This window comes from Fringilla coelebs (assembly GCF_963513975.1).
Source record: "Fringilla coelebs genome assembly, chromosome: Z".
In the NCBI taxonomy this organism is placed as follows: domain Eukaryota; kingdom Metazoa; phylum Chordata; class Aves; order Passeriformes; family Fringillidae; genus Fringilla; species Fringilla coelebs.
The window spans coordinates 28,355,133-28,499,311 of NC_140031.1; the positions used below are offsets into that span (position 1 = coordinate 28,355,133).

Below are 144,179 nucleotides of genomic sequence, written 5' to 3' on the forward strand. Positions count from 1 at the left end.
CTTTAGATCAGAAAGACTTGGTATGTTTGAAAGCAACAGCCCTTTTATCTTCTGTTCTAAGCACAGCATTTGGAAGGGCACTGCAGGGTATGAATTAGGCTGGAATTATAGTACTTACATGTTTTGACATGACCGTAATATCAGGGTCAAATACATCAACAAACACAGTGCCCTTTATTGCTCTATTAGTCTGGAATGACCAATTTAGGATAATCGGATCTGATTTGCAATGAAATTATTCAGCATAAATTCAGTTTGACTTTATGTCAAGAAAGCTGGTGTTTAACCTAGTATCTTGCAATCCAAGCTGGCTCCTTTTGTCAGCTCACAAAAGAGGAAAAAAACCATGTTCACTGAGCATTAATTATATTTGTAAACCTTGTTTTAAGCAGAAAGAGTAAAAAGACAATTCCTTATTGATAAGGACTTGGGTTGGATTTATTTTCTAGTTTAGTAGCAAAAGTAAGTTAAGTCATAGCAAGTTAGCATTCTTACTTTGCAGAAAAGTACAGATATGAATGTTTTATATGCTAAGGCCACCATCAGCTACTTAAGGTGAGAGAACTAGAACACTATCTTCAGAAGAACATTCGGTTTTGACTAAAAATAAACAGTGATGAAATAACAGGTAAGTTGTTCCCATTGTCACTTTTCTTATTCAAATGTGACTTACTGTGATATTAATTTCTTAGCTTCCATTTTCTATCCATCGAATCTTCTTACATCATTGACCAATAAATTGCAAATCCCTTTGTTACAAGTTGTCTAGCCTAGTGTAGGCGTTAATACATCATGATCAAGACCCCTCTTACATTCATCTTCAAGCTTAAGTTTTATAAACTGTTGATTTTCCAGCCCTTTCATGCTCCTGTTAACCATTCTGATGCTTTCAAGTTTTCTAGTAACTTACCTGCATTGCTAAACTAAAAGAAGTAGCATTGCAGCACCTGTACCAGTGACACATACAAAGGTAAGATCCTTGCTTCTCTGCAGGGAGTCAGAGATGGTTTTTTGCTTTAACATAAGCATGTTGCCACAGCTTTGAAGCAGCAGTTCTGTCCAGCTGTCTTGGGAATCTGGTTCTGTCATTGCAGCATGTTCCAGCCATCCACTTACTGTCCCACAGTTTCTCTGACAGACCAGCTTTCAATGAAATTTGGACTCAGCAAGAAACTGTGAGGAAGAAGAATCAGATTTTACACTCTGAGTTTCCAGGCCTATTATGTCAGCCTTTACTTAATAACAGATGCGGGCTTGGAAAAATCTTGCTTCCCTGCACAGAAGGTGGTGTTGGATCACTGAGCCTTGCTGCTGTAATAGAGCTAGATCTTTACTCCTCCCTCAGGCAGAGATCTTTCATCTCTTTAACCATATATCCAGCAGTTACCTCACTCCTGTAACTACAGTGTTATAACTAGAAGCTCATATTAAATAAATTTTCTGCCCTGTCTTCAAGGTGGATTTTTTGGACACTACTATCAACAGTCCAGTTGCCATCCCATAATTGTAACATTCTTTGTACTGCAAATGTTTGCAAATTTTGTAAGTGTTCAGTATTGCTCTGAGTCAACACACATTCTTCATTGTCTGTTGCCATCCTCATCTTAAAAATTAAACTAAGAGGAATGTTTTCAAGAATATAGAAATTGCAAGAATCCATCCTTATGGATGTACAGGGCAGCCTTGTGTAGCCTTGTATTCAGTTCAATACAAGCTGTTGTCGATTCTGTACTCTTCTGTACAGGCACACTTCATGCTGTCAAGGAAACTGGTACTTCTTCTTCTTGGACTTTATTTCCTCACTTTATCATAACTCCACAATACAGCACCTAGCCATGGAGAGCACAGTATGTCACAGGCTAGTTTAAGAAAATAGGACAGGAAGTCTAATGAGCTTATATCCCTTAATGTCCATGCTCTCAGCTGAATCCTTGCAAAAATCTCTCCCAAACATCAATGGGGGAACATTTAGGGCTAATTTAAACAAACACATCCATCTCTCTCCTAATGTATGAAGACAGAAAATGCCTTATTGACCCTCCAGACATACTGAAGAATTGGGCATTTCCACCTTCATGCTATAATTAAAGCAGAATGATTAAAACCTGGTCACTCTTTTCAGAACAGGAAGTGGGAGAAGCCACCCACAGATGCTGCTAGATTGATAAGGTACAGAGAGACTCTTGATTGTATCAGCACTGTACTTGACCGTTTTGATTTGGTAAGCTTAAGCAGGGCATTTCCCTCTTCCCTGTTTAGCAGTAGTCATTTCCTGTGTCCCATCTTCCTCTTACCCTATAATTTTGTAATGGAAGCTATAGTGGCAACCAAGAATTACACAGAGAAAATTAACTGATTATTGCTTGTTGAAAAACAAAACAAACAACCTTTGTTCAGATAAATATACCATCCACTTGCAGCCAAGTCAGGCTCTATGTCACCCTCTTCCCTGTAGATACTCTGCCCCCCATTCCATGCAGGCTAAGTATTTCCTTCATCATAAAGGGAGGCCAGGGATTAAGGTTTCCCTGGGGAAGGGAGCAATCAGCACACCTGACAGTAATTTCAGGACAGAAGGCTTTTTCTTCATTTGTTCCCAGCCTGTAAACCTTCAGTCAATCTTAAACTAATAAGAATTTGTCAAACTGGTAATTGGATAACCAGAACCCAGTCCAAAACCAAGCCACTTATTCTTCTTTTATTTGTTAAACAGCTCACTTTTTACAGTCTGACAGCTTCTGACTGAGCCCTAATCACTCACTTGCTTATTTGCTACCTCTTTCTGCTCTTTAACCCCTCTGATATCTGCCAGCCATCACTGCCAGCTATCCTGTCTCCACAAAACACACCTCCTGTGTCATCCTAACTTTATGCAACCAAATCACCACCCTGGTTCTGCTTCTCTAATCACATCAAGATTAAATTTTTTCCTTCAAGACTTTAAGTACCTCTGTACTCACCCACATATGTTACCCAGGTTCATTTATCATCCCATGTCAGGTATTTTGGCAGTGATGTCAGCCTGTTTATTTCTTACATAACAGTTTTCTAATATTTTCATATGCTATCTCTCCTGCACCCAGTCCTCAGAATATTTATGTTCAGGCTACCTGTGTTATATTAGTAATCACTTGTCACCACAAATCAAATAAAGTAATTTTGATTCAGTCATTTCAATCAATATTCTCTTAGCTGATAGATCATATGACCTGGGAGTGTTTTATCTTGGCTTACTATCTGTTTAGCAATGCTGTCAGAAGGCTTTGGTCAAAAAAAAAAACAAAACCAGGATGTATGTGATAAGAGCAGGTAGTTCCAAGCTGAACCATGAAAGACTAATAAGTGCAGGAGGCATGGTTTCAATAAGCTCTCTGCTTTCCATCTGGGCACAGCTGATTATGAGGAGACTTTGCCAGGATCTGTGTGTATGTATGCCAGGCTGGCTTTCTACATTTGTGCAGTTTATTTAAATAAGAACTTCATTGCAGAGACTTGTTTCCCATATTTTATATATACTGCAATAATAACAATAAAGAGGCAATAGGTAGGTATGTTGTGTCTTCTTCAAAGACAGCCCTGTTCCCATTGAGAAATCAATGAAGAAATTCTCTGGTGGTGAAAGGAGTGAAGTAATTTTGAAATCAGTGGAGCTGAAATTATTTACAGCAGCAGAGAACAAAATCATTACTTTCAGTTTCAAGAACACTGAGAGAAAGGCTTTTGAGAAATATATATGTATCGAGCCTCTGTTTCAACCATTGCAGATTACATTCTATGAGCCTAGTAATAAACGCGAAGACACACTAACTCCTGAATGGTTAAATATATTCTTTATGACTTGACAGGACAGCATTTAAGCATAATCTCTTCATAATCATGAATCACTGTTATTGAAGTACAGATGTTCCAGGGAGATTCTCATTTCACTCTACACCAAATATTTCATGGAGCAGTCTACCTGTGAATGTATTTTGTGCTTACTCAAGCATTTAAAGGGGAAGCTAACCCTTGGAACTAGTGAAAGCTGAGCTGACAAACTAGATCTGGGGAGAAGTGACTCTTCTTGCCACCTGGAATAAACTTGTTTTCCTCCAGTGTATGAATGGAAACATGAAAGTTCTCATAAGAGTTTTCTAAGATGCTTAAATGTTGAACAAGAAATAATGTAAGCAGTTTAATAGAAGTAGAATTAAGGGATACTTAAATTTTATTTGTAAATTTAACACGTGGAGAATACCAATAGATGATTAAGGAGAAGTACTGTACACAGGTATAGCATTAAATTTCTTCTGTATGTTGACAGAAAATTGTGAAAATATTTTAGCTTGATCAGATGAGCCAAATATACTATGGTATTAATGCATAATAGTAGTTCTGGATAATCCAAACTAAATAGTATGAGTAAAGACTAAATGTATTTAGTGGGAAGGACTGTAGAAAATGAACATTCAGTGCAGTCCCACTAAGACTGGTTTTAAGAGAGAGTCATGACAGGCCACGACAATATTCGTTTGCACATAATCCCCAGTAATATCAGTGAATATAATGTTAAAAATAATCTGATGGACTGACCAGTGAAATATTCCAGACTTCAATATTTTGTCTATAGACTTGAATTCCCATGACTGTAATATAATATTCAAGCGCCACCTATTCCAAGCATCCTGACAATGAGGAAATCAGGCAGAAACACCAGGAGGCTCACTGGGTGAGCCCTGGGTTCTGAGGGAATGGACAGAGGAAGTGGCTGAGCCACAATGTCACATTTGAGAAGTAAGTCGTGGCAGTGAAGCTGGTGGAGCTGTCAATGACTGGCAAAGAGGAAGCAAAACTGCTGTTTTTAGTGAAGCAATAAGGAACACCAGTGGAACTGCAGGCCAATCAGTCACACCCCTGTGCCTGGCAACATCACAGGTCAGAATGTGGTGGGCACACAGGGCATGTGAATACACTGACTGTATAAAACCGCCATGTGAATTTCTCCTCTGGATTAAGCAGTCTCATCTGTCAAGTTTCATTCTTTTGGCTACTTTTTTCTGCCTTCTGCATTGTAAAAGCACACAATTAATTTTGCCAAATTGGAAAACTGCCCCAGTGTAGTGACCAGTCTAGCTCACTGCATGAAAACTCACGTGGTAGTGAGAAGGTGAAGTAGGAGTGGCAGCAACTTTTCTACCAAGACTGCACACTAATTCCACTTCAAAAACTACCTCATAATTTTCCTTTGCCATGATAGTAATTTTCCTTTGTCTTCTCCAGCCCTAAAACATACTCCAGAGAATTTTCCCAGCAAAAGAAAATTAGAATGTCATGTTGCAAACTTGCTGGCTTTGCATTTAAATATACCAAAAATACGAAATATATCTGTTTCTTAGTTATGCAGGTCAACTGCATATTTATACTTCCCTTAGCGCACACAAACTACGCAGATTACTAATCGAGTCGTGAAGTAAATATACAAACATGTAAATAAAAATACTACAAAATGCAACAAGCTACTGCAACAGCCCATCCTGCCCCTCCCCAACAATTACATTTGCAGTGTAGCCATCACAACCTTAGTGCAAGGTAAATTGGTAGGAAAGGGAATAAGTTCCAATAAACCAGCAGTGAGAGCTGAGAGAGAAAAGTTTTACAAGGACCAGCAGAATTTAACTGTGGGCTCTTAAATCACACAAGGACTGTTCTGGTGTGGTGAAAGGTTCAAATGTGCACATATCATGCTCAGGAGAGCACATTCAAACTTCCTGTAACTTCTGTAGTTGCTGTAGGCTATGTGATTCTCGCTGTAGCCAACATCTGCCCAACAGCACAAGCATAGGGAAGCCACAAATGAATTTCAAATTTGAATAGACACTTGCAGTAAATGCCCCAGAACACACGGGAGTCTGAAGTCAGCTGACACATCTGAACTTTCTGGTTGGTCCAATAGTTGAGTTCAGTAGAAAACATGGACAGCAGTCCAAGGCTAGTGGAAGTATAGTGCAGATAAGTAACAAAATCTGCATTCCTCTTGTAAGTTTCCTCCACCCATTCCTGATTTTGTTTCTCTGATCTCTAGTCAGGACAGAACTTTGTTTTTCTGAGTATAGGTGGAGTCAAATGACTTTTGAGGAGGGGAGGAGGGGATTCTTATAAAATCCAATGCTTACACATCCTGAAGGAGACAAATTGGTTTGTTCAGCTAGCCAGATGGTAGTTCAGATGAGAAAGATGACCTGGTGGTTTGCGGCACCAACTCAAGAACTTACACACAACTGGAAGGTGAAGGAAGAGCTTCATATCCGATACAAGCCTTGGCTATCTGAATAAGGTAATTTCTTGATGCTACACTTGATTTTTGTTACTTCTAACTGGTTGCTCATAGTATTCAGCCCCTCTTTTCCATTCTAATATGCTTGGTCAATAAACTGCTATAGATCATTCTCATTAGACTGACTCCTAAAATGATGCCATGAAGTTAGAAAGGAAAATTTAATGAAGCGTTCCTCCTGAATTTGTGTCTGAGGAGCAGTTACTAGTACGAGTAGTACTAGTACTACTCTATTGTAGTTGAAGCTGTAGTGACAGGTGAGTATTAGCAGAGCCAGTCTGAGTGTTAGATCAGGTATCTGAAGGTATCTGAATGTGACAAACATAGCCTGTTCCTTGACTGTGTACCAAGTCACACAGGTGGAGGAAGTTTCAGCATAAATTACAATTGATTTCTTTTTTTATTTCCATCTTTCTTCTAATACAACCAATAAAACAAGACTATATTATTTAACCTGTTGTTAATTTATTAAAGCTATATTTTGTACCTAGTTTTACATAGTTCCTGTTTTGAGGTATCAGCCTTTGGTAAAATTAAGTATGTTTTTCTTCCTTTTCTCTTCTTTTTTTGGTAAGTCCAAATATAAGGTAATAATACAATATTTGTACTGGCAATCCAAACCAAAAACCCATTACCAAGTCACATTTCTTTATCTAAGTGTGGAAAAACTTAATACTTGCCCTTTTTTGCCTTCTTGGGGAACCTTTATCTGTAAAGTACCACCAGCCCTCAAGGATCCCACTCAGCCTCCATTCAGCGAGAGTGAATGCACCTTTTTTGGGAGTGTTTAGTATGAGTTGCAGGAAAACAAGAAGTTTAGGATTCATACTAATAACAGTTTTTTCTCGATTCCACCACCATGTTGTTTTGCAATGTGCAGCAAATGTATTCAACTCATTTGCACTTTTGTAAAAGGTAAATTAGAACATGGAGCACAAGATAACCAAGTAGAACAAGTATCCGTCTTCACAAGTTTATGTGGCACCCTAAAATGCAAGCAATGAGATAAGCATTTTATAATTTACTTTTATTATTGTCTGATAAGCTTTTTGAATCATTGGCATGAATCAAAGCAGAAATAGCTTGGAGAACTAGTAGAGCATGAATAGAGGAACAGCCCCTGTGCCTCAGAAAGTGTCTTTGTAACTATCCAGGTGCAAGGATAAAGGTTGCACTCTTGTCTGGATGTTCTTGCTGGCAAAATTTGCCATGAGCATAATAATACTACTAACAGAGCTGTTTGCTCTCACTGATGCACACACTAAGCACAGGCTTTCCTGATTTAACTCCATGTCTCACAGGACATCTGTTCCAGCTGCCATGAGAAATTTTGGAGGTAGGAGTCAGTGGGATGCTAGACAGAATGTTTATGCTTCCAGGCACAGCTTTATATTTTTGAGGGACCTCAAAATGACCAGGCACAACAAAAGGAGCAGTACCCTACAGGTACTCCTTTTTATTTGGAAGGTTAGCTCAAGGGACAAAATGGGTAAGTGAGGATATTAATACATTACTGTTTACCATTACTCAATAGTTAAGAGCAAAAGGAGATCCTATGTAGGTTTTTTCAGCTTAGGGTGTTTGCAATTGCATAATCTTATAATAAACTTTCTCTTGCAAGTGAAGGAGGAAGAAAGCAAAGTGTGGTGTCAGAAACATGTTCTCTTATTGTAATATCTGTGCTTTCTTCTGCCCTGTTGAGGCATTCCAACAATTCCCTCTAGTATGTAGCTGCACTGCTTTCAAATCCGTTGGGCTGCTGGAAAATAACTACCACATTAATTAATAATGCAACTGAAATAGTAATTTCATTTTGGAGTTACATGTAACACTATGATCATTAAAAGGAACTGAAGGATGAATTCTGAGCTGTGACATAAAAGATGTATTTGTCCTAAGGAAACATGCTGTTCATTTAAATTTTGTGAGCAGTAAGGCCCAATTTATTCTCTTCCTGGAACAGAGTTTGCCTAATGAAAGTGAAGGGTGCTGGGTGGTGTCATGCAGATTTTATCATGCCTGTTTTAGTCTGGGTGTTGCCTGGTAAGCAGCAGGATTTCTTCTATCTGTCTTGTGGCCCAAATTATAATCCCTTGCCCAGGCATGTCTATGCAGAATGCAGAAATATCAGTATCACTCTCCCTAGGCAGGCTCATTTAGCTTGAGAGTTGCATCCTTTTTATGTTCTTCCAAGCCTCAAACAAAATTATGACCATGCTACTTGAACTCAGCATTGTCAGAATGCTACAGCTACAGCTTGATATAATTTCTGTATTTTTCTTATAGTAAACTGAGCACTAATACAAGTATTAATGCTTCCAACTTTACAAAATTTATGATCTTTGAAAGTATTAGCTACATTTGACAACTGAGAAAACAGGCACAGCAAGATCTGACAACTTGCTTAAGATCACCCCAGAAACTGTGGTAATGAAACCTGATTCTTTCATACAGACCTCAACACAAGGCAGTCCCTCCCTCTCTTGTGGCTGTTCTAACATTTTTTAAGATGTGCAAATGAGTCCAGTGCCATGTCAGTCCAGATATGGGGCAGTAGAATGATTTTGTTTCTGATCCCTACAAGGCTCTCATGGCTTCTTTTCCCCACCCTGCTGCAGTGATTCAGATCCTCCTGAGATCATGCACCTCAAGGGAGCAAATCACAGGACTAGTGACTGCTTCTTTGTACTGGATAATTTCAAGTGGTATGGATTCCCTCATGCAGCTCATTTTTTCCCAGGTGCACACAGGATAGGTAATTTTAAGTACAGACCATCTTCAGCTATCTCAAGTTTCCCATTCTCCTCCTGAGATAGGTCTTTTTTGGTCTTCTGTATCTTGTACAATATCCCTGCTCAGAATTTAGTGTCTATGAAGAAACCGGAAGAAAGTATGAATGTTTCTCTCCCTCCAGACAGATCCCATGTCCTCCATGCACTGCATGATTGCTACATGTTTATCATAAAACTTTTAAGGGGAAATATGCTTTTTCAGGTTTGTGCTTAATAAGATGTTCTTGCCCATAAACATATCTTTGCCAGGATGGATGTGCACCATTTTGGCAAAAAATGCTTGGCGTTGCAGGAATGATTAATAATTATATATGCTAAAATGTTGAGGACCCTAAAATTCTTCTGTCTTTTAAAATATTCATGTCTGAATATTTTCCCATTGTCTTCTCTCCTTTGTTCACATCTGCATGCTTCTTTTACTTTCTTAACTCTGTACTTGAATTTTTTTAAAATTTCTTTATTCAATCTTCTGTCTCTTGAGGCCTCTGTTACCCAGGTAATATTTTCAGTCAAACTACTGTAATGAATGTTGTATTTTAACTTGATAATTACTTGTGTAAGCCGTTCCTAGAATATTTTAATTAATTTCTTTAACAATGGGCCTTCTACAATTTGCAGATCTGTTAAAAAACCTCATCACCATCACTACCACTCCAAAAAAAAAAAAAAAAAAGAAAAAACAATCCAAAAACCAGAGAAGATCTAAGAATTAGAAAATATGCAGACTAAAGACAGCAATCCACCAGATGGTGGCTATGGATGGGTTGTGGTAGTGTCAGCCTTCATGGTGATGGGCCTCACTGTTGCTGTCCTCAAGACTTTTGGTCTGTTCTTTGTTGAAATCCAGCAGCACTTTGATGAACTTGCAAGCACCACTTCTTGGATCACATCAGTAACCATTGCCGTCTTTCATTTAGGAGGTAAGTAGTAGTACTCCTCTAGCATTTTATTTTAATATTAACTATCTGAGAAAGTTTGGAAGTCTTCCTTAAAAAAACCCAATCCCAGCAACATGTAAGGTCTAGACTTTCTTCTTCTGTCTCTACATAAAATACAGAAAAATTTCAGAAAATTGGCATTTACTGCCTCATATATGGAATGGGTTAATAACAAAACTCTACAGACACAGGAATCTGATTGCTTGAAAAAAACATCATGTACCTAACCTCATGATTAAGTTTTGTTACAGGCTTTGAGTTCAACTCATTAGGGATAATAGCCACAGAGCTTGTTGAACCAAGCTCTTAAAACAGTTTGTGCAAGTTCACTGATCTCAGTGTGACTGTCACTTTTTCAAAGTACTTAAAAATACAAGGATTGTGACCCTATCCATCAGGTAAGCCATCTGCTGCCAAAATTATTCTCAGTCCCGCTTTTTCCCACTTCTTTTTATCTTCACCAAGATCCCATTTCTTTGCATGTATTACCAATTCTATGTCTTCTTTACCCCTCTTACTATGATTCCAAGCTGTTGATCTCCCAGAAGACTCACAGGGTTAAAAAGAAAAAAAAAATTATTCATGCAGAGAGAACTCAATAAAGTCATGGCCATGCAAGCAGAGAGTAGGGGAAGATAGAGTGAAATATCCCAGTCAAAGGCAGTGAGGTCAAATACCACATCACACCAAATGAAGGAGGGAAAAATAAGAAACATTTGACTCAGCTTGGTTGTTTCGAGAGTTCTTAGTGCCCTCTATACTGCATGATCCTTCACATGATGTGAGGATTCAAAACATGTGCAGGCTTGAACTGTACAGAATTTGTGAAGTCTGCTCTGCATATTCTCATGGAGATATATGGTTGCTATAGGTAAATATCCTTACATAATAAATGCTATCATAATTTTATTTCTGAAGACTCTTCTTTGCATAGACACTGTATAATTATATGCATCCTACTCAGTCCACACCTATCAGTATTATTGCTTGGAACTGCAGTACTTCCAAACATCAAGAGCAATTGATCTTTCTTTGAAAAATGTATTCAGAAGGAAAAAAAAGAGTAACCCAAAGTCAAAGTAAAAAGATAAAATAAGTCATGAGTTGAAAAGATTTTATCAGTTCCATAAAGTGCTATCCTTGATGCCTGCTTTGCAGTGACAGACATAATTAACTGAAAAAAAAATTGAAAAACCTGCTTCACAGGCCACAGAAATTAATAAATGGTAATCCATCAATTTGGTTAACAAAATAGATGTATCACTGACATATTGTGATGCTATTGTGTCATTCAGGCATTTGAACTTCATGAGAAGAAAAAGCCAGCATAGGAAGGAAAAACTTAGCAGTCCTGTTTTAGTTATATTTTGTTTTGTTTTAGCATATATTTACATTCTATAGGAATGTATGAAGGACTAGAGAACATGACACAATAATATCAAGTATAAACCAGAAAAAAAATATTTTTGCCTAGCCACGTGAGAGGCCAGCCTACTTCACGGAAGGCAGCTATAATTTTCAGCAGAAGTTGTTTTTCATCCTTTGAAATCCATTGAAAATAATCCTCTTTCATTGAAAAAAGGTTGGTGGTCAAACATTCCAAACCCCCTCTGTGTAGTAGTTTATAAATGTCTCAGGTCAATACATAATTGTTCTCATCTTTTTCTGCCTTTGCTTCATTTATAGACACCACAAGACTTCCTGGTGAAAATCACCTGAGCCTCCAGTTCTTTGAGCACTTATCCTGGCCTAGCTTAGTCTTTCTGAATGTCTATCTCTGGGAAACCTTAAGTGTCACTTGGCTCAGTAGAAGGATGATTACTGAATTGTTATTTTTTCCTATTTGGATCCTTTCAACAGCAGGTCTTGTTTCTTGTGTCAAGGAGAGGATGTGCTTCCACTCCCGAGGTCTGCACTTGCAACAGGCTGTTCAGTTTGCCACGGCAAGGATTCTCCCCAGCAACTTCACCAGCCTTCTCTTGGTACTGGTGTACATCTCCCAACACCTTTCTCTCTGTACCCTTGTTGTCATCCCTTTCCATTGTGCATTTTCTGTGTGTTGCCCTTGTCCTTTCAGACTCTGGAGTCAAGCTGTTTTACCCATTTCCAGTTCTGTGGCTAGTTTCTTTCTTTCTCTTGCTACTCCATGTTTAATTTCTTCCTGTTTATTCCTCTTATTTGCTGTTTAAGAATTGAGATTTGGTAATAGTTCTGCTCCAGTTGCAGATCTTTTTCTTGTCTTCAAGAACTTTCATGGATGTTATCCTGTGTCTACTTTTATCTTCTTTTTTTCATCATATTTTATGATTCACCAATTGTATGTACTTTATCATGTCTCATCAACTACATCTTAAGATAATGATGGAATTTCAGTATAATTTTAACATGCTTATAAAATTATCAGATTTTTGCTGTAAAAGCTCATGAGACATTTGAGGGTTGTATAACTCCTGCCAGGTCTTTCCGCTGTCAGACAATGTACATGCTGCAGGTTTTGCAACAACTAGTACTCTTTAAGGTTTATTTCACTCATCCTAGCTACCAAATTCTCTTAATTCTGACTAGCACAGGTTAATGTACAACAACCTGCCCTGACAAACTACTACGAAGCCTTCCTTGCTGGCTGCTCTCCCTAAATAATTGTCTTCCTACTTATTTCAATTTAGCGTGGTCCCCCTCAACTGAATTCGGTTTCATGCATGAACTCCAGTTCCCAGGATATTTAACAGATTGTAGGGAGCTGGTTCATGCCAGGTGGTAGTAGGGAACCCTCTAGTGGCCATGGCCATTTAAAGAAATCCTACGGCCTTGACCTCGACTCCTGCGATGCTGATGGGAAAAGCAGCCCGGCAGTAAAACTGTCCTTAATTAAGCAAAAATATCCCTGACATTTCAGGTGTTTCCAGAGAGTGACCAGAGACCAAAGCAGCTGCTGCACCATCATATCTGTACCACCTGCACCTTTATCCTTGTGTTGAAGAGCCCCTGCACTCTGTTGTGAGAAACTGTACCACTAAATATTTAAGAAATTAACTGCCAATTTTCTGTAAAAAGTATTGCCGCAAAATAAACCCTAACTTTTGTTCCTTTATAAACTTTAAATATTCTATTAAGGGTTGATTTTTGAAAAATTCTAGAACACAAAATTAGTTTTCTCCGGAAAGTTTTCATGTCAGACATATCAGTAACACATTCCCAATAGTACAATTTTTATAGGTGAACCTATAGAGTCCATGGCTGAAGTTTCACTTTCTGCTAAAGCAGTCCATGCTTTAGAGGTTCTGTCTTGTTTCATCCTTACATGAAAATCAGTAGAACTGTCCTACTACAAGGAAGGCACTAAAATGCTCTTTCCCTTTAAAAGAGTCCACATATGTTGAATATATTTTCAAATCTCTGCCTCAAGAACAGTGATTTCTCTATCAGCAAGGATACAATTCTGAAATTTTGATTAACCTCCTACCCCATCAAGCAGAATTAAGGCTGTTTGTGTCAAGCATTATAAGGGTAGTCCTCATTAAAATGTTTTATTTATTTTATTTATTTGCCCATATTGATGAGATGAATATTCTTAATGTATTTTTCCTTCTCCAATTTTTCTGCTGATCTAGCTCCTGTTGCCAGTTCACTGTGTGTACAATATACCCATCGGACAGTTGTGATCACTGGAGGACTTCTGGCCTTTTCAGGAATGGCGTTGGGATTTTTTGGACTCAACATGGTCTGGATGTATGCAACAACTGGCTTCCTACAAGGTATGAATTTATGGCTTTATGGCTTTCTTCCACCAGCAACTTATTTGAGGATGCTAGTGGTAGGAGTTTTAAAATCTGATATCTATTTTGACTTTATGAGCAGCCAGAACAAGCAATGCTCTTTCCTCCTGTTCCATTCTGGAAATAAGAATTTATACAGGAAACCTGCAACAACAAAGAAGACAAATATTTAGATACCAGTAATTTACACTTGCAAATTATATGCAAGCAGAAAATTAAGTGTATTGTTTTTCATTCAGAGATAAGAGCTTTGTGAAGGTTTAAAAACACTTCATAAAGGGTACTGAAGTAAAAGGACAGGGAGATCCCAAATTCTATACTTTCAATCAGCTTATCTTATGTTTTGAACAGAGTCCCAGGCTTTCATTTTATTCCAATCCTTCCCTTTACTTCAGGCAAAACCAGGCCAGAAAATTGTCTCCAACAGCTAGCAGATTTTCCTGGAACAGGAAGCAAAGCTAGCAGGGAATAAAATAAACCATTCTGAATTCTGCACTGGATGCCTGAGAAAATGTCTGGAATTTGAACCCTTTGGCAGTCCTGGGCTGCCAAAGAGTCTAGGGAGCCATCAAAATAACTCTTAAGTTAGAGCAGGTTCTATGTTTGCTCATGGCAAAGCTGTGAAACCAACTTTTTTTTTTTTTAAGTAAGAGAATGTAATTATGTATATTTTTCATGCTCTGCTTTTTCACTTGAATATATACAACATACAGAATATAATGTATAACAAATACACCCTTACACATAATCCAGTTAAGCTCATGCTTCTTCTAGGCAAAAATGTTTTCTTTCTTACACTTTTTAACTTTGCAAACATAGAAGCACTGACTGCTTCGATTTCCACCTTCACCAAATACCTCAATAGTGTCTAACCAGTGCTACTTCTATTGGTGTTTTTCAGGTCTTGGCATTTCTTTTTCGTGGACACCAGCCATTAGCATTGTTAGCCACTATTTCTCCAAGAAAAGGCCTTTGGCCAATGCCATTGCCAGTGCTGGAGAATGTGCCTTTGCATTCATGTTTGGGCCATTTTTCCAGTGGCTGATTAGTCAATATGGATGGAAAGGTGCCCTCTTGATCATAGGTGGCATCCAACTCAATATTTGTGTCTGTGGAGTACTGATGCGTCCCCTGGCAAGCAGCTGCTACCTTGAGGCCAGCCATTGTGAAACTGAAACACCACCTGGCAACGGTGCATCCAAAGAAGATGAGTCTCCCATCACACACAAAACCTTCAACTGGATGCTTGTGAGGCGACCAGAATTTGTACTTTATGCCATTTTTGGTATATTAGCTGCTATGAGTTTTTTTGTTCCTCCATTATTTTTAGTTCCACTTAGCTACAGCCTGGGAATAGATGAATCATGGACTGCATCCCTCCTATCCATTTTGGCTATGGTGGACTTTGGAGGCAGATTGCTGTGTGGCTGGTATGCCAACCTCCATGTTACCAAAACCATTCATTTGCTGGCAATGGCAATTACATTGATCAGTACTTCCCTGATGCTCTTGCCACTGGCTAACAATTACCTTTCCTTGGCAATATTCACTGGCTTCTATGGATTCTTCTTTGGTACAACAGTCGCCATTCACATTACAGTGCTAGCAGATGTTGTTGGCATGCCAGAATTTGACAGTGCCCTAGGACTTTTCATGCTTATTCGAAGCACTGGAGGTTTTGTGGGGCCTCCTCTTGCGGGTAAGTTAAGACAACTCACTGCCAAATACAGTTTAAAAGAGGAAAGGGGAATAGTAATCTGAACTGAAAAGATCTGGGTCTGCACTCAACTTTCCCCCTTTTATAATTCACGAGTATCTGAGCCAAGAAGTACATAAAAACAAATAGACAGTTTAAATCCTCTCCAAAATACATTGCTCCCTCTCTTCTGTGTGATTTTGGAAATACCTTTACCACAAGAAAGGAGGGATGAAAGGCAGAGTTCACATGGTGGTCCTGCTTCTTGAATCCCACATAATGCCACTTGATGGCCTCCAACTATCTAGCTAAGAAAGTGTGCCTTTGGGACAAGCAGCAGACACACACTTTCAGAGAAGAAACTGAAATTTGAGGCTAGTGATGTTGCACAAATGTTGGTATTGTTGGGAGGGTTTCAAATTGAACAGCCTGAAACATTAGGCTATGCAAACCTCAAGGAAATATTCAGAGAAATGCCTGCTGGTTTTAGACAGCATTTGAGCCAACTAGTATAATAAATAGGGAATGCAGCACATAAGAGAAGTGGGAAGAGAGGGCAGACAATGAGACAGCACATGGACTTATGGGCTGGCAATAAGTTATAGTCATCTCGGAAAAATGCAAGACAAATGACCTACAAGCTGTAGAGGCTTTGAAAAGTGATATGGCAAAAAAAAAAATTGACCTGTGTGACTTGTACAATGCAGATCTGAGTTCTCATCCAAAGACCATTGTTCTGACACTACAAGTGAAGTGACTTTTGTGGTAATGACATTGCTAATAGGTTGCAAATGAGTCAGACTGAATACTGGAACATTTTAATTCACTTTTGAAATACAGGACCCAGGAAGATTTGTAGAGGGTTTGAAACAGAACAGTAACAAAAATGTGTTGGAAAGATCTGAATAAAATACAGTTTATAGTAGCTAGTGGTAACTAGTACGGATTATCTGGGAATCACTGTGGCCCCTTTTTGTATATTTAGTGAACTACAAAGAAGATATAGAAGAGTAGGGAATCCTAAGCCTCTCAAGCTCTCCTCTCCTCTTTTGAGTGTAAAATAAAAAAGATTTGAGTTCACGGTTCTTGTGCCTATATAGGACTGATCTTAGATTAGAATGTGGGCTAGGGAGTACCCTAAACATGGACAAACTTCCCACAAGCAAGCAGCCCACAAAGGAATGTGCCATCATACCCACAGGGCAGCTGACACACTGCTGCAGTGTTACTGCTGTGCTGTAGAGATTTTTCATTATAATACACAATGGAATCACATATTTTGGTTGGCCTTAACGTCCCTGAAAACCAAGGTCTTTTTGTTAACATCTGTGACTCTTTGTAAAATGATGAACTGGAAACCCGTAACATGTCAGACAAATTCTCAAATTTTGTCTCCAGCAGATGAATCTCTTTTCCTTCTTTAAACTCCCTCATGCTGTAGTTATGGTCCAAATTACAGCAACTGGTGACAGCTACACCACAGAACATGGAGCTGCTCACATACACATCTGCACAGTCTGTCTTTTTTTTCTGCCAGTTCCTGCACTGTCTGCCACACTTGAGGTTGGAAAGTGCTTCAAAATGTGTATTATATTGTTTCACTAGCAATTTACATATGAAAAACAATGAGACATGAATTGTGTTTCAAAACACAAAAATGAAAAATGAAAAATGCTATACTGGTGTGATGTTCCATGTGCTCATGGTGTAGAACTCTGTCAGACAAGTATGCAGCCAGCACAGTGCCTTTGTAAAAGGATATATTAACACTGCTGAGCTAATTTACATTAGCCTGTTCTCTATCAATCATATTCCTGTCATTTGTTTCTCTCCAGGTCTGATTGTGGACACAGCTGGAGATTACAGAGCAGGCTTCTACATGGCAGGAGCCATTCTTGTCCTATCAGCTGGATTTTTAATTATTTTAGATCGATTCCAACAGAGAAGAATAAGAGGAATCAAGATTAGAACTAAACCAGAAAAGTCAATGTTACCCTACCCTTCCTTCCATATCCTGAGACATCAAACCAGAAGGTATGGAGAGCACAATGTAGTGGTGTGACTACATGAGACCTCTGACAGCACCTCAAGGACACATGGAAGTGTTTTATTTTTGCCAAACTCACTACTATTAGGATTTACAAAAGAACAGAAGTTTGGGGTACAACTATTTGAAACAAAGGAAAAAAGTAATTAATACATGCAAGCTAGGGTAGTAACCATTGCCATATTGTTTTGGTACTGAAATTGCATTTTGACTATACAAGTCTTCAGTAGAGTCCCAGATGGCTGTGCTAAATGAAATAGGCAAACCATAGTCTAAATTAAATTGCCATGAAGCATGTGTACAGCAGATAGAAACTCTACCCTGAATAGCAGACTGCAGCTATCACTAAAAAAAAGGAAGAGGCATCAGCTCACAAATGCTTACTTGGGGAAGTGGTGCCCAGTATTTTCAGTAAACAAGTTGGATGTGAAAGCACAAGTAAATGAATACAGTTTTGAGCTGAAGGGTTTGCAGAGCAGTGCTGGAATAAGATAAATAAATAAACAAAGTTATTTGTTAATTTAAACAAAGATAAAAGTTATACGAGTTAAACAAAGATAAAAGTTACATGAGTAACAGAATACAATAGAGAGAAATGCAGTCCTAGATATCAGACGTAAAAAGCAAAATACATCCACACAAAATGGAGAAGGAATGAAGAGTAGCAGAGGAAGACCTAAGGCTACAGTGGACTTCAAACTGAGTAAGAATCCCAAATGCACCCCTGTATTAAAAATAGCAAATGTCTTTCTGTGTTATGGTACTATAGAGGAGATAACAATGGCAATACAGAGGAGATAAAAATGCTTGCAAGGCTTTAACTGGAAGAAGTACATGAGTTACAAAGAATTAAGTGGAACATAAATGAGAGAATTAGGAAATTAAGGGGAAAGTATCAGAAATAAAGCTTGCCTGGTTTAGAATACAAAAATTTTTACAGGGCATGAGAACAGCCTTCAAATCCATAATAGTCTGAGATGAAGAAAACATGATTAATTCCTTTGCTTGTTAAGACAAGTGGTAATTTTTATCATTCCCAGAAAGGCAGTTATGTAACAGGGGGAAAGCTTCAGTGCCTGTTAAGATCCAATGCAGGCTATATATGCAGAATATAAAAATACAGAGATACCAGAGAATAGGTAACACACAATCAAGGATTGAAATATATGTGTTTCAGAGTAGTAGGATGGCTAGATGACTTCCTGAGGTCACCTTCAGTCCCACATTCCAATTTTCCTAAGGCAAATACTTTGACTAAATAGTCTATTTTTAAGAATAAAATAGAGTCTGTATCCAAACAACTGGTTTTTTTTTAATTTTACTCTATCAAAGGAAGACAGAATTTAAGGGTGAAAAGGCTGACATTTAGAAATACTGAAAGGAAAAATATGTAGCACTTTAAAGCCTTCAAACTGTTATGAATATAATATCTGCCCTACTTTAAAACTTCATAAATTTTCACTATTGAAACATTTCCTCTGTGAAGCTGAGTTTACTTAAATCTCTCATCTGAAATAATTACTTCTTGTCTCATAAGAACAAGCATTTCAAAAATTTAATTTACCTTACAGGGAATCAGCTGAACCATTAATAAATCAACTACCTGTGGGGGCTTGATTGAAGAACACATATTGGAAGGAGAGCACCTGAGTGTGCAAAGTCTTGTAGTAAGGCTCTGACACACCTGACAAAATCCTTTTTAAACTTATCAATTGAAAAATTTAAATTTTTATAGGAGTATTATTCTTCAGTCTTCTGCAGCATTCCACTATCTAAAATAACTCTTCATTTTAATGGAAGTGGTATTGCTGGAGGTGGGAAGAATGGGGTTTCCACCTCTGGCATTCTGTTAAAATTCTGTGCTGGAAGAATAGGGGCACAAGGAGTAGGTCAAGGGAGGTGATTGTTCCCCTCTGCTCCATGGTTGTGCATACATTTTGCAGCAGCAAAGCAAAGGCAAGAAGTTGACAAAGATGACTGAGTTCAGCAGAGGGTCACTGAGAGGCTGTGGAACCAGGGCTGGTTCAGTCAGGGGGAGCAGCAGCTTTGGGGGCACCAAACAGCATCCCCGGCACCAGTGGGAGGAACAGAGGAGGTGCAGGTGGGCTGTTCACAGCAGTGCATGGTATGATGGTGAGGCAGCAGCAAAGCTGAAAGAGATCTCAGGCTGAAGCTATGAGGACAGCCCAGGAGCGTGGACATGTTCAGCATGGCTGGGCTGATGACATCCTTGGGGCTTTCATGGCTGAAGTCCTGAGCAGCCCAGTCTGAGCTCAGAACTGGCTCTGTCAGGGCTCAAGCCAGAGATTTCCCCTGGTTCCCACCAGGCTGAACAGGGTCTTGTGAGAAATACTTTTATCTTCTTTGCTAAATGCACTAAATAGTATTAGTCCCTTGGACACACTGTCATCTTGTTGCTATGTATCTGTCTAATGGCACAAAAGAAGTCAAATCATAGAATCATGGGATACACTGAATTGGAAAGGGTCAATCAGGATCATCAAAGTTTAGCTCCTGACCATCCCAAGAGTCACACCATGTGCCTAAGAGCATTGTCCAAATGCTTCTTGAATGCTGTCAGGCTTGGTGCTCTGACCACTTCCTTGGGAAGCCTCTTCCAGTGCCCAGCTACCCTCTGGGTGATGAACCTTTTCCTGATATCCAGCCTAAACCTTCCCTGGCACAGATTCAGGCCATTCCCTCAGGTTCCACCACAGAGAAGAGGTGAGTATCTGCCCCTCCTCTTCCCCTGAAGACCACAATGAGATCTCCCCTCAGTCAGGCTGAACAGACCAAGTGACCTCAGCCAATGCTTGCATGGCTTCCCCTCCAGACCCCTCATCCTTCTTATCACCCTCTTTGGGGCAGGAGGCATCCTTATTACCCTCTTTTACTGTGGCGCCCAGAACTGCCCCCAGCACTCGAGGTGAGGCCACCCCAGCTCAGAGCAGAGCAGAACAATCCCCTGCCTTGCCTGGCTGGCCATGCTGTGCCTGATGTCCCCAGGACACGGGTGGCCCTCCTGGCTGCCAGGGCACTGCTGACCATATTCAACTTTCCACAGACCAGGACCCTGACATCCCTTCCTGTGTATAGACTCATTCCCTAGTCTATACACACATCCAGGGTTGTCTCATCTCAGGGCCAGAATATGACACTTTCCCTTGTTAAACTTCATCTGTTTGGTGACCTGCAATCTGTTGAGGTAGCCCTGCAGGGCCTCTCTGCCTTCAGAGAAATCAACAGCTCCTCCCAATTTAATGTCTTCAGCAAACTTACTTAGTGTTCAAGTCCTGCATCCAAATCATTAAGATGTTGAAGAGCACCTAAGCCCTAAGGAGGAGCCCTGTGGAACTCCACTAGTGACAGGTCACCAGCCTGATGCCACCCATTCACTGCAAACCCTTGTGCAGCCCATCAGCAGTTGATCACCCATCACATGATGTGTTTACCCAGCTGTGTGCTGGACATTTTGTATAATTTCAGGATCATGGGAGCTGATCATTCTCATAGCCATGGTCCTCCAGCTACAGGCAGTGGAATCCACTTTGTCCCTTACTGGTGTTGAAAGTAGAGGCAAAGAAAGTGTTGAACATCTCTGCCTTGTCCATGTCCCTGTTTTTGAGGTGACCATCCTCATCCTGTAACAGGCTGATGTTATTTCTACACTGCCTTTTGCCATTAATATATTTGGAAAAGCTTTTTACAGTTCCCCTCAGTTGAGGCCAGCTTCAACTCCAGTTTAGCTTCAGTATGACAAATTTTCTCCCTGCAGTGGGGAGCAGCATCTCTGTAATTCTCCCACGTCATCTGACCTCGCCTCTGCTGAGCCAACATCTTCCTTTTTTTGCCTCTGCCTCCCAAAGAAGATTTCTGCTCAGACAAGCCATCTTCTGCCTCACCTGCTTGACTTCTGGCATTTGGGAATTGCCTATGCCCTTAGAAGATGTTGTTTAAAACATGACCAGCACTGACAGACCCCAGCACCTGCAAAAGCAGGCATCTTCCCAGGGTACCTTATTCACTAATTCCCTGAGCAGCCTGAAGTCTGCTCTCCTCATGCCCGGAGCTGAAGTACTGAGTCTTTGTATTCATTTTGGAACTGCTTTTACTTCAGCTGCAGCTGAAGTAAAATATTCAAAGTTAAATTTCACTGGACTATTACTACAGGGGTTACTTAGAATCACAGAATCATCAAAGTTGGAAGAGACGTTTAAGATCATCAAGTCTAACCACCCACCCAGCACTGCCACTGTCACTTCTAAATCCAAACCCCATTACCCAGTGCACACGCCTCTGAAAGATCTTCAGGGATGGTTACTCTACCACCTCCCTGAGCAACCTATAGAAAGGACTCTTTTGATCCAAGCTCTAAAACTGCAGTCAGTGGTGACTATACTAATTTTCTTCAAGAGATGGACTCAGAGGCCTAAATCAGCAGCCCAGCTGTAAGGAGCTTCTCACCCCAAAACAGTTTGCAAAGTTAGTTTCAGTAGAAACAGGATCATGAGGCTTTGGAAAGCACCACCATTCTCTTGAATCCAGATATGGCTTCCTGAAATTACATGCAAGGGAAGCAATTCAACCTCACCTTAACAGCACTCAACTGCACCCAAAAGTTTTTCACCCATGGCTGATCATTCTGCATCTCATTGAGAAAGCCCCACAAATCTGAACAATCCCCTGGGCTCAGAACCCCCAGTTTACCACCGACAAAGTAGGAGCAAAGGAAAACTGCCAGAAAGCTACTAATTTTTCTTTAGAAAAACATGGTAGAGTAACAAAGGCACCACTGTAATCATGGCATCCTCTTGGCACAACTTCTACAGGATCAAGACTACCATTCCTTCTTTACTATAAGATTCAGAGGTAGAGCAGAGGGAGATGGGTCTGACAGTAAGGACCACAGCTTCACTTGGAAATTACTTGAGGAGGAAGTTTCTGTCATGAAGTTTCTGGCTTTCAGGATGAACATATTTATGGTGCTTGTACAAGGCAGTATACAGGACATGTTGCTCCCTGGAGAGACCTGCAGTCAAGGTGGAAGTAAGTTGAGGAATAGCTTCTTTTCAAAAAGTTTCAAATCCAGCCTATAGTGGAATTCTTTAGCATGGAAGCCAGACAATACCTCCTTCAAAGTAAGCCCCCAAACCATGGAGAAACAAGGATCCTCAGGAAAAACTGAAAGGGATATAATTCCTTATTTTCTCTTACTGTACTGTGTTACTGGTAATGTAGGTTTAGCAGTGAAAAACCTGTGAGTTTCCACTGAAATTCCCATAAAATTCAAAACTGAATCAGGTTGTATTTGTTTTCCTTTGCTCTGTGTGGTGTAGGAAGCCTCAAATATCAGAGAAAAATAATTATCAATTAAAAGAAGTAAATTAATAAAAATCCCAGAATCTTGTCCTAGAAAGACGGGATCATAATGTCAACAGCACAAAACCAACTAAAAGCTATTCTTTTTCAAAGGTTAGACCTGTTTCACCAAGATTCATCAGTGTCCTGGATTTGCCACAGGTTTGGCTATCAGAAAAAAGCTGTGTTACTTTGGGGTTTCTCCAAAGTAGTCCTCTTCCATCCTCTACTCCTGAAAACTTATCTTTGAAAACATAACAGCTTTGGAATCCACGTGTCAATCCCAGTGACTTTACACTGATGGAGTTAGCAGCACTATAACAGAGAAATAACATTTTGTAGAAAGATTGAGATCAAAAGCAGGATGTGGTGTTTTGTCTCTTCATCTATTCAAATCCTCAATAGCAGCATTCTGCCTTTACATTCCAGATGGCACAACAGATCCATAACAAAGCTGGTTTTTTTTTTTCCCTTTCCTGTTATACTATTAACAAGAGATTCATTCAGAACACACAATATTCAGGCAGTTGACATTTTACCCCACATATCTCTTGAGGCAAGTAAGGGTCAGAGACTGGCTTTGCTACATGAAGAAATCATGTGGATTTTCTTTATTAGTGTTTTGATTCTCACAAGATCAAGCAGCTTGATCAAGCAAGCTTCAGTTATCATCCTCTTACAGAAGTGAAGCTTTTCTTCAGGAAAGCACATGATTTGATAAGGAACTTTATAACATTTCAGAGTGCACAAGGGCTGGCATGTTTCTTAGGAACTTGACAGACTGTGATAGCATCCACTTACAGTTTTACACAATGGATATTTACAGAAACTTCCCTGCATCTCTTTCACCTTTGAAATTCCTATTGACTTCATCTGGATTAATTTGCCTGAATTAGCAAGTTTATGCTCCTCACTGTTCATTCTTCCTTACCCTTTGTTTTCCCCTCCGCAAAAACCGTGATGCTTCAAACTTTTAACGGGTCTAGCAAAATCAACTAGATCCTTCTGACATTAATCACAGAATGAGTTTGGAAGGCACCTCTGGAGGTCCTGTGGTCTAACCTGTGCTGCAGCAGAGCCGTTTGGAGCTGGTTGCCCATGACTGTGTCCAAATGGCTTTTGCAGATCCCCAATGCGGGAGACTCGACAAAGTCTCTGGGCAACCTGTGCCAGTGCCCAGTCACCCTCACAGAAAAAAAGGTTTCCTGATGTTCAGAGAGTACAGCCTATGTTTTAATCTGTGGTCACTGCCTCTGGTCTGGTCACTAGGCACTAGCATGGAAAAATATATAGACAGGTCAGATTTTTACCATAATTAGAAAAAAATAGAAGAAGCAGCCCCATCCTAGCTAAAAAAATATCGATGTTAATGCTTTTTATCTGACTTCCTAATGAAATGAATGTTGGTCACACACACTATCCTTTCCTGTGGAAGCCCAGGTCACTGGGAATATTTCTCTGTCTGCTCTGGGGTGCCCTGACCCCCAGGGGAGCACTGACTTTGACCCTCATTCATGGAGAAAGGTTCCAAGACTTCAAGATAGACTAGAATCCACAAAAGTGTGAAATAGATTATAGAGAGTAGTGTAGGTGTATCACTTGGTGAGGAATTTAGGTTTTGGGATTTGTAGTATGTTATGGATGGAAGCAAGATGGAGGGCACAGGGCGTCATCCTGGGTTTCTTCTTCATGCTTCTTCTTCCTTCTTCTTCATGGGTTTGGGTGGCACTCTGTAACTGGGCAGAGAAGTCTGCACTGTGGGCTCCTTGGGATCAGTTATCGGGTTAAAAGGGAAAATAATCCAGGTGTCAGTTCTTAATTGAATAGTTTAGTCTTAAAAGACCTTGTAACAAGAGATTGTCAGCCATTTTGTGCCTTCTAATGAAAAGCTGCTGAACTCACAGTAGTGAGACTGTCTTACTGATAAGAAATAATAAACACTTGTGTCTGAACATGAATTACTGCCTCAAGTGCCTTCAATCCAGACCCAGAGAAACCAACGACTGGTACCCCCACAACTGGTACCCTGTGTGAGGAATTTTCTTTTGAGTCTGTCAGCCATTTCACTATATTTAGAGCCCTGTGCACAGCTTCAGAGACAAGTCAAAACTTAAAAGTGTTTAATCCTTCAAACTTGAAAAAATTTGTAGAGGGACAGAGAGGATCAGATTAATGATTCATTAGGACAAATGACAAGCAGAACATGGTTCTTTTATCTCCTTGCTCTTTTGGCAGTAACTGACTGCTGGTATATCACAGTACCCAGACCTCTGAATCAATCACAGACTGCCATTTCTCGCCTGGCCTTGTAAATGGAATTACTACAGTGTTAACACTGGCAAAGGCCAGCCTTCTTTAGTTCTGCAGCCCATGGGATGTACCCTCTTTTTGTTGCAGTATTTGCTTCTCAGCATAGAATTAAACTGTACTTACCTTAATCTAAGACACTTCTGTCACAGGGTAATGAGTTATGTTCCACATATAATATTTTGCACAGTGTTAAAATGGTGCAAAAAGTGTGCATAAACAAGCTATAGTAAATATATGTGAAAGTACCAGTCCTCTGTAACAAAGTAAGCAGCCTTAGATCAAAACACGTTTGAATCCAGAAACAGTCTGCCCACTCTATGAGCTTGTACTTATTGGGCAGGTAAAAAGGTGTTGGGCTGTCTCTCAGAGCACATGTAATTAATCAAGAAATAACAGATTTTTCTGCTGCTTTTTAAGAGGGAAGGATGCAGAAGAAAATGAGAAGTTGTCTCCTTGCCCCTTTCATGCTAATTAATGCATTCAGAAGCTGTACTGAAAGGAATTTAAACTCGTGATAGTCATAAGAGGACAGATCAAAGGAGAAAAAAACAGACTAAGTAAAAGAAAGCTGCATATGCCTTCAGTTAACAGACAGAATACAGGTCTGAAGGAGGTAAGATTTACATTTTTTTTTTGTTTTACACAAAATTTTCAGCTTTGTTTAAAAATTATGCTTAGAAGAGGCCTGACTGTCTCTAAGTGAACTCAATATACTTTATTTCCTTGGCTAGAATTATCTTCACTGTATTTTCTAATTTACCTGTATAGGGTTCATAGATTAGTGGGATACAATCAAGTAGGATCTGTTGTCATGCTCTTCACTTTACAGAAACATGATTACATGTGGATTTCTTCTTCACTATATTTGATTGAATAGATTTTTAACTGTTCAGACAGCTGTGATTACCACCTTAAGACTGGGAATAAAGATTTTAATATAAATTCCCTACATAGCTGAGTTTAGATTGTCAACAGACATAAATCAGTATTCCCATCTGAAATTCAACAGATCTCTGAGAGTCTCCAGTGACTGGAAACCTATTCCCTGAGCGTTTACAGGGAATTACAGAATAGAAAAACAACTATTTTTAAGATCGATATCAGTTTTTCTTCTAAATAGTTTTTCTTGTCTAGGAAAATTGCCTTTTTTTCTATATTCCAGATTTTGCTTTAGAAATCTGCCATCACTTGGTACCTAAACAGATCACATCAAATTCTGCAAACTCTGTTACACTCAGTTGCAAACACCTTGATGTCAGTGATGATACTAATATGTAGACTATAGTTATGGTTTTGAGCTTTATCCCAAATTGAGACAGTTGCGTGTGTATAGGAATCTACTTGATTCTGAAGATATCAGATCTCCTGCCTGAGAGATATCCTGCCTCTCTAAAATGCTCCCATTAAAAGAAAGAAGCTGAAAATATTAACCTTCAATGGTAACAAATTTATAACCCTGACACACTGTGTTTCTACCCTATAGGTTTGAGCAGGAGCAACCTCACAAAATGCCCAGAAGATATAACCACCTGGATAGCAACCACTTCAGAGGGAAAGGACACGTCTATTTTGCAACGGAAGAGTAAGCGTAAATCGAAACCTATGTTAGCACGTAAGCCGGTGGAAGAATTTGTACTGAAAGAAAACGAGAAAATTGTATCCAAAAAATTCACTGTTGTATATAGATGGAGTGCCTTTTAACTACCTTATAGGTCTCTCTAATGTTTGTCATAGTGCAACCTTTGAGAGCTGTCAATAATAAGAAAAATCAAAATTGCAGAATTCAAGAATCTGGAGTTAATATGATCACAAATTGCCAGCCTTTACCAGGTTTATTGAGGCTTATTTAGAATTTACTTTTAAAGCTGTTGCAAGTTGATCTGTATACTATATCTCTAGATTAACAGACCTCTCTTAGGAACCTCAAAGGGACACTGTCTCACCCTAAAGAATGGTGGAAAACCCCCAGAGAAATGGTTAAAAAAAAGAGCAAAAGATCAGTGCCATACAAATGTGACTCCCAAATTGTTTCTGCCAAATATTTTTTATCTTTGAATTACAATAAAATATGTTTGGTCTGGGATTATTAGAGACACCACCCAACTGATGATGTTTTATTATATAAGGCAAGTAATTCCAGTGTGCTTGGGATATCTGTATGTGAATTGTGCTGCTAGGACTGGCTTACTGGGCCCCAAACTTAATGACTTGTTGCACTCATACTGCAAGATAGCTGCTCCTCCATCAGCCTTGGCAAAAACAATAAACAAAGGGGAAAGCTCTCTAATAGTCCATCCATTCAGTTCTTAAAAAAAAAAAAAAAAAAAAAAAGCTGGCTAGTCATGTTTCAGCACTTGAAACTAGGCATGCTCACCTCTAACTGTTGTGAATTCTAGTGGCTTCATCTGTAAGTAGTTTTTCTAGATATGCAAAAGTGACCCTCTCCTTCCAGTACCAGAAGTATTCTAGATATGAGCCCAAATTCCTAGCAGCACAACTTCAGCTTTAACTGGAATGGCAGGAAATTGCATACCCACTTTCCATACTAGCCTCTGAGTAGTTAGAGAAGGAGTTAGAAGGCATATGTGCAGTCAGAAGTACCAACTCCAGAAATACATTCTGGGTTTTCTCCTAAATTTGCCCTAAACCAGGACAGGGGCATACAGGCTAATGGACAGCTAAAACAACACATGTGACAAGTAAGAAGTCTAAAAATGTAGAGAGGGCACCAGCTGCCTGAAGAAGTAGTCTCTCCAAGTTTCAACTGTGCTGGCGAGAGTAGGAAAACCAGTGGAGCCATCTCACAACCTTGGCTGCATCAGAAAGTGGCTGCTGTGAGCTCTGTTCTTGGGTTAAACAGGCCTGCAGGCCACACAGTCTTCAAGGGGCAGGAGAAATTTACAAGATCCACATAATTGGGAAAAAGAAAATCCCTTTGTCTCCAAGGGACTTCAGGTTTCATATAGCATAAAGGAAGTTCAGACAAAAAGGCAGCCTGTTCTGCCACACAAATCTGCTTGCATCTCCTTTCAGTCTTTTTAGTCCATAAGGAAATACTCCTTTATGAAACTTGGAGTCAGTAAAAATGACCACAAAAAGATATAAAAACTCTCTGTAAGCCACCTACGCCTCTACTCAGTCCCAATGGAAAAGACTGGGGAAATTACTGCAAGGCAACTAGGCATAAGTATGTTAGAAAGGGTTTATCCTGATTGATACAGCAATTTTTCCCCATACTCTTTTCCCTTTAATCGTTTTATATATTCTTCTGTTCCTAAACAGGAAAGGAACAAAAAAAAAATGGGGAATGAATTCCATATTTCTCAACAGGGAGGATATTAACACTAAAGGAAGGCTTTTTGTGACTAGGAAATTTGAAATTACTTTGTCAGTTTGCTTTTTGACGTAAAGTGGAAATGTGCTGCTTCTGCCAAGTCCCCAGTGAGCAGTGAGGGAAGGATATTTTACAGCACAGTTTGCAAAGCATATTTTCCCTAAAATGACCCAGTGACACCAACAGTGTGCCTAGTATGTCACGAAAGAACTAAATCTTTATGGAGGGGTTAATGAAAAATTCAAAGTTTCTTACTCATGTTTTAAGGTTGCAGTGTGTTTTATGTATCAAAAAACCCCCTCATTCATTAGAAGTTGTTGCAATAGGATACATTTTAAATACTTGCTGCCTAAAGAAATTTAGCAAATAAACATGAGCTGCATCATTGCAGATGTGGCATTTAATTTATTTCACATTCACTTGCAATATCACAATGCTATGATTTGCAAGACTTACAGACAGGTATGGTTTTGGAATCAGTAGCCACTGGTAGATAATTATTTTCCAATAAATATATTTTTAAAATGTTTAAGAGCTTGGTAGAGAAATTAGCTAACAGCTGTATCTACAGAAACTAGCTGAAGTTATTGATACTTTACCTATTTTCTGAGGTAAATTCTGCTCCATGTCTTCCTCTGATAAAAAGACACTGACACAAATTTTTGGTCTAACCATACTTGCTCCTGGGAGGACGCATCCAGGTGCAAATTATCTTGTTTTGCTTTCCCAACAGAGCTCTGGGTATTGGACTTTTCATTTTGGTGCTGGCAATTTTACTTGCCTTTGGCTGCTGGTATTACAAAAGACGTAGTGGCTACAAAAGTCTGCGGGTAAGTGTGGCAGCTCATTTTCTCTCACGCTATTATTTTGACAACATATTACCTTGATTTGCATGAAAATAATGCAGAGAACATCAAATATGTGAAAGGACATCCTTATCTCAGGCAGTATTTATACTGACATATGTCACAGACAAAACCACACAATATCAAACACAACCTGCTGTGAAGAACATGCAAGTCAGACAAAGGGGTAAGAGGAATCAGAAGCTAAGGGACAGGAAACTAGTTGCCCAACTTTCACAACACATCAGTAAAAAAATTTATCTGTAGATTTTCTAAAATCACTAAAAACAATTATTTGTAGGAAGCATTCTATTTATATTTACACAAAACGAAGAGACGTTCAGTGTCCTTTCCTCCCAGTCAAATCCCTTATGTTTATACTGAGCGTGATGTTCTCCAGTGTGGAATGTCCCTTCGGCTAGTCCAGGTCAAGTGTCCCAGCCATGAGCCCTCCCAGCTTCTCGTGCACCTTCCCTGTGGCAGAGCACGAACCACTGAAATCTCCTTGACTACTGCACAAAAACTAAATAATCACTGTGTTATCAGCATTAGCCTCATAATGAATCTAAAACAAAGCACTGTACCAGCTGTTTAAAAGAAAATGAACTCTACTCCAGCTGAAACCAGGAAAAAACTTTATGCAAATACGTGTTTTACAGTATCATTTAGTTAAGCTAATATTTTCAAGAAAATACAAGTAACTATTTGGGACTAAAAAACCCAGCAAAGGTCTCATCTAAGTCAGCAAATCCATTTCCTTACTGTTTCTGGTAACTTATTCCCATTCTCTTTCTATCCAATTATCCAGTTATCTATCCAATACATATATCAACTGGCAGAATACCTAAAAGCTGAACTTTCATAGTGAAATGTTGCAAAAAATGAAGGTAATACTCAAAAAACCCCCTCAAAAATCAAACCAAATGCCTGCTTTGTATATCCTGGCAAAAAGCATAATCTGATTTTTAATTCCTTCTCATGACAGATTTCTACTTTCTGGTTTTGAAAATCAATTTCCTCTTAGGCTATTTCTGGCTAGGGGAGAACTGGTACAGAATGTGTACAAAAGTAATGCTGAAAAAATGGAAAACAAAAAGGTTCGGGATTAAGGAAAGAAATAGCTGGCATAAAAAATAGGAGGCATTTGGCTACATAAAATGTCAGTTTCTGCATCAGTCTGAAAAACGTGATACTTATTTTTCTGGCAATGTAATTGGATTACACAGGAGAGAGAGCAAATGTCTCAGCAGAGACAGCAAAAAGTGGTAGGTGAGGTATCTTTCTTACTTGCATTGTGTCTAATTCCAGATTCTAATACATATTGTATATGCGCTGTCAAATTTTGCTCCAACTTCATAATCTCTTCTTCCTTTCACCTTCCCCATATTTCTTTATGATCTGTTACAGAGCAAAAGCTCTAGTGTGAGCACAATACGGAATGTGGTAGGTGAGCGAGAAATACTGGACTGCAAAATGGCTCTGCAGGACTATAGAGACTTTAATTCTGTGGTAAGTTGCAACTCAAGATCTCACTTAAAACTGAGTAAGACATGGTGAGATAATACTGTTAAACACTTGATTTCTCCCATGGTGTATTCTCTCATACTTTGAGTCTTCAATGCTTCAATATCAGCTTAGAAAGTAGTATTTGGAAAAATTTGTACTGTGAAAAAATTTTTTTAAATGTTATATCTACTATTTAGAATGCTTACTTTATACTTATTGTCTTCAATTTATATTCATTCTTAAATTGTATGATCATTTTGCAATCTATTAGAATGATGAACACCTCAATGCTGAAATATACTGAAAAACCCCAAACATCTCCCTAACTGATTTTCTGCCATTCAGACAAACAACAAATGGATTGTGTCTGATATACTATGACAAGCATTATCAGAGATTATAAAACTTCTATGTGTTAGCTCTTCTAATCATTACAGAAAGATGATGACATTTAAACTTTCAATTTTCAAAAAGGCAAATTAAGTATATACAAATAGGTGTGTTTAAATTGCTTTAGAATTGAGAAGAGGCTAATCTCAAACAATTTAAAATAAGCTGCTCAAATTTTTACCAATAGAAATACGACAATATGCCTGCATCAAGACTCTTAAAGAAAAGCTTAAATATTTGTCTGAATTATCAATCTAAACCCACCCCATATATATAAGAAAATTATTCCTGCCTTTTTAACATCGAAAATTCTCTCTTTGGATGAACAGTAGCAATAAAGTGAATGTGATGCAAAACCAGAAAACATACTAGCAAAAAATAACCTTAAAAAACAGACACAATGAATGAGCTCAGCTTCTTTAAGTCATAGAACTGTATCTAATATGGTGGTAAATAGCTTGCTGTGTGTTTAATGTCATTTTCTTGTCATTTATCTTGTAATTCAACTGGGATTTTTTTTTTTTGATCTTTCACACCCATTTTCCTTACCATAGGTACCTGATGCTCCACCAGCTTATGACAAAATTGCTGCAGATCAGTCACCACCGCCTTATTCACCATGACAACATGAAATTTGAAACCATAAACATACTGATTCCACTTACTTATGCTCACTCTATTTCCTGCATATGCTTAACTTCCTTAAAGCTAAAATCATACAAAAGAAAACAACGTGTCTTCACGTGTCTTAGCAGTTACTGAAAACTATTCCTGCTTAATTTACAGAACTGGTCCTTGAAATGCCTTAATAAATCTGAATGTGCTTTTGTTTTAAGCTTTTCACTTCTTGCAGTCAGATTAATACATTATGGTCTGGTCATCTTGAATCCTTCATAGGTCTACACAGATCAGTAGTCACACACTATTCAGTACCAATCAGAGTAAAAAGTGACAGCACCTTTGTTTTCAACTTCCTCATTTAGTTTCCCTTTCTTTAAAGAAATAATAAAAAGCCGCAAAAAACCAAAACATCATCAGACACATACACAAAAAAACCCACCAAAAAACGAAACCAAAAAACCCCAAACAACTATTCCTTAGAATGTGATGTAAAAGAATCTGTCACAAAATGAACCAAACCATTTGACTAGATGTCCTCTTACAAACTGTTTTCCTTACCAGCAGTTTTAAAATCAACTTCCAAAAACTGACTATGTTTTACAACACACTTTAACCACACATCACTAGTTTATGTACCTGTAATGAAATAATGCCTTATAAAACATGATCAATCTAGGCAACTTGGAGTCCATATTATTTCATACTGAAATGATATGATGACATCATCTTTAATTTCCTTGTGGCAGTCATGTAAGAGAGCAAAAGAACATTGTAAATTTAAAGACTTACATGTAATTTCTTTCTAATATGATGAAACTATATAAAAAAATGCACAAAAAACAAGTTTCTTGAAAAATACAGAAGACAGCAGACTCCTAGATGTTAATTTTCCAAGCTTGCCAGAACACTAGCCGTAATAAAAAATTAAGGATTTTGATATGCATAAACCTGCTACATACATTTGATGATTACTGTTTACTCAGCCTTTTTGTTATTGCTTGCTTGCCAGATTATTACTTAAGATTATATGCAAATCAATAAATTTATACACAAGGCCTGATACCTCACAGAAGCAGACAGCTAGAACAGTACAATATTCATTAAAATCAAAAATAGTTACAGAAGAAAACTGATTTCATAAAGCAATTATTAACTGCTATTGGTAAAGAATCTAGTTCTTTGTAATTAAATACGCAAATACCAAAATATTAAAACAAAAATAGTTTTCAACACAAGGCACAGATACTTGCTTAACATAAACTCCATTTATTCTGAAAAATAATAAAGATGGGTTTTTTGAAATGTTTCTTTTGTAATAAAAATGTTTAAATAGATTAGTAAAATTGTTGCAAGGTAATAAATATCAGTAACTGCTGTGAAAGGTTATAATCCATCCATATGTCTTTACAAATTAAGTTGATAAATTTATTTAGAAACTTAGAGACATATTTTCTATGTCTCTAGAAAATATGACAGCTAAAAAGCTGTCTTACCTGTGTCATTTCCAATAGCTGCCTGTCAGGAAAAAAATGGAATTATTTAGCAACAGGAAGAAGAATACAGAGGAAAATATAAAAAATGCCATCTTATAGCTAGGAAGCACTAGAGATGTAGAACACAATGGCTGACTAACTTTCTTGCAGAACTAGTAAGCTAAAGCTTGGCGCTGATTTCTTTAGCAACTCAGCACTCGGCATTTCTCTACTCTAGGGCAGCATCCTTTCAAAAAACTGTAGTATTACAGTGGAATAGAACTGACATATGCAGTCATTTTCTCATGTCTGAGAAAAATTCAATTAAAAAATTAACAGGATTATTCACTATAAAGAAGTGCTTAAGAGTTCAAAAAGCTTTATTTGATTGCACACATTTTCAGAAGTGTCAGAATTAAATATATTACCAGATGTTGCAAAAGATCATGAAGAAGTTAACACTGATGAAGAAATATTAATTTCTTCGTGGGACTACATAAGGCTAAATTGTTGAAACTCCTCAGCAGTCAGAACTGGAACAATTAAACTTTGAGCCGAATTTATAGATAGTTAAAGGACAGATGAGCCCTCTTGGAAACATATCCTTAGTTTTCAGAAAGTTGTCTCCTTTTTTCTCCTGGTGAAAATAGTATTTTTGCTTTATAGACACAGTTAGACAGTGGTCTCAGATTTACGTGCATTAAAAGAAGTGCATGAAATAGAGCTTCACAGTGCACTCAGTTGCAAACTTCATTACTCATGCTGAATGCCATTCTAAATTCCATTTTTCAAATCTGGCTCTATACCCAGTGATGGTACATGGCAGAGTTTGGCTGCTGATTCATTAAAACAAAGAAACACAGGTCAGACCTTGAAAACAAGAGACCTGTACTTGCCAAAGCTGCATGATGCAAGGATTGGTACTTTCTGTATTGCACTCAATAACACTGCACTTTACCAAGACTAGTTAAGACATTCCAGGACATCTGTTTCTTTAAAGAGAAATGCACAGAAGTGTTTTAACCACTGTACATGGAGAACATGGTATAGGGTGTTCAATCCTCCTGGAAAGTCTTTCAGATTAGACAGTTATATGATCCCAGCAACTGGTCACCAAAATTTAGATTCATAATTTCTTTTGGTCATGTATGTAATAGAGAGGATGTAAAAGTCAAAGACCTTCTGTTCCTCTGGTTTTTACCCTCTTTGCAATCAGGCTGCTATCAGATGCCTTGTATTACAACTATAATTTTGAACAAACATGATATTTGTTTCCTTTTTTTCCATCAAAAAAGCTAATGAAGAAATTCATGGGCAATTTGAGTTTTTCCCCAGGATGCTGATGAAGAGGTGGCTGGTCATAGCTGGAGAATGATGCTCTGCTGCTGCTCATCTGAACTATCAGAGCAGCAGACACACTTTTATTACAGCTTATCTGTACAAGAGGATCTTAGGAACTTCTCCATAGCTATGGCATGGAACCCTTACGTAGATGCAGAAATACTTCAAAAATAGACCCCTTACTAATATAGTGTGTTTTGGTCAGATTTGTAAATTAGAATGGCAATAGCAGTTACACTGTCTGTGTTTGGATTCCTGGTGTGATCCTGCTGGAGCATCTACTTTCTAATACAGCGTTCCTAATGTAGCCCTCAAAGCTATTGAACAAAGATAAAATGCAGCAAGTCCCGAGGAGCTCGATCTTCCTGGCATACTGCACTATGCAGCAAAAGAGCCCCTTGAGCAGAGTCAAAGCTATTGAACAAAGATAAAATGCAGCAAGTCCCGAGGAGCTCGATCTTCCTGGCATACTGCACTATGCAGCAAAAGAGCCCCTTGAGCAGAGTCAAAGCTATTGAACAAAGATAAAATGCAGCAAGTCCCGAGGAGCTCGATCTTCCTGGCATACTGCACTATGCAGCAAAAGAGCCCCTTGAGCAGAGTCAAAGGGTATAGTCTATACATGTCAGAAAGTTATCATAAAAGAAAGTACCACGAACCTTCCTTAGGAAAAAATGCTTCTTTAGAGTCCCACTAGTCTAGTGCAAATGACTGGCATTTGGAGCCGGTTGCTAGGAGAATCCAGTGACATTCACCTCTGCAATGTCCTTTGACTTCTGCTACAGCTGGGGATGTAGGTATATTATCTTGACCCTAAGAACTGTATTAGTATTAGCCATATTGCTTGTAATTTTTCAGTGATATACTTTGATTCATTTTTATGTTTAATATTGGTAGCATATCCATTACTTTGTTGGTGTTATGTCCATGTACTCACATGACATAAGAGTACATTTTTTGCGTTTAAAAGCAAACTTCTTTTCACTTCTTATGTAGAAGAAAAGGTTAATGAATTTGTCTTTGGAGAAGTAGCATTTATGTACTTGTACTTTTCTGTTAACTATGTATTAAACTGTGCAACAAGGCTGAAATGGTTGTGTGTTCATGCTACTTCATTAAACATATTTTGCTGCCCATTAGAGCTGAAAAGTGCTTGAAAATTCCCAGTGTTGTCTTTTCTACACGGATCTGCGCTGAACTTTACATGCAGTAATAGAGGTAAACTAGCAGCAATACAAAGTATAAAAAGCTATCTACCGGTATTATCTAAACATCCCATATATGCTGCCAGCTAAAAATCCAGCACTTGTGTACTTTTTGGAATTAACTCTCCATATTTTGCATCCTTAGAGAACCTCAAATTTCTACATTACTTCTTTTATGCAAAAAGTATTTGACTCAAAGGCAGCAGCCTTAGATTTCTAATGGACAGAATGCTTTTGTTGCTGCCAAAATCTAGCTCTTCTAGATTTTTTGGCCACATAGATTTTACTTTTGCGCCAGCACAAAAGACTATATTTTTGGGGGTAGTGGTGTTCCTAATTGCCTTGTGCTCACAGCACTATGAAGAAGAAAGGCTCATCCATCTTATCCTATCCACCATGAACCATCTCTGAAATCCCACTGGATTGCATTTCTCACACTGGAACAGATTGCCCAGAGAGGTTGTGGAGTCTCACTGGAAATAGTCAAGAACCGTCTGGAGCAATCCTGGGCAATGTGCTCTGGGATGATCCTGCTTGAGCAGGGAGATTGGATAAGGTGACCTGCTGCGGTGCCTTCTAACCTAACCCACTCTCTGCTTCTGTGATTCTATGACATTTATTCATCAAAAAAAGAACCAGAGACTACTGAGCCCTATTGAATTAGAGAAAAAAGAGGAGAATTTATAATCCATTGTGACAACACTATTGACATTAAATGTCACAGTTACTACCTGCTCCCCAGAAAGCTCTTCGCATAGGATAGCTGCAAACTCCAGTCTTGGTGGATTACCTGGGTTAAAATCTGAACAATGCTTAAGCAGCACATGTGCCTTCACATTTCCAAACCATTTTAGTACAGCCTTAATTAGGTGTTTGGACCACAAGCTTTATTTGCTCCTTTCCTGAGAGATATATCACATGAGTTAAAATCAGTACAAAAAAAGAGTGATGGCCTAATATAAATACTTCAGTCTTTCAATACTAATTTTGGAAAGTTTTTTCAACTCCACTAGCTTGCATCTCCGGATGGGAGAAACAGAATTCTCTGCTGCACGTTTGCTATGTTCTCTGCATACACAAAAAAGCAGCCTTCCTTCTTCAGTTTTTTTTTTTTTCCATTTACCTTACCATCATCTTGAGGCTATAAGGGTAAAGATCTGACTCATTTTTGTTGAAAATAAGTTTCCTAAGAAAAAGGTGTTATCTTCCAAGTTCTATCAATTTGTTCTTTCCCACTCACCTTAGCAAAAGTAATTGATTTCTATTTCTCCATAGCACCATGTACACCTCAAGTAACTTATTGCTCCTGACACTCTGGGCCAAAAGAGTGGCCGTTTTTAGACATAGTTCAGTGCTAGATTTGATTCTGCAGTTGTTTGCAGGAGGAATTTTAGGATGGTTATCTATAAAAAAAGAGAAACCTTAGAACTGCTTCAGAATTTGCATTAAAACAAAAAAATCATATGGTGTGACTATTCCCTGACATTAATATCCTGTAGAGAAATTTTTGCAAGGATTAAAAGGTGTCAGGTGTCTACCTTGTTATAAATTACTCCTATTTCTTTATCTCCAGGAAATTCAACCTGAACATTTTTGGTATCAACACAGATTTAAGAAGCTTGTCTTTCTTACATTTGTAATTCCCAGGATATGCAGCCCACATGATCTTCACTTCTTGGATTTTGGCCCCAATAACAACTTCAGTCAACTCCTCATTCAAACCTTCTGCCATTGAACACAATTCATGCACTGCTTCTTATAATGGATAAGCAGTTTAATGCTTTTCTATCACTGTTATTGCTGCTCTGCCTCTCTGAATTACTGCTCACATTTTTCCAGTACCTGATTCTTTAGCTGGAAAATCTGCCCTTTCATGTCACAGACAAGCTCAGGCTGATTCACAGTTTTCCTGGAATTATTGTTGGCACTGTGTATACTGGGAAAATTAACTCATACTTAATTTCTTAATTCTTTCCACTAAGCATTGTCTACTAGCCACTATAGTGAGTGAAACACCCAGTCCAAGGTGCAACTAATACAAGGATAGGTCTCCTGCACCAGCTACATCACTTGCATTTCATGTACTTAAGTAAGAAATTCACATTCAGACATGGGTTCTCTTTTAAAAAACGTATTGGTTTTCCATCGATTTCTTAGGCCATGGAGAGGGCGAATACTTCAGATAGGCTTCTCCCACTTTCTGTTCTTCTATGATCACATTGCAGAAAGCACTCTACTGGCAAGAACAGTATTTTGAAAGCATAACGTAGTTCAACTGTAGAATACTGTCCAGACAAGCCTCAAACAAACTACTGCAATTTTAGTATTGGTGTGTTTCTAATGTGAATTGTAAATGTTCTTTAAAAATAGATGCACGCAATTCCTCCTTCCCAGTGGTAAAAAATTTATTATAATACTAAAAATACCATCTTTTTATATTGCGTAAATGAAATCAATCATGATACTACTCTTCCTTTATTATAAGGAAGACACCCTGTGGCTACATAGTAATATCCAGTACTAATTCCTCTCTGTTATTCAATTTCACTGCTGCATGTGATTAAAAAATAGAATAAGCAATGATTCCATAAATAACAGCATTCAATGAAGGCAGTTCTCAAGGTATATGGTCATACCAGATGGCAATGACCTATTGACAGCCAAAATAGTCTGTTTTTATACTTATTTATTCGTTCTTGTGTATTTATACTTGAGATGGAATCAATATGAACAACTGGTTAAATAAATATATTGTCTTCTTTTTATGACATTGGCATTGAAAAGCAAAGTTCTAAAGCCTGAAGACAATCACAAAAATCACAATTGTTTCTTTACTATCTTACTTCCCTTTGCTATTTAATTTTTATAACTGCTATTCGTCAATGTTCCTCACATTCTTGAAAATGATTGCATTTTCCAAATATTTTCTTCATTGTAAAAAGTGAGACTAGGGGAAGATAAAGCAGTAATCTAGGTGTCTAACCTTTAGTTATGGATGGGATGCTGGAAGGAGTCAGGGGACCAAGGATGCTATTCCCAGTTCCTCCATGTTGCTATGAGACTCAGAACTTCAATGTCTTCATCTGCAAAAGGTCGGAAATCATATTTATGCACGTTTTAATGGACCTTCTGAGTAACAAACAATTTCAAGAAATATTATAAGCAATAAATTACATTTTCTTTGCATTACCTTTACATACCATTTTCATTTAATGTGCTTAGTTCAGCTGAGATTGTAATAAAAGATACTGTATGGACACCAAATTTCTGAAGAACTCCTGGACCAGTCACATATGAAACAATGAACCATCCTGGTTTCCAAGTTTACTCAAGACATTCAGGTGTGATTACTGACTAGACAACTCTGTATTTTGAGAAAATAGGAAAACAGACCAAGATTTATCAAGATTTTTAAGTATGCTTTTATGCCACTGTAGTTTCAAAGAATTTTTTTTTAAATAACAATGCTCTGTGTCACATTTACAAAGTGGCTTCTTCAAGAACTAAAAAATCCTTATCTGGATGCCCATCTGTATAAAATGACCACATACAGATTTTATCTTGTATCCTAAGCACAAAACCAATGAGATTTAAAAAGCATCATGTTGAAAATCATTACAGCAGTTTGTCCTTTTACATCTTCAAGAGACATAAAACCAAGCAAAAATAGTAACAGAGAGTGCCAGACTTGCAGTGGTTTCAATAACCTGGTTTAAAGATCACATCTTTACAGCTAAAATATTCTGCTAGTGGTACAGATTTATTGGATTAATTAAGTTGACACTGATGTGAAGTTGGTTTACAATTAATATTTCTATGTAAAAGTTAGTACAAGGCTAAATAATAGTCAGAAACCAACCTACAAGCACTGAAATAATTATTATAAAAGAAAACTCATCAACACACTGCTGAATAGGACCTTTAGAACACGCACTCTTCTGATACCACATCTCAAGGATACAGTAAAATTGAAAAGGTATACACAGCAATGACAGCAACTAATTACTTCCATGAAAGAAATAATTGAATTCACGATTTCTCTTTATTCTAGAAAAGAGACGACCAACATGGCAAAGGTCTACAGAGGCCATACAGAAAAATAGCAAAGAGCAAAGGCTTATTGTATCTAACAATATAAATATTATCGGCATCAAATGAAACTAGCAGGTGCCAGGTTTGAAAACCAGAAAGGAGATTTATTTACTAACTCTACCACTGGATGCTGTGAATGGTAATAGTCTTTTTACATACTTCCATTAATTCTTGAAAGGATTGGTGTATTTCATGAAGAGAAATACACTGAAAGCTATTAAATGGAAAAAAAAAAGCACAGCTGCGTGAGGAATACTCTGGCTCACAGATAAATGGATACCAAAAGAGCATTCAGACCTGGTTTTGTGCTCTTTTGGAATGCTACTGTTGAGTGCTTCAAGAGACTAGGTGATGCTGGGATTGATGGCCATCATAATAGGATAGATGGATCTTAAGTCTGATGCCACATTATTAATCTTATTTTTCTTACTATTCTGAGTCAGTGAACTCATTTGACGTGCAGCTTACAGAGAGCAAGCAGTCTACAGAAGTTTTTGTGAGCACTTCTGGCCATTCTATTCAAAGGACACAGTCCTTAAACAAAACAAACATTCATGCTTCAATAAAAATTAATTTACTTTAAAATTAATTTTGGGCTACTAAAGTATCAGAACCAGCTATGAACCACACACACTGTGGCAGCTATGGATGCCCTGCAAAAGCTAGCTTTTAGTAGTTTTCTGACGTACTCCCATGAGACATATTAGTTTCTCTTCACTCACCAGGGGAACTTTTGTTTCCCTTTCCACATTATACCCCCTTTGCCATGTTACACAGTGAGATCAGCACAGGTTTCAATGACTTAGCAGAAACACTTGGTTTGAATAGGTATTTCTATGACCCCTAAGACTTGTCAAATAATTGCTTCCAGGGTGGCAGAATCCCTATGAGAAAACGGCAGTACACACATGGGGGTTTGAACAATGAAGGAAAATTAATGTAATTTTCTACTCATAGCAAAGCAAAACTACTGTGCAGAACATGTCCACTCAGGTAAATAAAAGGATGTCTTTCAGAATATTCAAAGCCATTAGTAAACCTAGAATTTTGCATGTAATATACTGTTTGAACACTGTATACAATATCAGAGGGTGTCCAAAAGCAAGGCATTTTACAAGCTCTGAAATGTTGAACATGTTTTCTTAAAAGGCTGATTTATATATCTATGTTTATATGTTTCACTAAATGTCTTTTTAATTTCAAGTTGAAATGCAGGCAGTTCTGCTTTTTCATTGTGCCTGTGACTATAATCTACTTTTTTACAGTTCTTTTTGTGCTACTGGTAGCACTATTCATTTGGTGGAGTGCAAAAGGTACATAGCAAATTGCCAACAGGTATTTAGGTTCATTTGAAAAAAAGCCTTATCTCTGACTGACATTCATACTATCGGAAAAGAGTATTGAGAATAGGAATTTTATTCACAAAAATTACTAAAATTTGGTTTTACATAATGAATGTTGCAAGCCCATTACATAGCAGTCTCAAGTCTTTCTCCAGTAGGATTTGGAATGTGAACATATGTCTGAGAATAAAAATCCATGAAAACTGTAATCAAACTAATCAAACTTTCCATGTTAAAGTTTATGTCTGCCAAATTATAAAATATTTATGAAAATCATAAAATATTGCCATATTAATTCAGAAGATCTCTTGTAAATCATTCAAGCAAGTTACTTGAGTCCTGAGTTCCTAAATTCAGCTTTTCTAACTTTTCTCTTTATTAGAATTACAGCATAAATCTTTCTACTACATTAGCACACAGAAAAATGTCATGCAAGAATTTTTTTCTCCATCAAGAACAACTTGAATACTAGAACTTAGTCTTGAGTTTTCCAAACAACGTAGGCAACTCACTCTACAGTAAACATAAATAGAAAAAAAGAAAAAACAATCATTGCAAGAAAAGAGAAAAATCTAAAAAAGCAAGTCCCAAGGTTCAACTAGTGAAATAGAAATAAAATTAGTTGCTGGTACATATGGGTAAAATGTCCATGAAGAAACTGCCATTCTCTGCCATCTCCCTCTGTTGGAAAAGTCACCTGCAGCATTCAACTGTAAAATGCAGTCAGACTTAAAAATCCTTAGTACTGTAAATTCTACAAGGATATGCAGACACCCTTAGTACCAGGTGTCTGTAAAATCAATTACAAAACACCTTCCACGAGACGTAGGAAAACTGTAGCAGGTAGCTTTTTCTGAATTTAAACAAACCTTCTTCCATTCCAAAACTGACAGCTTCCATCTTTCCCAGCCCTGAGATAAGATGGAGACTTCTGATCCAGAAAGATGCAATTCCCCAATGAAATTCTTTTAATTAGTGCAAAAGGAAAGGTCCCTGTGGAAGGCACAAGCCTTTCTTCCCCCCAGTTTCCCAGAACTTCAGCTAAATAGCTATCAGGTTACTTTTCAGAACAATTTAAAGAGCAGCTGACAGAGGCAGTAAGATGTGGTCCTGTTCTTCAACTCAACATCTGAACTGCAAAACTGTGTACAGCAAAAGGGGAAGGGAAGCAGAAAATTCAACAGGATGAAAGCAAAGGTTGAAGCTTAATTTTTATGAAACTCATTCTACAAACACTGCTAAATACAGATATGTAAGCTTTTATCCCCTTTGTCATAGCTATTTAAAAGGCAACTATCATTCATAAGTTCTTCTGAAATCCTCCCTTCTAGTTTCTAAAAAAACCCAAATGAACAAACTCCACAAAAAATCCAACACGTACGAAGACAACAATTCTAAAATCACCATCTTCCATAAAATAAGATGGGCACCCTTTCTCTATATGCAAAATCACAAAAGATATAAAAAACTTATCTCCATGAGCACTGCAGCAGGCAGCTATGAACTCAGCAGATCTGCAGAATATAACCCAACGGTTTTATCAGATCAAATGCTGAAACTAAGCCAATAAATATTGAATACACTGTATAAAAAGGGAAGGTTTATGCAATATGTAAATTATCCCCATTCAAAGTACTAATAAAGCTTCTTTTAATCTTGTATGATGTTTTAGCACTGTCCTTCCAGACAGACCACTTATAAGCTAAAGAAAACATACAGAGCTAGAAAGCATGACCAGTGAAATAAATGGGTAGTTTTTATGGCTAGATGGAAGATTAGGGTGATCTTGTTACAGATACTAGATAATGTGGAAATACATACAAGGCTGTAAAACAGAGAACAATGAATTGTTCAACAGATCTTTGAGCTTTAAGACAAAGCATGGCAGTCCTTAAGAGCAATCAGTGTGACTTAGACTGGTGTATAGGAAGCCATTTGTAGCCTTACCCTTTCACTGCAGTTTTTTAGGCAACGCAACCAAACCATAAAGAATGGATGAAGTACAGGTTATCCTGCCCTATATCATGAGGAACAATAAGGAGGCCTTCCTTCCAATTCCTGTCAAATCATGTGAAATGTAAAATCAGAGAAGAACAGAAGAGATTAAATAATTTCATTCTACCATACACCAAAAGAAAGATATGTATGTATGTATGTATGTATGTATGTATGTATGTATTCTCCCACGGTGTAACAGATACACATAGTTTTAACTACTGCCAACACAAAGCAGTACAGCAACTTGATTTATTACATGCAGATTCTTCTGCATTGTTGCTAAACAGTACACTGGTCCAAAATTACTAAAATACTTAAAAAACTATACATTATGTAAACAAAACATAAATAAGACAGCATAGTTCTTTGTACATATTATTTAGTACAGGTTTTTGGGAGTTCAGAAATGTGTACAATTCTATACTGTAGATTGCATTTTTACAATGCATAATCTTTTTTTAAAGGATCAAGTCAAAAATAAATTTGACAAATAAAAAGGAGATATATACTGTCATAAACACACTGGCAAACAGTCCATAGTGTAAGATGGAACATGTGCAAATGGTGAGATTTCTCCAAACTGTTAAATTAATTAATTGGTCATCTCTGAGACTTTTACTAGAGAACTTTCTGAAAACTTCTGACAAACTAAAATTTTTCTTTCTCCACATCCCCACAGGTAAACAGATAAGAACTGTAACCTTGTTAATATTGAGTAAATCAATTGTTTAAAACATTGTAAGAAATTTTTCAATAGTTAACAACTTCCAAAGTTTGAAGAATGCCCCAGAATTTCAAAGTGGCTCATTTCCAGTAAATTCAGGGTGCAGCTTTGTCAGGTTTATCAAGGCAAGATGACTGAGATGCAGGGAAGACCGCAGTAGCATTTCTGCTTGTGGAACTAACAACAGGAAGTAGTGATGAAGACAGGGAAGGAACTTTTGGTGCTGAAGTATTTAGAGCATTCAGTATGGCTCCCTCTGGACTGACCAACAGTTTTTTGATAGGACCATCTAGCTGAAACACTGATGTGTTGCTTGGTAAATGAGAGTTCGGAGGATGAACAGCAGAAACAGAAGATGTAGCTACATTAATGGGAGACTTTGTCACTGAAGATACAGACAGAGTCACTGCAGACAATGAAGTGCATAAGCTAGCTGGAGTACTAAGGATCTGGGGTGTTGCATGTACGATGGGTAAAGCATCTGCAGCTCCAAAAGAGTTCACAATTTTTGTAGAGCTTTTCAAAGGATGTTTTGGTATTTGCCAACTTAATGAATGACTTGGTGCTAGGATAATTTTTGAGGTTATTGGATTAACAGTTGGTACACCTGGAGGCTCTTGACCATGGTTAACTGTTAAAGGAGTCTGTTTTGTATTACAGGAGAGAAGAAGAACATGGCTGCCAGCTCCAAGCCCTTGTAGTGGAACAACAAAACGAGTACCATTAATCATTATCTGAGTTCCAGGTGCCAAAGGCATACAAGTGTTAATGACTATTTTCTGTTGAGTGGAGGGTTCATTTAATGGAATTCCTCCTGTTTTGCTTGTTACAGGGGGCAAAGCTTCAGACATCTGAATGGCAGAAGCACAAGCATAATCATGACTTTGTTTCTCTGTACTGGGAGGCACCTGCTGGCACTGTAGGGTGGACAGACTGGGAAAACGAATTACTTCACCTGTATTTGGTGAAGGAGGGGGCAGCAGACTCTGAGGTTTGTGAATACTTGCATGACTTGACACAGCAGCTGAAATTCCTGATGACTGAAACTGAACCAGTGTGGGCAACTGTCTTTTTGGTACTGGAAGAGGAGCTGGAACTGCTGCCAACTGAGGAACTGTATGTAACACCTTGTGGGGGGTGGCGGCAGGTCCAGGCAAGCTAATGACTGGAAATTGCAGAGCAGATGCTAAGTTTTGCGGAGATACTGTTGGCTGTGTTGAAATCAGCACAGACGAAGCAAGATGTCCTGTCTTCACAGTTGATATACCCACAGTATTTCCAATATTTGATGTACAAAGTCGATTACCCAGAACTGGTCTTATTCTTGAGGGATCATTGTCACCAATCAAGACAGTAGGCTGTGCCCCAGAGGAAGTTCCACTTGATGTAACTGAAACAGATTCTACTTGTGCATTTGCTGTTGTCATTGTAAAGGCATTTTCAGCTTTTGTTGCAGCACATACAGATTCATTAGCTGACACAGCAAAACTTGGAACAGGAACCACAGTACTACTTGTCAAGGATGGGGCCGAGACTGTCCTCTTCTTGTCTTCTCCTTTGGAAATGCCAGAGTGCATTATATTAACTGGTACAGCCTCCTGTGCACTGCCTTTAGTATTTACAATCGTCTGACCTATATTTAGTCCAATTTTCACATCTTTTACTTGAGCAATAGTTGGTGATGAGTTTATTCGTATTGGTGCTCCTACTGTAGATGGGATCAAAACCAGCTGCGGGTGCTCTGTGGCATTAACAAAGGTTTTGGTCAGGGAAGAAGGAAGTTTCTGTTTCAATGACTCTGTAACTAGATTGGTTGTTGATGGGCCATTAGCAATTTGTGTGTTAATGAAAACCAGCTTCTGAGCATTAACAGCAGTGGATGCTGGACAGGGTATAATATTGACCCCTGATGCCCCAGCAGGAGATAAAATTGGTGGATTTGTGATTAATGTAAATTTCTGGACTGGAGTACCACTGATTAACTCTCCATTTGTTGCAGAATTTGACTCAGATTGTGTAACAGGTTTTGTTTTCACTTTAGTATCCCCTTGATGCTGCACAGAAGAATTTGGAGTTTTAACAATATTACTTTGTCCAATACTAGTCACACTAACAAGGCTGCTTGGAGCTGCTGACACCAAACTGCTAGCCAATGGAATGGAGGATAAAGAGGAAGACACATGGCAGGAGTCCTCTCTTACTTGACACAGAGAGTCCCAAACAGCCGGCTGCTGTAGTGTGAATTTGGTATTTTTCTCCATTGCCTGGGTAAAATCAGCAGGGGAAGCTGGAATGTTAACAAAAGAAGTTGTTGAGGGGGCAAATCCAGAAGGAGATGATTGTCCAATATGTGGGAGACCAGATGTGGCTGTTGCTACAAATGGAAGACTAGAGCATGATACTGCTGTGGTTTTTGGCACAAGAAAGGCCTGAAGTTGAGACGTGTAAGTGAAAACTGAACTAGGACATAAACTACTAGGTGAAATCTGGTCTGGGTTTGTTTGCACTTTAACAATTCCAGTGTTTCCACCTCGTGTTGTGACCAGGATAGATTGTGATTCTCTTACACACACAGTCTTTAGCTCTTGCTTAGTTTCAAGGGAGTCAGTTTGCTGCTGTGATGCTAGAGTGTGAGAGGCAGAATCAGTGTTTGTAGATGCACGTAACAGTGTTGCTGGTGTCAAGGACTGGCTAGCTGTGGAAAGAGTAGGTGAAGCCAAAGACACAGGCAATGTAGCAGTTGAAACTGTAGTCTTGAATTTGTCACTGTCACTTTGGCTTACCTTAATTATTGGTAAGTTATCTGCTGAAGTTACACTAGACAATGGTTGTGTAGTGCTCATGGGCTCAGTCACTTGTGATGAGTGAGTAGTATTCTTGCTAAAAACTGTAGTGGGTGACTGAATGGCATTTGCAGGGCTTGTCACCAGAACAGGTGTTAAAGAAACACTGATGTTTGGCATTTTTGGTAAAGATGTACAGTTCATCTCAAATGACTTTTGTTGTAGTGACTGAATATCCTTGGACACAATTTTTTCTTCCTTCTGCTGAAGAAGAAAATTCTTAGGTAAAATAAGAACTTGTTGCATGACTTTTTCTCCATTTTTAGGGTCAATCATAGCTTGCATTTGAATTTTCACTGAGCTGTTGGGAACGTCTATTGGTACACAGTGGCCATTTGGCATTTTGTATACTATTTGTAAAGGAGTCTTTGAACCGGCCTGGCAGGGCAATGCTGGTTTGATCAGTGATGATTCCAAAACTGGTAAAGCTGACTTTTCAGAAGTAGATACGTTCATGCCTGCAGGAGGCAGCAGTTGATTTGTTAAGGTCACTTTGTTCCCAGTATTCTTGGCAAGCAAAGCCTGGATGGGTTTGGTCCCTTTCAGAAAGTTTGATACTGATGTTGCAGGTTCTGTTAAGGAAAGCAACTCTAGAGTTGACCCTTCAAATTGTTTCAGCTCAGTCAAGCAACTATCCAACTGCAGGCTACTTTCTGAACTCTGGACCACAGCTTCATTAGTGCTCAGTTTAGCTTTCTTCCTTGGTGAAAGCTCATTAGTGCTTTGATCCAGACCACTATTTTGCTTGAACTGTCGTTTAATGCATTTAGGCAGCGTCTTCTGTATCTCTTTAGAAGCTGATTCTTTTTTCAGAATTCTGTTTTTTCCTGCAGGTAAATTCATCTCTAATAGTTTCATTTCATCTGCAAGGATATTAAAACAGAAACTGTGTTTTACATGTTTGCAACTGATACCCCTATAAAACAGTTTTACAGTGTCTCACTAAAGGCAATACACTAGTTTGCAAGAGTAAAGTTACGCTGAAGGAAACGTCTTATTTTTTAAAGGCATCTGTTCAAGGATCTTTGCTATACAAAAAGGGGGTAATAAGGAAAGGAGAAAGTAATAAACAAGAACATACATGGACTGAAACCTGACCAGCAATGGGAGACTGTTAGGAAAACCAAGCCTGGCCAGTTAGGTTAATTGGTAACAGTATGTGAAAGCATGAAAATGTATATTCCAGCCTCAAGGCTATCTAGAGGAGAAAAAACAGAAAAGCCAGGAAAAAAATTATACAGAGACATAGATCCAACCAAACAAAAATGGAGACAATGTCAAGAAACAGCTTCACCAATCACACCAATTAATGGGCTATCAGAAAACTGCACAGGCCTCTTGCAGGAATATAACTTTCTGAACCTAATATGATTATAAACCAGGGGAGATCCTGGAGATGGAGCCAGGAGGGGTAAGGGAATTGGTATAGCTACACAATCCCTGAAGCAATGTGTAGAGACAAGGGGAGCTGCAAGGACAGCTGCAAGAGGTTACAGCCTGTGGGCCTAGACTGCTGGGGGGTGAGTGTCTGTATCCTCCACAAATCCAGTGAGTGTGTATTCACTGATAAACTTCAAGCTAGACTAGCTGGTGAGCAGGAGGCCCTGGGGGTCTGGGCTGGCCTAACAGGTGGACTTGTGAGTAGGGGATGCCTGCGCCACAAAGATGTGAATGCCATATTTCATACTGAGCATCAAGCTGGACTAGCCAGTGAGCAAGGGATGCATGAAGTGGTAAGAGGGCTGAAGATGCATGCAGGAGGGCCAGGTGGACAGAAGGGCCATGCATTGAGGTTTTGATTGCATGGGTCTGCAGGGGGTCCTCTCTGAGGAGAGAGGTCAGGAACTGCCTTCTGCCAGACACAGCTGGCTCCAAAACAAATCCACTGCGGGACATGGCTGAGCCTGTCAGCCAAGCTGGTGATGTCTCATGGATAATGCTTTGCAGAAGCATGTGATAGAATGGACTGAGGAAAAAAACGTAGAAACACAATTCTGTAGACACCAAGGTCAGCAAAGAAGGAGGGGTAAGAGGTGCTCCAGGAACTGGAATTGAATGGATATCCTTGCAACCCTGATCAAGCAGGTTTACCTGCTCCCATGGAGGACCATGCTGGAACAAGTATGTACATTGAAGATGCATGAGGACCCCCACTCTTCTGCAGGTGAGTAGAACGCCTTGAAGGAAGTTGCAGCCCATGAAGAGCCCATCCTGAAGCAGGTTCCTGACAGGAACTGCAGCATATGAGAGATCCACACTAATACAGTCTTATGCTGAAAAACTCTAGCCTATGGAGAGGACCCACTATGGTGCAGTTTGTGAAGCACTAAATTCCATAGCGGGGACCTCAAACTGGAGCAGGGATGACGAAGGAGCAGAAGGGACTAACTGTTACAAACTGACCTCAATCCCCAGATTCAATCTTTCCTATGATATCTGACAAGGGAGGAGGTGGAAGAACTAGGAAGGAAGATAAGCCTTGGAAGAAGGTGGATATGTGAAAGGGAGGGGTTTAGGTTTTGTATTTGTTTCTCACCATTCTACTCTATTCTTAATTGACAACAAACTAAATTAATTCTCCTGAAATGAGTCTATTTTGACTGCGACAGTAACTGGTGAATGATGTCCCTTGTCTGTATCTTGACCATTAAGCTTTTCCATATTGTTTTCTCTCCCTAACCTCTTAAGGAAGGGGGGGTAACAGTGGTAGGGCAGGCATCTGGCAGCTGGCCAAGGTCAACTCACCATAAGAGTAAATTCCACACAGATCTACTATGTTGTCACAGGATAGTTAAGCACCAAAAATGACAAATACTTCAATCAAGCAGAATTTTCATCTTGGTCACGTTTGCCCTCTTCAAGTCTACATCTGACAGCTATGCACCGCAAGCCATTTTCATATTATCAGTGGTAGAGCTAAAGTAAAAAGTAGGACTCAAACTCACATGGAAAAATTAGGTTCCCAAACGAATTCAATTCAGCTCCTGAACCAAGTTCAAGCTACTGAATTACAATAAATGCTTACCATTGTCTGAGTGATCTTTTTTGGGAAGTTCTATATGTTCTGCAGACTCTGATGATTTACCGCATACTACTGCAAAAGATTCTTTGCCAGAATCAACTTCACTTTCATCATTACTCCACAATTCTCTGGTAAATTTATCATGGTCTGGATGTCTTTTAAAGTCATCATAGTCCTTCTTCAATCTAGACCTTAAAAATAACAAAACTAACTTTACTAAAAAACCACACTTTTAAACATTAATTTTATTTGTATTTGATGCCAAACAAAAAGAAACAAAAGTCGGTGTAGTTTTAATTGCCTGTGCTCTTCAAATAATTACAGTGTAGCCCTGTCTTCAAGTCTCTAAAACCAGAAAATGTGAAATGAGAGCAATGTCCCTTACTTCACTAAAACTGAATTTCATTAAGTCCTCTAACAATAGCATAAAGACTGAGTCAAATGACCATCACGGTTTACTGTATCCATATTCCTTTTCCTCCTTCATCTTTCGTGTGACAAATATATCTGTACGGACTTGAGTATTAACTGTAAAACGTCCACTCCTTACTTTGAAGGCAACTCCAAGAAGACAATTCAGTAAATATTGTTTTTCTTAAACACATCAGTCATCTGGCTCAGATATGAGACTGTATTGTAACTTTCTCCTTAAGAACACTTTCTTATCTCTGGCCCAATAGAACAGCTGTTGCTATCAGTTCCATAGGTTCACGCTCCACTAAAGAATGTGCATATGACAGAAATACATAGGTACTTCACTTATGTGAACACCATTCATAAACACATCCACTTACCTTGATACTGCTAACCTGTACATTGTCCCTTCTTCTAAACCATTGTTTACATGGGATGTAGTGACTATTTTAGTGTACCAATATACTGAACTTCAGGATTCAGCTGGTGCTGAATCCAACCAACACAATGCCCAGAAAGATTATTAAGGAAATCAATAAATAGATTATAGCAATTAACACCTTGTGTGGAATAGAATCTAGACTATTCTGGACCTAACCCTTATGACAGTAACAGTAAGATCTTAAATTTACTCATTGTTCTGCATTAGTATAACAGTTGTTTGCACTGAATGCAGTAAGGGCCAGCTGCTCTCTAGGAGATGTAGAGGGAGGAGCCATGAATGATGTCACAGCTGGTAGGGCATGTGCCTCACCAGTCAGCAAGCTATTCAACTCCCCCTGAGTGCAGCAACAGGGCAGACTCAGGGGTGGTAATAGGCTTCAACCAAGAGCCCAAATTAACAGGCAAATTCCTGGTGCTGAGGCAGGTCTGAGATCAAACTGGGAAGTCAATTCAAAGTTTAAGATCAGGACCAGGATCCTGCAGTGATGGCTGCCAGGGTCAGGACCCAGCTGAGTGATTTCTGGGCAGCTCCACAGTGATGATGCAGCTAGAAGCTCAGTTTGCAGGTCAGTCCAGATGAGTAGGATCCATGGCCAGGCACAGTAACTGCTGTAGTTGAGCTGGAAATTGGCACACCCCCAGCAGAGACTGAAGACTGCAGAATGACCTGAAATGGGATCCTGGGCCCATGGACAGGCAGCATATGGAGAGCCTGGTGGGGCTTCTAAGGGTCAGTGAGATTTAGTCATTTACTCCCAGCTTTGACACTCACTGAGAGCAGACATTGAAGCCTGCATAAAGATGTAGTGTGGACAATACTTTAACTCTGTCATCAGGATTTTGAGCTTGAAGTCCAGGTGTGGAACAACTACAGGAGCACACTGGGAACTAATACTGTACTAAAGTTTGTGGATGTAATTTCTTTTTTTCTTACGAGGAACTTCTGCTGTGAGGCCAATGAACAATTGTAATCAGTGGGCACAAGTAACTTTCCCATTTAAACCTTGCTGCTATTCAAATACAATTCAGCATTATACTCTGTCATAATCTTGAAAAAACCAAAGACCAGAGGACCTTTCAGAAGGGAAAGAAAAAGATTTTGATCATAAAGTCTGCTCCTACTAGTTAAAGACAATAACAGAGGAAGGAAGGAAGGAAGGAAAAGTCCAGACTCTTATTACATGCTGTGGCATCTGGAGGAAGAACTGTTGCTCAGCCCTTCACAGCTTGGAAGTTAAACACTGTTATTCAACTAGTAGATGTTAGTACCTTGCTGAGACACCCTGTAGACAGAGCAGCTGCAGAGAGATTTATGGGGGAACTGATGTTTACATCATTATAGCAAATTTTGCTCAATTGCTTTTTTCCTTTTACATGACACCTTTCTTCACCACTGTCATTGGTGCTACACAACTGCTTAGCAGCTGCATAATGAATCAGACCAAGACAGTGACCTAGAATCCCCCATACCTCTATCTTTTCCCCCATGATTTGTAAACATCGCTCTTCAGATGGACCTGGTCCCTGGTATGCTATGTGTATGTCCAAACAGATATGTCATGGAAATACTCTGGCTTTCCTCGTTGAATAAACTAGGGTTACAGCATAAAACATACATACTAAAACCAGGAGTTGAATTCAGTTAATTTCAGAAGTTATTTTGCACTCCAAGTGCACACTTCTCTAGCTACCAGCACACACATATGTAAGATCTCAACTACACTGTTCCAGACTAAAATTTACTGCTATCAATCACAGCTAACATTTTACACACTTTGCATGACAGTTCTGTGTTCTATAACCACATTGATGCAACACTGGCAACAAACAGAAGCTAGAAGCCACTGTGCTCCGAGAAAGTTATGATCCTATTGCCATTACTGAAAGCTGGTGGGATGTGACTGGAGTGTGACTATTGATGGCTACAGGCTCTCCAGAAGAGACAAGAAAGAGAAGGTGAGGAAAGAGAGAGGCAGAGGGGTCTCCCTCTACATCAGGAGGCAGACTGAGTGTGAAGAGCTGTCTCTGAGGAGCAGCCACGAGCAGCTCAGAAGCCTGTGGGTAAGGATCACGGACTGAAGCAACAAAGAGAACCTTGTGGATGGTTTTATGTACACACCCCTGATCAAAGGCACCCTATTCTTGTTCCAGCTACAGGAGGCATCATGCTCACAGCCTCTTGTCCTGCTTAGGCACTTCAACCATCCCAGAATCTGCTGGGAAAGCAGCATAGCAAGCTGCAGGCAAGCCAGGAGACTCTTGGAAAGCATGAGGGACACCTTCTGGAGCAAAGGAATATTCAGCAGCCCTACCAGAGGGGATACAATCCTGGATCTGATGGGCACCAGTGGAAGTGGGCTGATCTTGAACAGCAGGGCTGGAGGGAGTCTGGGCTGCAGGGATCACACATTGCTGGAGTTTGCAGTCCTGAGGGGAGTGGGCCACGTGAGGAACAAAGTCAGGGCCCTGAACTTTAGGAAAGCAGACTTCCAGCTCTTCAAGGAGATAGCCAGTGAGATCCACTGGGAGACTTCCCCAGGGACAAGGGAGTGGACCAGAGCTGGCAGATCTTGAAGGAAGTCTTCCACCGAGCACAAGAGCCGGCAATGCCCAGGAGCAAGAAATTGAGCAAGGAAGGCAAGGGAACAGCAGGGCTGAGTAGGGAACTGCTGGTCAGACTGAAGGGAGGGAAGCAAAGGGAAAGGCACTTGAAGCTAGAATGGGTGGCCCAGGAAGAGCTTGCAGAGACCTTGAAGAGATCAAGTTTGGTTGTGCAGGGTCAGGGTGAGGAAGTCCAAAGCAAAACTGGAATTGATCTTGGCAAAGGACACAAAGAATAACAGGAAGGGCTTCTACAGGCACGTTAACCACAAAAGGAAGGCCAAAGAAGGTAAGCCCCTCTGATAAGTAAGGGTGGAAACTGGTAACAATGAATAAGGAGAAGGCTGAGGTACTCAACAACGTTTTGCCTCAGTCTCCAGTGGCAACATTTCTTCCCAAACCTCTTGAGAGGATGGACAGCAGGACAGGGATTGGGAGAATAAAGTCCCCCTCACTCTAAGTAAAGATCAGGTTCATGATCACCTGAAGAATGTGAATGTACCGAAGGGAGGGAATTGGCTGATGTATTCTCCAAGCCACTCTCCATGATATTTGAAAAAATCTTGGCAGTCAGGTGAAGGCCCAGGTGGCAAGAAAAAGTAAAACATTGTACACATCTTCAAAAAAGGTTGAAAGGAGGACCCTGGGACCTGTCAGCCTTAACTCTGGTGAGGAAGATCACAGAACAGACCCTCCTAGAACCTGTGCTAAGGCACAGGGAGGTGATTTGAGACAGTCGGCACAGCTGCACCAAGGGCAAGTCCTGCATGACAAATTCAGTGCTCTTCTAGGATGGATTGACTACATCAGTAGACAAGGGAATGGCTCCAGTTGTCATTTATCTGGATTTCTGTACAGCCTTTGACATGGTCCTCCCCCAAGATACTTGTCTCTTAAATTGGAGAGACTGGGATTTGATAAGCAGACTGTTAGGTAGATAAGAAATTAGTTGGATGGTGGCATCCAGAGGGTAGTGGTCAATGGCACAGTGATGGACATCAGTGACAAGTGGCGTCCCTCAGGGGTCCATACTCAGACCAAAGTTATTTAATATCATCATGAGTGACATAGATGGGAGGATTGAGGGCCCTCTCAGCAAGTTTGCAGATGCCACCAAACTGAGCAGTGTAGCTGACACACCTAGAGAATGGGATACCATTGACAGGGACCTGGGTAGGCTTGAAAAATGGGTCCATGGGAAAATCTTACGTGTTTTAACAAGGCAAAGCGCAAGATGCTGCACCAAGGTTGGGAAAAATCCCAACACAGGATGGGGATGAATAGACCAGAGCAGCCCTGCTGAAAAGGGCTTGAGGTGCTGGTGAGAGGCTGGACCTGACCCAGCCATGGGCACTCACAGCCCAGAGAGCCACACGTGTCCTGGGCTGCATCCAGAGCAGTGTGGGCAGCAGGGCCAGGGAGGGGATTCTGCCCCTCTGCTCTGCTGAGACCCCACTGCAGTGCTGCATCAGCTCTGGGGTCACAGCACAGGAAGGACATGGACCTGTTGGAGAGACTCCAGAGGAGGCCACCAAGATGATCAGAGGGATGGAGCACCTCTCCTGTGCAGAAATACTGAGAGAGATTAGTCAGCCAGGAAAAGAGGCAGCTTTGGAGAGACCTAATTGCAGCCTTCTAGTACGTGAAGGGAGCCTTCAAAAAAGGAAGGGAGAGAGATTTGTTCAAGAACTTGTAGTGAGAAGACAAGGGGCAATGGCTTCAAATTGAAAGAGGGGGGTTTGGATTAGAAATTGGGAAGAAATTCTGAAGTGCAACCATGGTGAGGCACTGGAACAGGCTGTCCAGAAAAGTTGTTGAAGCCCCATCCCTTGGAAGGCCAGATTAGTTGGGGTTTTGTGGAACCTCATTTAGAAAAGGTGCCCCCACCCAGGGGGATTGGAACTGGATGATCTTTAAGGTACCTTCTAATTCAAACCATTCTGTGATTCTGTGATTTGACAGACAAGAATACTGAGCACCAAACCATTCCACAACAGAATTTACAAAAAGGGTATAATGGTAAATTTCACATACTAGAAAACGAAATTCTTCCTGACAATAATACTATCTGCCATGTGTCCAGAAGGATTCTAAATTGCAAAAGGCAGGAAGAAGTTAACAGCTGAGGAAAATGAACAGGAATGAGAAGAGAAAGGAATAGGAAAAACCCAAAACTTGTGTTTGGGTCCATTATTGAAAGCAAAATATTCAACAATATCCCAAATTTCCAAATAAGAATTTTAATTCATGAATGGTATTCACAAAATGAGCTACTGAGGAACCAATGTAGTATCTTTGGTGTTATGTTTTTGTTTTTTAAAAATAACACCTTTTACACTTTCCAGCATTAGCTCTGCACCACAAAACAGTGTAACTTGCTTCCTTTACACCCAACATTTAAGAAGCCTCTTTTCCTGTCCTTTGTCACAGAGTTCAAGCCTCTAATCATTCCTTGCTTTTTAACTGTCTACGTGGCAAAACTAAGGTACAATTATAGTAACAGTTGTACAGTTAACAGGCAAGAATGGCACTGAGCTTCAAGACAGTATCTAATACCTCCATGATTTAAAATCAGAGTAGTACCTTCACTGTTACTAATACTTGCACTTTACTAGATTTAAACCTGTCACTACTTCACTCATATATCTCTGACATACTTATTTCCAGATGCATTTCTAATTTACTGCATTACAAAGACCTCAAAACAATGCTTCAATAATTGCTCTCTGGAGAATTCATTAATAGTTAATATAGGTAGCTTTACATACTAAGTAGCCAGAGTATTCTAAGAAGCCCTGATATAGTTTTCTAGAGAAAGGGTTTCAGCGTTTCTTAACCAAATAAGTAGAAATACAAATCCTAGCTGTCTTGCAATATACTATTGATCAGTATGCTTAAGGATTCAAGAGTGTTTTAGAGAAAAAAACACTACTGGGTTAAGCTCAGATTTTTTTGGATACTGTAACTCTGGAATATAAGACACTTCTTTCTGTTAAAAGTATTGCCAGTGCCTCTCTCCTCTCCTCAAACTATTTTAATTTTATTTATTTAAGAAGCCAACATTGATCAGTATTTAAAAGGTGAATTTGGTTCTCTTCATCCCATACACCACTGTTGGAAAAAAAAAAAAGAGCAGGTAATTACCTGTTTCTTTGAAATGCTTTAATTAGCTTTGGTTCCCATGGTAACAGTTCATTAAGCAGTCGTAACAACGTACTATGCAATTCCTTTACTGCTTGCTTCCGGTGGAACCATCTTCCCTGAAAATATAAATTCCATTTATTTATCATTGCATTAGACCTAAATCTTGTTAGATTGTACTAGTACTACAATAATCCTGGTACATGGATATATCATATGAGGAAAACAACTGGAAGAAAAGATTAGAAACTTCCAGAGTTACATCTACCCTTCCAGAGTTACATCTATCTAGGACACTATTACTTTCATTTTAATACTACAGAGGATAATGTCCTAATTGGAAAAGTAATACTGCAAGGACACTCACTTTTTACAGGTCAAAATCAAAATTGAAACATGATTCTACAAATACACCATGTGTTTAAAATTACTTAAATGAGTAATTAACACAGGTAGTAATCCATTCAGTTCAGGGAAATCAACCACGTATGTACACTTTTCAGAGTTAAAATTTCTACAGAAAATTGCACCATGATCTCATTTAAGAGAAGTGGTATAAATTATAGCATTATTATTTGCAAAAGAAACCTTACTACAATTTTCAAGGATAAAAATCCCAATGTTTTTCTCTTACATTTTATTTAAAGTTCTAGAAAAAAGCTTTTTTTGAAAGAGAAATTTAGCAAAGTCATCTTTTATGAAGCAACAGACTATGCAGCAAAGCCCAATTTTCCAACATATATCATTTAAGCTTTTAATTCAAATATATAATTAAAAGTTTTATTTTCAAAACTGATATATGTAATCTTATACTCATGTTTTCATAAATCTAGAAAGTCTGAATAAGGAGAGAAGACATTGGGAAATGACAACCATGCTGGCCACAGTGCTGCAGAACACACCCCTTAACACTCACATATTAACCCCTTTGTACATATTTCTTCCCAAAACTTCATTCTGTAGTTCATTGCATAAAAGACTGAATAATGCATATATATGTAACTGTGATAAAAGAGATGTGGTATAGTACTTCTGCCACTCTACCAACTCTGTGCATTTTATGTAAATGAAGATTTTAGCTCTTGACTTTTCAAAGAAGATATAAAACACTAAAGAGATTATGGTTCTGCAAGAAAAAGAAGCAAGACTTGAGAACTTACTTATTTCATATACGCATTTAGCTTTTGATAGTGCACATATCCTTCACAGCTTCCTGTGGTCTACCACACCAAGAAACGTAAGACAGGAAAATCTGGATAAAGCTTGTCACAGCTGCCTTTCAGCAGTCTACAAGAATAATCTTCCTAAGGATTTGGACAATTTATCTCTACACATTTCAGCAGATCTCTCCAATGTACAGCAAGATCACTCATCTTGAATGCTTGTTTGAAGACCAGGTATCTATTTTTTATGGATAATCATTTACATGTTACATAACAAAACAGTTACCTTCATTCTTCAATTAAAATTACAAAAGCAAAGATTTTAAGTAGGATCATTATGCCACATTACTACAAAGTGACCACTGTTCAACACACAGACAAGCCACTAAGCTGTATTATAATTTCCTTCACTTGTGGCCAGTCTCATGCATAAAACCTGTCACTAATCACTACAACAAAAACCAGATCTTGTGTGTACTGTAGTCGACCAGGGCATTATGTATCATCTCTTAAAGTCAGCAATCAACAGAATTAATTGTTAACATACAAAAGAATATTACATGCACAGATTTCTTTTTCTTATAAGGTAAAGAAAACATTTTGCAGATTGTTTTAAAATAATGTATTTATATACTGCAGAGCATTAGTGCATTGTCTCAAAACCAAAATCAAATAGCAAAAATAAACAATGCTATTACTATTGTGAAATAGAAATGCTGTACATGCAGTTGATATAGCAAAGAAAATGTGTGAAAATGTAATATTAAAAATATATGAAAAATTACTGCAAAGTAAAAACCTTGAGAAATTATTAATTTCTCAGCCTAATTTTTCTTTAAATAAGGCTTAGATCTTGGCTTAAGTAGGAAAAAAAGTGTTTATGAGAAAGATAAGTATTAGCTGACCACTGAATAAATTTTAAGCAGCAACTGCTAGGCAGCCAGCACATGTACAATGTTTAGTCAAGAACAGACTTCAAGACTTTACTGACTTCATTAATACTTCACAGAAAAAGAAATATATTACTTTTCTCTCTGCTTACAAAAACAAACATAAAAGCTAGCCAATTCCAGTCCCTAATTCTACAGGATTAGCAGTTCTAATTGGAGGCCTGCCTTTAGTGGTGTCCCCAAGGGTTCAGTACTGGTCCAGTGTTGTTTAACTTGTTCGTCAGTGATTTGGATCAATAGCGAGATGCCTCCTCAGTGAGTTCACCAATGACACAAAGCTGGGAGCAGTGGCCAATACCCCAGAGAGCTGTGCAGCCCTTCAGAATGGCCTCAACAGGGTGGAGAAACAGGCAAAGAGGAACCGTACCTCCAAGTAATTTCAACGAAAATTTTATAGCAACACAATTTTTAAAAACATAGATTAATTATTTCCCTTTGTTTCAATTACTTATTTTTCTTAGTGAGGTTTTAGAATTGACAATAAACCTGCTAATGGAAGAAGGAACAAATTTTAGCCATGAGAAGAATCTTTTTTCCTCAGAAGTAGCCAGGACTGAAGAGTATAGGCTAAAAAAGGCTGGAATTAAAAAAAAAAAATCCTTCTCTTTTGAATTATTGTGGTTTAGTTATTTTCTGTGCAAACACAAACGCTAGACGTTATTATTCCTTAAATATTACACAAAAAAGAGACATGAAAAACATTTACATAATCTTAAAATCCATCACAACAAAATTTAGCATTTCTTTTCATATGCAATTTGATTCTCTAACACAGTCCTGTATTTGTCTTTTATTCAGAGGGGGAAAAGGCAAATCTATAATTGATAAAGCTATGACAACTCCCTATTACATAGCTGCCCACTAATTTCTATCAATAATACACTTGTTTTCACAAATATCTGTGTTGTAAATTCTCAAAAATACCAAGTGATACATTTTAAGAGATCAGCTACAAACTGAGGCTTAGGAGGTTCAGGCTAGACCTCCAAAGGTATGTTCATCAGAAACATACAGCACTTGTTTCTTGGGAAAGATGCCAATCCCCACCTGGCTACACCTTTCAGGCAGCTGTGGTCTCTTCTGAGCCTCCTTCAGGCTCAACACCACCAGCCCCCTCAGCTGCTTCTTACAAGATTTATGTTTCAGACACTTCATCAACTCCATTGCCCTTCTCTGGTCTCACTTCAGCACCAAAATGTCATTCTTGTAGTGAGGGGCCCAGAACAGAACACAGGATTTGAGGTGTGCCATTGGCCTTCTTGGCCACCTGGGCACTGCTGGCTCATGTTCAGCTGCTGTCACCAGCACCCCCAGCTCCTTTCCCTGTGGGCAGCTTTGCAGCCACTCTGCCCCAGCCTGTGGCACTGCCTGGGGTTGTTGTGACCCAAGGGCAGGACCTGTACTGGGCTTTGCTGAACCTCACACCACTGGCCTTAGCCCATGATCCAGCCTGTCCAGATCCCTCCATGGAGCCTTCCTGCCCTCCAACAGATCAGCACTCCCACCCAGCTTGGTGCTGTCTGTGAGCTGACTGAGGGTGTCCTTGATCCCCTTATCCAGATAATGATATTAAACCGAATTTAGTTACCATCTTGTTCCGATTAGTGACAAACAAGATACTATTTTTTTTCTGGAAACACATTATAAGCTATTAACACAGGAAAATAACAGAGGAAAAAGAGGACTAGACAGAGAAGTATAAAATGTGACTTTAGGCTATGTCAAGTTACAAGAAAATTTAAAAAATGCGAACACAATAAAAATACATTTTACAAATGGGCTGAATGTTTCCATTTAAATGAAGAGAGACATTCAACACATTCTACTGAAAACTTACCTTTTAAAATAAGGTTTCTGACATCCAGAGCAGCCAGGAAATGCTGACTCCACTCTCTGTGATCGATGCACCAATATACACTATTCTGGTATACTTATCATGGAACCCCAAAGCAGACTGGAGCCAGGATATTGATACATGGGGTAAGGACTGAAATTTTTATATGAGTTTTTGTTTTGCTTTTAAATAAACACACACACACAACACCACAATATTAGGCAGTTTTATAAGATTGTCTGTAATCTTTACGTTATATCCCAGGGACATAAAGTAAAGAAAATTAGTAATCTTATAAAACTATGCAATATTGTTGAAAAGGGGTGGTGGTGGAGGGAGAAAACTTACCCTTAAAAGGCCTGCTCCATTCTGCTGCGGGGTTCTGTGGTATGTGTGACATCACCAGTCTACCGTTTTCTAGTGATGTCACACAGAGAGGGAGTTGGTGATCTCCAGCTGCTTTGGACAACAGATACCTAAAGAAAAGAGATGAGTAACTTTTTCAAATCATATATGGATTAATGTTGAATGTTCTTGATAACTAACTTATGGGCCAATACTACAATTTCAGGCACTTCCAATTTTGACTGAATATGAATGCATTATAAGACCATGTATTCATACTATGCAAACTCATCTATTATTGAAAGTGTTTTAATTTTGAAAATGCTTAGAGTTATCTTGTACAACAGAAGTTCCTGAGAGTCAGTATCTTGCGTTTTACTTTCAGCAACTTCATTCTAAACATTATAAATATATATCAACAGCTAATGAACCTCTGACATTCTCTGAAGACTGGGATTAAGCAGAGTCAGGAAGAATTACTTGTAGTAAATTATAAAACAAATTCACTTATGACTTCTCTTAATCAATTTTATCTTTGAGCATTTACCAGCAACTAATGAGAAGTCCTGACTCCAGCATGCACTTCCATGACCTATATTTCCAATCACAGCAAGTTATATCCTAAAATTATCTCATACTCTCTTTCTACCATAGGCAAATAAAATAAAACAAACAAAAAACAACAACACGAAAACAAAGTGCAATAGATTTCTTGCTACCAAGACTGTCTTTGTCTCCTGATTTAGTTCATTACTATGAAATGGTTTTCATTCAAATGTTTAGCCATGTTCTAATTTTTTTTAGGCACAATTACTACACAATCATCATAGTGTTGATCAATATGCCTTTTTTTTAGAAAAAATATAAATATATAAATATATATATAAAAGATATAAACCACAAAAACACAAGAGAAAGTTTATCATCAGAATAAGCTTACTGTTGAACCCAGAACAGTGAAATCATCCAGCACCAAATTGTCATGTTTTACTTCTCCATTAGAAGAACTTCAAAGTTATCAACTAACTTACACCTCTGGAACTTACAAAGAAAATGGATGTATGTAGTATCTTGTATGTTTACAAAACATTTGTTTTTAAAGTTATACTTAACTCCCTCTTATATATCTGAGTATTTTTCTCTTCTTAACTCTGGATATACAAGTGTTTCTGTATTCTTCAGATGAGTGTCTTAAAAGCAGCTGTTTTGCTAGTACTGTGTGCTGACAGAAATGTCTTGAATTATTTCTTCAAAACAATATACTGATTGACCATTATTCAAAGCATTGTGAAATGTTCTGAATACATAGTAGTATTTCTGTGACAAAAATGTACGAGTAAACATTCATCTCTGATGCAGAACCCACACTTTCGTATTTGGAACTGTAGAAAGGTATGTGGCAAAAGCGGTTTAAAGAAAGCTTCTCCAATAAAATACATTTATTGAAGGTTTAGTCATTCACACATGGAAAGGCATGAAAGATCAAGAGAAAATAGTTGTGAAAAAAAGTAGACAAGAAAGACAGAAAACTGGAGAAGCTAAGAAAAACTGAAGACGGTGAAAAAAAAAATACAATGCTAGTGAGATAAGCCCAAGTTAAAAATATCAGAGAAGACAATCAAGTATTGTGGAGAAGATTTCAAAAATGGAAGCCTAAAATTGGCCTAATTCATTTATATTATACAACTAAATGTTACAAATGCTCCACATCTTCAATCTCAGAAGTACAAGAAGCTGCATGGATGTAAATGTGTAAGTCTGTCTCAAAATTCAGTATTTTGGGCTCATATTAGTGTTTTCAAGAGATATAGGCAAGACATAGAGAAGCAATAACAGTATTTGGAAGTGATTAAAATACAAGTCAAGTGTTCAGGATAAGGATGTAAAAAGACAGCATGTAAGATACGTAACAGATGAAGATATACACTAACAGAGAAACTAAGCTTATATTAAAAGAAAATGTTTCAGCTGCAAGACTTGAAGTCTGTCTATTAATACCCTTGAACCCAAGTATTTATTGGTTTCCCTTTTATTGTAGCTCACTTTACCTGCAGTTTAAACCTGCAAATAGGTGTGCACACAGAGATTTCTCAGATTATAGTATTTACTGTCTGTGTGTACATCTACGTAAATACAGTAATGCTGATGAAAACAAATATAACTGAAAACCCTTTACATGCTAAAGTCCCAAGCATGGCAGATATTTCACTGGAGAGGGAGAAAGTGGCCAGGACAAGAGGAGGCAGTAATGGGGAGAGGATGTCAACCTCTGAATAAAAACTGAATAAGATTAACCCAATAATAAAAATGTTTCCCTAGGCCGCAAATGAGAAGACACAGTAGGTTTTTCCACTTCATTGCTTGCAAAGTTGAGGTCTGAATGACTAAAATATTAGTAAGATCCCTAAACTATTTTGATGGTTACATGAGTTTCTGCTGAAGGGAAGTTCTTCCAAAGTCCCTTTAGATTCTTGTCTAAACACAGTTTCCCTGCCAAACATTTTCAAACATGTAACAATATTTCCTATTTCTTCACTGAACGGAGAGAGAATATTTTATAACCATTTTGCATTATTTTTTTCCATGTATTAACATATTTTTAAAAGTAAAATGTAGCAAATCAATGAAAAACCTCAGAAAGCAGTCTCTGAGTTTAGATACTTACACCTCATGAACAAATTTCACGGCAGTTTATTTGGTATCTCATAAAAAAAAGTAGTAGGGAAGTATGTTCCACCCTGGATCAATATATTCCTTTTAATAGCCCCACAAATTAATTTGTCTGAAGTTCTATTTCTGACCTAAACCAGTAGCTTTTTCATTTTAAATTTTCAGGTGTACTCTGAAATATATATTTTTGCAGGTAACTTAATGCTGCAGAAAACCACAGTTTCCTTTCAGGCCTTTTGACTCATCTGCTAAAACAAATACCCATTTCCAAAGACAGAGAAAGGCATTCAACCCCCTGGGACCATCTCATGCTAAGCTCCAGGAACAATAGCAGAACACAAAACCTTTAAAAAGGAGGATTTCACTTTTTAAGGTATTAAGTCAAGAACATCAGGGTTTTACAGACCTCTGCAAACAATAAAGCCTTTTCTTCAAACCACATTAGTTGTTACCTTGACTGATGTCCTTTAGCTAAGTAATTCTCCTTCCCTTAATTTTTGCTAACTTTTCTCCCTCTCTAGGGACAATGCAGTCTCCTTCTCAGGAAGGTACTGCCCATTATTTGTTTTAACCTTCTCAGCTTAACTGTGGGAATCCTGGGTTCCAGCCTCCCTTCTCACCCCCTACACAGCTATGCATTTATCCATCAGACTTAGAGGGAATGAATCAAATCCAATAGTGCTACCAAAATAAAGTCTTGTACTTCAGTAAACAAGAAATCTTTCCACATTCATGTTAAAAACTCCATTCATTTTGCTGCAAATTCAGCTAGCATTTGCAAAAAAGCCCTAGGTTCACTATTATGTGCAAGCACCTGCAGTTCTGTCACCTTCATACTACACAATGTAAAGTAGGGTTTGAAAAAACAACAATAATAAAAAAAACGCTGCTATGATATGCAATAGTTATGTACATAAAACTGATCAACAAAGCAGCTTAATTAACAATTTTGCACACACAAAAAACCCCCTTCATATCACATGAGAGGCAGATTATCTGAAAGGCAGTAAGAAGATGTGCATTCACATTGCAAGTCCCATTGATTTGACCAGACAGAGAAGACCTAGGGAAGAGTGGGATCCAAAATTCCAGAGACTGATAGTTGCATTACTTTACTGTATGCAGAATGCATTACTTTACTGCCTCTTCTCTTAAAAGAAATTTTCTATATTAGACTGAAGTCTTTATGTGATCCTACATATACTAGTAAAATGCTTCCCTATCATGTGTGTTTGTCAAAATTTTTTTTCAGCAATACCACTTCAAGTGTGGAATTAAGCTACTTTGCATATCTTGGTCAATTTGCTAGTTACAGAAAATTTCTAGGAGCTCACATTCAACAAATGACAATGAATATTACACGATACATGAATATGATACATAATACAGACTAAATTTTCAAAAAACAAACAAGAGCTAAAAATACAATAAAATATCAATAGAATTTTTAGCCAGTATGTTCTTCTACTCCTACTTTACTGACTACTTGTAATTTTACACACACCTTATCAACGCAAGTATTAGCAACAAAAGAGACCTAATTTTCATTGTTGTAAATTCTAGGCTTTTTCTATTGATTCTACCTTTACTCCAGTTTTTAAAATTAAAGGATGCAGTTTGACATCTCCTAAGCAATATACAAGAGCTAGAACACATACTAGCTTAGACATTCCTTAGGGTATCAGCCTGTCACTAGGCACAGATCATTAAACTTTAAGTCCTTTAAGTCCCCTTTCTGCACTTTTCACATTCTTATTTCCTTATATTTATATTTCCTTCACTTATTTCCTAATGTTTCCTAATGTCAGGTGCAATAGCAAATCTGACTGATTTCTCCTCTTCCTCTGAATATGTAATATGTGGTAAGGAGAGGAATTATTCAGTAGCTGAAGGAATAGACTTTTTAGAGCAGTCTGATAATATCACATACAACTTCAAAATCAGTCCCATTTTCTTTTGCCCACAGATGGACATTTCTGTTCTTACAACAACCACTTAACCTGTAGCAGGATACAAGCACAGGTATTTGTGCAACTCCATGATAAATTGCATTAGAAAACTGGTCTGGCTTACAAACAATTCACTAGCACAAAGAAGTAGTTAGGCTTATCATAATCTAACTATCACCATGCAACAGAACAAAAATTTTGCTAGCCTCTCATATGGGATGGCACAGAAAACAGAAGCTTCCAGAGACACAAGGGGTAGGAACTATTTATTTGGCAGCAGTTTTGGCTTATGTCAGTTGAAAGCACATGTGAAATTGCAGCATCACTTCAGAACTGCGTCTAGAGCTCAAGTACAGAATTGAACTCCTCAAAATTAAAGAACTTAGGTAAAATTTAATTTTCCACTCTAAAAAGACACTGCAAACTATCACAAAGCAAATCTCATCATGGGTATAACAAACTCACCAGGAATCAAGAAAAAGCGCAAGGCTTTTTAAAAGGAAAAATACTCCTCATAGCTAATTCAAAAGACAATACAGGTGTACAAAAGTAGGGAACAAAACTGTTTTAATCAACTAAGCAGTGAAAATACTTTCCAACAGGTTTATTATTTCATTGTTGTAAAAGAAAATTGTAGAAATGCCCAAACTTAAAATTATCCATTACTTTCTATTACATAACCCTAGTCTAATTATATTTTAACTTGCCAAACAAAAATCTGTCATGTCATTTGTTGTCTCAAGTTGATGTTGTGAAAAGTATCAGATACAACCAGTCCAACTACCTACAAAAAATGAGGGAAAACAGTGTAAGTTTATTCATACTAAAAAGGCCCTGTAGCTCAGCTCTTTCATTATAGTCTCCATTACTTCCAAGTTCTGGAGAAGGAATTCCTTTTACGTACTCTAGAATGGTCTTCAAGGTAACAAAAGGGAGGTTACAACTAAGAAAAGGTTATACTTGAAAGTCTTAATTTAAAGTTAAATAAGCTGTATTTCTATAATATCTTAGTATTTAACATAACAGTAAAGCTTGTCTTGAAGGTTTTTCTCAGCAGCATCTGCTAGCAACTTCTACAACTGAAATTACCAAGGAGGTTAGTTGTGAAGAAGAAAGATTCCTATGGTTTCACCCAGGTCATTATTGCAAATAAAAATCAATATTACATTACCATGAAGTAGTAAGAACATCACCATCTTTCACTTAAAACAAGAAATAAGTCAATGAATAGCATGTAAGTGCCATCATTAAAATAGATTTTCACATTAGGTCAAATTTCCACTATCAAATTAGAAAACTGTTTTACTTAACAGAATATGCACTTCAAAAAAACAGGACAAACTCAATTCTGGATGCTTCTGATACTGCCACACTGTCATTTGGTTAGACCTGAAGAATGAAAGTCTGCATCTTCTCCAGTTTTTCAGACATCAAACATAATGACACATGGTGTTAAGACTTCAAAAATGAAATCCTAAAGACTTTCCCTACAAAGCAAAACTTCATTTTAAGAAGTTCAAATTTATGACTATTCACCTAATTTAACACTTTTCTACTTGAATGTTTGAGGTAAATATAGTATTTCCCTGACAAATACTTTTTTCAAAACCAGTATCTCACTTCACTGTTTCCTCATAACCACTCCTCCAGCAATTAATCCTAACCCTTTTTCTCTACATAAAATTTCTAACAATACAAGTGTTTAGAGACACAGAATCATTATTTGACAGGTCTATAAAGACACAACAAAAGATTTTCCTTACCTCACAACTACTGAATGCTGAATGAATTGTATCTTAATTCCCCTGTACTTAACTGTTTGGGTTTTTTAAGATGGTGTGATTAGAACTAAACATAGTATTCCTGCTGAAGTCATGCAGCTTACTTAGATAATGACATTATCAGATTTCAGTTTAAAGTGCAATTATGACATATTTAGCATTTGTCTACCCTTGAAGAAGTCATGTTCCTACAGTTTTACTAGCAGACTGAAAGTCTCATCTACACTAAGATTATTGATATGCTGTAGCATATCAATATACTCTATATGCTATTTTAGCATATATATACTCTAATTTTGGGCTTTTTATCCTATTGCTGATATAGCCCTTCTGATAACCTCTTGGCATTCTTATGATAAAACCAGTTTACAATTTAGCAACTACAAAACAATTTCAAGATTAGGCTGGTATTATTCCTGGTCTACATTAACAATTATGCTAATTGCACTGATACTTGCCTTTTAGAATCCTAACTTATTTGTCTCTCTTCTACCACAGCTCTCTCCCCTACAGAAATAACTTCAGAATATATTGATTCTTCATGAGACTATAAACTTTCACTTGAATTAAAAGCAGTCTGATTTCCAACATAGAAAAATCAACACTTCTAACTACTATTTTTTCATAGAATGCCACCATAGAAGTGCCTACCAAAGGTTCAATAAACAGAACTACAACGAAAAAAGAAGTAAGAGTTCTGTAAAGGGCTGTTTCAATGAGTTCTATCCACATATTTAAACACATCTACCATTTTAATAAGAATCACTGCCTTCTACAAAAGGCATGCTGGATTCTCTTGTCTGTTATTCCTTTGAGGTTTTCAGTTGCACAGACTCAGTCATCCAGAGTATATTGGTAAAATTTGTATCTCAATCTTACATCAAAAGCCAGATAGCATGCTTTCTGGTACAAATTCCTTCAATAAATATTAAACAAAGCAAATTTTAATAACACATTCAAAAAAGAGGAATTAAGAATTCTAGCTCACTAGAAATTCTGATCAACACTGCATAGGCAGATATGAGAATTCTATCCTGTAATTATTTCTTGGTAAGAACTTATCCTCAGGGCAAAACAGTCACATGTTTAATGGAGATGAACTGCTCATTTTAAGGTATTACCACTATCTACATTTTGTTTTGGCATGGACAAGTACTAACACAGGTACTGAATTCACTTATCATAAAAACATTGAGAACAGAGCATTACAGACAGGAAAGATTAAGATTACAGTCCCCAGGTATCAACCTTAGGACATTTCGGAACGAAGTTACTGAAGAGCATAAAAAATTCAGTTGACAGGCCTCAGCAAGTAACTGACACTGTTTCATATCAATACAAGAGAAAGCTTTTAATGTCACATACCGATTTCTTTTTAATGTCCTCCAGATCTTTGAGTTCATTCTCAATCTTTGTGATTAATGCCCTGAGTTCATCAAGATTAGTGCAAATAAGCTAAAAAACAAATGAACACAAACACTTGGTGATGTGGGACTTAGAAAAAGTACAGTGAAATTAACAAAATTTAAAAGCACATTATTACTTAGTGCCACCATTTGATTCGCATTTTCTTTCAGTATTTTTAAACATTAAAAAAACCCCAAACAAAAATCAGGACTTGTTAAGAAAAGGAAAATCTAAGTAGAAAATCCTGTTATTCTTCTGACATAAACCATATCTCTACCTGTAAGCTTTCATTTCAAAGTGTAGATATTTTCTTACAACTTCTGTGATTGACAGCTACCAAATTTCTCTCAAATACAGTGATGACTTAGAACAGCTTGGAGTACCAAACAATATGCCCTGGCAAAATAAGTATACGAGCTTGTAGTTTATACTAGCTGTGTTTATACCATATTACACTTGGTACAACTTTTCCTGACCATAATTTTATATGCTTATACAGAGTATTTCATCCCTGGATATGTTCAAGAGACATCTGGATCTGGTGATGTGGTTTAGTGGTTCTGGGGTGACAGAGGTAGTGCTGGGTGGACGGTCAGACTGGATGATCTTGAAGGTCTCTTCCAACCTTGATGATTCTAAGGCAACCTAGTCATCTACCAAATCTACCTACATAATGTATGTTTTGAAAAAGTATTATATTCTTCTAATTCTTGTCTTTAGAAATCAGCTTCTTGTATTTTTTCCTTTCAGAAAATGGTTTTTATTTTCTTGAAAAAATTTTCAAACAAAGGTGATCTGTGTATTTTGTCTTACCATCATCTAGGGCAAGTTAAGACTCAAAAACTAGAAATTATTAAGATGTTAGGTTCTTTCAGATTATGTTACAATAAGACATGCTTCTTCTGAACACCCTTAGGTGGACATGTTTTCCTTTCTACTGAAAACATGTAGCAATAATTTCAGAAAATGAAAAAAAACCCCATACAAAACACACCCTCACAAAAATGTTTTTAACAAACAACTGCTAAGCATTTTCCCAAATCAGTAGTTTATAACAACATATTTTACTTCAAATTCAGGTGCAGTTTTAGATTTTCAGCAAATTCATGTTAGAAGAAGTACTTTTGCTAGTCCCTACTAAAACACTGAATTAACACTTTTAGCAAAGTAAATTTCAGAAACCTCAAGTGCACATGTGCCATTATTTTCGTAACACTGTATACATTTGAAGCATTGAGGAAACTAAGTGACTCAAATCCAACTTTACCATTTTCACATTTTTTAAGTTTAGAACAACAAATTAATAAGGAAATTGGCAGAATCTTGCCACAGACTGTGTAGGCAAAATTTTCTTGTGAAAAGTATCTCTCTTAACCCAGAAAACAGAATGACTATGGATAATTCTATGGGTAATTAGGTTGAAAATGCATGTTCTGCACTAAAGGAGTCTCAAATACCTAAAATATAAACTGAAGCCTAATACTGGTTATGTCTGGCCTGTGAAGAAATCCATGACACTATATGATTAAGTAAAAAAAGTACATCACAAAGTCCTTTACAAAAGTCAATGAAGGCACGGATAAAGGTTTTCCCTACACAACTATAATCCAGTTTTTGACTATACCCCTGACAATTCAGTTACTAAAGTCTATTGTTGGTTTTTATTTTCTCCTACGAGACCAATCCAAACTACATCAATGAAAAAAAAAAAGCTAATAAATAAAGTAATTGCCTTGGGGCTGGGGGTGACAGGCAAGAGTAATCAAATCTCTAAGTGACAATTTTCATCAGATGAGAAGTACATTTGAGGGTCATAACTATGCGTCAATTACCTACTGATAAAATGAAGAAGGTAACAGCAGCTGAGCTTGGAGGCTTTACGGTCAAAATTAGCTTTGTATTTTAAATACTCCAATACCGAACTGAAAAGCACTACAAAAAGGGTTCAAGAAAAAACTTTGATTTTTTTTCATTCACAGTGTGATTTGAGATGATGAAATAAAGATGGACACTAACTGGGAAAAAGCTGATTCTGAAACTTCTCTCATATGGTTAGCATTTCCTATCTTAGAGAAAGAAGCTAGTGTTCTGAAGGAAGGATGAAAAGAAGAGTGATGAAAATAACAGTGTAGTGTACTTTATACATTTGGATATGGACTCTAGATGCTATTTCTCCCAATGAGATTCTTATTTATATTTCAGAGTTCTTTGCTTATGGCTGGTAATTGGTGGAACTTAGTGATTCAATTTTCTGCAAAAAACATTGCCTTCTAACATGTTTTGAATGTTTTAATGGATAAGTTAACATGAAGGCAAAAAAATAAATATTAATGTTACAATCTAATAATTTTGTCACATTTTGACAACTCACTGGTAGTTTCACATATGGCTCTTGAAGAACATGCCTTCTAATCACCTATCATGAAGAAAATAATCTGAAGTGAAAAAATGTTTCCATTTTGTATTATCATAGAGAATGAAAGATTAGTTCCTTTTATCTAGAACACTACATGGTGGCTTGAAGATTCAGCCTCTAAATATTTACATTAATGTAATCTCATTAGTTGTGTACAACTTAACTGCAACAAAAAAACCATTACATCCGGCACAGTATTTATTACATAAGGACTTATTTTTCACAGGCAATAAGCATTCTGTTTTTCAATTGTATACCAATTATATTCCAATTGAAGTGGAAGCTTCAGATATTCAGTAAAATTTCAAATTCAGTGTTCAACTTTCATGTTATGATGCAGCCTCAGATCTCAGTAATCTCTCAAAGACCCTCATTGACTCCTAGGACTTCAAGGAAGAAAGCCAAAAAAAAATCTGCCCTGAACTTTTTAAGGGAAAACAAGGGGCTCAAGCTGCATTCCAACTTGGGACTCTTCTGTAATCAACTTGTAAATGAACTCTTTAGTATCATAGACCTAGTGTATTCCCCAGATCATTGATGCTCTTTCCTTGCCCCCTTAACTTCAGACAAACTTTCTGCAGAATTTTAACTCACTTCAACGGGGGTCTCATGCTTTATTTCAAGTTACTTGTGTAATGACTGTTAATTATAATTGTATTTCCTATGAAGCTGCCCTTTTATCACTGACATCTATATGTGGAAAATGTCCAGATAGCCCCCTCTTGAGATCTGCATTTAATATAGACCATAGATGATAAAACTGAAATTGCTTAAGACACACTGAAACAGAGCATGCATATTCCTTTTCTCCTTAATTATCATACATACAGCTATGTGTGAAAGTTCATGAAGTGAAAGGAGAAAAGAGTGAAATACTGGTTACCAAACCTAAATGTACTTTGTAACTGGGAAAAAACCCCAAAACACATTAGTGTCTCTTCTGTACAGCACTATAATTACCATTAATTTCTTTAAAATGTTAATATGCAATACTAATAAGAAGCTCAGAATAATAAGCAAACGACAATTAAATAATGATCTGTGAAGCTGTAAACCCACTTCAATAATTCTCAAAATATTAAAACGGGACTTGGGTTTTGTGCATTTTTATTTGGTAAAAAATAATTTAATTTGCATCTGCTTTTGATTTGAGTTTGTTTTGTTTGCAGGGCTTTGGGGATTTTTTTCAAAGCAGTCTTGAGCTATATATTATAAAAACAGTATTTTAAATGTTACATTAAGTAGCACTATTACCATCTGAATTTTCACTAAAAATTGATTTTGATTTGTGTCACTGCATATATATATATATATATATATATATATATTAAAAGACTTATTAATACTTATTTACTCAGCTTTAAAGACAAGTCATGATTTTCAGAAGATCTATACTTAAGTACAGAACCTAATCTTATAAACCGAAGTGCCTTCTGGTTGGGTTTGGGGTTTTTAACATTTGTAGGCTGCAGGCACATGAAACATATTATACTTCTTAATTTATTAACTTTCACTCCAAAAGAACTGATATATAGACATGAATATTCTTGTGGTTATGCCCTCCCATCATATCTCACAGGTCCTGTAAGCTCTAAGCTGTTTTACCAAGTATTTTAAAAATATACTTGTACCTTCAACTACTTTATATAATTTCATAAAGTTTGGCCATTTGTGTATGTGGGGAAGAGTTTATTGAAGCATAAATTACTTGACTCCCAAAAGTCTTAGTATTATTCCAAATATAAAAAGTTTAATATTTGCAAATTCTTCTAACAGTCATACCTCTTGAATGAGTCAGGTTAAGTGGTTAAAAAGCTCCCTAATAAGATTAAACTGCTCAATACTGATCAGTTTGAGCCTCACCTAAAACAGATAAGAGTCCTACCTTTGATCAAAAGAGTCAGAAGTATTTTGCCACATTTTAATATAAGGTTTTACAGAAGATAAGTATACATTTAGATAGATATACATATGTTTTATCTACTAAAGCTAAAAGGTTGGGTTAAGTTTTAGATAGACTACTTAAATGCAGTTGCTTAATCATGCAAGAAATTATTTCTAAACTAACTGTATGTATATATATATATGGCATGCAGACAAAGTGCTTGGAAAAAAAAATTAGACACGTACCTGTTCTCTGGAACTATTAGAAAACATTTTAGTCACCACCATTACACTATAGATAAAGTCAGTGTGCACTTAAATATCAGTCATCTCTCAACATTGACTGTTACTACCCAATTTTAACACAAGAAATTCTACTAGCTCCATCTGAAACACATGATACTGATGGAACCAACTGATTCAGGGTGAGGGTATTACAAAATAGCCATGATTCAATGTGAGTCTACTGGCCAAAATTGCAGAGATTGCTTTCTGAAAGAAAAAAAAAAAAAGACAGCCAAAGGAGAACTTCAATCCAAGCAGCCTTGCATGAATAGAGAGCAACTTAGAATTGAAGAACTGCAACACTTCTACTACAGTACCATAAAATGATATCAGCATAATTAATACTCTTGTTACTCTCTTTAGCCTAAGAGGTCCTAGAGGCCTAGAAATCGCATGCTGATAACGAATAACAGTTGCAACAGAGTAAGCATGGTTGCCTATAAAGTTTTTGCAAGTCCTTCACTTAACCAAGCCAGATTTCAATTCAAGAACCACATTGTCACGCCTCATACAAAACCAAGTAATTTTAACCCAAACAGTTATATCTACCATAAAAACTTGTCTTTAACAAGTCCTAGTTTTTATAGGCTTTATACTTTAACAGATATACCTGGGATCATAACCAATATTAAAAATAGTGTTTCAGCTGTACTTCATAAAAATGGTAAAATATTTTCTACCATGAGAAGGGGAAATGTACTTCCCAAAATATCAGTTTAAGCCTTAAAAACTAGAAGAAGCTTCAGTGAGAATTTCCAAGGTCTGTATCAGAAACTAAAGGACTTATTTCATAGATATAAAGATTTCAAGTGCTTAAAACAAAAATTAAAATAATTTACCTGAAATTCTGGTATGGTAGACTTTCTGACACCTTTCCTCTTCTTTGTGATTGCTTTTTTAGATAACGATTTTTTTCCTTGTAAGATTAAAAGAGAAAAGCTTCATAATGCTGTTCATTGTACTTTATTCATAAAACTAAATTACATACAGACTTGTAAGTTAAACTACAACTAACAGATGGTTTTCAGTCATGTAAACTTGATGAATCAGAACTAGACTCAGCAGAAGCAAGCACTGAACAAGTATCTCTGTACTGCAATCTTTTGTGTGGAGTGGAAGGAAAAAAAAGAAGAAAAAGCCTACTACAGTTTCAATAACACAGCACCTAAAAATCTAAGCCATAAAAGTAACATTGACATCACTCTTCTGAAATAAGTGAAATCCAGAACTTCAGACACAAACATAAGAAATACAGCATCTCACCTGCAAGATTTGTTTCTCTAACACTCTAAAGAATCACACATTAGGATCTGGGATATCTAATAGTAAAAAGATACCCAGAAAACACAAGTAGTACCTAGAAATCCCTGATTGAACATATTGAATTTACCAAGGAAATTAGATTGATTTGTTTCTTTTGCCTGTGGCAATACCTAACATTTTTAGAAGGCAAAAACTTCCTATAATGCACTTCACATACAGCTGTGCTATATACAAATGGATGTAGCAAAAAATCTCTGTGAAGGTAAGGAAGTGCTTTACTGCCTATAGTATGAGAGTTCATAAATCATATACATTTCTCAAATCAAGTACTTATGTCACCAAGCAAGACAGTGAAGTTTCTTATATGGTTATTTCTACATTCATATGGTAAATTCAAACAAGATCACCTTGCTCACTCAGGCCAAAACCATATTCTATCATTATCACTTGTTCACATTCAGGAGTCCCAAGCAATAATTTAAAAGCTTAAACAAAAAGAGAGCTTGAAGAAAATAATAATTTAATGTAGAATTTGTTGTCAACTAGCATGACTGCAGGCACTTGGTAATAATACAAGCACAGGCAGATTCAATATTTAATGAAAATATTACACTTAACCTTCTTCCTATTAGATGCTTTAAGTGGGTGCAAATGTGTATGTACACATACATACAAATATTCATAGATGCCTATGCATCTATTTTTCCAGTTTATTACACTGTGAGTTTCCTGAACACCTTACCTGACTTTGAAATAAACACACTTACGGGACAAGGCACAGGGCTTGAAGAATCTAGATCTGAAACTCCACATAAAATCAAACTATATTAAAATCAATAAAGCAACCTAGAAATTACCCTTACCAAACATATTTAAAAATTTAAAGAGCCCTCAACTACCAAAAATAAATACTTACATATCTCACATTAGAGAACAAGCGATAAAACAGAGAAGCTTATTTACTAGAACAATAACCCAAACACTCTGACAAGGGGAAAAATGTCCACATTTTTGTTATAAGCTTTATGAATACAGCTGCATGCTACTACTGAAAACAATACTGTTCATTCAAAGAACTATAGTAGACACTTAGAAGCTTTCTTGACAAAATGACTCAAAAAGAAGTCTGGTCATATGGTGGCTCCTTGCTACAACCCTTTTAAAAAAGGTTATCTGGAAAGAAAATGAAAACACACACACAAAAAAAGGCAGCTAGATTTTGCTTCTTTACGAAAAGGAAAATTTGAATATGTTTAAAATAGAATTTTCATGTAACTTGAATACTTTCAACATATTTTTCAACAAGTATTTACTTAACTATTTTCAGCATCCAGTGTTATATGATATATGATGCAGTGTAATTCAAGAAGTAACAGTTAAACAGAAATATTCTCTTTTCCCTAACATATCCTTATGAAAAGGAGGAGGAAAATTGTTAGAAAGAGCTATAAATAATCAGAAATCCAAATAAAATAAACATTTCTTTCTTTACATCAGCATCTGAAAAGCACGAAGTAGGAAAGATACGGAGTTACAGACAGACCAAGAATTAAAAGAAACCATCTAGAAGCACAAGAAAATGAGCCTTACTCGTTAAATTATAAATAGAATCTGACATATCATAAAGCATAGCTGTTGGAATATCTGTACAAAAAGACCTACAGAATTGCTGGTAACTGCTGTGAGCTAAGCACGTATCTGTATAGAGCAACATCAGTCTTTTTTCCATTTTTTTGACACCAGATACCCTATGGTGTAGGTGTTTTTTGATATCATGTATTAAAAACCAAAAAATTAAAACCCCTACAGATACTTGTACTATGGGAGGGAATTAATATATACAGCAAATTACTTATGGCAAATTCATCTTCTACCTCAATAACACCCTTTTAAAATACAAAATTCATATTAGAAAGAAGTTGTAGTGGTAGTACTGATAATTTCTCCTTTTAGAAAAGCCTGTATCTGGTTTTCCAAAAATCATTTCTCAGCTTTAAACAATGGTAACAGAAATCAAATATTTCTCAATTGGCAGTTATCTGTAATTCATATGTGTTACATAGGTGAAATACATTTTTAGTAAGTACATAAAAATCCAGTTTTGTAACCCAGAGGTGTGTTGGTTCTGTGGATATCCCCCCAGCACCCAGACTGGCAACTGTGTAATAAATTTAAGTATGTTTTCTATGTAATTGGTAATGAACACCCAGCTACCAATGCTGGCTTGGGATAAAAATACCACTGGTGAGAGGCGACTTCTCACATCACTCCACTGAGGTCTGCTAGAGATCTTCTGTCCATAATACTGGATGAAGAAATTATCTCAAAGGCTTATATTAATTCCTGAGCAGATGAAGTAATGTTTCTGACAGTAGTTAGATCACAGTGCATTTTGAAACATGTGCACTGTGTCTTTCAGACCATACTCAACATACAAATAAACTTAATTACTGACTAAAAGCAATCAGTAAGAAAAACCTTAGAACATTAGCAAAACCTTACTAAACCTTAGTTTAATATTTATAAATTAAGAATCTCATATACGTAATCTGCTTAGTTCACCTACTCAATTCAACACAGCCTACTTCCTGTCCACATTTAAAGATTTTCCAGTGTAATTTTACATTCACTAACAATTTACTGTGCCATAATCAGTAATTATGCCTCTGCACAGCCTTTTCCAAAAGGCTCCATATCTCAGTTTGGTTTCTGTTTAGAGTGGAAGAGACTGTGAGGCATCTCACGCCCAAGAGGAGTTCATAGGAAGTCAACATTTTATTAACCAAGAACCCCTTAGCCAGCTGTGTGAAAATTCTTAGAGATTAAACTCAAGTTCAGTAGGTCCAGGAGAAATCTGACTGCCACAGGTTTTCCTTTAAGGCCAAAACAAATTCTACAGACACTATCAGTGAATAGCAATGAACAAAGTAACATAACTAGGACCTGAACACTAATTAGGAGCATCCAAAAAGCACACTAGGGAGATTAGATGCAACTAAAACATAGGCCACCTCAAGTTGGTCTTGCCATTAAGGGTGAAGAAGGGAAAACAAAGAGATAATTCAGATCTCTTCTAGAACTATTTTTGGCATAAAAACGAGCCTAATAAAACATGAAGCCACACAAATGTTCTTGACACTTGTACATTACTTCAGCAAGAACAATATAATCTATTTATAACTTCTTCTATATTGGGATCAATGTGATTTGAAAACAGAAACATTTTTACAGATCTAGTAAAATTTTTTATTATGAACTCTGGTATATGAGTTCTTGTGTCTTCTCCTTGAAGCACAAAAACAATGTCAATCCATGCTTCAAATTATAATGTGACAACACAGTGGAATTTTGAATAAAAACTTATTTTAATATTTTCTTTGATAAGACTGCAACTTTTTTCTTGCATATGGAGCAGACTCCTTTTATCCCAGATGAGGGAACAGATGTTTTTAACATCAAACACTAACTCAGTAGTATTTGTCACGGTAGAATACAGTTAAGTTAGCCCTGTCCAACTGCAAGAATTTCTGGTTTTTTCACTAAATTCTAGCAGCAACTGCATTGTTCTCAAATTAACAGGCCCTGTTATCTTTCCATTAACAAATTTGTAAGACACAGTCTATGTCTTTTAAAGATTTGGCAACTACTGTATGTATCCTGTTTCCTTTTAATCTTCTACTCTTCTATCTTGCTCCCATCAGCTCTTTTACAAAATATAACATGATACAATCTGGAAAATTAAGCTTTATTATAGAGTTTTGAAGCTTCCATACTGATACAGCATATACTTTTATATAGTCAAATGAGCTAAGTCAGTCTGAACAAGCGCATTAATATTGCTGATTTAGAGAACAATGTCCGAAACCCTATAAAACCTGAGTGGTACGTGTTTCTGAAGACATGGCACCGAAGCTTAATGCATAGAGTACACTGTTACTTGCTGGAATACCTCACTTCATGCTTTCAACATGATCACCAGGCTGTTCCTTTATCTACAGGTTAGACAACACGACAAAGTTTTCACAACACTGAAAACACTCCAGAAGATTTCTGAATAATTAACTCCCAAGGAGAGTAACCACGCACTACAACATTGCTGCCAGGCTGTTGAATTCATTTTCTCACATTCAAGCAATGCTTGACTTCATACACAAAATGTAATGGTACTCTAAAGAAATAAAAGATATATAGTAAAATGGACTTCAAGCAGTTTGACAGCCATGAATTTTCCAGAGCATGAGTATATGGTACAGAATTTACATCCAAGGTTCTTCTAAAATCGTGTGCTGTATTGGTTTTCTAGATGAACTGGAATAAAAAGAGATTCAATTTACATTTACTACAACTTCTACATTAGGCACATGACAGTTATTTCAAGCAGCCTCTGGTCCCTTCTATTTTTCCAACCCTACAGTTCTGAATTTCATCCAAACCCTGTTTCAAACATGCAACTGTAGGATTCTCATGCTCTTGCACTGTGCCTTGCACTGAAACTTACCTAACTCCGGTAAGAAAATAATATTCAAAAATTAATGCATAGCATGTACTTGTTTACAGAACTGCTCTGACTCTGTCTTTCCATTACATTCAGTATCTTTCTGTCAATAATTCTGACACAGAACACTGCCACAGTAATAACCATCACCTTGTTTCAAAAACATAGATTCAGTAACGTGGTCACAACTTTTCATAAATTGTAAGGAAACTGTCACTATGGTAAAGCTCATAACATAGCTGTATTATCCAGTAAGTTCTGCTCACAATATTTCTGTGAAGTTTTCAGATGCATGAAGTTTTCAAAACTGCATGACCAGTCCATATTCACTATGGGTACCACTGCCACAGCAAGTCAGGAATATGCAAATCATCTCAATAGAAACACAAACTGTGACTCAGTTGCATTTAGCTGCCTAAGAGAACCAAAAGCAGGAAAAAAAAAATGTTGAAAAGTAATGAAAAGTGCTCACTTTTACATTCCTGATGTTCTCTTCCTACTTACTTTTAAAGAACATTGTAAAGAGTTATTATAACTAGGATCAGATTTAAATCAGGTGTCTTTGGGGACTCAGAACAAGCTTTACTAAATCACTTTTTCTGCTCTACATTGTAAGGGAATCTTTAAACAGAAGATTTTATTTCAGACAGCCTTTAAGAAATACGATATATAAGAAATGTTTAATTAGCATTAAACATTAGGAAACATTACAAAACAACAAGTCATTGGCACAAATTGAATCCAATCCTATCCCTTTCAGCCTAGCAGCTACAGGGCCAATGAAGATTTAACAACCATAGGAAGAAAGGCGCTTTCTTGCAATGCCGTAAAGTAATTGAAAATTTTCTCCAGCAAGGTAAAATGAAGAAGTAGTCAAAATAAGACGGGAAATGCATCAACATATCAGGAGATAAAGGACAACACTTCTCCAAACTAGAGTCCTTGTTTGCCATTTGGATTGTTATTCAGTTTGCTTGGTTTTAAGAAGACAGAAAACAGTGACACAATTGAAGAGCTAAGTCACAAAGGCAAATGTAAAATACATTAGTTTCCCTGAATACTACATATGTGAACTTCAACTGCAACTCTTGAAACTTCTTTTTAGATGTGGGCAGTGACATATTTTGGAAGGAGGAGTTTGTGATTTAAATAGTAAGACAATTCTTTGGCTGTTATGCGCAAATATTTGGGATCTGAACATTAGTGAGCTTTAAATTTCTTAGCTTTAAATTTTGACTTCTAGCTACATGCACTGTCATCAGACCTCGTCTAGTTTCTTAATCTTTAGAAGACATTTTTTTGTCACTCAGATTCTTGGGTTGGCTTTCTGCTTTTCAGATGAAATACAATATTTATCTGTCAGTCTACACTGTTCTGAAAAGCACCCTGTCATTTCAAAAAATATAATATTGGAAAGAATCTGCTAAAATCTAGCACAGATGGCTTAGCTCAGGACTCAAAAGGATCAAGCCTTTACATTGCTTCACATGATATTAAAAATACTACAGCTACCTGAACAATTTGAAATTAAGGTTTTTGTACCTTTATAGTTTGCAAATACCTTTGAAATTTTCCAGTGAGTTAACTGAAATCTGGGTTGTATATCAGTTACCTGAAACACTTAACCAGATGCTGCCCAATTCTGTAATAAAAATGTCATCAGCATAAATTCTGATGCTGATGCATCCTGACTGTTGGACCCAGGCCCACAGTCAAAGCAGTACTGCTTGGTGACCTAAGCCTGCACCATTTTACTATGAATGACTTTAGATTCGCCATCTCATGTAATTACTCTGTGATTCTTCATAATTTGGGTAAGGTAATATAAACCAGAAAATGGAGAAACATAAAATAAAATGCCTTCAAGTGACACTCTAATGCTAACCAGTCAGTTACATTTATTGTCCTGAATATTTTTGCAAAAAATTAACTCTTGCAATTAATTTTGTTCTCTAAAGACACATTCTGCAAATGAATCACGGTTTGATCAAACAATGTTTTATATGCTTGTGTTATCGGGTAGGTTGCTTTGACTCTAAAGTTAACATCCAAATCATCTAATGCAATAAGACTCTCCTTTTCCACAAAATAAAACGTAGACTTATCAACTAAGAAAACAACTATAAAAAAAATCTGTATCCTCCTAATTTTTACTGTAAGTAAAAATGCCAACTTACCAGACTTGTGCTTCTTATGTTTTGCTTTCTTTTTAATTAAAAACAACTTGTTCTGGATCTCAGACTTATAAGATTTGAACGGATTAAGATGAATCTCACGCTTTCTTTGCAAGTCATCAAGTTTTCTCTGTAGATTTTCATTTAGAATATCCTTCAACTTCTTTTTTTTCTTTTTCTTCTTTTTTGCTAGCATCTTATTTAGTTTCTTATTATTTTGCAGTAAGGTCTCTAGCACCGTTTCTTCAGCAGATTCATGGTAATTTCTGCTTTGGTTTTCATTATAAGTGCCGTTGACACGCATTTGGCAAGCTTTCAGTGTGTTCCCCTTGAATGGACTCAGCTCAGGTCCTACTCTGGCCATTTCAGTGCAACCTTGCCCATTCTCCACATCTGTTATTTCTTCTGAACTAGGGTGACCACCCATATCCACCATCTCTCCTGAAGTAATCAAATTCCTGAAGTTCTCTTTATAACAACCAGTTTTTTTGATGTCACAAACTCTTGAGGCTTTTATTTCACAGTCAACCTTCATTTCCTCTGTAGTGACTCTAAAGCTACCTAAACGTGTTCTTTTTTCTGGACAGATAACAATGTCCATACCTTTCTCTCCTTCTGTCTTGGAATGACACCGCAGCTCCCTCCCAGCAGAACTGACCTCACCATTGCTTTTGTTTACATATTCATGTTTTACTCTTTCCAATTTAATACGTGGCACTTTTTTAACTTTGATGGGAAGAGATGGGAATTCAGGAGCCTGAAAAGGTTTTTGTTTGTAGATTCGAACATCTGCACCACAGAACTGTGGAAAGTGAACATACGCATTTTCCAAGCAGTCATAACCAAGAATTACTTCTCTGCATTCATGGATAGGCTGACCTAGCACCGCATCCTGAACATCCTTTTGTGTTTCATATACGAAGTCACAGAGACCTTTTAGCAGCCATACTTTTTGATAGAATGGTAGCTCATGAAATGGTTTTTCCTCCAAGGGATTAACTTCTCCCAGAACTTTGAAAAACTGGGGACACAATCCAAGTTTTTCTGCAGCACCATTAGGATTGTCAGTCTGCCCCACAACAGTATACCAGTGCTGCACTTTCTTTCTGAGTGCCGCTTCCCAAGTCCTGTAGGAAAATGTAGGCCTGCGATGTAATGTAGGTCTGCGATGAGGAGGACTTAACAAAGAAGTCATTATTTTAGATAAAAAAACATTACACTGAGGCATCAGAAGACAACGTTCCAATTCATAGAATACTATTTCAGGTAAATTTAAAATCTGTTGGGCCAAGCAAAGAAAATGACCAATAGCTGGAATCTCCCACATTGTCTCCATCCTTGTAGGTGCTGCTTGAGCTAAAAGTGATTTTTCCCATTCTTCTATTTCTTTCTGACTAGCTTCTTCTGCTTCTTTTCTTTCTTGATCTCTCTGCCTATTAAAAGAAATTTCATGAACAATCAGATAGTAGGTGAACAAAAAGAAATGAGATAGGAAAAAAACCAGAACTACAGTATGTCAAACATAATTATCTCAAAGTTAAAAAGAGCACAGTTTTACTTCAGTTTGTCTCACTTTGCAGCGCAGAATGCATCAACCAAAATGGGAAATTGTTGTCATTTTTTCTATCACCACTAGTTTTAACAATGGAAAAAGGTAAGAAAAAAGCCTGGCATATATCAAAAGTTGGAGTTGTTTAGGCTTTCAGGCACTAAAAAATATATATATTTCCTTCCTCAATCCCTTTTAATCAGAATTAAGTATTTCCAACAAACTATCCAAATAAAAAATCTCTGAAACAAATTCTAGGTAAATCTTGTTTTGAAATGGTTGCCTGTGGCTCATGTCACCTCCCTTTTACCTCCCTTCCTCAGCACAGAAGTATACATGCCTAATTGCTAAATGCTTCATTTACACACACAAGAGCCATTTTCCCTCTCACCCAAAGCTGTGTTACCAGTCAGTTTGCAATGGTAGTCAAAAAAAAACAACAACCAAGTATCAGGACACACAAAGAATGTGATGGGAAATAATACCAAAAATAAAATGTTATGATATTAATTGGTTTTCCCTCACCTGAAAAAATGTTTTCAGTTCTGGTCCCCCTATTTAAAAAATAGGATAGAGCAGAAATAACATGCATTTGGAGAAAGAGGTTATCAGTAACCAGAAGCCTGTAAAAACTTCTGAGTAACCTAGGAGTCCACACAAAACACTGGGAAACATGACAGCAGTATGTAAACCTCATAAGATAGACTGGGAACTTCTACTCACTTTTATTTGTAAATTCATAATGAAATTTAAGGTCAACATGTGTTGGAAAAAGAAATGCTTCCATTTCAGATAATCAATTACATGTAGCTTACCATCTAAGATACAAGATATTTCAATACATTTCCAAAGCAGAAAACTGGACATCTGCATGAATCATACAAATATCAAAAGTTACCAACAGAAGTAAATTTTCTTTAAAGCTACTGCACTAGTAAGCTAACATTTTTGCCTGAAGGCACAACCAGATTCTAAAAGACAGGACTGGGATACAGATGTACTTGCAGAAAATGTTTTTAGAGCTCATCCTAAGATTCTTTTATCTTTTTCTCTGAAGCTTCTATCACTGTTGAAAACTATCACCTGCCTCTAACACAAATGCTAAATGACCCGCCACTGGAATTTACAAATCCTTATTTCCAAATTGCAAACCTCCAATTTTATTTCTTCATGAACAGGCAGCAAGTAAATGCCATGTATCTATTCAAAACATCAATGCCTTCAAAATTCAGCAAAAGAGTAATGATAAATTAAAATGTTTCTTTTGACAACATGAAGCTGATAGTGTCTTCTAGCTTGACGGGCATATATTTCAACCAATAACTATTAACTAGCTATCTTAACAATGTAAAAAAGGCAACAAATGTAGTTTTGTTCATATTTTAGTATCAGCACCATAGGACTCAACTGAGTACTTTACATTCTATAATAAAATTAAATATTCAGTGACTTGTTACTATAATTGGAACAGAAATGTTTAATACCACATACATGCATTCTTGTTATCTTAGATATCATATATCTAGTAAGTACTGAAATACAGACTCATGTAAAACATAAAAGGTAAAAGCAAATATTTACAAATAAGCAAATATTAAGTAAATACTTAAATAAGCAAACATAAAAGGTAAAAGCAAATATTTACAAATAAGCAAATATTGAGTAAATACTTAAATTCAGTCTCCCAGTGCAGCATTAACTTAAGAATATACAGGATGGAATATAAAGACAAAATCCCACTTTTCAGCACAAACTTCTGTTAACCATTCTTGGTGAATAAACCACTAAATTAAACAATACTACTTGCACATGTAAAGTGGGCATTATTTTTATTCTGATATATGTTCTATTTAAATGTGCTAATATTGCATTGATATAATAAATAAAATAAATAAAAATAACTAATGTCCCAGTGACACAGAGGAAGAAATTAAATCATGCAAAAGTGGTCTCAAATATAAATTTCATAGCACTCTTGGATCCTACTCCCTCATTCCTCCTAAATGTAAAACATGCTTCCTAACAACCTCTTGCCTCCAAAAGGTGTGAACTCTATTAATATAGTACAGCAACAAGACTAAATAGTGAGTACATGGTGAGATGGAACACATGCAGAAACAACAGCATTTCAGTATTGTTTAATAAAAAAAAGCTGTAGGTGATCCAAAAATATTGTCTTCACAAGCAGTTTAAACTTTTTACCACATAATAAGTTAAATCAAGGTAGAATTATCAAAATAATAAAATATTATTATGATAATTCATAATAAATACAATACCCTAGATTCATAGATAAATAGCTACCTCTGCCTAGATAAAATTACAATTACTATATAATTTTTAAGAATTATTTAAAAGGTTGTTTAAAAAGAAAACTGTAAGTTGATTCACTTGTAAAAAGTTTGCCTTGTTTTTAAGCTGTTGTTTTACCACAAAATCTGTTGGCTTTCCATTCTCAGCAGACATTCAAGAAAAAAATGTAAATAATAGCACAATTTCACATCTTCATTATTGACATCTTCCTGCTTTTGGAGGGCACAGCTTTTTCCTGGGGTGGTTTTAAGAAGATAAAGAGAAATAAAGAGGGTATAGGACACAGGGCAAGGGAGCAGGGGTAAAGGAAGAGAAAAACTGGAGAGAGGTAAGAGAGAGACATCTGATACTTTAGTGGCACAGATATCTTTATATTGAGAAATTCTCTGGACATACATATTCGGCTTTAAAGCTGACAGCAACTGTAAAAAAACCTGTTGTTTCATACTTTTATTTACATTTACCAGAAATACGTTTGCATGCATGTACTGGGCTTACAGTAGTTGCAGAACGATTCTAAGGTGAAGCTGATTTTTCTAGACTAAGAATGGCATATTTCTAGAACACATCTGCAGTTGTTTTGCAGCTCTTGAGTGGCATCTGACCTTAAAATTCAGTAAACGTGATTCCCAAGTAGAGATAACACCTAAAACAAAGTCCCAGCTTAAGTTCCTACTCTTCTTCTAATTTCCTCCCTTATTTAAGGCAGCTGACACATATCACCAGCAAATTCTTTCTTGCTTGCAACAGGAGATGTCTTGGTGGGGAGAGGAGACAAAGACTAGATTTTATTTTGTTTTCCCAATTACCACGTCTGACCTACTTAGGTGTTTATTCCCAGGTAAAAGGTCAGACACTGGGCCTCTTAATGACAAGACGCAGAGAACTGTTTTAATCAACAATAACTTGTTTGTTAAAACTTAACTTTTAAAAATAAAATAGAAAGTTACATACAGATTAGCAATATTATACATTATTCTAAAATAAGCCAAGATTTTGTATTTGGAGATGCCCATATAACCTTATTTCAGTATCTCAAATATTTTAAATCATATTATTATATATTTCATATTTTTCCATTGGATCTGGTTAATTCCATACTAACACCCTCATAAAAAGCAAAATTGACTATATAAGCATACTTTATTCCACAATTTCCTTAATTAAATTACTAACTTGCAATCAGAATTCAATTATTTAAATGTTTTAATGAAGATGTCTGAAACCTATCCCAGGATCACGTTTTCAGAGATGAAAGACACAGAACTGACTACATAATTTTAAACAAACCAAGTCCATACAAACCCTTAATTCCCACTGAAATCAACCAGACAATTATCTGCCATTCACTGGTGGTTTTAAAAATTTCAGTAGGAATCTACCTTTATATTTCAGTATCTAACTAATTAGACATAACTTCCAATCATAAAATAATTGCAAAACTATTGTCAACTAATGTGTAAATTAGTTGATTTGTTACTTACCTAGCATGAAACCAAGCAGCCGAGTAGAAACTCATAGAAATGTAACTCATAATTTGAAGAAGATAGTCAATATTCTGATAATTACAACATTTGAACAAAAGGAATGCTTACAACAAGACTGACAATAAAAGTAAATTAGATCTAGTCATATATGTATTTTGGTGGTGGGGCAAAGCGTTTTTGCTGCTGTACAAAAACTGTTAGCTGGAAAATAGTGAAATCAGCTTTGCAATGATATCTTACCAGTTTTTACATGTTGTGTCTACCATTATGAATGTGTCACTTGGGGAAAGTCATAAAACACTGCATAAAGAAAAGTTAATCTGATAGCGCAAGAAAGGGATAAATTACAAGAGAAAGAGAATTCTCAACAAAGGACACCTATATTACAAAAGTAACTACAAGACCTGGAGTAGGATTTCCCTGAAGTTAACTACAGAAGAGAAGATAAAAATCCCACTTTAGAATATTCTTCCAAAATATGCAGTTGAAAAATGCTTGCAAAATCCATTTCAAGGATTTTGCGGGAAAGAAATAATCACAAAGTATTTTATGGATTTAATCTACACATTTAATTTGCATTTTATTTTTATTTCTATACAATATACATGAAGATGTTTATTTATATGTTTGAGTACTTTAAATTTAATTTTAGTTTTATCTAATTCTCATCATAAAATGCCTGTGTCTTATGAAAGTATCTAAATATCTAAAGCAAAGAATTATATGTAAACTTGGACTTCAACAGGCAATTTCTTTAGATACGAGGCTAAGTTTTATAGAAAGGCCCTTGCATTTGCAGTCTTACTTTTCTGGGACTGAAAGTATGCAACTCTTAGACATTCTAAAGTAGGATTAATTATGGCTACAAGCATTAATCACAGCTACAAGCACTTTGAGTCACCCACTAGGTGGCCAGTAACTGAGCCCTTTTCTTATGTTCGTGATAACTCATTTTAAAATTGGGTGAAGAGCAGATGCTATCTATCCAAATACAACTCATTCACCAGCACTGTGCTCTCCAACTAAAACAACCAAGGCTGCAGTCTTCCATACTGTTTAGAAAATACCTCTTCTATGCCAACCTCAGTGTATTACATTTCTAAAGAAAACAAAAGTAGCAGAATAACCATTTTCTCTTCTTAATAACATAATATATACTTTAGCAATAAGCCAAAAGTTTAGAAACTTGCAATACATTTTCAAATAAAAATAGGGTTGAAAGTATGTGCATTTATATGTGCACCACTTTGAAAATTTGTATATTCTGTAAAATGTGATCTTCACTGGAAAGGTGCAACTAACTCTACAGGCCTTCCAGTTGCCAAGCCCTTTTCATGAAAGTGCTCAGAAAAGGTACTTCCAGAACATTTTTGGTGAGCTGAGAAACAATTGGTACACAGAAGTCCAAATTACTTTAAAAACATGGTGCAATTAAGAAATAAAACTGAGAGAAAAAATCTGAAGCAAAATTACTTGGAGAGGTCAACAGAGCCAAAGAAATATTAAACCAGCTATTTACTGACAGATTTTTTTTTTGCTTAATAAGTAGTACAGTTCAAAATTTTAGGGTGTAAAGAGGCAAGCCAGTTGTGATCTTTTTCTGTTATTGTGGAACATTCTGTAGAATCAACCACTTTTTGTCCAGGATCTGGGACTTTTGAGTATATCCAGATACATGGACTTAACAGTTAATTACTACAGTTTTGCAGCAATGTACTTAAAACAGGTGTATGAAAGTGTAATTTTTATTTTGTTTGGTAAATTGTTCTACAGACTTTAGCAATTAATTAAAATCCAATCAAAATATCCTTTTCTAAAACATTGTTATCGGGTTCTAGAACACAGAGTTGAGCTAAAATCAAGAGAATTTTACCAAAGAAACAATAACCCTAGTGATCTTTGATTTTTTTTTGGCAAAGTGTGATAAGAAGATTAGTGGATTAGAAGAAAGAAGAAAGTTCTACAGAGAAAAGTACTGTCTAACAGTTAAGTCAGCCATATAGCTTCAAATCTGCTGAAAATGAGGCCGACCTGCAAAATTAAAAGTGAGCTGGTCACATATGGGAAAAAGTCTACAAAGTTGTAAACTTTGAAAAAAGCTAGAAACACTTTGCTTCCTGATGCAAATACTGTCTTACCATTGTGAGCCATGTTTAGACACAGTCACTCAAATTACTGTTAAACTAAACAACCTTCATAGCTTCATTTTCTTCAAAGTAAAACATATTAACATTAAACACTGCCTGGAATTACATAGCTCTTAAATTTAAGAAGACCACAAAAGCTCAGAGTTATTTACACGAACAATCTAAAACTATTACCTAACTGACAAGCTGAAATGCCACATCAGTGAGGTAACAGCAGAGGCACCGGCAGAGATGATTTGCTTCTGGCTATCAGAGAGAGAAGTAGTGACAAGATCATGGAATTAGACTGTAGTTAAGCATTCTGGTAGGTTTTTATCTAATTCTTGCATGAAAAACTGTCCAAGGATACGTATCATAAAGCATAATGCATTAGCAGGAAATTACTGTGGATGCTTTTAGTTAATATTAGACGTTTTGCTACACTAAAATAAGAGCAGCTATAATTTAATTCAAAACTTAAATGACCTCAGCAATTTTTCAAGGAAGTGGTACTGATTTTTTGCTTTGTGGGTGCACTGTATTGAAGCCATGATCTTGAGACCACAAGTGTGCCACATTTATTTACCTAAAAAAGCCATAAGGAGCTAGCCTCTTTAGAAAACTAGGAAGACAACTATTTAAAACTAAAACTAAGTAATTTTTCTTATTACCTCTTTTCCTCTTTTGCTCTCAGTTGCTCCTCTTGTCTTAGAACCTGAACCATCACAGACTCAAACATGCCTGTTGACAAACCTACTAAATTGCGAGGCATGGAACGACGTCTTGTAGAAATGCATGCTGCTGTTTTTTCATCCTCCTGCCCATAGCATCCTCTAGATGTTACAGCTAATGATGTTTTCTCTCTTAAATGCCTAGAAGAAAAAAAGCAAGCCAATTCACAACTATGAACTTCTGAACCAGCGGCACCTGAATGCCTAGCCTACCGACCATGGATCAAGCATGCTTACTCAGAAAAAGGCAGTTATTTTTTCACCTGCCTTTTTTTCCATTTTGAAAATTCCTTTATAAAATTTTAAACTTAAAGCCAACACGCTAATATGACCTATGTCTTCACACCAGTTAAAAACTGTATATTTACCAAAAGTTACCAAATTTTATTTGGAGATGGAATTCTCTATCTTAGTCCAAATACTTATGTATTTGGAAAGAAAAAACTTCCAGAAGACCTAAGATAAGAAGTATCCTTTTTAGCACATACCTAAAAATAGGGGGCTGGGTGGTGGGGTATATTAGTGGGACGGGCTGGGGATTTATTATTGGTTTTGGCTAGGGAAGCATATGTTAAACACCGGTTTTCTATTTAAACTACATCCTATTTTAAACTACAAAAACTGAAAGACAAAACACTACAAATTTGTCTGCAAAATTACATTTCTTCTTACATTGTTTCAAAAGACTCCACTGAGTTTTTCACAACCTGCGAAAACATTTGAGGGACAGAGGAGAAAAATCCAACCTCCACTCAAAAGGAACCTCCGTTCTAAGGTAATTTTCTGTGGCTTGTAGTATTCAGAAATTATACAGCCAATATTGATTGGTCCCCTTGAATCACTTGAAGGGGATCACGGACCTAAACACTACTCTGTAATAATAGGAGAACTATTGTTGCAAGAAGTAGTTCTTCAATTTCATTTTACAAATAAAATTATGTTAAACACTTCAAACAAATTTGTCTAATTAAAAATTGTAAAAGAACTTTGAGACTTCTAGGTTCCATAATCCTTTGTACTTACAGGTCCTAGAAACTTTTATTAAGCTAGTGCACACAGATATAATGAAAAAATCTTCACAAATCTCTGAAGAGTTAATACAAGACAAACTCACTACATACTGAGGCAGGAATATATTTAGACAGTTCAGTATTTCCTAATATTTATCTGAAAAAGACTGTTCATTAAACAAAAGCAATTGAATTTATTTTTTAGTAAATACCTAGATTGCTATTTGAGAACACAAAATCTTCCAAGTTGTATTTATTTATCTGCCAGCAGTAACTCTATTAAGCTAAGACTTTTTAATTTTTTTTAATCAGGTTTTACTTCAGCAGACTAGGAACGTTCACGCCCCACTACATTCAGCTCCTTCCTTTCTACTACAGACTGTCCCAAAACTGCCCTTACACAGAAACAGTTTCAAATATACTGTTGCTACAGCAGCACCGAATACATTCACTCTGCTTTCAGGTGACTTCTGCACCACTTTCCTGAAGTGTCCTTCCTACACGAACAACGTTCTTACCAGCTGGCAGTTCACGATGTACGTCACTAGCAAACATAACGCTGATGGATACACACAGCTTTACATATTTCCCAACAATGTTCCTTCTTCACCTTCATCCTTCACCAAAAACACCTCTTGGTTTCCACATGCAGAATACTATGTCAATCAGAAGACCGGTGGGCTTTTCACTGTAAGAAGCCACCATGGTTTTCTGATAATGACTAAACTATGACCAGTTGATAAGAAAGCATGTACTTCAGTGTGATTTAAATTGGGCTTTCTACTACATAGCTCGAGAGCTTTCTATGCTTCAGCTGCTTTGGCTGATAAGAAAGCAGTCCCGGCCCGGGACTTACATTTCAACTTACCGCAATTTCCATTTTGCCATTTAAGACTATACTATGGCAAGCATTCTGTCTCATTTTATGATTATGATTACCATTTCAAAGCAGGTAACTTCGGGTTAGTATTTTATTCCTATGTATTTTAAGGGCAGTAAAAATTTCACAGATTGTAAAAATAATAATTTCAAATAGCCAAATATTCATACAGAGTCTAGGCAGTTTTGCAATGGAATAAAATAAAGAAAGAAGCATTTGACATATTGTGTAAACAAGTATCCCTCTATGTTCACAAAAGGCTTCTTTGAGAAGGAAAATCTTAGTCAGGAAATGCTGTGCTCTATTTGGCATTTTGAGGTTTGCAATTCCAAAGCATTTTGAATTAAGATTTGAATGGTTCCCAGTAGGAAACGTTAATCTTCATGAAAGTACGGAAAGTTCCAGGGTTCTTTCTGTTGTGCGGTTTTCTTCGACGCTTGCTTTCTTTTAACGGAATTTAAATAAACACACCCTTCTGTTCTACTTTAGGTAAAGAACACGCGGCACGGCCCCTATAGTTTTCTACACCTACCGGGATAGCAGCGCCAACTTCTGTTCCAGCATCATCTCCAGCTTCTGGGCCTGTTTGGAGAGCCAGTGATCCACACCGTGCAGCCGATAGCAAGTCTCCAGCATGAGCCGGAAGTCACACACGAAATCTGCTATCCCTGTGTATTGCCCACTGGAAAATTTCTCTTCCATTTTCAATAGCCATATTCCAGCGGGCAACTGCTGCAAGGACTGGCTGCTCTTACGGCCCAAGAGGGAGCCAGAGCCTTCTTCCCCGAAAAATGCCTGATCCGCGAGAGGCTCCAGGAACGGCGCCGTCAGAGGCCGGTACTTCTCCTGCAGGAACTCGCGTAGGATGCGGTACCCCTGCTGCAGCTCGGGATTCAGGCTCTGCTCCCAGGCAGTCTTCCCTCCCTCATCATCTGCCTCCTTCTCAGGCTCCTCCATCCCACTCCGAAGGGCCGAGGGCCGATCCGCCGGGAGGTCTCCGTCGGATTCCATGTCTCCCGCCCCAGGCTCGTTCACCGGCACCTGCCGGGGACCGCGGCGCTGCGCTTCGCCCGGCCGCCGCATCCGCACCGGGCTCACCTGCGCACACAGACACCGCTCAGTGCCCCGCCGGCCCGGGGGGCGGGACGCGGCCGCCGGGGGGGAGGCACTGACTGGGCTGGCGCGCGGCCCCGCCCGCCCGGGGACAGCGCCCTCGCCCTCAGGGCCCGCCCCCTTCTCTCCCCCCCGCCGCCGGCTGCACCGGCGCATCCCGCCCCCCGCCTGCGCCGTTCCCGCCGGGCCGGCCGGGACCTCCCTCCGCGCCGCGCGCGCGCTCCCGACAGGCAGGCGGCGCGTGCCGGCCCCGCGCGGGGTCCGTCGGGTAACGGGCGGCACGCGCGGCAACGCGAGCAGAGGGGAGGGAGGGGGCGCGGGTCCCCCCCGACCGGGAAAGGACGCGGAGAGTCTCACCCCAGCGCGCATGCGCGCGCCCGGCCAGCGGCGGTGCGCCCGCAGTGCTGTCGGGCTCCAGGAGGGATGTGACGTCATCAGATCGCGCCTAGCTCGGAGCCGGCGGGGGCGACACAGGGGCGGTCGCTGGCGAGCGCGGGGCAGGGCGGGGCCTCTCAGCGGGGGCGGGGCGGAGCAGCGGAGCCCTCAGGGACGGGGCGGGGCTGATCCTGCCGACTCCCCGCGGTGCCGACGGCCGCGGAAGCGCACATCGGCCTCGCCGGTTCAGCTGCCGTGCTGCTGCGGCTGAGACGAAAATGCCACCTAACGGGTCTGTCGTCTCACGTCCGGGGTGTCCCACCACAAGTGTTCAGCCGCCGAAGCGAGACAGCAGCTCACAAAAGCATTCAGTTCTACACTCGCTTCTGCCCGACTTGCATTAGAAGTTGGTGCGTTGTGAGGGGAGGCTGCTACTAAAGTCGCTGTCCTGGCCTGGGGTGCACTTGTAGTCCTCTCACATTTGCCCTCACGTTTCCTCTAGTCCTGCTCACCCCTGTAAGAGAGCCTAAGAGACACCAGGGAACTCCACAGTTGAAATGGTCTCCACTGCACTGCAAAGCACTTGGAGATACACTTCTGTGTGTGGCTTTGGTTTTATCATCTTCACATTCCTAACTATATGAAAAGCTGAGGGCACCCTGCTGGGGGAGAGAGAGGGGAAGAGAATGAATGTAAGGGAGCAGGAAAAAAACCCCTGTACTTCTGTAAGGGCATTCTTGTTCTTCAGAGATCACTCCAGAGACCTTGCTCGTAATGGAGTTCCCTTAATGGGACTAAATGCCTCCACACTGCAGGAAGGTGGACCTGCTTGGAAGGCAAGACTGTAGTGATCCATACAATAGTTAACCCAAGTGTAGCCACATACAGGATAGCGTTCAGGTCTGTGTTCTGCTTTGAGTATCCCACAGCCACAGGATAAATTCAAGCACCACTCTGTGGGCAGCTCCCACACTGTACTGCCATCTCTATGACCTTGCCTCTATCTAAAACTGCAGCCAGAAGTCCTTATGCAAACATTCTCTCTGACAATAGAAATTATTAATAAAGTTGGGATTTTTAAAGGAAATCCTCTTAAAGCTTGAATAACCACCATGGGATAGCCCTTCCACAGACAGAGCCTTCATGATGCACCCTCATTACAGATCCATTTGAGGCTGCACTACTTATGGTTTTTGGGATCAGAAGTGCTGTAGGATGAACGTTCTCTCTTTCCTTATAATGTTAACTCTAAGAAATTGCATTTGAAATGATACTTTGCAGAGTCTGAATGCCTTTCTTGTACTGGGGCCATAAGGACCAGTATGTCCTGTTGCACAACAGAGGGAATGCTGTGTTGTATTTTCTTTAATAACTGATCTCAGGAATAGTGTTCATCTTGTCTAAGTCCTACTCCAAGCTGAAGGTGGAGAATCATCATCAGGGGGACAGGAGTGGTGGAGGGATTCCAGCAACATGCGGGAGGTTAAATAAACTAGGAAAAACATAACTAAGGAAAGCAACCATTCAAGTAACAGTGGGAATTTCTACTGTAAATTAAATAAAACTAGATAAGGCTGGCAGCTCTTTTAGAAGTTTTGTGCCTGTCTGGCCTGCAACACTCACTTTCTGTCTTATTTATACTCTCTGCAACAATACCCAGTAGCTTAATGGACGTTTTTGTTTCTTGCTATATATGTGGCCTTACTTTGAGAATATGAGAACTTGTAGTCATAATTCTGCATAAAATACATAGGCTGAATAGCTGCAAAATATGTTCATAGATTTTGGTGTGATAACATCTCAGCTGTATTCAGATCTCCTGTCAAAAATTGAAATTTATGGTGATGAAAGAAATTAAGATATTAAGTCAACACTCTGAAATTAAGTTTCAGTGAAGAACAGCCCACTTATGACAAAACAAGATAATATCCTTTTTTGAGAGCTCTGACTTGTATCACCAAAGTATTTGAAAGAGGATATTATTTCTATGTATGCAATTAAAGTAGGCTAAAAATAATTTTTAAAAAAGTATTGTACTGGGAAACATCATTGTATCAATCTATAAGAACTTTTTGTATTTTCTTATGTAATAAGAGAAATACATTGTATTCAAGGAGTTCAGTGATACCTTATCTGTGTACTTCCTGAGCCTTGCCGCACGAGTGCACTGTTGAATAAACGCCATGTACAATTCCTGCCTTAAATCAGAGGTATTACTCCCATCTCAATGTAACCAGAGTAGAACTGCTGAAGCAGAAGCAAACATTTTGGAAAACCTGTGACAACGGGGTTTCATTTTACATACTCAGTGTTAATAGGAGCTATGACTCACATATCATTAAAAAAAAAAAAAAAAAAACACACATCAAAAAAAAAACCAAAACAACAAACCACCAAAAACAAACAAACAAAAAAAAACCCCAAAACAAAAAACCCCAACCCCCCCCCCCCAAAAAAAACCAACCCTAAAGTTTTCAGAATAAATAGAGCTGATAACCTTACAATTTCTCTCCATACATCTGAATTGGATATACAATTTTTGCAAAATGCCGTGATAGAGATTTGCATACATTTTAATCATGCAAGTTTGGATATGCATGATTGTTTCAAAGAATATTACACCAAGTGAGCCCCTCTCCCTTGATGTTATCACAAAGACAGCAGGAAATTTTGTCATTATAATATTACCCAGTGTCTTATGTGTGTACAGAACAGTGCAAATGTCAAGTGGATAAACATGCACCATGAGAAAGAAATGTGAGATATGCTTGGGAAAGAGTAATCTTCCATTTTATAGTTCTCAAAGGATAGGATGATCTAGCAAAGGAAAAGAGACAACTGTCCGATGTGACCAGTATCCTTCATGTTTGATGTGAATTTTGAGTGACAGAGCATCAGCCTGTCATGGAGGTCACATTCAGGGATGTAAAGTAAGGAGAGTACCTCAGCCTGACCGTGAAAGCACCCATAACTTCTACAGACACCCAATGATGATGTAAATAATTAGTCTCTTCCTAAACTTTGATTTGGGTATAAGTTTTTATCATATGCCCTAACCAGATACTTTGTCTTTACATTTGCTTTCAATCTGAAATCAGTGTTATTAAACTACAAAGATGTTACAAATACTGTATAGACTAATATGAGGAATAGCTAAGTAAACCTCAGTTCTTTCAAATCCCTGAGTTATTTGTGGCCATTTTTTTACACTTACCAAGGTTTTATATGTGCATTTTTAGAGATTTATATATAACTCTCAAAAAATGTGTAAAATATATACAAAAAGAATATTTTAGTCTAAAGTTCTTAAATCCAAAGGCCCTCTAGTAGTTTCCTATCTTATAGACAAGAGAACTATAGCATTTTTGTAAAAGATAGTACCACCCTCAAAGAATTGTTTAGACTGGAAGAATGATAATATTCATATTAGGGCACTGTAGAGCTTTTTCTAACAGGTCAGAGCTGCCTGTTAGAAAATAGAATGGAGAATGTAGAATGAATGAATGAATGAATGAATGAAATGTAGAATGTAGAATGAAAAAAGAAGGATGGTTTCTCTAGCAGCAGGACAGAATGTTTAGGAAGATAAGTAAAACGGACTTTTTCTGTGAAAGCCCGAATTCCTGTACCTTGAAATCACATTCTCTGCTTCAGGAGTAGTAAAGGGTGATTAAAAACTACCTTCCACCTTCAGGTTACACTTCACAAGTCAGAAAAAAAGTCTTGTTTTATAATTTACTTCTTCTCATAGCAGTGTCATAAACAGTGACGGAGTGGCTCCCATTTTCCTTCATTCTGCTCCTTCTATTTTATACGTTAAAGCCAGGGGTCCAAAGTGCAGGTTTCTGCTCCTGATGACCTCCATGGTGACGCAGAATATAGCCCACATTAAGGGTCCTTGAACTCTTCTGTGAGGTGAGTGGACTAACATTGCCACCAGAGTCATTCAAACTGCATGCTCAAGTAGCTACATGTGCTTTCTGCTTCCATATAGTAATGGTAAATAAAATGAACTCCAGACTCTAAAAAACACTAACAATGTGCTTTCCATTTGCAGGTCTGCCACCTGAAGTTTCCTTTTACAGGATGCACAAAATTCTTGGGAAAGAAACAGGGGCTCTGGAGTGTGAAGAAAATAATCAATCTCTGAAATGTTTCAGCTGAGTTATTCTGCTGATCTTTTTCATCCTCTCTCATGTTCCACCACCTTTAATTGCATCTTTCTCCCTCTTAGGGATACAGTGCTACTTTCTAGCACCAGTGATATCCTCATTCCCAGTTAGAATACAAACAGAAATCAATGAAACTGTCTTTGAATTCTACACTTTGGAGACATTCCTCCTTTTTTGAGTCCTCAAAGCTGTTTTGCATTCAAACTTCTGCAGCATGTAATACTGAAAAAGTACAGTTCTCCTTAAATTAAGTAATTCTCAGCAACTTCAAGCAGAATCAAAATTTTATGATGTGTTACAATGCATAAAAATCCATTCTCCAACAAAGACCATGAATAAGTATTTTTTTAAATTAACATAGAATGTTATGATCTAAATTTCTGTCATGATGTGTTTTTAGAATTAGAGAAAGGATAAAGCAATTGATCACATTCAAATGTTTTTTTCTTGATTCTAGATGGCCTTTGGAGTCCACTGCATGAGAACTGTATGCAGATGCATGCTGTAGGATGCCCAGGGAATTTGACCGCTAATACCTAACACAGCTGGCTGTTGCGGGAAGTTGCACAGCAGGAATCAACATGAATTCCTGCCCAACCATGCCAGACCACTAGCAGAGACCTTCCTTCAGAGGAACACAGGTTGAGAGCTGGAAATGTGAGGGAGTGATTGTGCCGGATCATCAAGTAGGGTAAAACATCTAATCTCTTGGTTCTGTAATAAACTCCATAGGTCAGATCCCTTGTTGGTTGCCATTTACACCTGACATCTGGACATCCAGTACATACAGCTTGATAATTAGGTCCTTAGCCAAGCTGGAAGAATAACTGATGAGATCAGGCTGCAGTATTTAATTTAGCAATGTTTGTCAGTCTCTCTGCTGCTCAGCTGCTCATGTTCACAGAATTTTAGAAAATGTGTATTTTTTTTCAACTAGGCTTCCTCCTTCCACACTCTTACCAAACTTATTCAAAATTATCCAGCAGATTAAAAAGTGGCTGGAGAGGATGCACAGACAACACAATTACATAAGCCTCAGTTCCTTAGAAAACTATTAGCAGGAACTTAGTAATCTCCAACCCTGTTGATTTTCACTCTGCTCTCTGTAATTGTGCAACACAGGAAAGGCAAAAAAATTGCTTCATACAGACCTAACATTTATTTATGTGAAAGGTTTTGCAATTATACTTTATTGGGTCTAATTTCAGACCTGAGGCTTTTTTAAAATTTTTGTGGTATTATAGGAATGTCAATTATTTCCTCTTCCCAATTCTGGAGAGCAGAGATAAAATACAAGGGTATAATTTTCATATCTAAGAGAGGTTTTGAGAATGATTAGGTGCAGAGAATCAAATGCACAGAGAGCCAACATTTGGATGACTTAAACATTTATTCCATTCACTGCCCATTCAGTTCTTTTATAATCATTAACTGTAAAGACTGTCTTATACGGTATCAGAGAAGATAAATCAGGGCAAGGGCTAAAATTGTAGTCCCACAGATATGAATGACTGCTTCTGACACGGGAAAAGAGAACTCCAAATATGTTTATGACATCAACAATTCTACAGTATGTGTGTATGTCACTGTTCCTGGTGGATGGTGTGAAAGAATCTGTGGCAATGCATAGTCACCTTACAGGTAGACACACCTTGCACATACAGCGCACCTCAAGACAACTCTTACATGTCTCAGGTCCCAGTTAGATGGTGACAGTGGGGGGCTGACAGTCCCCCTTTTCGGAGGCTCCACAGAATCCCAGCTACCAGTGGAGGTGCAGCGTGGAACAAAAGGACCACAGCATGGGCCTGGGGTGGCACTGGGTTACTTTATTTGATGTTACACTCCCCGAGTCTCAGGGACCCAGGCAACAAGCTGGGGGCAAACAACAGCTTATAAAGGGGGGCAGGTCTCAAGGAGGATAAAATGTAAGAAGTGTGGGTGGAACACAAGGGCAAGGGATACAAGGGAGGAAAACTGCTTGGGACAGGAGGGGTTAACAACTGGATGTGGGAGGAAGGGGTTTGAAACTTGGCAGAGAAGTAGTTAAGTAACAGTAGATAAACTGACACCTGGCTCAATTGAATAACAAGGGCAGGTCTGTAAAACCAGGGGGAGAAAAAAACTACCAAAGTACAAATCAAACAATAACTTGCAAAATAAAAACACACTGCAACATCTGCCAGGGTTTTTTTACAAAAGCAAGGGAAGAAGTGTCAAAGTTTAACTGGACTTGCAAAAGGTAAAGACTTCACAATATAAGATACAAGCAAGTAAAAAATTTTAAAACTATTGAGAAAGGAACAAATTATTTAAATGTGTCCAATTTTGATAACTGCTGGGTAAATAATTCTGTGAACCTTTTACAAAACCAAGTAAAGTTTCTAGGTAACTGATTACAAAAGAAAACTAATTGAAATCTTTCTGTGGCTTGAAACTGCTTTGGGGGAGTCAATTATTCTTACAGTTAACTTAAAAAAATTGGCTCTGAAAAGTCTAAAAGCAATAGACTTAAAAAAACTTAATCTTTCATAGTATCCAGAAGTTAAATGTATAAAACAAATAAATTCATTTAATACTAAACAGTTCCTAATTTTCTTTTAATTTTGACTTGAATTTATGATTTAAAACTAAAAGATGTAGTATTAAATTGACTAAAAATAAACTGGCTCCTGGTTACTATTCTTTTAACAAGTTGTATTTTCTTTTTTTGTTAATACAATTACAAATTATTTTTTAATACAAAGTAAAACAGTGAGGTGTTCATCACATTAATTTGGTTGATCTTTCTTGGCTGATTTTCTGGACAATCATCTTCATTTGCACTTAAAAAACTTCAGTTATCTTCTTGTCCCGTGGGAGAGCATCGAGTTTGAAGGTCGTTTCCTTCAATGAGTTCAGTTCAGTGAATGGTTTGAGGATTCACTGGATTGAGTGTAGCATAATAAACTTTGGCATGATTATAATCTTCTATCTGTAATATATAACTCAACAACTGGGTTAATTTCAAAATTACTTCAAATATAACAGGCAATTGTTTTTAAAACAATGTAAAAACATAAGTTTGGGATAAGAAAACTGCTTAATAATAACTAAATCAAATTCAATAAAGCATATAACATTTTAGTTTGGGGATTAAGAGAATATATAATTTTTCAAAATTTAAAACATGTTTAATAATTAAACTTTTTATAAATTTAATAAAATTAACATTTTTCTTTTTATAAAAACATGCTGCTCATAAATCTTAAAAGCATTTTGTAACTTGAAATTGGCAGCTCTTCAAATTAACAAGTTTTTACTGAAGGGATTAACTGTTATAGAATTTATGTTTAATTTAAAAACGTAACACTTAATTTTTATGTTCACCTTTTATTATCACAACCATGAGAATGGCCTTTCTGCAGGGCCCTTTGCAAGAAAGGCAATGCTCAGGGTATAAAAGGCAATTTCTAGAAACTAATTTTTGAACTCATCAGACTTGTATAAACAAAATTGATATCAATATCTTTGCCAATTCATAGTAATATAAAAATAAAAAGGGAAACTGGGTAAGGAATGAATAGGGAGATGGACAGGGAATCTGAGCAGTCACTTTTACAATTAAAAGGTTAAAACACTTGAATTATTAAAAATATGTAAAAATCACTAAAAAGATGATAAACACAGTTTTGTTTAGACTGTTTCTCTTTTCTTTTAATCAAAGCTTCAAATCTATGATTTAGAATGGCTTTTTCAGGGGTTTAAAAAGTCTAATTTTTCAAGGAAAATCGTTATAAAAATTAAATGTCAATAAAATCTGAATTAGGTCTAATTTACAAGAAATATTGCAACAAATTTGATGACTGCCACTGGTAACAAAGTGAATAGGTCGGGGAATGGATCCAGGTGCCTCAGACTTTGGGCGGGCAGGGGGAGGGGGCAAGGCAGCAGTTACTGGATCTGGGTCTCCAGCCCCTCTCCCCCTAGGGAGAGAGAGCCCCTCCAGGACGAGGGGCCTTCCCTCTAGGAGGAACGTCTCCCACCAGACACCCTCTCCCCAGAGGAGGGACTGGAAGAAGGGTTAGGATTGCTGCAGTCCCACCCCTCCCCTGCAAGGGGGACTGGCCCAGCACCCATACTGTGGGTGGTGGCCCTTGCAGAAGGGTTGGGCCAGGGGCAAGATTGGGATGGGAAAAGAAGGGCTGTGAGGGAAGGCATGGTCCAAGCAGCCATCGCCATCTTGGACAAAAAAGGGTGGGGGCAGCTTGGTGCACTGCAGCTCCTAGTGAGGTCTGAACAGTGTCCGGCGGACGCTCGGAGCAGCGTGGACAGCCCTGGCTGCAAGGGAGGACATGGGAGGGCTTCGGGAAGTCTGAGGGACAGAGAGTAAAGGAATTTAAACGTGCTACTGCTTGATGGAGAAATTTTTTGCCCTGCTTTGGTGTTCTGTGCTCTCTCCCCGTCAAGGGATGCCCCAGGTCTCTGGGGGAGAGCCCTGACTTGGGGGAGGAAAAAACAGAGCAGACGGAACACCTCTCTGATAAGTGAGGGACGGGAATGACCCAGTGTGGAGGTCCCTGCGGGCTCAGCTGACAGCCCTCAGGGACAGATCCCACCCGCTGGGGAATTAAAAAAAACCAAAGAAAACAAAGAAAACCCTGCTCTGACTCACTTACCCTCCGAGTTTGGGTGTCTGGTCTTCCATCTGACTGGCAATCTGCCTGCGCCTGTACCTCTCCGTACCAGGATTCGCCAAATGGATCTGATGGTTGCTGGTAGGCTGGGGACTTTTTCTTTCTTGGCTCACCAGTGCCAGGGACTTGGGTGTTCCCGGTGCTTTAGGGCTCGTCCCCGAAGCCCTGGGCGCGGCCACTGTGGGTCCCCGGTGTGCCTGTCCCAGTGCGGGCACCTTTCCCTGCTTGCAGCGGCCACTCAGCTCCCTGCTGCTCTCTGCTCAGGGTCTTCTGGTGAGCTTCCTCTCTCTGCCTCTGGGTAAGCGTCAAAACACCGGGAAGGGCGGGAGAGAATCCAGGAGCCTTTTAAATTTGCCGCTCAGCTCCTCTTAGAGTCACAGGCGGTGCCTCATGTTGGGTGCCAACAGTTGCACGTCCCGGCTGGATGGTGACAGTGGCGGGGTGACAGTCCCCCTTTTCGGGGGCTCCACAGAATCCCAGCTACCAGTGGAGGTGCAGCGTGGAACAAAAAGGCCACAGCAGCAGCAGGGGCCTGGGGTGGCACTGGGTTACTTTATTTGATATTACACTCCCTGAGTCTCAGGGTCCCAGGCAATGGGCTGGGGGCAAACAACAGCTTATAAAGGGGGGCAGGTCTCAAGGGAGGATACAATGTAAGAAGTGTGGGTGGAACACAAGGGCGAGGGATAGAAGGGAGGAAAACTGCTTGGGACAGGAGGGTTAACAACTGGATGTGGGAGGAAGGGGTTTGAAACTTGGCAGAGAAGTAGTTAAGTAACAGTAGATAAACTGACACCTGGCTCAATTGAATAACAAGGGCAGGTCTGTAAAACCAGGGGGAGAAAAAAACTACCAAAGTACAAATCAAACAATAACCTGCAAAATAAAAACACACTGCAACACTTACATGCTATTGTCCATCAATGAGGAATATTGGAAAGACTGGGCAATATTTGAAAAGCATAAATTAAAATGATTGTCTGTACAAACACCGACTCTTGTTTTGAAGTGCTGTCACAAAAGTTACAGGAATCTATCAGCAAAATTTGATTAAAATGTAACAGTCTTTTGTCTCATTCAGCCACATCTCTTCTAAACGTCTGGTTTTATTCTACATTCAAAGAGAAAATACAGTTGTTTCAAAATAGGAGATTTAGAAAAGTCAGACTAATTAATTAATCAATATATAACCATAATATTTTCTTAATTTTAATTTCACAGAATCACAGTGTAGCTGAGGTTGAAACAGATCTCTGGATGTCTGTTGCCTCCATGCCTCCATGCTCAAAGTGGAGGCAAACAGAACTGCTTTCTCAGGGTCTCATTCAGTTGGGTTTTCAGTACCTTCAAGGAGAGAGGCTCCACAATATATTTGCATGCAATAAAGAAAACCCACTGAAGTCCAAGAAGGTGTCCTGACAGCCTCTATATTTTCCTCTATTTGCAGTTAATGTGCATGGCTTAGAGCACCTCAGGGTGTTAGAATTATAGACCATCCTGAGTTGGAAAGGACCCACAGGGATCATTCCATCCAACTCCTGGCTCTGGTCATACCAAGAGTGACACCATGTGCCTGAGGGCATTGTCCAAATGCTTCATGAGCTCTGTCAGGCTGGTGCTGTGACTGCTTCCCTGAGGAGCCTTGTCCAATGCCCAAGCACCCTCTGGGTGAAGAACCTTTTCCTGACATCCAACTTAAACCTGCACTGACACAACTTCAGGCCATTCCCTTGGGTCCTGTAACTGGTCCTGTCACAGTGAAGAAATCAATGTCTCTCCCTCATCTTCCCCTTGTGAGGAAGTTGTAACTACTATGAGGTGTCTCCTCAGTCTCCTTCAGACTGGAAAGAACAAGTAACCTCAGCCACTCCTTGTATGGCTTCAATATATTCCAGTCTAGTCGACCCCTTTTGCTGAACGCCTTTTGTGGTCCTGTGTGTCCCCTAGCAGGTGATGGGAGGACATATTTTGCCATCTCAAGTTCAAGAGGTATCAGGCTTCTTTTATTCCAAGAAATACCAAAAATAGTGCAACCCTTAATGAGTAAAAAACATTTACAATAACATTTGGTGTAAGAACTCTAGTCTTAGAGAAATGTTTAAAAGTAGTAATTAAGCACTGAAGCAGAAATAGTTTTCATTTATACACGCCACTTTTCACTCTTGTGTGTATCTTTTTAAGAACAAATTTCAAAAAAAATGTAGATTTTTCAGCAGTGGTCAGCATAGACCTTACTATGTCATAAGTCTTCTGTTGTAAGCAGAAACACATGAAGGTTAAATAAGTCCCCACTCTTTTCAGTAGTAGAGGTCTTCAGTGCACATAAAACAGTTATTTAATGACAGTTTGGAAGTACTGGGAGCGATAGATAGGCTACAGTAGGCTCTGTCTAGTCCTATATATGTCCTTAGCATGCCATGTAACAGGATGTGAAGCAAGATTAAGTTGGAACTCAAATGCTCATTCTACAATGTTCTTAGAATATTTAAAAAACCCAACAGTTTCCATGAAAATGCATTGATAGGTTGTCATGTCATTTTTGGTCAGTTAGAAAATATATTACTGCTAACTATATTTGGGTTGGTTTTTTATGCCTTTAGGGAAGAAAGATCTCAGTGTGAAGAAAACTTCTCATACAAATGTTAATATATATTCTGGACTTTAGAAACCCTGTACTCTGAACTAGAGCAAGTGTTTTTGAGCTGATGTCTCCATCCTACTCCACACAATCTATTTTAATATTTTCAATTGCTTTCACTGAAAATGTTTAGAAAATGCTTTCTTCACACTATTACTACTTGTAATCGATCTTTTCCCCAGTGTAAATCTGTCTATACTCTGGAGTCCAAATTATACATGTCTGATCTTTTTGTGTGGTACAGTCTATTGGCTATGTTCCAGGTTTTTTCCAGCTTGAGAGGTTCTGAATTAGATCTCCTGTAAATTGTTGGCAAATTAAATGGCTGATAAAATAGCTAGTATTTACTGTATGCTCAAAATTATTCATGCAGTGGCATGTGGTTCCAGGAAACGTTTCCTTCGTCTCTTTTCGGCAAATATTTACTTTTTGCAGATGAATTTCTAAAGCTAAAAAAACACAAACCAGTTGTAGGCAGCTGTTTTTCTTGCTACTTCCATGCTAATAGTTATACATACAATATTTTTTTAGTAACTTCATTGATGTTTTTCTCTCTATCACTGTTTTCTGGAGCTTGTTGCCTTTCAAGTTAATTTAATATGACATAATAATTTGAATTAGAAGAGAATTTTGAAAGCCTGTCCTGTAATGGACTGAACCTAATGTTGCAACTGTGGGCATAGTTATTAAGAGGGGTCCATGATCAATGAAAATCATTAACTCTAATGGTGGAGCTTGGAGAATAAAAGCAAGAAAGCAAGAAAAGAAAGAAAGAAAGAAAGAGAGAAAGAAATTTTGAGATTGAGCAAGGGGGAGACACAGGTGCCAGGAAGTAGGGGTGGGACAGGCAATATTGGAAACAGACAGAGAATGGAAAATGCTTCCCAGAGGCCAGCCTAGAAGAGAAGTGTGCAGAGTTGCTCAGATGAGGGGCCTCTTCTGTTTCACTTCTAACATGGTAACTGGATGGTTTTCATCAGGGTCTGTACAAAATTATCTTTGGGTTTTTCTGCTATTGGTGCTGTTATTGCTGATGGGACCAATAAAACAATAAAGTTTAAAAGAAACTGTAAAGGTTAAGATGGAAGGTCAGCTGCCATGTAGTTGCATCCTCAGTATTTCTATGGTACCCAGATTGTATCAATTACAATTAGCTTCTGTGTGTGTGGATGCTGATAGTGTGTGTTATTTAGCTCCTAAAGAGTAGTGGTGATGTAGCACATTATGATGTTCCTACAGTTGCCCCTTTAAGGTAAGAGATTGTTCTGTGTTATGGCTATAGGGATGGCATACTTAAACCTGGAATTTTACGTTCTGGCCCAAGGACATGTGCAGCCTGCAAGCATGGTTCATGTGATATGCAGTCTATGTTTTATAACCTGCTCCTTACTAAAAAATGCAGCTGCAGCAGCATCAAATCTTGACTTGCTATAGCATCTGAACAATTATATTAAAACAAATTAAAATGCTTTTGCCACATAATACATTTGTCATTGCATTTCTCCTTGTTGTAGTTTAATCCGGAAGGTAAATAAACAGCTGTGATCCCATTTTCCGCCACCGCCCTTCCCTATCTCCCCTCCAGCTTCTTGTACCGCAGATTCCTCGCTGGTGGGGCAGTGAAAAGACCTGCAAATTTCTTCAGTTAGTGCCAACAATGCTTGGTAAAATCTAAAACATCAGTGTGTCATCAGCATTAGTCTTATCCTCAATCTGTCACTAAGTACTATACCAACTATGGCAAAAATTAACTCTGTCCCAAATAAAACCAGAGCAATACCCACCCTTTATTCTGTATCCTTTATGTCATGCCCAGGTTCCACACTTCCCAATGCATCCTTCCCTGTCTTTTGATACTTACACAGAGATATGTTTCCCTTAGTCTATGGGTCATCCCTCTAAAATTGAGTAAAATTAGTCCATAGCTTTGGGCTTCTTCTGTCATAGTAGACCTTCAGAGCTGGAGAGATGGTGTATGGTATTGGATAATATCCCTAAGTCCATCCCTCATTCAAAAACCCATTTGTACGTTGCATCTCTTCTTTGATGGCCCAATGTGTCATAGGCCCACTGATCTACCTATCTTCCTCTACCTATCTTCCCAGCTACCTTGTGATAGCCCTGCTTGGAATAGTCTGCTTTCTGATCCCCCTCCGAGGCAGCTGCTTTAGCCCTTATTAAATGTGTCCACTTCTGTTGCTGTTGAGACAGTCACGACACATAGAAGAGCACTATACAATTTCAGAAGGCTTCTCTCTTTATTGTAACAGCATGCTGTCTTTTATACATTCCCAACAAAGTTCATACTTATTCATTCGTTACAATAAATCAACACAGTGTTCATTGATGCAGAGCAGTCTCCTCCGCTGTTTTCAACTAACATCCAGCTGCAGGTTTCTTTTGTTTATCTTTTTCTTCTTCTTAGTTTCCATGTCAACAACCTTAGCAGATTGCCTTTCAGGGGTAAACACGACTCTTATCAGCTTCTTCCAACTAACTCTTCCTAGCTCACAGACCATCTGTTAGCCCCCTCCACACACTTCTTCTTCTAGTATTTCACCTCACATACAAGCTCAGATAATACTGGCACAGGTTGGTTCTCTGGTTCAGACATGAAATCTGTCACTTTGCTCTTAGTTCCAGAGACCTTCCTTCCTGCAGCAGGCACTGAGCTCTGTCAACAGGGACCAGGCCCCAGCACATTGTAGCGATTTGTCTCCCTGGAATAATCTGGTGACAGCTCATCTTTCCCAAATATTTTAATAAATTTTTTCTGGATCCCTCACTTTTTTAGAGGTGAAGTTCCAAAACACTGGGAAATTCCCACTGTCCTAGGCACTTGTCCATCCTACCCCACACCCCTTGCCACTCGTTACTATCCAGCCTTAGGGCAGATCCCTGGGTGATGTTCTTACCTCATTGTATAACCTTACATGAGACACGAGACATGTTCATGAGTCATAGCAATGCAAAGGTGCTGGTTTGGACACCCTGGGGATACTTTCTGAGAGGTGTTGTAACTTACCTGGAGGAGAAGGGAAGGATGGCAGAGTGTCATTCCCACAGATGGACCTTTGGAGGTGTAGTTAGGTGTCATTTCCAACAGGTAGCTCCTGCCGTGCAGGCGCAGCAGCAATGCTGGGTGCACACACTGCCTCAGTCCTGCCAACAGGCAGCTCATCATACCAAAAAACCATGTTGCAAAGCACAACAACATCATAACCTTAACCCAGACCTGAGAAATTACAGAGCAGGGAACACACACAGCTAATAAGGTGTTACCCAATGCAACTCTGAGAACACACAACAACGTTGAGATCAAATAAATCAACATTGTGGCTAGCAACTATTAAACCAATGCAACTAATTGCTTATAACAAATTTGTTTTAACATGTCAGAAGAGTGGTTATCTTAACCCTACACACCCATGGGTTGGGTGCCAAAATGGACTCTTGTGGTTTAACCCAGCAGGCAGCTAACACCATACAAACCACTTACTCACTTTCCTGTTACCACCCCAGGATAAGTAAGAGAATTGGGGGAAAAAACATTAAATTCACCCGTTGAGATAAAGACAGCTTAATAGGCCAGAAACAGGAGGGGAAACAGAAATAACTATCATTAAAATTAGAGTATACTAAACAAGTAATGCACAAGGTAGCTGCTAGCCACCTGCTAGCAGATACACAGCCAGTTCCCAAGCCCCCAACCAGCTCTATCTGCAGCTGATATTACTGAGTTTTACACTATATAGTATGGAATATCCCTCCAGTCAGTCACGGTCAGCTATATCACCTGTGTCTCCTCCCAGATACTCGTGTCTCGCAGCCTCCTCACTGGTGGTGTGATGTGAGAAACAGAAAAAGTCTTTGTCCTAATGCTTAACACTTCTCCCTTCAGTCTGTTATCAACATTATTCTCATCCTAAATCTAAATCACAACATTATGCCATATACCAGCTTGAAAATTAAATCTATCCCACACAAAATTAGGACGATCATGTACTGAAAGGACAATCCTACACCATGCCATTTAGAAACTTCCCTACATTTTGCAGACTGTTTGGGTAACAGACAAAGACTTGAGATTTCAAAGCATCACATTGCTTTGTCACTAAGTATGTGTTTCAATAAAGTCTTTCTGTTGACCCTATATATTACTAGTGTCTGGTGAGGGCTTAGACAATGAAAAAGACTTCTCCTAAACCAAACACTGATAAATTATGTAACCTTCTTTATATAGTGAACAAACTCTAGATAAAAGAAGTAGCTTCTTGATTTTAAGAAAACTTTGGCCAAAAAAAAAAAAAAGTAAATGTAATTGTTTTTAGGCGATTTTTTATCGTTTCAGTGAGATAAATAAAAATGTTACTCACTCCTGTAAAAATGCAAGGCTCACTAATTAAAAAATTGTTAGATAATATCAATAAGAAGGACTCACCAATAGGAGTGAAGGGTTAGAAATGCAGATAGGTAGGTAGACAAGGCCAACTGAATGTGCTAAATTTGATAATGAAAACCTACATATTACCAGGGCTTCATGGGGAAAGGCGTGTATCATATCCACTTTAAGCAGTTCACTCATGTCACAAGCAGTCCAAATATTCCCATTGATGCAGTGCAGGCAAAGCCCATTTGATAGCTGGGTAAATGTTTAAGCCATTTGCTTTGAGCTCCCTGAAACAGAGGCTACGCTCCTACTTTTTATATGCCTGTATTACTATAAACCCAGTATCTGCACGTGACTCAGCCCTGGAAGAATGACAGATAACAAAAACAATATTAGTGACATAAAATAAAGGAGTAGAGTACTCAAAACTAGTGGCTAAAAATTTGCATGCAGTCCTAGGCAGAAAAGCTTCTGTGGCATCATACAGAAACAGGCATTTAAAAACTTGCTCCTACAATTTTCAACCCTCTTGTAATTCCAGGAACAGTTAGAACCATTGGAATGTTGATACAAATGAGAGTGTGTAGAGATCTAGAAGATTAGATCCACGTCAGACTTTTGTTTTTTTCAGAGGTTTGGCTTCCTGCCCTCTGTTCAGGCAATAAATTGGCTGTAACAGAGCTGCTTCTAGCATTCTGTTCAGTTGAAGTATCCCAGCAGAGACAAAATGAGGTAAGCAAGAATGGCAGATTATGGCAGGATTAAATAATTTAAGATTATGTTATCAGACTGTTTGTTGAAATTTTATGAAAGAGTGATTTTTTCCACTGACCTTAAAGTTTTCTTAAGAAATCTCTTTCTTCATCTAGCTTGTTTATTTTTGTGTATTCTTGTGTCTATTTTAGATGATAGATTTTGTAAAGTCTGATTTGAAAGAGACTATAACCTCCTTTTTTATTAGCTATAGGATGCCAGGAATTCTTTTTAATCCACTTTTAAATAAGAATAAACCTGGAGGAATTACTACCTCTGCTTGCAGGCCTGACAGCTGCGACCCAATACACTCAACTAAAACAGTTCTGACCCTGTAAGGATCTTAGACATATCAGGTTAAGAATTTGTCAGCACAGTATGAGATAATATTTGGAACATACCACCATATGAATGAACTCCAAAATTCTAAATGTTGTTTTCATGTACTGAATTTGATTTAATTTGATTTTATGATCACATGTAATTTGGGATTAAATGAAAGAGAGAACAAACAAGATCCCAACAGGAGCAAGAGAGGTTATATAACAGGTTTTCTTTGCCATCTTCATGTCAATGAATTAGTGTAATCCATGTAGGAGTAAAAAACAAATTTCTTCTGCTTTTAGTATGATCTTGTTGTCATTGGCCACGAACAGACTCACTAGTTTATTAAGAGTAGTTATACTGCTGCTAGTTTCAGCAGTGTAAAGAAATTTAATTCCCTTATACCTAGTTTGGATGCAAAATGAAGTTAATCAGATCCAAGTTAGGAAAACAGTGGTTGACATGTCTGCAGCCAAGAACAATATCCAAATCTTAGTCCACTTCAACGTATATCTTATAGAAGAGAGAAAAGAGAGGAAGATATAGGTATAAAAGACATTAGGATAAAGAAATCAACATAGGAAGATATACATGGCATAAAAGACTATGACCAAGATTGAAAAATGTGGGCATAGGTGATGCCTAGAAGAACATGAAATTGACAGGAAAGGTTTCTTGAAATGAGAGTATTTATATGTCACTCAGTCTTAAGGAATATATGGCAATTCAAGGTGTGAAAGCTTGTTTTATTTATTTTAGGGAGTTTTAATTGTTCTGGAAATCAACTAATTGCCTTCTGGAGAGCCAACAGAGGTGAAATTCTTTCCACAGACTTTCCTATTTTCTACTTGTTTAAACAAGACAAAGTAATTAAATTTTAGTACAGTCCTTCCTAACATCAATGTTACCTGTCCATAATTCATCATAGAAAGTTTGTTCAGAATTTATCCACTTCCTAAACGTGTTTCTGAAAATGTCTTTGAACTGGCCTGCCCTCTTCAGGAATTCCTCAGTCCTGACTCGAGAACATCTTCTTTTTCTTACTGTTGTGAGTGTAAGTAAAGCAGGCGCAAGACTGAACATAGATCAAAACCAGGAATTGGGATCTTCAGGACTTCTGATCAAGAGCAGCCAAACTAGAATTACACTTGTTTTTAGTAGGAAACTTGAGTAAGTGATGTGTGGTTTTGAGCCTCACAGACCTAGCAAAGTCCTAAGGCTTTCTTAACGAGCGCCTGCAGACTAAAGTCTCTCAAGATCCACAAGGTGGCATTACTGTCCACACGCACCACAAAGCCCCATTCAGGTGGAAGTTTCCAGAGACCGGTTTCCTAGTGAAAAAAACACAAAGAACGTTTTCTTTTGTTAAGAATGCTCAGTGATAAAGCAGTTTCAGCAAGATGAGGAAGACCCAGCCTTTTTGTTCTACCTCTGACTGCAAGTTATCACTCATTTATATGAGCCCTATTGACAAGGAAGAGCAATCCCATATAACAAATGTTTAACTTTTCAGTGATCTAACTGAATGTTGTTATAACTAAAGTTGAAGAGGGTGAATAAGAGCCTTAGTTATCCCTTTTAGTCTGGTAACAAGAGAACTGCCATGGACAGAAGTTTTTCATTTCATGTAAAAAATTTAATATAGGAAGTTTTGCATCAGGGAAGTGAGCCAAACCAGAAAACACAACTGCCCTACTCTTCCTTGGGTGAATTTACAAACCATTACACTTGTGTTAGAGCTATAATCTTTCTGGTCTGACAGATGTTTAATTATTCTGTGCAAAGCTGCATGGGGCTAAAATTGTACCCATCTTCACTTGGTGAAGTGGGTACACTTGGTGTTTCATTCGCCAGGATACCAGACAGAATTGAAGCTCATTGTTTTCTTTGGTCTGCACTTGCCATAAACCCTTGTCATAAACAGGTGACTTCAGGAGAGCACGTAGACTTCATAATTTCAGCTTTCTTTTCTTTAAACCAAAGTAACATCCTTAGATTTTTCTGTAATGCAGTGATTTAACTTGCAATTTTGGGATACCTTAGTAGATGCCTGGGTGGTTTCGCCATCAAAGTAGTTCATGTTCTTAGACATCAGCCTCTCCTCCAGGTATCTAATCTGATATTCCTTAATAATTATAACATATTCCTCAAGTTTCCAAATTCAAGTCTTCATTTCTAAGGCAAGATTTCCTGAGCCTTGCTTTAAGATTGCAGTATACCTCTGAGAGTCAAATTATGCTGGTTTGAAGTTAGCATCATTTTCAATCACTTATGAATGCATTGACAATTATCTTACACTGTATCAACAAAATGAATGTGATTTTCCAATTCAGTTAGCAAAATGTAGCTAGTTTCCTATGACTGACAAACAAAAACTGAAGCCACAGACACTGCTTATATATTATCCAAGGGGAAGTCTTTCAAAACATATTTGTTCAACACAGCAGCGTTATCCATGTAGGTGTGCATCTTAGTTTAGGCAGTTAGCTGATTTACCATCACTGGGAACGCAGGTTTTTTGCTTTGCAAGACAAAGGCTTGGATCATGCAAGCAGACAAACATTTTTTTGAGTCTATCTACTTCTATTAACTGTCATTTATCAAAATTATATTTGAAAACTTGTTTCTCAAAGGAAACACAAAGTCTTGTGACAAATTGTAACTCCTGCTTTTAGGACTCAAAAAGGAAGTCAAGTGAGATCATCGTCCTCCGTATTCAACGACTCTGACATGCTGCTCCGCTCAGGCCGTACGAAGCCGTATCAAATGCCTCCCTGCAGAAGGCCGTCTTTGAAGAAGAAATTTCTGCCTAGAAGTAAGATAACAGCTCCTGGAAAGTCGGGTAACTCTTACCTGAGTGACAAATATGTTTGTAATCTTGAAAAGAATATACCAATCCAAGGCAAAATCCAACAAAATTAAGCATGTGGAACAGCTTTTCTATAATGACATCAAAAATAAAAATATTTGATGAAAAATAGACCCCAAAAGCTACCTTTAAAACAACCAGAACAAAATTACTCCTTAAAATACTGACATTACATTTTTCACCCCACCATGTTCAGACCAGTAATTCCTAATGTACAAATGTACTCCCCTGGAAAAGGGTGAATGATAAGCAGACCTGCCAATCATTCTAGTTTTGGCACTGTACTAGTTCTTGTCATTCTAGGTATAAGTAGAATTCTTACACTATAGCTCCTTCAATATAAAATTTTTAAAAGGTTTCCTGTATTGATTATTGTAGTTGTTCTGTTGTTTTTTAGAACAACCCATCCTTTTTTCTGGAAGCCTGATTGCCAGCTGCCTTTGAAGAGAAAATCTTTGTCCAACCACAAATCAGCTATGCATATAATCAAAGGTCCAACACAGAACCTGCCACTTCTGGAGTGTGTGATTCAAGTTGTCAGGATGTGCATCATCCCACTCTTTCTGCAGAGTTTTGCTCAGCCTAAACAGGGTGGAAAGAAAGCTTCTTGAAAACAATGCAATTTTTTCAAAATATTTGCCTCAATACAGATGTTTCAGAGGAGGTATCTTATTATAAAATAAGTAAAAAAGTTTTTGGTGAAGTCAAGGATTCCTAAAACATTATGCTACTGCTCATGCATTCTGTGTATCCTGTTGTTTTGTTTGGCTAATTATTCTGGCAAAGACAGGATTTTTTATCTCGCATCATACCCTGGAGGTCTTTGTCATCTCAGAAACATCTTAACTGCATTTGAAAGTATCAAATCTCTTCCAGTAAAACAGTCTTCAGCTGAACATAATCAAAATTGTGACTTAGAGTGTTATTCTGGAGGTGTCAGATATCCAAGTGTCTGGACATACATTCTTCTGATATCCAGAACAACAGTGGTGTGTTTAGGAATTAAAGGGAACAAGTTCCCTCCTGGAAGCTTTTACTTAGAAAGACTGGGGTTTGTTGGTTTGCTTTCTGGGGTTTTTTTCAGATGTCTAATCCCCAAACTAAATGCTGCTATTTTAGCTAGCACTTTAACCTAAAAAATTCAATATTCAAAATCTAAAGTTGGGAAACAGGCAAGTACTTACCTATGAAATAGAGGAAACTAGTCTATAAACAGTATGCTGCAGAGAAACATTCCCTACTTTATCTCCTCTTTTCTTCATAAAGAAACATACAACTTTATTTTTCACATCTCTCCACTCAAAGACTTCTGTGAACAACCTTGCTTTGGCTCAGGCTTCCCACGGAGCTCCATCGGCTACTCTAAGTCTACTCATTCACCAGCCAACTGCAAATGAGGACCCACTCTCCCACATTCAAATTAATCCGGTCCCCATCAATCTTTAGTCTTTCTCAAGACAGCTGTCTGCATGCTGTCCACCATCCCTCTTTCTTACACTGTTCCTCAGGCTCTTGACTTGAAAGCTATTTTGTCAAACTCAAGTTTTCATATGTTGTTTCTCTAAAAGACTGAGATACATATTTTCTGGTCACTGACATAACCTTCTAAGCAAAGAAATATTTATTTTCCTACTTCACACCAATACCAAGCGCTCAAACCAGCTGCTTAAGCCCCCTGGATAATTTCTAGTATATGTTGGCTATACTGCTCGTAGTTCAAATATACATAGATTATCAAGTAAAGATTGTTAAAAAATGCACTTGATCTTTTTCTAATGGAATGTTGTAATTTCTCTGTTGATAGTAAAAGTAATTATAACTCATTTTTTATTAGAGTTTTGCCTGCGAAAAACATTGAAATGTTATATACTAACTGAGGATTCAAAAACAGTGCATTTTGATATAGATGAAGATGGTCATCATGAAATATCTACCAAGGATTCACAATCCCATGAAGGTAACGTTCCTTGTGCAACAAAACTCACCAATTGCATGTGTAGTAGTCAGGAAATTTTCAAATGTACTACTATGCATCATGTGTCCCTGGGCACCTCTCTCCAAGAAAGACATTGAGGTGCTGGAGCATGTCCAGAGAAGGGCAATGGATCTGGGGAAGGATCTGGAGCACAAGTCCTCTGAGGAGCAGCTGAGGGAGGTGGGGGTGTTTAGCCTGGAGGAAAAGAGGCTCAGGAGGGGCCTTATCTCTACAGCTGCCAAACAGGAGGGTGTATCCAGGTGGGGGTTAATCCCTTCTCCCAGATAACAAGAGGCTGGATGAGGGGAAATGGCCTCAGATTGTGCCAGGGGAAATTCAAATAAAATATTAGAAAAAATGTCTCTCTTGCAAGTGCTGCCAAGCTTTGAAACAGGCTGCCCAGGGAAGTGTTTGTGTCTCCACCCCATAGGGATTTAGGTGTTTGATGTGGGGATTAGGAACATGATGTACTTGGCAGTGTCAGATTATGGTTGTATTCAATGATCATAAGGGTCTTTTCTGACCTAAATGATTCTGTCATCCTGTTCTCTGTAGACATAACAGTATATTGGATCTGTATGAATATTGATAATGATACAAGAAAACTTATATCCTGATTTACAATATTTACAATAGCATTTACAAATGCTATATATTTAAATTATAAGATTATATTGTTCTTGCTCATTTGACTAAGTGGGAAGTCTAGACATTTAGCTCAAAAGAGAGACAAAGGAAAGGTAATGCTCAAGAACAAATGCAAAATGGAGAATAGGGAACATTTTGGAATTTGTGGGGTTATTTTGTTTTTATTTGAACTCTTTTGTCTCAAATAGGGCTTCCGTATTTGACACCAAAGATGTTATCATAACTATCATCATGCAAAGACTTGTTAGAGGATACGATTTTGGTAGAGAAAAGTTAAATAATATCAAATGCAATTATTCTAGAATGATGCAATTATTCTAGAATGGTACCATTTCCAGAGATGTGAAAGTAGGAAAAAAACCCTCCGTAAAACACATTTCTAACTAAAATAGAGGAAAAAGTTGAAGTCTTTTAGTTAGATTAATTAGTTCATTAATCTTTAATTGAATTACTATAACTTTCATTCTATTTTTATTGAGAATAACAACAGCTACACTGGTAGGGTATTTAAGTGGTGTGTTTTATATATTTTTCATCTTTTATATATCTTTTCCTTGAGAACTCCATCAAATTTTGGAGTCACTCAGACAATTATTACTGTTAATTTATGAACAGAACTAAAACCCGTGTAGGTATACAATAGAAACAGTTTGTGAACAGATACATAGTCTGACAAGCCTGATGTAGAGGATACTGATATTCCTAGAACGCAAAACCAAAACCAAGCCAAAACAAAACCCCCAAAAAACCCAACAACAACAAGAAAAAGAAATGAATTGTAATATTATTGTGCGCATAAGCACCAAAGACATATATTCATGATGCAGTTAAGACAACATAACATTAGGAACAAGTTGCAACAAGGATGTTCGTGACATTTTATACCAAAGTGGGTATAAACACAGCTAACTGGCTGTGCGATTCAGGCTGATTTTAGAAAAGCCCGAAACAACCTGTTGCCTTCCAATCCCATACATTTAAAATTAAGGTACTCACTTTCACTGCCAAAGCACTTCAGGCTCCTCTTTAATAGCATACTAAGCTTTACAGGTGGTCACCAACCTCTTGCTTCTTAGGTGCATTCTCTGTTGCAAAATATAATTAAGCAATCAGTACACTTTTTAAGCTCAGTGTTCACAAGTCTAACTGTACAGCCTTACAGGGTTAAATGAATTCAGAGACCCTCAAGAAAAGAAATCTGATATCTGTTGCAATTACACACTTCTTCTCAGATCATGTTTCAAAACAATTCTTGAAACTGTTTGTGTTATTTTGAAATCTCAGGATTTTTATCTCTCTAATTCCACATATTTGTTAAATACCTTCTATTTTAGATATTGCGTGGTTAAGCGTGTTCACAAGGAATGAAGCAGCAGTTACTGATAAACCTCTTGTGGGAAAAAAAGGTATCATCTCTTTGTTAGGGTCTGGTTTTGAAGATACAGTTGAGTGTAGGAAAAGAAGGTAGAAGTGGTTTACACATAGATTTGCCATTAAAAGTAACATATTGTATCAGATTTTTCACTTAGCTCAGGTTACTACACAGGTCTAAAAATAAAAGAGCCTTTCTGTGTTCTGTAAGAAGAAAACTTCAAAGTTACAAATTTGTAAATCAGGCATAGTGGCTTGGACTGAAAACAAATATATGTAAGGGAATATATTGTATACAAACTGGAACATACAGGTTTTTTTGTAGAAAAGTGTGGGTGTTCCATTACTGGAACACCCACATAAGAGTCTTAAAGTGAAGACTTGTTTTAGCAGGAGAAGAAAACCAAAGAGTAATAATATGAAGATAAAGCAGGCACACTTTGGGAAATTTCGTATTGTACATTTACAAAATTATTGAGAAAGTCAAAGATATATTAGTTCAGGTATTACAGTGGAAGAAAAATGCACTCTAATTCCAATCACCATGGGCTTCTGTAACCAATAACAACAAATCTGGTCCAGTACTGCACCTTGAAGAAGGGACAAATTAAGATTTCGAGGGAACTGTATAAAAAGACTGATATCCTCCCAGATCCCAAAGCTTTACATTTTAGGGATATCCCTAAGCAAGAAGTTTTTTATTTATTTAATTTCAAGGCATTTTCTTTGCATGGATTTTAAATTGTGCCTTAGACTCTGGTAAGGTTTTAGTGACCAGAGAGACAAGGTAATTAATTCAAAATTCTTCAGAGAGTGGAAGTATCATTGATATACAATCACAGAAAGGTTCCTTACTTTCCTTGCCATTCTCTGGCTGCTTGATAGACCACTTGTCACATCTTTTAAAGGTGACAGAGAAAGTTGGGCTTCTTTGGACTTAGACTAAACAATGTATAAGCAAGTCACATCTAACTCTAGATGGAGAAAGACAAGGATAGTTAGGATATAAGTCATGTTGATGGATGTCCCTGGTCAACTGGATGGACTCCTGCATACCTCTTTTGTTGTCACTCTTACCTTCAAGAGAGAACACTCTTGAACTGGACAAGAAACTGCTCTTGCCTGTTGATGTGCCTCTTAAATGCTACAACTGAAATTGGACAATTGCAGCTGAGGCAATTTAAGGTGACGTCACAAAAAGTAATAAAAATTACAGAATTGTAGAACTGCTAGAGTAGCCTACTATATTTATCTAAATACTCATTCAAACAGAATAAACCTTAGTCCACTTGAGCTTTTCTCAATATTTAACAAGGATTTTTATGCTATTTTCATGCTATAGCTGTCTCAGAAAAATTCCTTCAGGAGAGTAATACAAAAGCATTACAGTTAAGGAAAGTTAAGGCGACTAAAATCAGGGCCAAAAGCAGCTAAAATTAGTCAAGTGAAATGAATACATTCTGCTAATTCTGAATATTCTTCAAAAGCTAAAAAATGCCTTTGGAAATACATAAAAAACTCCAAACTCCTTAACTGTAAGTGGTAATGCATTATAATCTAAGGTCTTTCAAATTTGTATTCAGCTGCTGCAGTTAAACATATAGATCAACTGCCACTTTCTTTTCTATTTTTTGCCTTAAATGGAACACTTGTCATACTTCTAAAAGCATAAGTGGTATTTTTTGGAGTAAGCTTGCAAGTCAGTTTAGCAGGCTGAAGAATGTCCCATATAATTGATATTGTCTTCCTTCCTGCAGCTGAAAAAATAGTATTAGCTCAAAAATGGAATTAATCCAATGCATCCACAATTATAATAGTATAAGGATTTTTATCTAAAAACATGCAGAAAGTAGAAGGGAAAAAATGCTACATTTTCCATATTGACGTATAAATAGCCAGGTGTATACCATAAACATGGTATGCATTATTACATTATACATTATACATTATTACACATATGAGTTATCTACCACTACATATGCCTTTGTAGTTCATATGACATGTAGTAATGAAAAACTGATATTTCATACATTGACCATAAAAGCAGAGAAATGATTTATATATATGGCAAATTTTAAGTGTCACCAAGTCACAGACTTTAAATACTTTCAATAAGAGAATGATATCAAGAGTGATTGTATTTATTTCTGTTCCCATGCCTATAAACTATGCTCTCTCTTTGTAGAGCATATTCAGCTCTTCTTTATTTTATAAAGCAATACTCATATTATTCTCTTCTGTGTAAAACAGATTCTCTTCTGTGTAAAACAGATTCTAAAAATTTGGTGAGCCTCACACAGAGATCAAAGCTTAATGAATTTGTCTTGTTGTACAAGGGTAAGAAGCATCTGTCTCTGAAGGTAAGAAGTTGTTTATTTTCTTTATAATGTGCGGGTGCTCTTTCTTACTGTAAGGCAATTTCCCCCACAGAACTTTTCAAATTCATTTTTCTTACCTCATTCCACATTTCATAACTTCTGAGTATGTCCCCTTATTTTTTCTTGTGAAATACTCAGAGAAAATTATTGCAAAAAGTTTTGGGTTGGATAATTGACTACTGCCACTAGAAGGTAGTCAGGAATGTTGGGGTCCAGTCTCTGTGGAGGAAGAGGGGGCTTCTTAGCCAGAAAACATGCAGGAAAATAAGAGGGGAGTAAAAGAAGAAATCTTGCCTTGGAGAGAGATGGCTTTAAGATGGAAATTATTTTCTTCCAATGAATGCACATCACAGAACAAGGAATGTGATGAAGAGAAAACACAGCTGAACATCCAGTTTCAAACATTTGCCATCTGGTGTCTAAGCATTCCCATTTTCTCCAGTCTTGTGAAGGTTTGTTTCTGATAGGAAGGGAAGGCAAGGTTAGTCTTCCCCTGAGAGCCATTATAACCACTGCTAAAATCTGTCTGAGGAAAAATGCTATGTTGCAATTTACCGTCTAAAGCTGAGCAAAGGTCCAAGAAGTTCTGTTTACACAGGGATGTTGAGATAAAGAACAACCCTTTGTCTAATGTCAGCCATGCATAATGGTATAAATCACCAAATGCTTTCTCAAAAAGTCTTGGATGTTTTTCATTTGTTTTTGACTCACAAATGACTCTCCATAAAATCTATTTCCTGAATTTTTCTAGGGAAGTGTATATTGTAAGACACATAAATCATATTTTACCCTATTACTCAGAGAAAGGGATTTTCCTTTCTGTCCCTGAAACAGCAACTATTATGAAAGGGTTTTTCTGGTTCAGAGGTTGCCTTCTCATAAATCAATTGTTTGAAGGGTGTTCCGCCACATCAAGAGAAAAACTGAGTGTTGAGCCTTAATGGATTTTATCGGAGCATGGGTCCCTGACAGGGTGATAATTAGCATTGGCTCCATGATTCCAGAAGATTCTGATAAATTGCTTTATTATACTATACTATACTATACTATACTATACTATACTATACTATACTATACTATACTGTACTATACTTCTAAGAAACTCATCGCCCTTGCAGACAGTCCAATACAGCTTCGACCAGGTTGGTCAATTGAATCCAAACACCATCGCCAGTGGCCAATAAAGAAATTACCCTTTGGTAAACAAATCCCTGTAACACATTCCACATGTGCACAACAACAGCTGCAGCGAGTGACATGAGAATTGTTTAGCAATCTCTTCTCTGATCTTCTCACAGACTTTCCCAGGACAGTGCCTGGGAAAGTTGTGCCCGCTGCTCTCTGTGAAGAAAGCTGCAGCCACGAGATTTTACTTTGCGATTAACTGTTTTAAAATTTCGGGTCATACCAGATTATGTTTCTTGACATAATTGAAAGCAATTCTTATCTAAAGATGAACTAAGACATACTTGGTGTCTACCAAATATGTAAAAACTTTGGAAAGATCACAAACCTTCCTTTTCCAGCACAATACAAATAATTTCCTTAGTCTCAACACGGATTCTGGTATGGAACAGGACAAGGCTTCTTATCTGGAAAAAGTTTGGGTGTCCTGGTACAATATGGTTCAATCAGGGCGGCATTTCTAAATAGGACCTGGGCATTACTCAGTTTGAAGGACTGTCTTAAGTATTTGCTTTCAACCCAATTCATTTTGCATTGCAAATGGTGAAGGAGGACTATATTAATGGAATTTTTTCAATAATTTATCAATTTATTAATCTGGGATTATTTTAATATAGTAAGTAATGAACTTTTAAAAAAAGATAGTTTTCTTTAGAACTAATGCCATATTTGATGGGTTAGAAAAGCAAAATATGATTTAAAAATTACCAAATTAAATTACAAAATTAATAAATCTATGTGTTGTAAACACAGGTCTTAAAAGCATCCTGTTCAGAGCCAGATTGTCCTTCAGTGGAGAGATGTGGTGGGAAAACTTGCGGCCATGAAGATCCTGACTTTAAACAGGTATACAATCATGATCAAACAAATGAAAACCTGTGTGTGAGACTGTATGCAAATACAGGTGTGTAAAAAGAGCAGCTAAATTCGTCCTGTTACTCATTAAGTAACAAATTCCTTACTTTTCTTTCAGCTGATTTTTTTTTTTCTTCAGAAAAGGGCAAATACAAAAGTTTCCCTTAACTTGTATTTATGACTACATCCTTCAATCTCCAGGCAAAATGTTTGACTTTTAATTAAAACATGAAAGGTGGATATGTTTCCTGTATTATTATGCTTATACAAAATGGAGGGAGACACAAAGTAGATTTTATCTGGCGCAAATTCTTCAGCAAGATGCAGAAAATCTGGGGGAGTATATTAGCAGGTGGGATCTAGAAGGATCTGATTACAAAAGTTATTATGTTTTAAGAACTAATGAATCCACCAGTCATGAACTTCTGAGAAGAAATAAAACTCTGTCATTTTCAGGGTTTATTCAGAGGAATCAGAAATTCGTCTGATGAATTTCATATCATCAGATTATTATAAATCTGGATTAATGCCTTGTGGACAGAAACAGAGATAACTTGGGGATTTCTTCACATGTTTTTGTGACAAATTCTTGGTTTTGTTGACTCATCTCTATATAGAAATGATAAAACAGAGTAGGCACATGAAGGAACTTAGTTGCTCTTTGGGATACTTAAACTTTAGGATAATAGACATTATAACCTAGAGAAAGTGCAAAACTAAGGAAATGTAACTAATAACATTTTTTATTAGGATTGTCGCCCTGTAGCTTTGTCATTCAACTGAAAAGCCAATCTTTCCAATTTCAATAGGCAAAATTAGAGATATCTGGACCCAGGTAGTTTCAGAACTTCATAAGAGGGACTGTGAAACCCTGAAAACCTGAAATTCCCAGCCAAAAATTTCTAAAATGCTGACCTTTCTCCTAAATCAGAAAGCATGGAATTACCAATTCTGGTAAATTGACATCTATCTGAAATGGTTTTCAAAAGGTATGAGCTACACTACTAAAATGAATGAAGAAATCTCCTGCATTCTGGGACTGGAAAATCCAAGTAGGTCCTTCAGTTTAAGCTTGCTGAGTTACTCATCTGCCACTGATATTCTTTGGCTCCCCACAGGAGGAGAAAGCAGCAAAACTTAGGAAATTTTTAATGCAACTTTTAGTCCCCCGCTTGTATGCTGTAAAGGATCACAGTCATATTGACTTTTGCAAATTATATTTGGTACACTTTTTTATTTCATACACTTTAAACACAAAAATATATTCCTTTTCTATGGAGCTGTTCACAGAGGCTTGGTGTCTTCAGGCCAGCAAGTTTTGGGAGACATCTGGAAAGAGCTGTAACAATTGCCTGTAGAGACTTATATATCACTTTGGGGTTTTAAACATAGTTAAAATGAAAAATTCTTCCTGGAAACTCATTCATTGCGTAGTAAGACAGGTAGTGATCTGCTCATCATGGTTTCTTGCTGATACCCCAAAAATAGAGGAAAAAATGTCACTCATTTGTATGAGGAGAAATCAGAAGCTGAAACTGAATCACATCCAGTTAGGTAAAGAGGCAAAATTTTAGGCAACTCTGAATCATGAGATTCTTTATAAACCTTCCAAAATGAGTGTACTGATCAGTAAATAATTCCTGGTGTGATGAATAATGCCTGCATTGTCCTTAGGATGAAAAAGCATGGGAGAAGTGCACTGAGATGGAGAAATACTTCCCATGGATAACGACAAAGCTATTCAGGGCTGCAATATGATATTTAATCTGCTAGCTTTGAATAGCTAATCCTAAAGACAGGAATTTTCTTTTTTTCTATTTGAAGATGCCAGTAGAATTAGCAGAAAGAAATGTGAGAATCTGTGGACCGTATTGTTATTCCAGGAAGAGTTGTATGTAGTGTTGTAAACACTCATTTCTGTAACCAAGGCAATTGAAACTTTGAAACATGGTTCACAATCAATATTAATTGAAAAATCTTTTATTAAATTAAATTTTATTATATTAATTAGGTTGTAATAACGATAAAATAATTATTTTAAATTACAGCAAGTAATAGTTTCCAATAACATCTGATTCTGATTGGGAATTAAGTCAGAAAGGCAACACAGGTGACAACCAATATTTATTGCAATGCTGTTGTGGTAGGAGTGGAGAACTGCACTAAAGGCACAACTCACACAATTCACACAATGGCAGCATCGCAGCCAGAGCAGTAGTGGAGAAGCCCACCCCAAATGCTCCTGAGAGAACTGAGCATTTACTTATAACTGTGATTATTCTAACTCTATAATAGACCATGCTTACCATAATTAATAATATCATAGAAAGAAATGCAGTTAACTGCGTAACAGAATGATCTCAGAGCAACAGAACAGTATTTCTTTAGATTCTCCACTTAAAGATTTTCCCAGTTCCCCCACCCATTGCTCATAATTCTCCCAGTAGGTAAGACAGCTCCCATTTTATAATTTGCATTAGTTATGTGTGAATTTTCTGCTATTTCTCTTTTTTACTCTTCCAGAAGTGCAGAAATTAGTGAGCATACAATGGCTATCAAAGAAGTACACATCTTCTTCTGTGCATATACGCTACTACATCTGTAGTATCTCACTTTAGTGCAACTTCTGTTCTGGTTTAGCCATAATATTTTATGTATTCTTGACCTATTGCTACCCTCAGACTTCTGATGATGTATTCATTACCCTCTCAGCTTTTCTGCAGTACTAGTAGCACTTAATTTTCCCTCTGTTTCAAATTTTCATCAATTAACACATTTGCTTGAAAGAATACTTAAGGATAGAATTCAACCATTTCAATTGCTGGATAAGGCTGGTTTTCTTCAAGTTGTTGTTCCTTGCTGGATAATGCAAGGCTCTTAGATCGTTATGTCTGGACAGCATTTGCCACAGTTTTGATTGGAATATCCCAGCCTGGGTGGACTGGGACCTGAAGGACTGCAGCTGTGAAAGTTCTGTTAAGAGCTGTACCAGTTTTTATTCCACAGTCCTCTCAATTTTACTGAGTAGTTTGATGAAGACGAGAAAGAAAGAGGTTATACCAGAGACTGTGCAGTCATGAAAGACTTTATTAAATAGAGTCTTACTCTTTACTCCAGTTAAGTGGGTCAAAATGAACTCCAAACATGTAAAATCTGGTGAGGCCCACCAAGATACCTTGGTTCTGAAGTTCTGACCTTGTGAGTACTGACAATGCCATATTTACTGTGCTTGGCAGCAGGCTGACAGAGGCACAGTCCTTTCTGGCACCCAGCATGCAGCTTGAGGTTTTTGAATTTTTTTGCTCTAAAAGTTGATTCATCTATTGAGAAGCCAAGGAGTGATTGGCAAGCCTCACTCACCCTTTAGTAATCATATATGGCCAGTATAGAAGTCTGGTGGAAGTTGAAAGTGCCTGTTCTAGGCTGAACAAAGTCACACTACCATTGAGGGCTGCTGTATCAGAGATCCTGCACCTTTGGTATGAAGGAAATCAAAGGTGGCAGAGTGAATGCTACAGCTGATATTGCCAAAGCATTTTTCTTGATCGCTTTGGCAGCAGTGTGCAGGCCAAAGTTTACTTTCAGTGACTTTCAGTTTACTTCAGTAACATCAGTGGAGGGATGTCCAATACACCTGGAGCTGACTGACCCAGGGGTGGAAGCACAGACCTACTATTTGTCAGGAAGGACCAACTGTGGTAAAAATATAGGCTGAGGTGTGTTGCTCCAGCCAGCATCCAAGTCCCTGCCCCAGATATTCATACAGACCCACTCCCTGCCAGTGGACAGGGGAGAGAATATGTGAGAAACGACACTTCACTTCTAAAAATTTAAAAAGGTTTATTGAACCACAACAAGGGACTGAATAAGGAAAAAGGGACAGCGCTGGGTGCTTAGCTGCAGCCAGAGGCACACTGCCCACACCTGCAATAGTCTTGATATATGTTACTGACAAGCCAAGCCCCTGGTAAGCCAGCCCTCTCCACACTTCATGTATATGTCACTCTTCCAACCCATCTCCTCCTTCATCCCACCTTTTGGAATCTGTGCAGTCCTTCTTGCTTCAACTTTCCCAATGGTCGGAGATCAACTTTTGATATTACAAAATTTATATGAAAAGACACCAGATCTTAACAGAACTTCTTTGAACCTTATAGCACACATTTAACATTCGCGAGAGCCAACACCACACTATCCATTTATTACAGAAGAGCAAGAGCAAAAGTAAGGAAATTTTTGAGTCAAGAAAAAAACTCAAAAGTAAAACATATGAAGGTCAGAAAAAGCCACAAGTGGTGCAAAAGCACTTACTCATCTCCTCCCCTGACCAAAGCTCAGCCAGTCTCTGAAGAGTAGTCTTCCGAGAAACGAACGCCCATCCCCTCAACCACACATTTTCCATTCTCTACACCAGGCTTTATGACTGGCCATGACATCACATGATATAAAAGATCTCTCTGGCCACTCTGACGCAGCTGTCCTCCCAGCTGTGTTCCATCTCAGCCTCTTGCCCATCCCAGCTTATGCCCTGAGGCTGAGTGGGAAGAAAGAGAAGCTCATGATGTGGTGCATGCACTGCACAATAGCCAAAATTTTCACTGGTGTGTCATCAATCCTGTTTTAGCCACAAACGTAATAATTTGTAATGCCTTCCAATGTCCATAACTTTTGTGATGCAATTGAGGTGGCAGTTTTACTAGTTTGCTTATCATCATTGCATGACTCATGTCTCTGCTTCCTTTGATTCTCTTTGATCTGAGGCAAAATGTAGATTGCAGTGTGCCCTACACTCCTTTGTGTAATGCATCATAATCCCCAAGATGTTCTGTTTCAGCTGGCCTTCAAATCCATTCCTTTTTATCTTCTAGTTTCTTCCTAGGTCACAGCGCAGTATTTGAACCTAGCTTGGAGTAATGCTCATTGCACCATATTTGATCTGACTTATATAATTTTGAGTATATTTATTTTAAAACTTGAATACTACTCTCTCACATCTTTTTCTGAGGTTCCCATCACTAACATGTTTTTCATTAGCCTGTGAAGACAATATTTGTGGCATTTTTCTGACATGAGCACATGTGTTCCACTTCAAGTGAATTGCGAATCACCTGTGGGACATGAATAAAGGTGAATTTTTTGTCATTAAATGTGAAACCTAAGCTGTAAATTGGTTCTTCATTTAATGCAATGGAAAGCAAAATATCAGATTGTAACTAAAAATCAGGAGCTTTTTTCTTGAAACTTGCAAATTGTCTTGACTCCTACTGTAGAAACTGTCCTCAGGAGGAATGGTATCTGGCAGCAGTCTGCCACATTCTCCAGGTTTTCTCATCATCCTTCTTTACAGGTCATAATAGAAGATCACCTCTGCCATGATTTCTTGTAAACATTTTGCTCTTTCCAATGATCTGCTGCACATTCCAGCCCTAATGGTGTTTCATTATACTTCCGAGTTCCTCTTCCTTCTCCTAGCCAAATAATGTCATTCTCCAAATTATTTTCCTCTTACAGTTTTCCATCTAATTTTCCATCATTTCATGCAGGTACAGTAGGTATTTTTAAATTTCTGGATCTCAATCTGCCTTTGTGAGCATGTAAATTTTGCTTTACAAAACCCCTTTGGAATCTCCCTTGCTCTAGGGTAAATTTCTGCATTGTACATATGAATCTCTCTCCTTGCTTCTCCTGGTTTTCTTTCACCAAACATTCTTATTCCTTTTATGTTTACTTTTTGTCATTCTGAGTCCCTAGAAGGTATTTGTTTCCCAAAGACAAATTTTCTTCAACTTTCTTAATAGGATTTTTTTAAACTTTAATTTTTTTTGATTGAAGCTGCAGACACTGTTGTTACATTGAATTGATCAGGACAGAATGTTCTAGCTGCTTCTCATTATCACTTTGCTGATAAGAGAAGGTGTGCTCCCCAAGTTTCCTTGAGGTACTCTGCAATAACTGCAGGACATTTTCTTTCCATCTCCCATTGTCATACGGGCTAAAAGGACATGTTGTTCCTTCTGTCAAAAGATGGTTATTGCCAACACTGTAATCTCCAGCAAGCTGGTACTCTTGAATGTGCTCCTGCTTTTCCTCAAGGATTCCATTTCCTTGCAGAGGGCCCCTTAAGCAATGATAACACACCAGACTAGTCAGAGTTATAGAACTGGGCAGAACATGGGCAGACTTATAGAACATGGGCAGAACAAGAGTGTTCAACGAGGTGACTCAAAAGGAAAGTTAAAATAATTTGATTGTGATACGTTCAGTCTTTCCCAAACGATACTCTAAATTCCCTGCTCTCTGGCAGGAAGCTGAGTTGGAGGAAATACAAATCTCAACCTTCTATTAATTAATGTCCCACTGTTAGCATCAGGTGACTATTCACACAGTATTCCCAGTTACTCCTTCACTCAGTGCACACAGGCAGGAGCAGGAGCTCATTCCCCCACGCCAGCAGGTTCCAGGCAGCTGTGCACAGTCGCACCCAGGCGTGCTGGGTTCAGCAGCTGTGTTCACACACACTGCCCTGTAATCTCTGTCCAGCCACAGCAGCCTCTGGGATGTGATGTGGATTACACGACCTGTGGTTGGCACTGGAGGAGTGCTGGAGACCATGGGCAGGTTCAGCAGCCCTTTGGTGCCCCATGCTTAACAGTTCCTGCAGATTTCAGCACATACTCTTCCTCTCTCTTGTGTGATGTGCTTTTGTAACTATTTTTCCATCCCCACCCTGAGATGCCCAGTCAGCCCAAGCACATACACCCACACACACATACAGAGTAGCTCTTTAGCCAATAGCTATTGGTCCAGAGATGGATCTTTTTAAAAAGTGCATTGGAAACTGGAGATAAACAGAAAAGCCACAGGTTATAGAGCTTAAGTTGTTTAAGAGTAGTTTCTACTGTAACATTCTAATTTTACTTCAAAAGAGGCAAGAAAAACTGTGGATTGACATTTTATTGCTAGTGGCAATTGAGTTCAATTGACAGGGTAGGCCAAAGGGGAGAAAATAACCGGATGAAAAACCTAAGTTATCATAAATACACTGAGGAACCTGTGCCGGTGTTTTTGTGAAGCAAAGGAATGGATCTATTATTCTGGTATTACTCAGTCCTTTGAGGGACATGGGTATTATTTTTATTCATAGTTATCACAGAATTGATCCCAAAATGATTAGTTGTTGCCCAAGGTTTATTTAAAAATTCGTAAATATGAGTCACTGGAGAAAAGTATAACAAGCATAAAATATTACAAACCAACAGCATGTGTGAATTTTTGTCACATTTGATGTTATAGAATGGCATTAAAAATACAATGTTTTTTTTACTTTGTGTCTTTTCATAGCTGAGTGAAGATAATAACTTTTTCATCATGCATTACCAAGGAGATTCAGTGCAGTTCCAATGCTATGAAGACAGAAGTTACTATCTGTGTGTGAATGATGACTCACTTGATATTCGCAAGATGGAAAACAAGGAGCCCAATGATGAGAAAAATTTTTACTTCAGAGTGTCATATTTATAGGAAAAGTAAGTTGTCTGCCTTTCAGTGGCCTAAGTGCCCATACAGCTCCTAAGATGAGGAAGTTTGAGATCAACTAATTTCTGTTTGGGCTAAATTTTTACATTTTCATAATTTCTAAGTCACCAACATCCTTTATTTCTGTACATTCAATAGCAAAAGAGGAAGGCCACGTTTGAAAAACAGACCAACTGATCAGTCGCTGTGTCCTACCTACCAATTATATTTTTAAGGAAACAAAATATTCTGGTGGGGGAAAATATACAGGGGATATTTCAAAGATGGAAACAATAAGGAACATATATGAACAGGACCATAAAATATACCATTAGTTTTGCATGTGATAAAAATTTTATGTTTTAAAAACTGTCTCTTATAAGCTCACCTGAATATGACAAGAAAACTTTCAGAAGTTGTTAAATGCATATGTGCATATCCTGACTGACTGACTTGGAGAAAGAGTCAGAAAAGGTGTCTTGACTCTATCTGAGAAAAAGGGAAGATGCTGGAAGCTAGAAGATGTCTCTGCACCTGTAGCTCCCAGCCAGCCCATATAGTCCATTATGCAATTTCAGCATCTCTCCAGGATGGCAGGTCTCTAAGAAAATGTACACAGAGCATCAGATGCACAATGTTCAGGCAGATTGAACTGATGGGCCATGACAGATGCTTGCAAACACATCAGAACACTGCTCTGACATATTGGCTTCCACTTCTGAGTCATAGAGGGAAACGCAATCACACGTTCAATTGTAAAGCAGAGTGCAGAACAGCATCAAAAAAACAATAATGTTCAAAATCACTGAATAAAATAAACACTAAGTGTGTAAGTATAACAAACAATGCACACCTGAAATAAGAATCCTAACATCAGTCAGTCGATCAATGCACATTGCAATAATGCAATTTTCTGTTGTAAACTAAACTCCAAAGGTCTGAGAGACCTTAAAAGAATAGGTTGCTTGTATTCTTCAAATAGAGAAAATCTTTAAGTTGGTTAAAATGCTCATTGAAGAGAGCTTTTAATTATTTTCTAAATAGTACTTACAACCTCTGGACCTGCCAAGAGTTAGTGTGAAGAAAGAAATCCCAAAACTCTAGATATTAATTTCAGCATTTATTACACTAGACTCAAGTTAACTTAAACTACTTCAGATGTTGCACAACAAATAGATTCAGTCATAGTAAGGACATTAATCTTATTACCTGATACACTAACGCTTCATAGTCATACATTTATTATTGGTAGTGTAGTCACCTCACTAAATTACAGAATGTGCTAGATGGCAAGATGAAAAGACGACAAATCACCATAAAGCTTGTAAAAAGCATATTAATGATATCAGCATTGCTGATATCATCACAAAAGTAACATTCACCTCAGCTAAATTTGAATCTGTTTTATAGTTAAAATTTAAACTATGGTTATATGCAGAATTTTGTACTTTTACCATGTGCCATCTTTTTAACAATTCAAGGGAAAATAAGTCCTTATGGAATACAGCAGTGGTAATTTTGTAAAATTTTGGGTTTGATACCTAAGATAGTAATATCATTTGACTTCTTTTCTCATAAAACACAGTAAAATCAGACAAATTCATAACTCTTAATGTGCATAGTAAAGCAAGTTAAAAAGTTCTCTATCGTAATCTTTGCTGGAGTCTTATTTTGATCATAAAATCCCTTCAAACTGACATTTTCCAGTTCCCACTAATTTAAGCGTCTTGTGAGTGGCAGAAAATTTTTTTATATGTGAGGTGGAAATCATATAGAAATTTTATTTTAAAACAGAAGATGAAAGCCATTTCATAATGGCTTTCAATTTTAGCCTTTCAGAAAAATATAGTTTCAAACACTTTACAATAAAATCCAATGTGTCTAACATTCAAATATGAAATATAATTAGTATTTTGCTGTTTAAAACAACAATTATATTCTTTAGCTTTCATTTAACAGATGTGATAATTATTAAAATAATAATATATATATGTCACTCTTGTATTTCTGCCCTTCTAAATAAATTTCTGCCCTGTGCCTTAAATAAAGTACCGCATTTTGTTTGCTTAGACCAATGTAATGTAAGTATTCTTCATATGTTACTTGTAGTATTTTGACCATACTTGTGACTTCCTACAATAAAACCTGTGAGAAGAACTACAATAACTGTAAAGCAAGTGTGTTTGTGGTGCATCTGACTGACAGACACAACAGTTCAGGGCCAGAACTCTTGCTCAGCAGCCAAGGCCGTAATTCTTGTTCAACATTCAGTAGGCACTGAATGTCTCTACAGTCTAAACAAACCATTACAATCTCACATAGGTGCAATTGCAATACTGCTAAAACTTTTAAGCAATCCAAATTGCGCAGTTTCAGTTAAGGATCTTCAGTAACACAACATCTCAGCAGTAGGACTCATTTATGCCTCTCCCCTGGTGTTAAAAGCTCACCTTGCACTCACAATCTGACATCAAGGGTTCTTTCTCCTTAGATAGAATGATGTGGTCAGGGTGCCATCCCAGTAAATACAGTACATGTGTATCTTGTATTTCCCAGCTGATTCAAACAGAAGAATACTCTCCCTTGAGTGTTGCTACTTTTACATATACAGGGTATGAATTTTGAAGATGCATATAAACAGACATTATGTTAGTGTCATTTTGGTTTTGATTCTGCTTGTCCATCATTTGTCTAACCAAAGAAAACATAGTTTGTATGCTTTAAGTGTGACTCCCCATAGTCCCTGTTTATATAAAGAGACTGCAGAAAAGAAGATTCCCTACCAGCTCTGCCCTTCATTGCCTCTGGCCACTCACATGGGCTAACAGGTGCCCAGAAAACAAGACACGGTCGCTGCTATTGTACTTACAGCTCCTTGAAGTCGTCCATCTCTAGCACCATCTTGTGGTCTCTTGTAAACTGCTATCCACATTTCCTTACACCATCAACCTATAAGAAGTTCTCATTTAGCTGAAAACAAAAAATATATTTCTTTTTCCAAACCTCAATATTAATTTCCAGATTACACAGAGCCTAGATCTCCTGGATCTAGCCTAGTCTGGAATGACTAAAGGGTGCAGACTAGCAGGTCAAGGAAAAAACTTTTCCCCTCTATTTGGGATTTTCAAGGCTATGTCTGTATGTGATGGCATGTCCCCACTCCCCCCATTTCTGCTCAAGCAATGGCCACCGGTGATGTTTGTGGTACATCTGACTGACAGATACAACAGCTCAGGGCCATAACTCTTGCTCAGCAGCCAAGGTCCCTAATTCTTGTTCAACAAGGCAAGGGCTAGTTGAGCACATGCCAACCCCAAGCACAGCTGGTGTAAGTCAACCATCCTCCTCCACAAACAAAGGACAGCCCAGGGGCCACTGATCCCTCCCATGGGACAGCAGGCTGCAGCCAGGACCTCCCCTTGAGCAGGGACACCTCTCAAGGTTACTCCTCAAGGCTGAGAGATTCCTTGTGGGAACAGATCCTTGGTAAGTCATCAATGGGATCCTATGCTTTGAAATCCTACCTAAAGGATTGATTGTGCCCATGCCATCATTCAGACATGGACCAAGTCTGGGACTAAGTCTGGATGCAGCTCCTGTGAGCAGAAAGAAGTTTAGAAAGCAAGGGGGTCCTTTCTGAACCTCTGACTCAACAGCAAAGTCTCTGACAGTTCTGCCTGACCCTGTCCTTTATGCAGAAAACACATTAGAGCTCCTTGCCATCACTTCTGATTTAACAACTCACATTTGCTATGAAACTTTGGTAAATCACGGGTTCAGACCAAAAAGCACATTGCTACATTCTCTGTTACAAGTGCAGCACATCAATCCATCCATGACGCAGCAGTACTGTGTTGAGTTTTGGGCTTTCCAACATATACTGGAGCAAGGCTGAGCAGAGGCAAGAGAAAGTAAGGAGTATGGAGCACCTGAGGAGGAAGAGCTAGGATAGCAGTTTATGTTTACTCTGGAGATTAGAAGGAAACTCTTCACCTACCTGCAGGGGCGATGCAGAGACGATGGAACCAAACTTTCCTTAGAGGTGCACATCAGAAGAGCAATAGGTAGAAGTAACAAGTTATGAATTTTCACTGCCTGTAAAGAAAAAGAAAAACATAGATGATACAGGAATTGGAGCATGTTTTGTGATTACAAAGTATTCGTCTTCTAAATGTTTCTGGATTCAGTAGAACAGGGCTCTGTGCAACCTCCCCTATCTTACCTGAAGGTAAGCCTCTTTGAACAGGAGGTTTGACAAAATGACCGGCAGCAGCTCCTTCCAACATAAAGTATCTCATCATCCTATGATTCAAAGGAAGTTCTGTGTCTTGGAACTCACAGAGCATTTAATCCAAAGAGTGAAAGAATTCAATAGAAGGTACACAAGCACACAGATGAACAATATTAAAAAAAAAAAAAATCCTGTTGATTTCATCTCAAGGCACAATGTTTTCAGGATTACATACAGGCTTGAGGCCAGGAGAAAACACATTCAGAGTCAGAAGAAATGTCACCACAAGTGAAAGATTGCCTCTTGATCTCCAGAAAAGTCAAATCAAAACACATAGGCTATTTCAAAGCAGAAAATTGTATAAGGAGAACAAGAGGTCATTTGGAAGATAAAAAGTAATTGCAATATGATTAACAGAAATATTTAAAAGTTAGTGTCATTTTACCTGATTGTTTCTGTCATAATTCTTGCAATAATTATCTTCCCAATAATTGAATGATCTCAGTAAGAGTATTTCACTAGAGTGAACTCAAGTCTGCCGTGTAAGGATCTACTTCATTCTCTACCGCAACAGTGAAAATAAGGAATAAACTATGATTTTATTAAGGAAATCAGAATATAGATTAGGTATTGTAACATAGAGATCAGATAGACCTAGCTGCAAGTGTTGCCTAAGTTTCACAAACTGCAGAAATTACTATCAGAAAAATTAATTTCCAGCAATTAATATATTTTTCTTTCATATATATTGAAGTTGAGGCCAAATATAGCATGGTCTTTTCTTAAACATTAAGATTAGCTTTTTAGGCACTATTACAGCAAACCTGATATTTTCACTGCTTTTTCATAAAAATGTTTACAAAGGGAAAGCCACAAAATTTTCAGCGTTCTAGTGAAGTTGTTTGTGTCAAGCCTGGTGTAAAAGCTGGTAACAGAAGCAATTGATAGAAGAAACAAAATTGTTGGTTAATACAGCTTTTCTGACAGTTTATTGACAAAGGGACTCTCATGTGTTTTACAGGTGATAAATATGATGGTACACAAATAATGGGGCAAGAAAGCCTAGAAAAAGGATTGAAATTTGAGAGAAAAAACACAAAATATTTTTTTTCTTGATATCTAATTGAAACCTACTCATTTTCAATTTGAAGCTATTGCCCCTTCTCCTTTCACTACATGTTCTTACAAAAAAAAATCTCTCCAGGTTTCTTGTAGGCTCCCTTCAGGTACTAGAAGGTTGCAATTAGGTCTCCCTGAAGGTGCATCTTTTCCTGGCTGAACAAACTCCATTCTCTCAGCTTAGTAGAGGTGCTCATAGTAGGTGCTCCATTCCTCATAGTAGAGGTGCTCCATCCCTTCATCATCTTGGTGGCCTCCTCTGGAGTCTCTCCAACAGGTCCATGTCCTTCCTGTGCTGTGACCCCAGAGCTGATGCAGCACTGCAGTGGGGTCTCAGCAGGGCAGAGGGGCAGAATCCCCTCCCTGCCCTGCTGCCCACCCTGCTCTGGGTGCAGCCCAGGACACGTGTGGCTCTCTGGGCTGTGAGTGCCCATGGCTGGGGCATGTCCAGCCTCTCAGCCAGCAGCACCCCAAATCCTTCTGGGCAGGGCTGCTGTGATCTGTGCATCCCCAGCCTGTGCTGGTGCCAGGGCTTGCTCCAACCCAGGTGCAGCACCTTGAACATGCTTTTGTGTCATCGTTTGATCCCAGCCAGCAGCCAAACCCCCACAGCCTCTCACTCACTCTCTCATCAGCGGGACTGCAGAGAGAATCAGAAGGGTAAAAGCTGAAGAGCTCAGGGGTTGAGATAAAAACAGTTTAAAAGGGAGAGCAGAAGCCACACACACAAGGAAATTAAAACATGGGATTAATTCAGTGCTTCCCATGGGCAGGCGGGTGTGCAGCCAGCTCCAGGAGAGCAGGGCCCCATCACACGTAACAGTGACTTGGAAAGACCATTGCTCCAAATGCGTACACACACACACCCCTCTCCCCTTCTTCTTCTTCTCACTTTATACACTGAACATGATGCCACATGATCTGGAATATCCCTTTGGTCAGTTTGGGTCACCTGTCCTGGCTGCATCTCCTCCTGACCTTCTGAGCACCCCAGTGCCCTCCCCAGTGTGGCTGTTCCAAAAGCAGAAAAGGCCTTGGCTCTGTGCAAGCCCTGCTCAGCAGTAACAAAAACATCTCTGTATTATCAACCCTGTGTTCAGCACAAATCCAAAACACAGCCCCACACCAGCCAAAACCAGTAGTCTTTGCTAAACCTTGTGAGATTCCTAAGGATCCACTTCTCAAGCTTTTCCAGAACCTTCTGGACAACATCCCATGTTTCAGGCATGCCAACTGTATCACTCAACTTGGTGTCATCTGCATATTTGCTGAGTGTGTATTCAGTCTGTTTGCCTTTGTCATAATGAAAATATTAAATAACAGTGGTCCCCATATGGACCTCTGAGGCACACTCCTGGTCCTACTGTCCTTCCTCTCAGGAGATGTGGGAAGAAATGTTGCCATTGGAGACTGAGGCAAAACGTTGTTGAGTACCTCAGCCTTCTCCTTATTCATTGTTACCAGTTTCCACCCTTACTTATCAGAGGGGCTTACCTTCTTTGGCCTTCCTTTTGTGGTTAACGTGCCTGTAGAAGCCCTTCCTGTTATTCTTTGTGTCCTTTGCCAAGATCAATTCCAGTTTTGCTTTGGACTTCCTCACCCTGACCCTGCACAACCAAACTTGATCTCTTCAAGGTCTCTGCAAGCTCTTCCTGGGCCACCCATTCTAGCTTCAAGTGCCTTTCCCTTTGCTTCCCTCCCTTCAGTCTGACCAGCAGTTCCCTACTCAGCCCTGCTGTTCCCTTGCCTTCCTTGCTCAATTTCTTGCTCCTGGGCATTGCCGGCTCTTGTGCTCGGTGGAAGACTTCCTTCAAGATCTGCCAGCTCTGGTCCACTCCCTTGTCCCTGGGGAAGTCTCCCAGTGGATCTCACTGGCTATCTCCTTGAAGAGCTGGAAGTCTGCTTTCCTAAAGTTCAGGGCCCTGACTTTGTTCCTCACATGGCCCATTCCCCTCAGGACTGCAAACTCCAGCAATGTGTGATCCCTGCAGCCCAGACTCCCTCCAGCCCTGCTGTTCAAGATCAGCCCACTTCCACTGGTGCCCATCAGATCCAGGATTGTATCCCCTCTGGTAGGGCTGCTGAATATTCCTTTGCTCCAGAAGGTGTCCCTCATGCTTTCCAAGAGTCTCCTGGCTTGCCTGCAGCTTGCTGTGCTGCTTTCCCAGCAGATTTTGGGATGGTTGAAGTGCCCAAGAAGGGCAAGAGGCTGTGAGCATGATGCCTCCTGTAGCTGGAGCAAGAATAGGGTGCCTTTGATCAGGGGTGTGTACATAAAACCATCCACAGGGTTCTCTTTGTTGCTTCAGTCCGTGATCCTTACCCACAGGCTTCTGAGCTGCTCGTGGCTGCTCCTCAGAGACAGCTCTTCACACTCAGGCTGCCTCCTGATGTAGAGGGAGACCCCTCTGCCTCTCTCTTTCCTCACCTTCTCTTTCTTGTCTCTTCTGGAGAGCCTGTAGCCATCAGCAGTTAGACTGCAGACATAGGATTTGTCCCACCAGGTTTCAGTACTGGCACTTGTCACATGACAAGGGAGTTTTTCTCAAACCTTAATGCTTGATTGGTCTGTCCATGCCCCAGGGAAGTCGAGACCCTTGTGCCTGAGCAGTCTGCCAGTGTCTTGTTACAGGAGCCTTCACTGAGCATTCACCAGATTGGAGGGCGGTTCAGCTGACAGGTTTATGGTCACATGGCAAACAGAGACCCCCCATCCTGTGTCTTCTTACCTTTACCCACTAAAAGTGACTGCCAGCCCTTGAAGGACTCATATTACCCATTTACAGAATAACTCTCTTTATTTATATAATTGTGACAGGTTAAGGTTCAAGGGTTGCTGGTGATAGCGTCTGACTGCAAAAACACATTCAAAGCAATATAGTAATTCAAAGCAGTATATTAACAAACTTTAATCCCTAATAAAAGCTAACTTGAAATGATGATTCATCATGCATTAGAGTACAGGTCTTACCCAACTGGCATCCCTAAGGGGGAGATGACAGGTTCAGCCTATTGACTGATACCAGAATTCGCAATGGAATCTTCCCTAACTTCTCATTCTTGACTCACTTTTATACTACTTCTTCAATTTTACATGAAGAGTGACTGTGATCATATGTCTTACTTAGTGACAGGTGGTCTTACCTTGGGGGTGGATATCTCAGTATAGCACCTGAAGAAATTTTGGGATGGGACACGTGTCAGTCCTAGGAGAGTGATTTCACCACAGCTGCTGATTAAATAGCAGGCCATCTCTCTTTTTCTCACCCACCACTATGCCTGACTGTCTTTGGGGGCTTCCCAGTCCTAACAGGGCTCTGGGATGCTGTTGGGTGTCTGTGAGCTTGGCAACCCCCTTGTAGAGCCCAATCTGTTCCTCACACCTGGACTGACCTTGTTGCCACTGCTGTTGCTCACCAACTAACTAGAGAAACAGAACAGATGAGACCCAAAAGAAGAAGTATAGAGAAGAAATACACACAAGTAAAAGAAAAAAGGATAGCTAAAAGGTACAAAATCTGGGGCAGCAAAAAAAAAAGTACATTTTTGTTACTAATAAAATTAGAGCAAGATAATGAAAAATAAAATAAGTGCCTTAAAAACACCTTCCCCCCACCCCTCCCTCCTTCCCAGCTCTGCCTCCTCCCCCAGTGGCACAGGGAGACAGGGAATGGAGGTTATGGTCAGTTCATGACCCGTGGCTTCTCCCACTGCTCAGGGAGAAGAGTCCTTCCCCTGCTGCACTGTGGGCTCCCCTCCCACGGGAGAAGATCTCCAAGAACTTCTCCAGCGTGGGTCCATCCCGCAGGCAGCAGTCCCGCCAAGCTGCCGCAGCGTGGGTCTCTCCTCCACGGCTGCAGTCCTGCAGGGACAGGCTGCTCCAGCCTGGCAGCGGGGCCCCTCTCTCCGTGGGTCTCCCAGGGGTCACGGCCTCCTCCAGGCATCCACCTGCTCCAGCGTGGGCTCCTGCACGGCTGCAGGTGGATCTCTGCATTCCCCAGGGATCTCCACGGGCTGCAGGGGCAGGGCTGTCTCACAAGGGTCTGCATCACGGTCTGCAGAGGAATCTCAGCTCTGCTGCTTGGAGCACCTCCTCCCTCTCCTTCTTCACTGAGGTCAGTGTCTGTAGAGTTGTTCTGACATGTTCCACTCTGCTCTTCTCTGGTTGATATTAAAACTGTGCAACACTTTTTTCTTCATTTCCTCTTAAATCTGTTATCACAGAGGCATTACCATCATTTCTACTTGGCCAAGTGCAAGTCAGTCTTTGGAGCCATGAAGGATTGGCTCTGCAGGGCATGGAAGAAGCCGCCAGGAGCTTCTCACAGAAGCAAGCCCTGCAGTCCACACATACACATACACACACATCCCCCTGCTACCAAAATCAGGCCGTGCAAACCCAACACAGTTGCTGAAACTGGAGTTTACAAAGTGTAACCTGGATACAACACAACCGCCAGTTCTTGCATTAGATGAAAAGAAGAACTCTGAGGTTGGGTACTGATGGTCAGATGGATCTCCAAGTCAGCTGTGAAGTAGCCAAAAAGTGATGGTGTTCATCACATACAAGGAGTAAAATTTGTGTTCAGCCTGCCTTGGATGACAGAGCTGACTACGTGATTTTTGGAGGTCTCTTCCCACCTCAGTTACTCTATGATAATTCTGGCGGACCTATTCTGTAGGAGTAATTTATACCAGGGAAAAATGCTTTTGGGAGGTGCCTCAAGGACATGGAAGTGGGATGTAAATTCTTTGGATGAGAACAAAACCCTTGTTCTTATGAAATTTTCCTTTCAGAAGGACACTGAGATAAATCCTCAAATACCAATCTTGAGTGATCTCTTTGTTGGTAGATTATATTACTGTAAGAGTTCTACAATGTTTTCCTCATTCTGTGTCCAGTGTTTTCAGTATTATCTACTTTTTTAGAGGTAACTGAAAAATTCATTCTGACAACAGTCAAAATTTGTGCAAATCAGTGATGACAGCATCACTGTCTGTACTAAAACCATAAATTCAGCTCCCTAACTCTCACGGTATTCATACATATACACCTTTCCAAGATATAATTGAGTATGTATCATGCTCCAAACATACTGATTTGGTGAAAATCTATATCTACTCCTCATGCTAGAATTGTAAAAAAGCAGGATGGTTGAAGATGTGGCATTGTAAACAGTGACACTGCATTGGTATAGTTTGCAATAACACTCACAGTTCTTTAATCTCTTCTGAATCAGTTTCATAAAGTAAAGGTAGATACAAAGCTCATTGTGTACATTTTAAATAAACTGCAGACAGAAAAATTACTTATCAAATATCAGGTAAATCCATATTTCTAACTTAAGATTCCCAGGTTCCTACACACATTCCTCTGGTCTTTTTCTAATGCAGAATTCAAGCTCCATGGTATGTCTGACATCCCTGTGCATTCTCACAGCTAAACAGTAAGATTCTAACAGGTTTTCCATTTCTATCAGAGAATAAATACTTTAGAGGATGAATTCCAAAGCAAAGCAAAGGAAAGCAAAGCAAAGCAAAGCAAAGCAAAGCAAAGCAATGCAAAGCAAAGCAAAGCAAAGCAATGCAAAGCAAAGCAAAGCAAAGCAAAGCAAAGCAAAGCAAAGTGTCTTGTGAATGTGTCAATCAGGATTGATTTTGACATTTTAGCTGACTTTTCAAAACTGAAATAAAGTACTTTTGTATGTTTTTTATTCTGATGAAACATAACAAGTCACTGGCAATAAGGTAGAGAGAACTTCAACCCCAAATATTTTTTGGAACTCAGTTTTAATAGATGAGTTGATTGGCAATGTTTGGGTATATGCGTACTATATAAAACTGAATAAATTTAGAAGGTTTTAACTGTGGACACATAAAATGTTTGCCAGCATTTTGTTACAAAGTTTCACATGTTATCCTAATTGTAAAAAAAAAAGAAGTTTAAAATTAGAAACTTTGTCTGCCTTTACTGTAATGCAGAAATTATTATTGATAGAAATTCTGACCCCAAAGAACTGGTGAGTTTAACAGCAGGTTCATGCTGCTGAAATTTGCTATCAAATTAGTAGTTGTCAGTCTTCTAACTGAAATGTGCTTAGGCAAACTCCATTGAAGTAAACCTGATCTTTCCTTTCCAAATGCCACTTTTTTTTTTCTTCAGAGAAACAGAGAAAAACTATCTGCCACAAACCCTTGTCATGAATCTTCATTAAGCTCTTTCCTATACTTAAGAAAATTTGTTCAATTTAAGTTAGTATGACTGTGAAATATACACAAGAAATGCTAGGAATTTACACTTATTTTTATTTAAAAGTTGAAATACATTTTTGAGGGACTCATTACAGATGTTTGGAGTAACAAGTCGCAGTAAAATAAAGTGCAACCCTTTCTGTCAGCAAAGAGTTGCACTTTCAGCAAGGGAAAGTGATTTAGCCTTAAATAAAAGCAGTCAACCACTCAGTGAGGGGAATAGTTCACACAAGAGGCATACAGAGAAAGAGAGTTACAGGCTTCTCATGGCAATTAGAACCTGCTGATGTCCTCAAGGCCATGACGTAATTTTCCTTAAAGAAACATTAAAAAAGAATTGGTTTGTTGTAAAACAGCTAGCGGATTAATGTACTTTGTCTTATTACACATATTTAACCATGGTTTTGCTTTAATTTTAGCATTTAAACTACATATAATTGTCTTAAGTCTGTTACAGTAATATCTGACAGATGGCAAAGATCAGGAAAATTAGCTCAACTTTACACAGCATTCCTCTTTATTACACAAAACACATTAAATGGCTTTGAATTGACAATTTAGAAACACAGTTGCACCATATTCTTATTATAAACTTTTTGCAAACCTAAGCGACACTATATTTATCTTTGCACTGAAGTGTGCACCTCTTGGGCTTCAGTCTCCTGTAGTCTTTACTGCAGGGCACAGTATTTTTATGGGCAAACAGATGCTATAATTATGTTCTGTTTTGTCTTTTCGTCCTGTTCAATTTTTGAAAGCATTATTTTAATTCATGATGGTGAACTCTTTTTATTTAAAACCTAAGATAAATCTCTATATCTTTGTCAGAATTTTCAGCTTCCATTTGGCAATACCCTAAACCTAGTAGTATGACTTGAAACTGATTTTCAAATTGAATTTCATAGGGCCAGGAATTTACCATGGATTGCTGAAATTTACAAACGACCTGTGTAAATATATAACAACCACGAAAATGGAAGTAATCAGCTGAGCAATAGATTCTGGTTATGAAATTAGAGACATAATAGACACTCAGTTTCTAGTAATTTAACCCAGAAGAACTTTTACTCTTTATGCTTCCCCTTAAAATTTAGAATGTACTAAAATCTGCAAAAAAGTATAATGCTCCATAGGAGAGAGCATGCCAGACAAAGAAATGCACTATAAGCTCAATTTTTTCTTGCCTGAAATCCTAGTCTCTTTTTCCTTTGTTGTACTTTCCTATAATGTCTGACCTTAAGCAAACACCTAAACAAACTCTGCTGGAATAACATTTCAGTGAGGTTCAAGTTCTGACTACAGGCTCTTAATCATTCAATAAACACAAGTGAAGGTGTTTACTCTTTTAACTGCTGCAATAATTATTTATTTATTGACAAAAAAGAGAAGGTAGGCTGCTGACAAGTGACTCTTCCACTCCTACACAAACTAGCTAATCTGTGGGTAATTTTGTGGCATCATCACCAACAAAGAGGGGAGCCGCTGTTTATCTAATGCTGGTAGGAGACCAGCAATTATACTAGGATAATTATATATACCAGTACACTTGGACTTGCATTACATATACTAGTATAATTGCACTGTTATACTCAATCATACACCTTATCAGAGTGGGATATGCTTTTGGAAAACAAAGGAGGTTATCAGCTGTACGCTGAAGTTTTAATTTATAAATGGTCAATATTTTACTACATAAATCTACTATATGAGTTACTTAACTGTCATTGAGAGCAGAAGGCATTCTGATGAAGGTATTTTTGGAGGGATTAAGACAGAGAGATTGCAATATCAGTTATAACCTGAGACATAATTGTGACACTAATAATGATTTTTAGCCAGTCCCCTCCTCCTTGGGCGATACAGCACCATCCTTTCTCTGGTTAGGAAGATGGCCTTATTGCTGGCATTTAGGCTGTTTTTGTCATAATAAAGATCTTAACAAGATGACTTTTATTAAAAATGTGGTGGTGGTAGTGAGTGAGCTCTGTCATCCTTAATGGAAGACCTGCCTCACAATCCTCCACACTCTGCTGCTGAATTGTAAATTTCAGCTACATTTAAAACAGCTAAGTACAGCTACTCTTTAAGGCAGTGATACTGCCACTGTCAGTTTCCTTGGGTTTGAATGTTATGCTTCCACTCGAATTAGAACACAAATATTTTAAATTCTGCTCTTACTTTGATCTTAAATAGGGCAAATCACCAATCATACTTTTACCAAGGTGATGCACACTAGTAATGCCTGACACAATTGAAAAATAAGGACAATTGATTTCCTAGCCAGATCAACCAGTGTGGGGTAACATGACTAAGAAGTTGGCATTTGGAAAACAGTCTCTGAGGTTTTTCATTTGGAACCTGCTAGAGTTGGCAGTGGCAGACTCAGAAAGGCTTTAGGGCTGCTGTGAATTACTGTTTCTCAGATCTCCTAGTAACAGTTCTGCTTCTTGAACCCTTGCCACTTCAGCTACACAATGAAGACTGTAGTTGAATTTGCTTCTCTTTGAATAGTTTTTAATATAAGAGAAGTACCAAAACATGAAAATACAGCACTAAAGCCTTGTAGAAGCAGGTCAGATGCAATTGTAAAACCTGAAAGAATTTTGCCTTATGTTTTGAAAACTATTTATTGTGAAAGTAGGTAGTTAACTGGAATGTGATTTCATAGGCTGAAAATTTAATCTCAAAAATAAAGTGCCTCTTTCTCAGGGTACACTGAAAATGTTTTGTATTGGCCAGTAACTGATTAGTTCAGCAAACATGAGTCAAGTATAGCTTGGTGCTGTCTCATAACCAGAAGTCTAAGAAAAGATCCGCTGTTTGGCTTCATTTTTAACAAGAGAATGGGAAGATGAAACTAAAACCTGAGATGGAAAGACCCTATTTCCTGTAGATGCTGGAGAAAGGAACTGCTTGACATTCTCATCTAGAAGTTTATATAGTTTTCTCATCTACATTCTCATCTAGTCTAGTTTATATAGTGTAGCTGCTCATATAGTAGATGTGAATCATATAACATTCTGGTGTATCTCTAGCAGTAAAAATATATTAATGAAATATTGTCTATGTCAGAAGAGTCGTTTTAGTTTGTTTATCAGTTTCAGTACTTTATGTTCTTAAATTGCCATTTTTAAAACTGTTATTACATTTCAAAGGCAGACTTTATCACCTCCCCCCGACCTTTGCAAAGAGATTCAGGAAGAATACAATTTGGACTACTTGCTTCCTCTCAGTTCTCTTGGGAATCAATACAGAAGGTCTATTTGTTGATCTTTCCTCCCTCAACATACAAAATAGCCCAGAACTGGCAAGGAACTGTATTTCTGTAGCCAAAGCTACTCTCCCCAGCCTGCCTCCTGCCCCTACACACCACCACTCCACACCCAAAAAAAAAAAAAAAAAAAAAAAAAAAAAAGAATGTTGTTAAGGAATAAAATCACCATGAAAAAGGAGAAGCTATTCTACATCTGTTTTGAATTATCAGGAAATGTGTCATGCAGAATATACTATACCAGGTCTGAGAATCTTTTTTCAAACAGCAGCATGAATTGTGGTGGTCATGTAAAGAATAGGAGACAAAATGCACTTATGAACAGCACCCATTCACTTACCAGCCAACCATCCCCAAATTACAAGTCAGTAAAAAGCTGAAAAAGGAGGGTTTCTCCTGAAATACATTATTTTCAACTGCTTTATTCTCAATGAAAATGAATTATTAGTACTAGCATAACTATACAGAGAATTCTCTAATCCACTCTTTCTCTCCAAAATATAAAATAACTGTATTTTGAATGCAACAAGCAGAAAACACATTTTCATAAAATAAGGGAGTTCTTACAAAATAGTCCAACAATCAACTGCCACAGTAAAAAAGAAGCATTATTGCAACAGTTTTACAGAAAGACAATTTTTAACAGGCTTTTATTGGTCCAACAGGCAAATTTGCATAGACCTATATGGCAAGATTCACAAGAGGAAGTTGTTAACAAAAATTATGTAAGGCATTGTAATGGTATGTTATTCAGAGGCATCCTTTGTATGTTATAGCATTAAGAAATTATA

At 38.1% G+C, this 144,179-nt stretch overlaps 4 protein-coding genes across 4 annotated transcripts; 3 read left to right on the top strand and 1 right to left on the bottom strand.

The window, feature by feature from the left end:
* Nucleotides 1-13,617: 13,617 nt before the first annotated feature.
* LOC311165003 (monocarboxylate transporter 2-like) lies at nt 13,618-17,577 on the top strand (the record flags this gene model as incomplete). The annotated part of the gene is made up of 3 exons (XM_084224710.1): nt 13,618-13,798; nt 14,721-15,518; nt 17,351-17,577. 3 exons carry the CDS (start codon nt 13,618-13,620, stop codon nt 17,575-17,577), a joined length of 1,206 nt encoding a protein of 401 aa, XP_084080836.1.
* A 9,161-nt stretch (nt 17,578-26,738) lies between these two features.
* Nucleotides 26,739-31,928, top strand: MLANA (melan-A; the record flags this gene model as incomplete). The annotated part of the gene is made up of 4 exons (XM_084225286.1): nt 26,739-26,812; nt 29,298-29,394; nt 30,817-30,918; nt 31,860-31,928. 4 exons carry the CDS (start codon nt 26,739-26,741, stop codon nt 31,926-31,928), a joined length of 342 nt encoding a protein of 113 aa, XP_084081412.1.
* An 11,628-nt stretch (nt 31,929-43,556) lies between these two features.
* BRD10 (bromodomain containing 10) lies at nt 43,557-92,447 on the bottom strand. The gene is made up of 8 exons (XM_084224610.1): nt 91,811-92,447; nt 89,329-89,529; nt 81,186-82,615; nt 74,090-74,166; nt 68,624-68,713; nt 56,570-56,685; nt 49,970-50,157; nt 43,557-47,807 (listed from the first exon to the last, which is right to left on the bottom strand). The coding sequence occupies exons 1-8, from the start codon at nt 92,359-92,361 to the stop codon at nt 44,197-44,199; spliced, it is 6,264 nt and encodes a 2,087-aa protein (XP_084080736.1). The 5' UTR covers nt 92,362-92,447; the 3' UTR covers nt 43,557-44,196.
* Nucleotides 92,448-109,350: 16,903 nt separating this feature from the next.
* Nucleotides 109,351-120,221, top strand: LOC311165004 (uncharacterized protein; the record flags this gene model as incomplete). The annotated part of the gene is made up of 6 exons (XM_084224711.1): nt 109,351-109,374; nt 112,395-112,534; nt 114,423-114,545; nt 116,546-116,617; nt 118,833-118,942; nt 120,060-120,221. The coding sequence occupies exons 1-6, from the start codon at nt 109,370-109,372 to the stop codon at nt 120,219-120,221; spliced, it is 612 nt and encodes a 203-aa protein (XP_084080837.1). The 5' UTR covers nt 109,351-109,369.
* Between the last annotated feature and the right edge of the window lie 23,958 nt (nt 120,222-144,179).

Bases quoted from the DNA above. Each gene is read 5' to 3' on its own strand.
- BRD10 (XM_084224610.1), bottom strand. From the start codon at position 92,361: ATGCGGCGGCCGGGCGAAGCGCAGCGCCGCGGTCCCCGGCAGGTGCCG. The intron at 74,167-81,185 runs GTAAGTTGGCAT...TAATCTTACAAG, and splicing joins ACATAAGAAGCACAAGTCTG to GAAAAAAATCGTTATCTAAA. The intron at 68,714-74,089 runs GTAAATTATTTT...TTTGTTTTTTAG, and splicing joins CTACCATACCAGAATTTCAG to CTTATTTGCACTAATCTTGA.